Source organism: Rhineura floridana, chromosome 5 (genome assembly GCF_030035675.1).
Source record: "Rhineura floridana isolate rRhiFlo1 chromosome 5, rRhiFlo1.hap2, whole genome shotgun sequence".
Classification (NCBI taxonomy): domain Eukaryota; kingdom Metazoa; phylum Chordata; class Lepidosauria; order Squamata; family Rhineuridae; genus Rhineura; species Rhineura floridana.
This window is the reverse complement of record NC_084484.1, coordinates 172,064,407-172,208,585: the sequence shown is the minus strand read 5'-3', so window position 1 is coordinate 172,208,585 and position 144,179 is coordinate 172,064,407. Positions and strand designations below refer to the sequence as shown.

The 144,179-nt window shown below is 43.9% G+C and overlaps 3 protein-coding genes and 1 non-coding gene across 7 annotated transcripts in view; 2 read left to right on the top strand and 2 right to left on the bottom strand.

Moving 5' to 3' along the window:
* Positions 1 to 38,070, top strand: part of LOC133385571 (glutamate carboxypeptidase 2-like) — a 58,728-nt gene extending 20,658 nt beyond the window's left edge. For both annotated transcript variants that reach the window (XM_061628869.1, XM_061628870.1), the window contains exons 7-19: positions 2,378 to 2,471; positions 13,277 to 13,375; positions 15,291 to 15,376; positions 16,274 to 16,393; positions 20,388 to 20,470; positions 24,023 to 24,086; positions 27,926 to 27,993; positions 29,362 to 29,453; positions 30,418 to 30,508; positions 31,441 to 31,705; positions 34,170 to 34,251; positions 34,510 to 34,602; positions 35,975 to 38,070. In XM_061628869.1, the coding sequence (XP_061484853.1) occupies positions 2,378 to 2,471; positions 13,277 to 13,375; positions 15,291 to 15,376; positions 16,274 to 16,393; positions 20,388 to 20,470; positions 24,023 to 24,086; positions 27,926 to 27,993; positions 29,362 to 29,453; positions 30,418 to 30,508; positions 31,441 to 31,705; positions 34,170 to 34,251; positions 34,510 to 34,602; positions 35,975 to 36,164 (1,427 nt within the window). In that variant the 3' untranslated portion in view covers positions 36,165 to 38,070. The remainder of the gene's footprint in view (positions 1 to 2,377; positions 2,472 to 13,276; positions 13,376 to 15,290; positions 15,377 to 16,273; positions 16,394 to 20,387; positions 20,471 to 24,022; positions 24,087 to 27,925; positions 27,994 to 29,361; positions 29,454 to 30,417; positions 30,509 to 31,440; positions 31,706 to 34,169; positions 34,252 to 34,509; positions 34,603 to 35,974) is intronic.
* TRNAR-UCU (transfer RNA arginine (anticodon UCU)) lies at positions 22,690 to 22,761 on the bottom strand. The gene has a single exon. It is a non-coding gene; the product is annotated as a tRNA-Arg (tRNA).
* Positions 38,071 to 53,749: 15,679 nt separating the features above from the next.
* On the top strand, positions 53,750 to 106,333 carry LOC133385572 (N-acetylated-alpha-linked acidic dipeptidase 2-like). 3 transcript variants are annotated; one of them, XM_061628871.1, is made up of 19 exons: positions 53,757 to 53,919; positions 60,732 to 60,843; positions 63,741 to 63,927; positions 65,878 to 65,979; positions 69,442 to 69,567; positions 71,482 to 71,668; positions 73,366 to 73,459; positions 75,638 to 75,736; positions 78,309 to 78,394; positions 82,113 to 82,232; positions 83,537 to 83,619; positions 86,581 to 86,644; positions 90,506 to 90,573; positions 93,126 to 93,217; positions 94,210 to 94,300; positions 97,168 to 97,432; positions 99,433 to 99,514; positions 101,764 to 101,856; positions 103,606 to 106,333. In XM_061628871.1, exons 1-19 carry the CDS (start codon positions 53,838 to 53,840, stop codon positions 103,793 to 103,795), a joined length of 2,223 nt encoding a protein of 740 aa, XP_061484855.1. In that variant the 5' UTR covers positions 53,757 to 53,837; the 3' UTR covers positions 103,796 to 106,333. The 3 variants fall into 3 exon arrangements, with proteins under 3 accessions (XP_061484856.1, XP_061484855.1, XP_061484857.1); XM_061628872.1 differs by lacking the exons at positions 75,638 to 75,736; positions 78,309 to 78,394 and having other exon boundaries at positions 53,750 to 53,919; positions 82,117 to 82,232; XM_061628873.1 differs by lacking the exons at positions 53,757 to 53,919; positions 60,732 to 60,843; positions 63,741 to 63,927; positions 65,878 to 65,979 and having other exon boundaries at positions 69,518 to 69,567; positions 71,531 to 71,668.
* CHORDC1 (cysteine and histidine rich domain containing 1) lies at positions 106,055 to 131,466 on the bottom strand. Its single transcript, XM_061628877.1, has 11 exons — positions 131,221 to 131,466; positions 121,416 to 121,465; positions 120,801 to 120,857; positions 118,576 to 118,736; positions 117,442 to 117,542; positions 117,096 to 117,154; positions 115,999 to 116,069; positions 115,767 to 115,872; positions 114,964 to 115,083; positions 113,883 to 113,945; positions 106,055 to 112,894 (listed from the first exon to the last, which is right to left on the bottom strand). The coding sequence occupies exons 1-11, from the start codon at positions 131,282 to 131,284 to the stop codon at positions 112,742 to 112,744; spliced, it is 1,005 nt and encodes a 334-aa protein (XP_061484861.1). The 5' UTR covers positions 131,285 to 131,466; the 3' UTR covers positions 106,055 to 112,741.
* Between the last annotated feature and the right edge of the window lie 12,713 nt (positions 131,467 to 144,179).

Sequence of the window (144,179 nt, the reverse complement as noted above, 5' to 3'; positions counted from 1 at the left end):
GGGTAGGGAATGCCAGGGAGCTCTAGAGCAGGGATGGGGAACCTAGAAGCCCTCCAGATGTTGGACTCCAACTCCCACCAGCCCCAGCCAGCATGGGCATGGATGATAGGAGTTGTGGTCCAGCAACATCTGGAGGACTACAGGTTCCCCATCCTTATTCTAGAGCAGGAGTGGGGAACCCATTTCAGCCAAGCCACGCCCACCTGCCCTACACCTGACATCATATATGATGCACGGGGTAGGTAAATGTATGGCTCAGCTGCGCAAAGCGCCTTGCAAGATCCCACGATTGGCTGAGCATCAGGTCTGATTGTCTGATCTTGCAGAGTGCTTTGCAAAGTGCTCTACCAGACCCATGCAGGCACAAAAGTGCTGCCTGGCATTACTGTGATGTCATGTGACTGACAGTTGGCTAGCTCCACCCACTCATCAAAGTTGGCCTGCAGGGGGTGGGAAAGATAAGCATCTGGTCCACCAGCCAGCTCAAATCCCCCTCTCTTGCTCTAGGTTATTCTCAGCACCCCAGGTAAGTAGAATGCATAGAGATTTTATGGGGCCAGCAATGACAGTGAACATTGTGTAAAACTACCCTGGCCTGGTTGGAACAGTCATTTGAGGATTCATAAACCATTATTCAAGATGTTGTGAATGAGTGGTGGAACTGAGTGCTCCTCCCCTACTCTTCCTATCCCATTGTGCATTAGTTTCAGCACAGAGATCCTGGCTTGTGGGGCATTTTTCAGATCAGGAAGCACAAGCAGCTAGTTAGGCTACAGAATGCAGGAGAAATATTTAATGGGAACAAAAACACATACCCATGACCACCTCACAATAAGAGGTTAAGCCCACCAAAATTATAAATAAATTCTAAAGTGTCCAGAGAAAGAAGCAGAAAATTATTATTATTAGCAGTAATAGTAGTAGCCGTAGTAGTAGTATTAATAGTAGTAGCAGTTGTAGTAGTATTAATAGTAGTAGCCATAGTAGTAGTATTAATAGTAGTATCAATAGTAGTAGTATTAATAGTAGTAGCAGTTGTAGTAGTATTAGTAGTAGTAGCAGTAGTAGTAGCATTAATAGTAGCAGTTGTAGTAGTAGTATTAATAGTAGTATCCATTGTAGTAGCATTAATAGTAGTAGCAGTTGTAGTAGTATTAATAGTAGTAGCCGTAGTAGTAGTATTAATAGTAGCAGTTGTAGTAGTAGTATTAATAGTAGTATCCATTGTAGTAGCATTAATAGTTGTAGCAGTTGTAGTAGTATTAATAGTAGTAGCCGTAGTAGTAGTATTAATAGTAGCAGTTGTAGTAGTAGTATTAATAGTAGTATCCATTGTAGTAGTATTAATAGTAGTAGCAGTTGTAGTAGTATTAATAGTAGTAGCAGTTGTAGTAGTATTGGAATGTATATTCTGCCCTTCCTCCCAAAACGAGCCTAGAACGGTGAACCGTAAGTGATAAAATAATAAAAAAATATTTAAAACATCTTAAAACAATTCCAACACAGATGTAGACTGGAATAAAGGTCTCTACTTTAAAAGGCTTATCAGAAGAGGAAGGTCTTCAGTAGATTCCAAAAAGATAACAGAGATGGCGCCTGTCTAATATTTAATGGGAGGGAATTGCAAAGGGCCACTACACTAAAGGTCCGCTTCCTATGTTGTGCGGAACGGACTTTCTTATGATATGGTATCTGCAGGAGGCCCTTACCTGCAGAGTGCAGTGATTGACTGGGTATATAAGGGGTAAGACAATGGAAAAATGGAAATCACTTTCACAAAGGAAGAAAGGTTTTTAGAAATTACAGTGCAGAGTTCAGCACAGCACTCCTGGAAATCTATCTCCAGCACTAAGGTCAAGTCTTGGAATATGTCACATGAAATGATAGCAGAGCAAACTAATGAAATTGACAAGTGTCAAACCATTTGTGATTTATTTTTGAGTATAAAACCTGCAGGCAGGGTTTGTTGCTTTTAACTTACCTAGCATGGACCAGGCATGAAGTTTGAAGCCCTTTATAAATAAGAAATATTGTCATTATTATTGTCATTAATATTGTTATTAATACTGTCACCTTCCTCTTTCAACAAGCCTTTTACATAGAGATCTTATCCCAGTCTGCATCTGTGTTGAAATTGCTTTTAAAGATTTTTTTTTAAAAAAATATGCTTTTAAAGATGTTTTGTTTTAATATGTTTTAAAATGTTTTGTTTTAATATGTTTTAAAATATTTTGTTTTAATATGTTTTAAAATATTTTGTTTTTAAAATGTTTTAAATTGATTTTGTTTGCCAGCCTGGGCTCCTTCTGGGAGGAAGGGCGGGATGTAAATTTAATAAATAAATAAATGATTTGCAATTTTCCCCCCGTTGCTTCAGAGTACGCCTACCGCTATGATGAAGCCCAAGCAACAGCCCACTTAAAAATTCCTGTCCACCCCATTGGTTATCGTGATGCTGAGAGGTTGCTGAGGCAAGTACATCCGGTGATAACATTTACAGGTTTAATCAATTCCGTAATCACATGTTAAAGCAGTGGTGTTTTCATGTCCTGACCTAAATCACAGCAGTTAACTACAGCTCATGGCAGTCAAATAAATCACTCATTTGTCTGAATTGCTGGAAAGCCCCTTAGTACAATCTATATTGTATTATGCTTGTGACAGTATAGCCTCTGATTGGCTGAGGATTTGTGGCTGTTTAGAAGGTTCAGTTGCTCATGGAACTCAACAGCTTGTAGTCCAGAGTCTGTGAGGGAAGAGAACACTTGCAGTTTGGTTGGGACTAAGATCTCACTCAGGGGCAGACTGAGGAGTGAGGTTTCACATAACACATATGGAAGCTAGGCAAAATGGAGCCCAGAGGCAAGAAGGTTGAAGGAAGGACGCAGAATGTATCATGAACTGAGAAAGAGGAAACGGAAGGAAGTACAGATAGCTAGAACAGGAAGCTCCTCTGTACGCTTTCCTGCCCAGGAGGATCCAGGGGCCAGCCTGGGTAGGTGGAGTCAATCCAGAGCCTTTAGGTATTTCATTGAGAAACTGCCACCTGCAGTTCTGGGTCTCACCAAATGAGGCAGCTGCTCACAGATCCCAAGTAGCTCCTAACATTTGTTGTTGTTATATGCCTTCAAGTCGATTACGACTTATGGTGACCCTATGAATCATCGACCTGCAAGAGTATCTGTCATAAGCCACCCTGTTCAGATCTCACAAGTTCAGGTCTGTGGCTTCCTTTATGGAATCAATTCATCTCTTGTTTGGCCTTCCTCTTTTTCTATTCCCTTCTGTTTTTCCCAGCATTATTGTCTTTTCTAGTGAATCAGGTCTTCTCATTATGTGTCCAAAGTATGATAACCTCAGTTTCATCTAACTCCTAACATAAGGAGAGGGAAATGCAGGATCAGTCAAGGCACAAGGAAACTGAAGGGGGGGGAAACTATGCAGTGGTCTGAACAAGAGGGGATTGAGGGAGTTGCAGACTGGAGAGGCATGGGGATGGAGGAAGAAGAAGGCAGGGAGAAAGTAGTCAAGGATGGAAAGGAAGACCAGGACTGTTTGGTATATATTGCAGCAGAGGGCAGCAATTGTAAGGCTGTTGTTTGAAAGAATAAAGAAACACCAGCTTTATTACTGCCGGGAAATAAAGCCATTCTGACTGCAGGCATACATACATGTGTAGAGCCATGAGGCTAGCACTCTCAGACGCTATCTCTGACTGACTGGAAAAGGAAGAGGGAGAAAGTAAAGCCTGAGAAGAACAAGCAAGCAAGCAAGTAGTTACTTGTCACAAGCGTTGGTGCTTTACTCCCAACACCCTATTGACAGGAAGGGAAGCAGGTGTCAAGGGAAGGCAAGGGGCACAGGTATATTGACCCTGACATGGGGATTTTGCCCTTCATTGTGGCACTGTGATCTGGTCATCCCAAGGGGCGATGGTGACTGGTGCCCATTGGGACTGGCAGGGCAGAAGGCAGGGAGGTCAACAGGAGATGGAGCCAGAGCCAACGACAAGCAGAATTCTCCTTTTGTCCCCATCCTCCTCCCTGCATCCTTCTTTCTGCTCTCTACCAGAGCAACACAGAGACTAAGGAGGAGGAAGCCGATAGGCAGCGCTACCCCCTGGATCAGTGGAAAGTAAGAAGGTAGGCAGGTGAGGGTGGACTGGGGATGGTGGGGCAGTGCCCCATTCACTTTCATGGAGCAGCCTTGGCTGCCAAGGGGGCAATGAGGAGGGGCGATCCTTGGTAATCCCAAGGGACCAGTGATGTGGTGGGGATCAACTGCAGGTTGTTTTGAACTAACTCGCCAACCATTTGTCTTCAGCCAACCATTTGTCTCCAGCCTTCCAATTTGCTCAAAATGTTGGGAAACCATATTCAGTGCCAAAGTGGAAATGTAGGAAGTAATACATGAAAAAGCAGCTGCAGTATATCCAGGATGTGCCACACATCCTCATCATCTACACCCAGGCGATCCAAATTCTAAGAAAAGCAAATTCTGCAACCTGTGTAGATCATGTAGATGGACTCGGTTTGCATGTTATTTTAGGTAACTTTGCCATTTTTATGGCATTGCATAATTTTTCCGGGAGCATGATGTTACGCAATGAGTCACTGAAACCCCATCGGCAACCACTGGAAACATCACTCAGTCACCCCTCTAGCTTCTGAAATTTCTACTGGTATTGCCAAGACTTTTTGAAGCACATCATATATCTGCACAATCACAGGGACCAGAAACATGTCTTCTTAAAAAAAAAAAAAAAAGCTAGGGTTCTCAGGAAGCTGAATTCTGTGTCCAATAATAATTAGAAGCCTCCAAACCAAAATAGGAGGACTTGAGTGCTTGGAGTGCTTAGAGGACAACATTTATATAGTGAGCATAATGGAAATCTGGTGGAACAGATAAAACCAGTGGGACACAGTTATCCCTGGATATAAAATGATGGAAGGACAGGGAACGACATATTGCAGGGGGTGTCACTCTGTATGTGAAAGAGGGCATTGAATCCAGCAAGCTAGAAACCCCAAAAGAGGCAGACTCCTCCACAGAATCGTTGTAGGTGGTGACACCATGCCCCAAGAGTAACTTAGTACTGGGGACGTTCTATCATCCCCCTCCCACCATTCAAAATGCTCAGGGAGATCTTGAGATGAGAAAATGAAATCAAGGAAGTATTCAAACTAGGAAATGTTGTAGTAATGGGTGACTTCAACTACCCTGATGTAGACTGGCTACGTACCAGTCACGACAAAGAAGCAAACTTTCTAGAAACCCGAAATGACTGTGCCCTAGAACAGCTGGTCATGGAACTGACCAGAGGGATGGTGACCCTGGACTTAATCTTAAATGGCACCCAGGACCTGGTGTGAGATATAAGGGTTGTCGAGCCAACTGGGAGCAGTGACCATAGTGCTATTAAATTAAACATGGATGTAAATGGCCAATCCCTAAGAAAATCTAATACAGTCACATTTGACTTCCTAAAAATGGAGGAGATTAGTAAAAAGAAAGTTGAAAGACAAAGTCCGGAGGGTCAAATCACTCCAATGCTTGGGAGCTGTTTAAAAAACACAATAATAGAAGCTCAGCTGGAGTATATACCCAGATCAGGAAAGATACCAACAGGGCCAAGAGATGCCAGCATGGTTAATGAGCAGAGTCAAATAAGCTATTAGAGGCAAGAAGGCTTCTTTAAAAAAATGGAAGTCTTGTCCAAATGAGGAAAATAAGAAGGAACACAAACTCTGGCAAAACAAATGAAAGCAGACGATAAAGGATGCTAAAAATAAATAAATTATTATTTGATTTATATCCCGCCCTTCCTCCCAGCAGAAGCCCAGGGCAGCAATTGCTAAGTGAGGAGCACATTGCTAAGAACATAAAAACCAACAGCAAAAAATTATTTAAATACATTCAAAGCAGGAGACCACCTAGGGAGGCGATGGGACCCTTGGATGACAAGGGAGTCAAAGGTGTGCTAAAGCAGGTTAAGTAGATTGCAGAGAAGCTAAATGAATTCTTTGTATCAGTCTTCACAGCAGAGGATATAGGGCAGATCCCTGAACTAACATTTGCAGGAACTGAGGCCAATAGTGGTGATGAGGAATGAAGTTCTATAGGCTTAACAGATAAAATAAAAACTGAGAAATCACCAGATCCTGATGGCATCCACCTGAGAGTTCGCAGCTCAAACGTGGAATTGCTGATCTTCTAACAAAAATATGTAGCTTGTCCCTCAGATCCACCTCCATACCTGAGGACTGGAAAGTGACCAATGTAACACCAATCTTTAAAAAGGGATCCACACTACAGGCTGGTTAGCTTAATGTCTGTCCTGGGAAAAATGGTAGAAAGTATTATTAAAGACAAATTAACCAAGCTTATACAAGCATTGCTGAAGCAGAGCTGGCATGTCTTCTGCAAGGGTAAGACCTGTTTCACTAACCTATTAGAATTATTTGAGAGTGTCAACAAGCATATAGATAAAGATGATCCAGTGGGCATAGTGTACTTAGACTTTCAAAAACTTGGATGGCTTTAAAAGAATATTAGACAAATTCATGGAGAATAAGGCTATCAGTGGCTACTAGCCATGATGGCTGTGCTCTGCCACCATAGTCAGAGGCAGTATGTTTCTGAAAACCAGTTGCCGGAAGCCTCAGGAGAGGAGAGTGTTCTTGCACTCAGGTCCTGCTTGCGGGCTTCCCATGGGCATCTGGTTGGCCACTGTGAGGTTAGGATGCTGGACTAGATGGGCTGCTGGACTACATGGGCCACTGGCCTGATCCAGCAGGCTCTTCTTGTGTTCTTACGTTCATTCTGCTTCCGTGTGTCAAAGTTTCCACTTGCCCCGTAATGTCTAAAGAATTATGAGAGCTGAAGTGTGCCTTCAATTTTAACATGAGGTGAAGGGGAGACCATCTTGATCCTTTCTAAGAAACATCACACTAAACTGTTTACACAACCAGAAAGTGTGTGTATATTGAATACTAATTGATGGGGAGGTGTATTTAGTGGGGTGGGGTGGGATGTGGATATTGTAGAAAGTCTCCACCTTAAGGGAGGCTATCTACAATAATACTTAAATAGCCCTTGTCTTAGAATAACTTCTTAAAAGAGAGATCACTGTGGAAAACAATAATTAAAGGAACACTCTGTGCTGGTACATGTTTTTCAGCCTTTCCCCTCTTTCCCTTGTCTTACAAATGCAGAAACTTTGATCTGAGCCAAAAACAAAATGTGAGGGGGCAGGGGAGGAAACATTCCTTAACATTGGTCAAAGATCAAGTTCTCAGATATATTCTGAAGGAACACCTCTTCCTCTCCCTAACTGAAGCATGGGCATTATTATCAGTGTGAAAAATCTGGGGCTCTGGATGTGTATGGTTCATCGCTTAACTTCTCCCCCCTCACCTCTCTTTTTTTATAACTCAGACGCAGCCACTCAGACATTCCCCCCCCCCCCCTGGCTGCAATCCTTGTTAAGGAGTAAGGCACGTTGATCACAGTGGGACTTATTTCTGAGTAAACATGCATTGGACTATGTTGTCAGTTTACGTCTATGTGGCTATTTTGTATTATGTGCCTTCAAGTCGATCACAACCCATGGCGACCCTATGAATCAGTGACCTCCAAGAGCATCTATCATGAACCACCCTGTTCAGATCTTGTAAGTTCAGGTCTGTGGCTTTCTTTATGGAATCAATCCATCTCTTGTTTGGTCTTCCTCTTTTTCTACTCCCTTCTGTTTTTCCTAGCATTATTGTATTTTCTAGTGAATCATGTCTTCTCATTATGTGTCCAAAGTAGGATAGCCTCAGTTTCGTCAATTTTGTTTCTAGTGACAGTTCTGGTTTAATTTGTTCTGACACCTAATTATTTGCCAATTTAAAGAAGAAACTTCTTTCAATCTTTATAGAGGATGATACATGTATATATATATATGGAATGGGGGCAAATGGTTTCCAAATGTACCATTAAAGACTCATAACCCTTCCCTTAATACAGGTAGCTCTCCAGGTGTTAGACGGGCAGCTGATGAGAGGGAGGGAGGGTCTGTGGCAAGGGACTGCCTTGTGCAAAATGCTATGCATAGTAAGAAGTGGAAAGATGTCGTGGGAGGATAGGTTGGCTTCATCATCATTTTCTGCTAGTCATTATTTGGAAACAAGGGAAAGTTCATTTCTGCAGTTGCTTGAAATAGAATTGAGCAACATAAAAAGCTGCCTTATACCAAATTAAGCCCTTGGTCCATGTAACCTCATTCTGCCTGCACTAAGTGCCAGCAGCTCTCCAGGAAGATTGGATCTAGGGCCTTCAGCATACAAAACATTTATTTATAGCACAGTGGGGGGGAGAGCCTGGCTGGGAGTCCAGAGTCTGTGAGTTCAAAGCCCTGCTCGTGTCTCCTGGGTGTCAAGGGCCAGCTAAAGATCACCCCCACAGTGAGTGGCTCAGGGGTTACGTGCCCTGCCACCTGTGCAGCCGTGGGCAAGCTGCAGAGCCCCAAGGAGCCCAGTTGCCCCCCAGCTGGCAGATGCGGACAAGGAAGGGGCTGGCTTGTGCAGCTGTGGCAAGCTGAGTGGGCCCTAGCCAGCTGGGGAGGGCTAGCCTCAGAGGGAGGCAATGGTAAACCCCCTCTGAATACCGCTTACCATGAAATCCCTATTCATAGGGTTGCCATAAGTCAGGATCGACTTGAAGGCAGTCCATTTGTGGTGCAGTGGCCAGGATATGGAATTCCGAGGATCAAGTCCCCACTGAGCCACAAAGCTGTTTTAATTGTTGCATTGATATCCCCCAACTTTTCTCCAAGGGTCTTAAGGTGGTGTACATGGTTCACCCTCTCTCCGTATTATCCTTGCAACAACCCTGTGAGGCAGGTTAGGCTGAGAGGCACTGACTCACCCAAGGTCACCCAGTCAACTTTGTAGCCAAGTGAGAATTTCAATCCCGGTCTCCCAGGTCCTAGTCCGACACTCAGACCACTGCACCAAACTGATTTTCACGTAGGAACATAGGAAGCTGCCTTTTTACTGAATGAGCCTATTGATCCTTCTAGCTCAGTACTGTCAACACTGACTTTCAGTGGCTCTCCAGGATTTCAGACAGGGAGTCTTTCCCAGCCCTACCTGGAGATGCTGGGGATTGAACCTGGGACCTTCTGTATGCAAAGCAGATGCTCTACCGCTGAGCTATGGTCCTCCTGTGTAACAATGAGGATATCTTCAGCAGTTTAGTATACATAATTTTTTTTTCTCTTTTTGCAGATGGCAAAAAGGAGCATAAACAGGCAGATGTCTTTATCATCATATGGGAGAGATCTCTATTAGAGTGGTGCCACAACTGTAAAGGCCCCGCTCTATGTTTTAGCAATTCTGGCATCAGAACACTAGGGAATGTGGAACAAGGCCTTATTTGATGATGTAGGGCAAGGCCCTCTAGATGTTATTGGACCCCAGCTCTCATCAACCACCTCCCCAACAGGAAGAATGGTCACTTATGATGGGAGCATTGTTTGTAGTCTAACAACATCTGGAGGACCAAAGGTTCCCTAGCCCTGATGTAGGGGAACAGGGAGGTACAGGAGAGGAGATGAGTCTGAAGATATGAAAGTCTCCGGCTGTTATCTTGAGCCAGTACCTTGAGCCTGGAAGTTAATAGGGAATCAGTGCCAGTATTTTCAGACCAGTCACACGTGTTCTTAGTGGCCCAGCTCTGTCAGTACGAAAGGCGCACCATTCTGCACTAGGAAGATTTTGTTGCGGGAAATTTATAAGCTACTTTCAGAATCAAGAAGACAGCAAAACCCTTATCTGAGTACATGGAAATGGGATTTTGGAAGGGGAATTTCTGATAAAACATAGAAATGGGTATGGTGGCTGGTGCCATCAGAAACTACCTGTGTTAATCTTAAGGAAAGCTTCTATAAGCTCTTATTGAGATGGTATCTAAGGGCCCCTCTGGACTGAAGGGTTTTTTGTTGGCATATTCTGCAACATAGCATTGGCACAACAATGTGCATTATTGGTGGGTTCATACTGGGCTGTCCACACATCATTCTGCTTTATTGGGTGTTCTGTGATGCTTCCCCAATGTTACCGTGTTATTGCCATCTGGATGGGCATTATAGTGCAACAAAAGTGGGACCAACCAAACAAACCAGAACATTTGCAGTATAACGAATTGCAGTGTCTCAGCAGGAAGTTACGGGACGTGCACTAATTGAAAACTAAGCAGTACGCACCCCCTGAAACCTTTGCAGGAGCAAACGACATTGACAGTGGGATTGTTATAACTGCCCTGATAGCATCATGAGCACAATAATCATGAAAGAATGAATGAATATCTTTATTGCTCAGAACTGTAGCTTACCACAGTTCACTATTATTATTATTATTATTTATTATTTATTAAATTTATATACCGCCCGACTAGCGATAGCTCTCTGGGCGGTGAACATAAAATAGTATAAAAATACAATGAATAACAAAATAATATTAAAATACAATCAACAATACAATAAACATTATTAAAATTAGATCAATGTAACTTAAAATGCTTCAGAGAATAGGAAGGTTTTGACCTGGCGCCGGAAGGAAAGCAGAGTCGGCGCCAGGCGTACTTCCTCAGGGAGACTGTTCCATAGTTCGGGGGCCACCACTGAGAAGGCCCTAGATCTTGTCATCACCCTCCGGGCCTCCCTGTGAGTTGGAACCCGGAGGAGGGCCTTCGTAGCAGAACGTAGTGCACGGGCCGGTTCATATCGGAAGAGGCGTTCCGCAAGGTATCGTGGTCCCGCACCGTATAAGGCTTTATAGGTTAATACCAACACTTTGAATCTAGCCCGGAAACATATTGGCAACCAGTGCAAGCTGGCCAGAACAGGTGTTATATGCTCGGACCGCTTGGTCCTTGTCAGCAATCTGGCCGCCGCATTTTGCACTAGTTGTAGCTTCCGAACTGTCTTCAAAGGTAGCCCTACGTAAAGCGCATTACAGTAATCCAAACGTGAGGTTACCAGAGCATGTACCACTGATGTAAGGTCCTCTTTACTCAAATAGGGACGTAGCTGGGCTACCAACCGAAGTTGGTAAAACGCATTCCTAACCACCGAGGCTACTTGAGCCTCAAGTGAGAGGGAAGAGTCTAAAAAGACTCCCAGACTACGAACCCGGTCCTTTAGGGGGAGTGTAACCCCGTCCAGGACAGGGTATATATCCACCATCCGATCAGAGAACCCGTCCACCAACAGCATCTCAGTCTTGTCTGGATTGAGCTTCAGTTTGTTAACTCTCATCCAGTCCATTGTCGAGGCCAGGCAACGGTTCAGCAAATCGACAGCCTCACCTGAAGAAGATGAAAAGGAGAAGTAGAACTACATGTAAAAGGAAAATATACAAGTCACGTTTCATCAAACATACTTCATCAACATACAGAAAGGAACAAAATAATCGTGAAGAGTCATGAATGAACAATAAAAAGGGTGTTTGGAGGGGCCGTAACACCTACAAGAGTAAGCTACACGTATCCAGGAGTGGAAGATAAATGCTGGAGATATTAAAGCAGAAGAGCTGACTCGGGATGTATTTTGGAGGAGCTTAAAAATTGTGGGAAGCAGTGCTGGACAATATCAAGGAAATTGGCAGGAGAATAACCCTTGATTCCATAGTTACTTTGTTTGGCCACCTTTATTATTTATTTATTTACTATTATTTATTTGATTATTTGATTTATATCCTGCCTTTCCTCCCAGCAGGAGCCCAGGGCGTCAAACAAAAGCACTAAAAACACTTTAAAACATCATAAAAACAGACATTAAAATACATTAAAACAAAACAACTTTAAAAACTTTTTTTTAAAAAAAAAGTTTTGAAGACTTTTTTTTTTTAAAAAAAAAGGCTAAAAACCATATTGTTTTAAAAAAAGTTTTAAAAACATATTAAAAAGCAATTCCAGCACAGAAGCAGACTGGGATAAAAATCTTAAAAATGAAGTAGTGAAAGAAGATTGAGAAATGATGGTTTATCTACTTAACGACAGCCAGCCAGGATGGCAATCAGCCATAAGTGGAGACAAAGAGAACTTTCATTATTAAGAGACTTGTTGAGCAAGATATGGGATGTAGTTTTTATGTTGGAAGTGACAGACATTATTAAATATAGAGAAGGCAGACAAGGAAGTAAAAGTTTCATTGAAAAATGATCTGTAGTTATTATGTATTGGAACAACAAGGTCCAATATAATGTGCAACTGTGTAGTTTATATGGTGTGTTGTAATCCTGTTATTCTCTTTGGTTTCTCCTCTACCCTTATATGGAAAGTTTGGAAATTGTATAAATACCAGAATCATAAGGTTACCTTTTTTGTTTCAACCCCCCTTTGGTTTTGCTTAATCTGTATTACCTACTTTTATATTATAGATTTCCTTAAGTACAAGCAAAAATGAGAATTAAAAAACCCCCCTCTATTCTGCATTACTTAAGGCTGAGCCACTTTTCAGCAGCAGATCCACATAGGTTCCTCTGGCAATTGTAGCTCTGTGAGGGGAATAGGGGGTCTCCTATGAGCTCTCAGCACCATTAACAAACTACAGTTCCCAGGATTCTTTGAGGGAGCCCATGACTGTTTAAAATGGTATGATGCTGCATTAAATATATATAGTGCAGGTGGGCCCTAGAGTGCATTGTAGTAATCCATGTGGGAGGTTATTAGGGACTTGCTTCTCAGCTGTCATGGCTGTCCCAAGCAAAAGGCAATTATGGTAGGCAGTGGAACTACCCCATGGGGCCTCCACCGCTGCTCCATTTTGCCCCCACAAGATGTTGTTCACTAATAGGCAAAAAAAAAACCACCCACCTTGTGGTTTAAAAATGTATCTATAGCCAACAGATATTTCTATCAAACTTTAAAAAGCAGGGAAATTGGGCAGCTATAGTGAATGCACCAGGGGAGCAGAAGACCTGACCTCGTCTCTGAGATATTGTACTGCCCTGAAATTTGTCAAAATGCAAACACCATTTGGGTTGATCTTTCACAGTCCAATCCACTTCCTGTGTAGCTTGGAAGAATTTGGGTTTCGAGTCTCAAAGAAGCAGCACAGAAAGGAAGGATTGGCAAAAGCTTTTGGGAAACCTACATTCCAGGAGTTACTTCTGTTTTGGAATGCTTGTAGGGAAGAATACACAATTTCATCTACGGCTGATAGTGGAAGAAAGCTTTCCCTTAAAAAAAATGAATTTAGAGATTGTTGTGTTGTCTCTTCTTCCAACAGGGAGATGGGAGGGCCACCCCCACCAGATGACAGCTGGAAGGGAAACCTCTCTGTGCCTTACAAGATTGGGCCAGGCTTTATAGGAAGTTCTTCAAAGAGGTGGGTGGAAAATATCTTGTTTTTTAGAACAAATGGTCACTAGGAAAATGGAGCCACAGAACTTGCACTGAAAAAGTTTCAGCAGATTAGGTAATGTAGGGTGTCTGTTTGTTACTCATCCTTGTTTGGGACCAGGTTTTCTGAAAGACCACCTGGCTGCACTTGTATGAGCCTGCCTGGGCATTAACATCAATGGCCTGTGGCCCTGTTTTCTGGATTATCAGCTGGAGCCGCAACACTGGCAGATGCCAAGACAGGGTCTTCTCAGTGGTAGCCCCACACCTTTGGAACTTCCTTCCTAGGGAAATGCATATAACCGCATCACTGCTGCTTTTAAAGAAACAGCTGGAGAAATGTTTATTCCAGTCTGAATTTTGCAAATGAGCTGTGTTTGAAAATGTTAGCAGAAAAGAAAAGAAAAAAATGTTAGCCATGGGTGGTTTTTAATGGTATTACTTTAGCAGCTGATAATGTTTTGGTTTTTTAAAAAAACCCTAACAAAAGTCCATCGTCCTTTGCATGAGGTCATTCTAGAGAGAGAGCAAAATCCAGCATTGTGCAAGAGGATTTCTGCTCGTGCATCAACACTTCTCTTTCCTCTCCTCTCCGTGCAGCCCACAGCACCTCCCTCAGACCTGCTCCAGATAGTATCCCAAACCTACAGAATAAATGTTGCAGTTGTATTGGAGGCTCCAGAGGGAAGGGGAATCCATTCTGCCAACAGTGTCTGTTCTACTAGTGAATAGACACCATTGGATTCCACTGAGAAAGATGGTCATATGGAACCAAAAAATATAGAGGTAGCTGTCAGGACCCTTCCTGTCAGGATCCCACCTCAGGCCACCACCTGCTAGGATCCCGCCTGTGGCTACCGCCTTGTCACGGTCCACCTCAGGGTCCTGGTTTTTAAATGGTTCTCTCACAGGCTCTAGCAAAGATCTCTCAAGATCCCACTGCTAGGCAGCACCACCAGTCACTCCCAGTAATTCAATATTGCCTTGAGACTGTGCCTTAGTCTCCTCTAGACCTATCAATACTTTGTGTCTGGGTGCACTTGCAGGCTACAACCCCCCTGTATCTTTGTGCCTATAAAGCATACAGCCCTGGGTTGCTCTGGATACCTTATGATGTTACACTATCTCTTCACCGCTGCCACCATTGATACTGTTTCCCAACCTTGGTATATACCCTGCCCACCCTTCTGGTCTGTGTAAACCCAGCCAAGGATCAGGCGTTAGGTAAACCAAGAAATATTTATTTATATACACAGGAATAACAAGATTACTTAAAGGTATAGTTTAACAAACGTATAGTTTCATCAGATGCGTTACTTTTTATGTTACTAGTTGTCAATAACCTGCCTCACTACCAGTCTAATCCAATCCAACCCACAAAACCAACCAACAGCCTCCCTCAGAACTCCCACCAACCAAACTGAACCAAACTCCCACCAACAGAACTGCCAACCGACTCCTCACTCTCCCACCCCCTCACAACCAACCACCCTCTCTCAACTGTCATCCTCTCATTTATACCTTCAGCCACTGAAACGCTCAGCCAGTCATCATACAGCATTCTCCATCAATCTAGCCCATGTACTTCCCCCTCTCACTCAGTCCACTTACCATATATACTTTAATAAACCTGCACTTACCATATTTACAGTAATATCTATATACAGGGACATCACAGTAGCTCCCATGCTGCAAGTTGGGGTTAAAAGCGGGCCTTGGTTTTGAAAAGGCTTATTTCTTAATTTATATTTGAAAATGAAAATGAGAAATGAAAACAATAATTTTCAAAATAATTTGTAAGAGAACAGAACTTTGCAGAATTTCAGCCATCATCTGTTCCAACTTCAAGCTGTATCACTTTTAAAGGATGTTCTTATTTGATTTTTTTATATACATATTAGAAAAGTCAAAATGCACATCCACAGCATCAAGAAAGTAACAAGGATTTACAATGTGATCGGTACTATCCGAGGTGCAACAGAGCCAGGTAAAGCCATTCCCTCGCCCATTTTCTCTGTGGGATCAGCCTTGGGGAAGGGTTGCAGCTCAGTGGCAAAGTGTATGTTTTGTATGCAAAATGTCCCAGGTCCATTCCAGGGCATCTCTGCGTAAACCTAAGAAAGAGTCTCACCTGAATTTCAGGAGAGCCACTGTTAGTCAGGATAGACAGTGTTGTCCTGCGGCTTATACTGAATCAGGCCATTGGACCAGCTAGCTCAGTGATGTCTACGTGAGGGGTGGGGACCCTGAAGCCATCCCGATATTGCTGGACTACAACTCCCATCTTCCCTGGCCATTAGCCATGCTGGCTGGGACTAATGGGAGTTGGAGTCTGACGACATCTGGAACGTCACAGGTTCCCCATTGCTGGCCCACACTGTCTGGCAGTGGCTCACCAAGATCTTTCAAATCTGACACCTTCTGCATGCAGAGCATGTGCTCTGTCACTTTGCTACTGACCTTCACGGTCTGCTGCAGAGTTCCTGATTCCAGCTCTGGTGGTTCCTGAGAGGCTCTCTGAGCAACAGAATGTCGGTATGCGTACCGGAATGCTCCCTGTAACTCACTTCAGATACATTGTGAGCTGTATTCTGTTATGAATATAGTTTGTTCAAGAAGCTGACTAGGGTAGTAGCAATCTTCGTGAGACAATTGGGGGGGTGCAAAGAGAAGAGGAGGAGGAGAAAGAGGCAATGTGGTGCCCTCCGGGTGCTGTGGACTACGACTCCCATCAGTTCCAGGCAGTATGTTCAATATTTCAGGGGTAGTGGTAGTCCCACAACATCTGGAGGACAGCACGTTAGCCCCAGATGAGCCTGTGATGGGCTCTCAGCTAACACCCTCGTTCTGATTTGAAAATAAATAGCCATCTCCATTGCTCCAGACAGGTATGTTATCCTTGGTGGCCACCGTGACTCTTGGGTCTTTGGTGGGATTGACCCTCAGAGCGGAGCTGCTGTCGTTCATGAGATTGTCAGAAGCTTTGGGAAGCTGAAACAGCAAGGTGAGGCAACGAGAAGGCAGAACCAAAAGATTTGCTTGTTTGGGAATTCATCTCCTACTTTCTCTCGGATGTGTCAGGGTACTTAAGGTACAGCAATAAAAGTAGCAGGTAAAAACTAAAAAGGAATTAGTTACAGGAATGGTGTGTAAAAAGCTACAAAGCAATCAACCAATTAAAAGGACGGTCTCAATATCATAAAAAAAGCAACCAAATACACACACCCCTAGTATATGGGGTCTATGCAATATCGTACCTACAGTCAAATCTATGTCCCTGTTCAGAGGTAACACTGAGCCATAGTTTAGCACTACAGTGGAGGCAGTGGAGACTGGTGGCTCCAATATCAGTGGGGCAGTGAATCCACTCCAGGTTTGACTCAAAACTTTTAAGCTCCTTGAAACTTTCAACTGAAAGCCGGAGCGGATTCACTGCCCCCCTGACATCGACACCACTAGCTTCCACTGACTACAGGAATGATCCTGGGTGAACTGAGGGCTTCTGCACTTCCCCTTCCCTCTCCTCCTCTGTCATGGCCATGAGGAAAAGATTGGGAGTACTAAATGTCATTATTTCCAAACTGGGTGGTGTGGTTAGTTTTTAACAATGGTTTGTTCAAAAAAGCTAACTGTGACCCATGATTTATTATCCTGGTTTCTTTAGATAAACCATAGATAAAACTAACCATAGGTCCTGGTTTGGACGTAACAACACCCCGGAGTTAGTTGAAAATGGAAATAAATGCTGCCAGTATCCTGCTTGCAACTGTGCCAGAACCCTGACTTCCTGAAGCCAGGCGCTACATATTGGGTTAGTTCGGAGAAGAGCCAGATGCAAGATGGTGACTCAAGACATACAGCCAAATACCTTCTTGACCCTATTACCCCTACACTGGGGAGTCTAATTTAGAAAGAAAAGTCCCTTTTTAAATTCCCATATGATCTACCTTTCCCCTCCCCACTCCTATGCTAAAGTACACACTATGCTAAGATATAGGCTTATCTATTTATTTCTTTATTACTTGGAGACCTCATAAAATGAAGTCTCTAGCCACTATGTTGTTGTTTGTTGTTATGTGCCTCCAAGTCAACTACGACTTAGGGCGACCCTATGAATCGGCGACCTCCAAGAGCATCTCTAACCACCATACAGGGTAGGAATTCAATTCTGTGCCGAGAGAACCTGAATCCTGCAACCTGCATAAGAACATTCAAACAAAACACATTAAGATAATCTCACTTAGTTATATGTTGTAGTGAATTAAAATACGTTTTATGTTGCTTCACGCCTCCCTGATATTTTGTGGGAGGGTGATATATATTTTTAGATAAATAACTAAATCATCTTGGCTTTGGATATCCTTAGAGTGTGATTTTTTATAAAGAATATTTGTAGTTTATTGAGTGCACATTTTAACCTGTCTAATACACGCTAATGTAGCAACATCAGGGAGCTTTGCCAGGGAAAGGGTCATAGCTCAGTGGCAAAGAATCTGCTTTACATGCAGAAGGTCCCAGGTTCAATCCCTGGCATCTCGCCCCTGTGTGAAACCCTGGAGAGCCACTGCCAGGCAGTGAAGACAGTACTGAGCTAGATGCAGACCTTGGAAAAGTTACTTTTTTGAACTACAACTCCCATCAGCCCAATCCAGTGGTCATGCTGGCTGGGGCTGATGGGAGTTGTAGTTTTAAAAAGTAACTTTTCCAAGCTCTGGCTAGATGGACCAATGGTCTGACAGCTTCCTAAAGAGAGCTTCTTAAAATGGAAAACAGAAAAACATTAGGCAAAGCCTTTCCAGTTCTGAGAGTCTCAGCCTTTCGTTATCATTTCCAGTAACAGCTGCCGGCCAACACACACTGAGATTGCTAAAGTCCCATTGATTTCAATGAGATTCAGGCAGCCCAGTGCTCTATAGGATAGCAGCCAAAATGATTACGATCCAGAGGAAGAAAAGAATGGTGTATACATTTAAATGTCTTGGCTTTGAATGGTTTGCTGATGATGGAGAGGCTTTAAGAAGCAATGGCTTGTTATTTTAAAATGACCAAATTAGAATGGCAAAGGACTGAGTCAATTTGGCATGAAGAACAATTTGCAAGAAGAATACAGAATACAAATGTAATGGGGCAAGGTAGATGATATAAGTCTCTCTCGTCAATAGCAAACTCAGGTAGTGAGTGCCAATAAAATTGTATTGTAAAAGGGGGAAACTGAGAATCAAGAGGGGGGTATCGGCATGCTTGAGGGACCCTGAGATTTTCAGAACTAAAAAAATATTTAAAAGGCAAAAAAAACCCCACCCATATCCCCAGCAGTGGAGGCTGGTGGCTCCAAGTCAGTGGGGCAGTAGAATCAACAGTAGAATTGGGTTTTAGTCCCAATTTTCAAGATGCTGTCCGCTGAAGCACCTTGGACAGTGCCTTGAAAGTTTGGACTAAAACCTGGAGCAGATTCCACTGCCCCACTGACATGGAGTTACCAACCCACACTGCCCCCCTCCTTGCCCACTGAGACTGAGCATTCTCAATAGAATGTTGGCTGTCAATTGGAAAAGAAAACAATTTTTAAAAAACAGGATATGGAGGTGGAAACTTACAGTATCATGGATGACACGCAGGACCCCTAAATGGGATCACTCATACAGCAAGGAGGGATGAGGGAGAAATGATTCTGTTTGCATTTAAAGCCAAAATTAACAAATTTGCCTACTTTCCAAAACAATATGAAAACCAAAAGAAAGCCATCCTTCGAAACCTGCACTTATTCGAATTTTGCAATGCAGTTCGCCAACCAATGTTTACAAAAACGCATGTGTTAGGGTGAAGTGTGCATAAAAATGAGTATGTGAGTGAATATAACATACACAAATGCATTGTAAGATGAGAAATTGCTTGCAAAGATGTGGATGTTAGTCAAAACTGCCTATAAAATGTGTTTATCAGGAGAAATTCTCACTCAAATGCTGAAGAAAATCCTGATTTTTTTTTTTAAAAAAAGCAAATTGCTGCAGAAATGTGCAGAACTGAATTTAAGATTGGAAAAATTAGAAACTGAGGGCTCATCTACATGGGTGCATTTCTTCATAGGAAATACACTTCTTTTACCTTCACTTTTCATTTGCATCGTCCGTAGTTCCTGCTCAATGTTAGCTGAGAATCGCTTTTTCCCATTCACACAAGCAGGCATTCCTCTGGGGAGGATTAGTCTCGCTTTTTCCTTGTGGCCCCACCCTCTAATTATACATTTCCACTCCCTCTGGTTTCTAGGTGACCAAGCATGCTCAGTCTGTTCTACCAGCTGCAACAGGTTCCTTTTTTAAAAAAACCCGGAAGTGTGAATATCTGCGTTTTTCCTGGTAGGATACAGCTGAAATACAAATCTTTGTTTGAGCAGTGTTATGCTTTTCTGCACAAGTTAGGGGAAAAAGAAAATAAAGGCACCGTTTGCAGCAACATAAAAAAGGCCAGCAGAATGGAGGAGAGCAGCCGGAAGTTGTTTGTCAGCCTACAGGAAAAAAATGAATGAAGGGAGGAGGAGGGAGTGGGCTTGGAGAGGGGAAGATTGACACACCCACCTCAAAGTATCAGAGCAAAGCCTCTGCAAGGACTAGAGAAAGGAAGTGAAGATGTTTTTTTCTTCCCTTTTTGTATTATCAGTGGATTGGGTTAGTATGGATTTACAGGGGGGAAACTACGTGATAGCTTCTGTTTGCCGGTAACATCATGTGAACCATGCAAATTTAAAAGAGATGTGAGTAGCACCAAACGCACAGTAAACCACTGTGTAGATGAGCCCTGAGAGAATTGACTGATCTTTTCATCCCAACAACAAAGTGAAGAATATACACTGAAACATTTTCTTACAGGTCCCACTTACTCCATTCTGAACCTGATCACACTCAAAAGAAGGCCTATCTCAATGTTATTTTCACTGCTAGATTCATTCTCTGATGAGCATGTGTACATCATAATGACACTCTAAGTTATCTCAACTATAGGATGGAGGCCTAGAAGAACGGTGATATTTGCCAGCTGGGATGCTGAGGAGTTTGGCTTAATAGGATCTACAGAGTGGGCTGAGGTAAATCAATAGTAGAGGCACTTCTAGACTGTCACTATTTATGGTTATGATTCAATCACATATTGGCATATTCAGATTGCGCAATCACAGTAGATTTGAAGGTCTTGAGCAACAAATCTGCTTCCCCAAAATATCTGGCTTTTTTTGTTTCTGAGTTTTATTAATTGTATGACATCAAATACAGAAGAATACACAATAAACAAATTTGCCAAGTTTGGCTAAGAAACTTATCTTCACATCAGAAAGCCTACCTCTTCTACTAACTCAATAGGTGGTTAGTGATCATACTCCTCCTCCCCCTTTGGTCATCAACTACATGCATCAATCTTTTTATACATGAAGAAAAAGAGTCATTAAAAGAAAATATGACTAACCTCATCTATACAGCCTTAAGTAAAAAGAATAATAACTTTATTGCTTATCCCATAAACATAGGAATGTGCTGGACAAATGTATCTTATGTTATCATTGAAATAGTCTACAAGAGGCCTCCACATAATGTTATAGTCTAATCGCTGTAAACCGCCCAGAGAGCTTCGGCTATGGGGCGGTATACAAGTGCAATCAATCAATCAATCAATCAATCAATCAATAATCTACTGTCTCTTTAGCAAACTTTATACTGAAAGTCAATTTCTCAGGTAACACATTATTCCAAAGTCTGGAAAGCCAATTTTCAAACGTCAGTTTATCTGCTAACTTCCAATTCCTTGCCGTTTCTATGCTCACAGCCAAAAACATAAAAGAAATAATGGATTTGCTTGCTAAATCTTCATTGGCCCCTTCCCAAATATTAAGAAGGGCAAGTTGCAGGCTTAACTGCACATCTTGCTTCATGGCAACTCCTGTTTCATGAAATATCATCTTCCAATATACAGAAGCATTTCTTTGAGATAGTGGAAGTGAGAGGAAAATGCACACTTGCTTTCATGCAACATCATCTAACCTACCCCGCAAACAAATCAGAATAAATGCTCATTAATTAACCAATGTCATCTAATTTCCTTGCAAGCAAAGCAGGATCAATGCTCAATAAACAGATCACCTGGAAGCACCCTAAATTAGTAATAATGCTTTGCATTGTTTCATGTATACTGCTTTCAAGGGTTCAAAGCATTTGCATGCATTATCAAGTTGTAGTCCTGGGAAATGGAAATGGACTGCCTTCAAGTCGATCTCGACTTATGGCTAACCTTTGAATAGGGTTTTCATGGTAAGTGGTATTCAGAGGGAGTTTACCATTGCCTCCCTCTGAGGCTGAGAGGCAGTCACTGGCCCAAGGTCACCCAGTGAGCTTCATGGCTGTGTGGGGATTCGAACCCTGGTCTCCCAGGTCGTAGTCCAACACTTTAACCACTAGACCACACCGGCTCTCAATGGAAAGTGAATAAGGGAATGTTATTATTATTTCTGTATTGCAGATGAGGTAAGCTGAACCCGAGAGGTAGTGGTTTGTCTAAGGCCCCCTAGTGAGTTAGTAACAGAGCTGGGATTTCTGATGTGAATTACAGTTTCTTAGCCAAACTTGGCAAGCTTCCCTTTTCCTCTCTCTGTCCTGGAGCAGAAAGTCTGAACCAGTTTCTCAGTCAAGGGTCTTAGGTGAGCCCTGGCGTTCTCTGGCCCATAAGCTTGAACTCTGTTATTACTAGACTTCTGTTTTTATCTCTGGTTTTTTTTTAATGGCAGAGTCGGTTGGGGGCAGTATGCTTCCAAATACCAGTTGCTGGGAACCACAGGAGGGGAGAGAGCTTTTGTGCTCAGGTCCTGCTTACGGGCTTCCCGGAGGCATCCGGTTGGCCACTGTGAGAACAGGATGCTGGACTAGATGGGCCACTGGCCTGATCCAGCAGGGCTCTTCTTATGTTCTTAGGATTTACTGTGATTATGTTTGCATATTTGCACACCACTTAGATTTGTTTAAATATTAAGGAAGTTAGACAAGCTTGTAAATAAATAAAATAAACAGTGCATGCTTTTCTCTTGAACTAAAATCGGAGGCACAGCTCACATTCACTTTGGGAATGCATAACAGGTGAAATGTAAAAAGAAACCTCAAAGCTATGTACCTCTTTTCATTTTATGTGCGTGTGACTGTAGCATAGGAATATAGGAAGTGCCTTATACTGAGTCAGGCCATTGGTCCATTTCACTCGTTATCATCCACACTGACTGGCAGTGGCTCTCTGGGGTTTCAGACAGGAGCCATTCCTTGCCCTACACAGAGATGCCAGGGATCAAACCTGGGTCATTCTGCATAGAAAGCAGATGCTCTGCCACTGAGCTACAGCCCCACTCTCCTCAGTGGCTGATTGCCCCATCATTCTCCTAAGCTCCTTCCTACAGTTGGGGGACGAAATGCTCCACAGTGGGCTGCCTAACACAGGAGGAACATGCATTGGTTTCACCCGGGTGCTCAACTGTGGGGCAACAAAAAGGCAGCAGCAGTGGTTCCAGTGGGGCAGGTGAATGGGCGAAGAAAAGGTTTCAAAGGTCCCCCAACACATGGAGGCCAGACTTGGACTGTACTGAACAGCCCCAGAGCCAACATATGTGTATCTCCCTCCCCCACTCCCCACAACACCTGCTGATGGAGAGGCATGAAACATTAGGAAGCCTTCTGCAATTGCAACTATGCCATCATCATCAAGTATGAGGACCAGGCTCAAGTGGCAAAGGAGAAGCAGGAATATGGCGAGCGGGAAATGGGGGTTGACCTTTTTGCCTCCCACTGCAATCCCAATGAAAGCTGCCTCCACCCCAAAAGACCACTATTAGCTTCACTGACACCAAAAGAAACTCCCTCCCAAGGCTAAGGGCGGCTCCAGGTAGAGAACCATTTTTGTTGCAGTTGTGGTGTAGAGGGAAGATGTCCCCTCCCCATCCTGTTCCTGCCCACAGTGGTTTTGATCCTGCTTGTTCTCTCTCTCTCACTCACACACACACACAATGGTAGCTATATACTTTTTTTTTTTAAGTGAATGTGAATTGCTTTCCTTCATGCTCACCTTTAGTTTGGCCCCAAATCTGGTTTGTTTGGGACATTGGGGTAGAAAGTGGCTTGGGATATTCATTCATGCATGCACATCACTTGAACTCTCAGCAGGGTCTCTTCCTCCTTTTAATTATATAGTACTTGATGGATCTCAGCCAGATGTTGTGAATGGGCTCTTATGGGCCTAGCAAAAAATTGAGAGCAGTGATAAAAGTCTCTGGGATGAGGGGAGACAAATAGTATATTTGAGTTTCTACCAGGTGATCTCGGAAAGTTCAGTCTATGAGGTTATATCTGTAACAGACCACACACATACACGTCATCGCTACTTGATGCTGAAGTCACCACATGACAAACCTGTATGCAGAGCTTGGAAAAGTTACTTTTTTGAACTACAACTCCCATCAGCCCCAGCCAGCATGGCGCTGGCTGGGGCTGATGGGAGTTGTAGTTCAAAAAAGTAACTTTTCCAAGCTCTGCCTGTATGTGTGACCTGGCCCACAGAGTCATCTTTTGGACATGAACATGAATAAGCTTTTTCTCCCTCTTTTCTGTTCCAGGAAAATGTCAAAATACTACAGGAGCGTGGGGTGGCCTATATCAATGCTGATTCTTCCATAGAAGGTAAAAATATGTGCGGGCTTTGATAGAGGAAGACAAAGGTATGATAGATGAGTCACCATAATGAATTTATTTGGGGCTAAACTTCATAAACATTCAGCCAATGTAATCTCACCACCACCACCTCTGGTTAGGGACCAGATTTTGGTTGCATTTGCTGGTTTTGGCAGAATTTAGGTAATAACATAATATTTATTTATTTATTAGATTTATATCCCGCCCTACCTCCCAGTACCTGGCCAGGAGTTGGTTTCCTCTACAACTCTTGACTCCTCTGAGGCACATAATCATGGCATAATGGAGATAGAATTTCCTTGTTATTTGTCCCCAGAGTCTCATATGACAGGGAACCCATGACCCTTCAGATGTTATTGGACTCCAGCTGCCATAAAGGTCTAGCTGGCATGGCCAGCAGTCTGGAACGATGGGAGTTGTATTCCAGCAACATCTGGAGAGCTACCACCACACAGAATCCCAACCCATGGCAGATGGGTCTCCAGAACCATGGAAGCAACCTATCAATTTTCATAATGAATGGACACTGACATACCTATCAGGGAAAATGTAAGAAATCTGTCTCTTACAGGGGGAGCTTATCTGGGGTAGTGGGGAGGATATTGGGGAGAAGAGGAGAGGTGGTTGCACCCGTGTAGCGCCCAGTGAAAATCCAAATGGCCCACGAGCCTAAATAGATTGGCAACTCTATTCCAGATGTTGTCTTGTTTCTGTTTGGTTTACTGCAAAGTGGCATTTTCTGTTCCCCCACCAACCGCTCCCCACACATATATCAAGCTGCTTTGTCCATGGCAAGAGTAAACATGATCTTGTGGGGGCTTCTGTGAATGGGAGAGAGGAGATTTTCTTACATTTCTCCTTCCACCTGCAGTTTGCCGCTGCCACCTCCCATGCTATTCCAAAGGGCCCGCCAACGCCCTGGAGCATATTTAGGAGGTACAGGGTGATGGAATTGCAACATCAGGATTCATTCAGTTTGTAACTTATGGGTTAATTCCATTAGTGTTAAAGTCTATTGACCAAGAGGAGGATGGGTGGAGGTGTTGCTTAGCAACCAGGCAGAGCAGCATGATCTTCACAGAGGTAGTATGCGCTCTGATTCACGTTGTACATTCTGAGGGAGTTTTTTGGTCGCATGTCTCCCTGCCCTGTGCAGGGCCTGAACTGAAAGACTAAACCTCCTTTTCCCTTTCTTCTTAAATGATGCAAACTGTTCTTGTTCAATTTGCTCTGTAAAGTGTTATCAGGACTTTTACCTCTGGATTCCATCTCCATTGTTTAAGTGGCTTTGCTAACACAGGGGACTGCTGATAGGAGGAGGAATCAGCAAAAATCGCCTGCCCACCCTTCTGATTGTAGAAGCCCTCCTCTGGATTTAAGAGCCTCCCATGAGCGGAGGTGGATATTGTCTCTCTGTCTCTAATGAGTAGGGATGGAAAGATTGTCCATTTTGGGTCTCTTGGTTTCTCTTTTTCCCAGTCTTAAATTCAGTTCTGCACTTTTCTGCAGCAATTTGCAATTAAAAAAAAAACCTCATGAAAATTCTTCAGCATTTTAGTGCCCCTTTCTCCCAGTAAACACATTTTGTACGCAGTTTCTCCTAACGTAATGTGTTTGTGTATGTTTAACTAATATATTCATTTTTAATGCACATTTCCCCCAATATATGCATTTATGTGAACTCTGGTTGGCTGGAGAACTGTATCGCAAAATTTGGATAAGTGCGAATTTCGAAGGAAGGCTGTGGTTTGGTTCTCATATTGTTTCGGAAAGTGCAAATTTGATAAATGTGGCTTGAAATGCAAACTGAATTGAATTTCTCCCCCATCCCTATGAGAGAGAGAGAGAGAGCAATGTAAAAGCAGCAACCCTGTTGAAAGTCTGTTTAAAATAACAGCAGAGTTACATATTCAAAGCCTGTTTGGAGAGGAGGTAGCAATTTCTTTTCTCTTTTTGTTTTAAAGTTCAGAAACAGTTTCAGTTCTCTGTATAGAACAGCAATAGGTAACTGTGTTTCATCATTGCTTATCCAATTTTGTTACTGCTATTACTGCTTTGTTAAGATTTTATTTCCTTGCTCTCTCTATTATTATGTCTAAAACTCATCATTAATTTGAATATATATATATTCTGTCTCCTCTCGTCTTTTACACTTCTTACATTCCTCTCTTCTTCACCTTGTTCTTTTTTATCTTGTCTGCATATACAATATACTTACCAGATTACCAGCTCTTAAGACAAAGAAGAAGAAATCTTTAACAACATAAATAACTCCTGTTTAACTGAGAGTTTAAATCAGCAGTTCTGGCAGTATTCTAAAAAGCCAGTCCCATTCAGATTCTTGTATAGGAAGATTGAAATTATTCAGATCCTTCTCTCTCTCTCTTTTTTTGTAAAAGGCCCACATTTGGATGGAGTCTAATTCTGAAAGTACCTTGTAGATTTTACTGGTTGACTTCTGGGTTACAGGGTTATAAAGAAGATTTTCAAATGCAGTCAAATTCCTAGGCCCACCATGTTTAGAAACTATTTGTTCTGTAACATGCCGTAGTTGGGAAAATTGATAGAAGGGGGGTCTAAACTTATTGATTCTAGTAAACAACTTACAGGAGATATGTACATTTTCAAACCAATTGACAAAGCTGAGCGTTGTTCCTCAATTCACAGTATTAATTGTGTTATGCAAGTCTATGCCCACAAATTGTCTAGTTAACAGGGAGGAAATACGAGATCATGGAGCGATCATGAAGCAATCTTATCTGGTAACTTATTCCAGATTTTAAAAGTAGCTTTGATGTTAACAACTCTGGAAGATGTAGGAGCTCTCAGGGTCTATATCATAACAACTCCCTGGTCTCCTACTGGGAGAAAGGGCAGGATATAAATCTAATTAATAAATAATAAAAACAACTCCCATATCTGTTTTCTATACAGCATTTGCTCTGCTAAAAAAGAATCATTAGGGCTGTCCCTATGTGTTGTTAATGATAACTTTATTGCATCATAGTATCGAGTTATGTTTGTTCCTCCTAGCCCTCCATCATTCATTTTTTGATATAAATTTCCTTGTACTGTGCTGGTAAGTTTATCATTCTATATGAATGTATATAACTTTTTCTGCCATCCTCTCAAGATAGCCAGGGGGAACGTAATTAGCAAAAAGATGATTTAGGGCAATATTAACATTGTTACTGCAGAAATCCAACCAACACAAGATAATATACCTTCCCATTTCTTTGTCCATTAAAGAAGTCATCTGTTTGCAATTATGTCCTTTTGATAGTTGGGTATACCCAGATACCTAAGTACCTCACTGGTAGGTTCTTCCACTGCATTTTGGTTTTGCTCTCAATCTTTCTTTGTTTCCTTGGGGAGATATTAATCTCAAAGCATTTTCAAGTTGCGTCAAAAAGAGACTAAAGTGGCAACTACTTAAAAATCAACTCATTTGAAATGTGGTGTTGGAGGAGAGCTTTGTGCATACCTTGGACTGTGAAAAAGACAAATAATTGGATGTTAGAACAAATTAAACCAGATCTATCACTAGAAGCTAAAATGATGACACTGAGGTTATGATATCTTGGACATATAATGAGAAGACATGATTCACTAGAAAAGACAAAAATGCTGGGAAAAACAGAAGGGAGTAGAAAAAGAGGAAGGCCAAACAAGAGATGGATTGATTCCATAAAGGAATCCACAGACCTGAACTTGTATCTGAACAGGGTGGTTTATCACAGATGCTATTGGAAGTTGCTGATTCATAGGGTCGCCATAAGTCATAAACAACTTGAAGGGATCTAACAACAAAACTTATTTTATTTCAGGCAACTACACCCTTCGAGTTGACTGTACTCCACTGATGTACAGCCTAGTATACAATCTGACTAAAGAGGTAAAAAGAAAAAGAAAAAAAAGAATGCACTCTGAGAAGAAACATGATTTATTAATTTGTTATACATCTATTCCTCCCTTTTTGCGGGAGAAGGGGCTTCCTTTTGGGGGAGCATCACTTAAGGCTCTTGTTTGTTAAGGATACTGAGAGTTGTTAGGAGACCCCGATTTCCTCACAGACCTACAGTTCCCAGATTTCTCTGGGAAGAGGGACTGACTGTTAAACCACTCAGGGAACTGTACTTCTGTGGGGAGAATATGAGTCTCCTAACAACTCTCAGCACCCTTCACAAACTTTACTTCCCAGGATTCTTTCGGGGAAAGCTGTGACTGTTTAAAGTGGAATAATAGTGGAATAAATATATGGTGTGGATGTTGCTGTAGTCCAGCAACATCTGGAAGGCCATGGGCTGCCTAACCCTGGACTAGATGGCTGATAAGGTTCCTCCCAACCCTTAACTTTCTATGATTCTGAGAATGCAAAGCATGTGTTTCTAACACTTTTATTTTCATAAAGGTGATTATCCAAAAAAATAGAAAATGAACACACAGAAAACTGTCTGTGTTTCTCAATCTGTGTCAAGTTTTATCTGAAAAATACAGTTTCTTTGGAAAACAATAATTAAAGCTTAGGCATGTAAATTATGTGGTACTGTGAAGCAGATATATTATGACATGGGTAATGACAGTGTATAGTAGCAGCAAGCTTAATCTTTGCCAGAATCAGCAAATCTAATTTAGCGCTGGGCTGCATTCTTTTGATACACATTGAACAGTAAGAAGGGCTATTCCCAACCAACAAACTGTGGTCTGTAGAAAGGAAGGAGCCTCCTGATGGTATGTTGTTCACACATTCCCATTTGGACCACTTGAACACCCAGGATTCAGCCTTCTGGGTGGGTGTCACTTGGGTAGAAGGAGAGCCTCCCCCAAACCCATCTGGCCACAGGGGGGCAATTAGCAGGAGGTACCCTATTCCTATCAGCATGGATGGCTCGTCAAGTGGTGATGGGAGACAGGGCATTCTCAGTGGCAGTGTCCCATTTATGGAATTTTCCCCTGGGCAAAATCAGGCTGCATCTAGCAGTGTTCTGGTGCAATCCGAAAGCCTTTTCATTTGCTTTGGGATGGCAAGAGTATTATCACTCTGCTGCTACTCTGTCTTTGAACTGGGGATAATAATGTCGGGTTTCTTTTCATAACTGTTTTATTATTGCATTTCTACTATTTGTTGTTAGCTGCCCTTGCACCTTTGGGAGGGAGGGCAAGATATAAAACAAATGCCTCCCATTTCTGTTTCCCATGGAATAGAAGAGGATTGATGATCGCTTTCATAGTCATGTAAGCAAAATGTATTATGTTTTAATAGATACCAAGCCCTGATGAAGGGTTTGAAGGCAGATCTCTTTATGAAAGTTGGTATGAGAAGAATCCATCAGCAGAACATAAAGGTGTGCCCAGGTAAATCCAAGGGTGATTTTTTTGTTTTATTTTTGTTATTGCTTTTGTTTTGGCAATGGGGGATCCATAACTGTGATTCCTTCCTGAGATGGGGTTTCTTCACAAGGACTAGATTGAACAGCAAACCAAGCAAGGTGGAATTGGGACAGCTGAGCCTCATTGATCTCTACAGTTAGAGTGTTGGACTAGGACCTGGGAGAAACAGGGTTCCAATCCTCACTCAGCCATGAAGCCCACTGGGTGATCTTGAGCCAGTCAGAGGCTCTCAGACTAACCTACCTCACAGGAATGTTGTGAGGATAAAATGGGGAGGGGGAGAGCCCAGCATGCCACCGTGAGCTTCTTGACCTCCCTTGGCTGGGGTGGCCATGTGGCCTGGTTTGCAGAGGACAGTCCTCTCTTTTAAAGGTCTGCCAGAGGTCAGTCCTCTGTTTGAAGATGTCCTCTGTTTGAGGACTGTCTAGCCCAGGTCTGGTTTAAAGTTAAGGATCTGTAAACAAGGACAGGAGGAACCTTGAAGTTTGCCATCAACAGTTAGCAGCAGCTGGTCTGCAGTCTGAGCAAGAACATGTCACCTGGTCTTTACCCCACTAAGGTGAGCTGTATTGATTTTATCTTTAAATTACAGTGGGTTTTTTTTTTATAAATTTGCAAGTGTGTGTGTGTGTGTGTGTGTGTGTGTGTGTGAGAGAGAGAGAGAGAGAGAGAGAGAGAGAGAGAGAGAGAGATGTAAATTCTCATTTTTGGCAAAGTATAGCTGGCCACTCTTAACCCCTTACTAAAATCTCTTGTGTGCTTCCTAATCTAAAAGGGTGGTCCTGTCTTGCATATGCAGAAATGAGCACAGTTGAGATGTATCTGATTTTTTTTAAATGTAGAGTCTTCTGCATCAAAGTCCATAATTGCTAGCATGGGGACATTTAAAACCCAATTTACCCTCTGTCCTATCTTTTCTTTTCAAAAGGATCAACAAGTTGGGCTCCGGCAATGATTTTGAAGTCTTTTTCCAGAGGTTGGGTATCGCATCGGGGAGAGCTCGCTACACTAAAAACTGGGTATGCTTTTTCTGTTACTTCAAACAGCATTACCCACTAAAATGGGCCACCTGGGGAATTTGGTTACATATCAGTTGAAAAGCTCACTGCAATTTATAGTTGACACAAAGTCAACTATAGGCCGTCGCTGCAATAAAAAGGGGCTTGGCTGTGCAGTTTTGTAAGATCAAGACTGAATCCAAAGATCATTTGAAATCAGTGGAGGCTGGTGCTTATGGGGATTGGAATGGTGGAAGTCAGGGAATCCCAGCAGTAGGCGGAGCAAGAGAAAATGAGTGACAGAGTCAGAGCCAATATTAGGCAAAGGCAAGTACTATGGTTTTGTCTCCATCCTCCTCCCTGCTGAGTTCTACAAAAGCAACATTGAGGCAAAGGAGGAGGAGGCTGATGGAGAGGGTCATGTGGATGCTGGGTGAAGGCAGTCTGAGTTTAGTGTGGCAGTGCCCCATTTGTCCTGAGTGACCAGTCTCCACTGTTTGAAATCCAAGTAGACAAGATGGCAGCCATCCCATGTATAGAATCAGCTCTACTGCTGAATCCTTAACACATGAAAGGTGGTATGGGGGGATTTAATGTGCACCAGAGGTGGGAAAGAGGGAGGAACTCAACCACCTCACCTGCATCCCCCTTACATCTTTTAAGGGCACATCTTTCTCTCTCTCTCTCTCTCCCCCCCCCCATGTTGCTGGAAACCATAGGAGGGGAGAGTGCTCTTGCGCTCAGATCTGGTTGGCCACTGTGAGAACAGGATGCTGGACTAGATGGGCCATTGGCCTGATCCAGCTGCCTCTTCTTACATTCTTTGGCACCACATTGGTGATGCCTATGCTAAAGAATACTGAATGTTTATCGAATCCAATACATGGGTGTTTGCTGTGTGTAAAAAATGATGAGATGTAACAATGCAATCTGTATGTGTTCTTTCTTTTCAGAAGGTAGACAAATACAGTAGCTACCCACTTTATCACAGTGTCTACGAGACCTATGAGATTGTGGAGCGCTTTTATGACCCCACTTTTAAGAACCACCTGGTCGTGGCCCGGGTGCGTGGAGGAATGGTGTTTGAGCTGGCAGACGCTGTCATCCTTCCTTTTGACTGCCAAGATTACGCCAAGGCACTCATCAGCTACGCTAACGTCATTTACAACATGACCCTGAAACACCAAGCAGCATTGATGACGTACAATGTGTCTTTACGTATGTGTAGTACCAAACGTGCTAAGAATCATAGAATTGCAGAGCTGGAGCAAACTTGGAGGTCATCTATTCCAGGGGTAGCTAACATGATGTCCACTAGATGTTCTGGACTACATCTCCCATCAGCTCCAGCCGGCAAGCCCAATGGTCAAGAATGATGGGAGCTGGAGTCCAACAGCATCTGGATGACACCACACTGGCCACCATGTTATGTGTTATTATTAAATTTATACCCTGCCCTTCCTCCCATAGGAGCCCAGAGCAGCAAGCACATAAGTGATAGAACAATGAAAACATCTAAGAACAATTCAAGTACAAATGCAGACTGTTGGCTGTGTGTGATCCAACCCCTCCAGTTGTCAGATCTTCTTTGGTTTTACTAGAAGCCCAAGATTTACCAGAGACAGGGGCAAAAGACATTCAGTTAGAATTAAAGAGCAGGATCCCTCTGAGCACATTCTGAGTCTAGATATTTGTTTTCATTACCAAAATTGAACTGAACTCAAAGCCTGCACACAAAGTCCTCTCCTGCAGGTCCGGCTCCAGCAGTGGGCCAGGTGAGGCATCGGCTGAGAGCCCAGGAGCTCAGACGGGCCTCTCATTGGCCCCAGCCCAACCCAACCCTGCTGGCAGATCCAGCTTATGGGAGTTGTTACAATATCAGATATGACCTAATGATTTGCCTGTGCAAAAATGTTATATGTTTTCATCTCCAAGAAAGGAAGAGTGAAATGAGATTACCGTAGAGAGACCCAAGGGTTAATTTTAGATGTGTGGAAGTGGTGTATCCATTCATTGAGGAAATATGGTGTTTTTTTTACAATAGGGGTTGTTGCCATGTTGGTCAAGATTTGTTTTGCTTTAAAGGGATGGGGCCAAGAGAGAGGAAGTTTGAGGAGAAAAGCAAGAGGACAAGAGGCCTGTGCCTAAGGGGCTCCCAGAAAGCTGGAGCCAGCCCCATTCCCCTGGTTAGCTTTCTTTATTTCAGAAGGTGGAAAAAGTAGCTGTGTTGTTGCTATTCTTAACCAATTGGGAACCTTGCAGATTCCAGAGAACTGCCAACAGATCCCAGTCTCCCACCCTTGCCTTACTCAGTGCAGGAATCTTTCAGCACAGAATCATATAATTTTAGAGTCAGAAGGGACCTTGGAAAGTGTTATGTCTCAAATCACAAGGTGGGACTCCCAAAGTTCCCCGGTGACTCTGTTAATCTAGCTGCTACCCATGTCCCAAATGGTGTTAGATCGATCCCACCCCCACCCTCCCATCAGTCACTTTGTGGGCTCTTTGCTTCCTTAATGCTGGTTGTGTCTTATTTACAAGCCTCAGTTTCCCTGCTCAGCAACTAGGGTTGTCATTGTTTATGGGAGAAACCATAGCTCATTCTTCTTCAACCTTGGGTCCACAGATGTTGTTGGACTACAACTCCATCAACCCCAGCCAGCTTAGTCAATGGCCAAAAGTGATGGGAGTTGGAGTCCAACAACATCTGGGGAACCTAGGTTGAAGAACGCTGCCATCGCTTCCTGGCAGATCCCCTATTTTTCATGGAGAAGGTCGTGGCTTTCAGTTCTGGCAACTCCAGTTAAAGGACTTCAGGGTGGCAGGGCGGGAAATGACATCTCCTTGAGATCCTGGAGAGCCACTGGCCATCATAGTAGACAGAGTGGATCTAGGTGGGCCAGTGGCCTGACTCATTAGCTTCACATGTTCATGAAAAAAGGTGGGCCAAGGCCCAAGCCCTTTCCCCTCCCATAAGACGCTTGCAGGTAGGGATGGACATACTGTAGCTGTCGATTTCAGTTTTATTTTTTTCAGATCTTAATTTCAGTTTGCCACCTTTCTGCATCACTTTCCCTTTTTTCCAAAAGTCCTCATGAAAAATTTTCAGAAAATATTAGTGCACGTCTCTCACAATACACACATTTTTATAGTCAGTTTTGCCTAATTTATACACATTTGCATATTTGCAAGCAATTTCAATATAATTCATTTTTATATGCTATTTTCTTTAACATATGCATTTTATGCACAGTTTTATACACATTTTTTTGCCAAATTTGGTGAAGTGTGGATTTGGAAGGATAGTTGCATTTTGGTTCACTCCCCCCCCACGAGAACTGCTAATTAGGTAGGTTTGCATTAAAATATGAACTGAAGCAAATTTCTCCCCCATCCCTCATTGTAAGCAAATCCCATAGCTACTGCAACTCCCTCTCCGATCCTCTTTTTTCTTATGGATTGGCAATTGGGTCTGGATTTGGTCCAGAGGTCACTGCAGTTGCTGATCCCTTTCCTCTTTTCATGAGAATTCTTTGAAACTTCCTTTGAACAAATTAAAAAGCATACCAGTGGCACAAGGGTTTAACAGAACTGTCCACGCTCTATCCCTGTGGATGCAGCAAGAAATTGTAACAAGATTCATGAATTCAGTGGCAAACATTTTCCCTCTTTGATGTTCCAGATTCTCTTCTTGATGCGGTGAAGACATTTTCAGAAGCTGCCAGTGACTTTCACAAGAGATTGCAACTACTGGACACCAATAAGTAAGTCACTGAGATTGTTGGACATCTAGGCCATTCCACCCAGGGGCATAGTCCTCCTTCAGGCTGAGGTCCACTGATGAAGAGAAGCCTGAGAGGGTCTAGCTATAGTGTAGCCCAGCCCTGAGTGGCTGAGGAGCTAACATAAAAAGACCGGTGTGCTCTGAGAGTGTCTGTTTTCATATGAGCCACCAAAGGGTGGTGCACATGGGCTCTGTTGGGGAAGCATTAACATTTTGGTCCCTGTGCTCTAATTTTCAGCCCAGTTGCAGTGAGGTCATGGAATGATCAACTGATGTTTCTGGAAAGAGCGTTTATTGATCCTCTTGGACTACCTGGCAGGCCGTTCTATAGGTGAGGAAGAAAATATGTATCAACCCTTTTTTATTTATTCCCCTACCTTCCTTAAAAGTTAGGCCCTCTGCCCCCTGCAGCTCTCTTTTTTTAAAAAGAAAAAAAAAGTTAGATTCAATTTGTCACAGGCATGTATACAGAGAAGTGTATCTCGGTGATTTTAAAGTTTGTAACAAGTGATGGGTGGCCTTGTCCACTGGCGCATGTTGAACTGGGATGCAAATAAGCCAAGTCCCCCCCACACACACAAAACAGGAAATGCCTCAGCTCATTTCCCAGCCAAACCAAATCTGTCCTGATCTCCTCCCCAAGAAGCCCCTCCTGACCATCCCAAATCCCCTCCCCTTTCCACCCTGAAACCTCACTTGCTGGGGCCAGTGGTGGAGGCAGGCATGTGGTCCTCCAACCCCACTGAGAAGGAAAGACAGGTGGTCTTCCTGCCTCCCCTCTTTGCCTGGTGGCAGAGTCTGACCTGTGCTCCTACTGTAAGTGTGAGGTACACAGAGCAGGGATGGAGAACCTCAAGCCCAGGGGCTGAATGTGGTTCTCCAGGCCCCTCTTTCTGGCCCTTGGTACCCTACCTAGGCCACACCCCCTCCTAACCCACACCCTTTCTCCCAAGGCCACACCCCTCACTGGCCCTTACTTTGCAGCTTAAGTGTATCTGCCAGGTTGTTCCTGAACTCTGATCATGCCTCTTGCTTTTCTGGGTGAAGGAAAGAGAGGGGTATGTGAGTGTGACTAGCCCACTGTAGTAGCATTGCCAGGTTCATGGCCTGAGACTGATCCTGTATCTTTAGGAGAAGAGAAAGTCAGCCAAGTGCAGGTGGTCTTGCAACATTGTAAGGGGAAAAACCACAAGGTGGAATTCCCCCTGCACAACTTTTACAGATACAGAAGACCTCTTGGAGGCCAGACCTGGCAATCAAGAGGCCTTCTGTATCTTTAAAAGTTATGCAGGGGGGGGAGGGAGAATTCCACCTTGTGGTTTTTCTCATTACAGGGTTGCAAGAACACCTGCACTTGGCTGACTTTTTCTTCTCCTATACAGGATCAGTCTCAGGCCATGAACCTGGCAACCCTACACTGTAGAAAGGTAAAATCTACATTCCTTGCTTGCTCTGGCCACTTTTGCCCACCCGTGGCATGTGGCCCCCAAAAGCTTGCCCAAAAGAGAATGTGGCCCTCAGGCTGAAAAAAGTTCCCTACGTCTGCCGTAGAGAAACAAAAGATACTGAAAGACAGGGCTTGTTTCCCTTGGAAAGTTCTGTAAGGTTGTTTAAGGGTGCTCACCAAGTGCAACATCTCCACATGTTATCATGGACTCTGCTGTATTATTCCGCTGATGGGCAGTTGTTGCCTTCTTTTCCAGGCACATCCTGTTTGCTCCAAACCGGCACAACAAGTACGCTGGAGTGTCCTTTCCTGGTGTCTACGATGCCCTGTTTGACATTGCCAGTGCAGCAGACCAACAGAAGGCCTGGGAGGAGGTCAAGAGGCAAATCTCCATTGCGGCCTTCACAGTAACAGCTGCAGCTGGGACTCTGGAAGAAACGCTGTGAAATGCCAGAGGTTCCAAGAAGCTGGCTTCATTTTGACAAAGTCCTACTTACTTTGGAAATTGGAGACCCTAGACTTCCTTTGTGCAGGCTTGTTCTCATGTTACCCTGAACAGTTACTGTCTGCCTTTACAAATGTACGTGTGTGAAAGATTGTACACTTCTTGGTTTGTGCAGCTCAGCGGCTGTGTACATAGACTGCATAGCCATTGAACATCCCATGTGAATAACTGTATGAGTGTACAGCTCAACTATTTGGTTACACAGATTATACACTCATTGAATGTAAGGTGTGAACACCACTTATGCTTTTAAGGAAATTAGGATCCAACAACACTCTTGCTAATTGTCCAGTTAGATCACATCCTTGGGGAACTGGAAGATGGGGAATTCTTCTATATCAAGATCTACTTGTTTCCTTAGTCCATCAAGAAATCATGTTTGATAGTTCTCAAAATCCAGGATGATCTCAAGACAGGGAAAACAATGAAACAGCCATCTCTAGAGATGGGCTTGTAAGCACACTAGTTGTCAGATCAACGCTTTTCCATTAGCCACACCTGGAGGGTGAACAGGTTGATCTGCCAATCAGTTGCGGAATCTCTTTGAAGCTGAGGGTAGAAACGCACTCACTGTTCTGCTGGTTCCAGTACGTCTCCACCTCTCTCTTCTGAAAATGAGGGCACACAATGCTAGTCAAACGGCGGCCCTTTTTACTGTAAAACCTGGTGGGAGCAGCTTGAGTGCGTTTTTGTTTATAAAAAAAATCAGCTTCAAATAGATTTTGCAGCTGATCGGTGGATCAACCCGTTCCCCCTCCAAGTATGGCTAATGGAAATGCTTTGATCTGGCAACTACTGTGTTTACAGTCTATATTTTTTTAAAATGGTTTTACAGTAAAAAACGGCGGGGCTCAACTAGCGGTGTGTGCCCTCGTTTTCAGAAGAAAAAGGTGGTGATGTTCTGGAACCAGCAGAACAGTGTGTGTGTTTCTACCCTGGGTTGTGATGGTATAGCAGAGGTGACCCCCCCATTAGGCAAATTAAGCAGCTGCCTAAGGCCTTGCGTTTGAAGGGGCCCCATGTGATTGGTGCTTAATGGGGGCAGGGCTTTTCCCATAGCCTTTCATGCTGCCTCAGCAGTTTTTTTAAAAAAGGTACAATCACCAGCCTTACCAGTGTTGAAGAAATTGGAATTTTCTTTTGGTGTCGAGTTTCCAAAGTCGAAAACCTGTGCACAGTAATCCATTATTAAATCCCCATTGAATTCACTGGGGGTTGCATGAGTTAGTTTGTATAGGATTTAAATCTAGGTGGGTTTGTTTGTTTTTTAAAGTTCTTTAATTTAACATTTTTATTACCGATATGAACACTCCAAAGTTTGGGGTGCATCTTTAAAGACTTCTGCATAACAAGAAAAATGAAGAAAAAGTTATATGGAAGAGAGGATGAGATAGCCATACAACTTGCAGATCTGTACTCTGTTTTGAAGTTGAAAGGTCCCAACAGAGCCAGCAGCAGCAGTTGACATAGTCGGGCAGCTGCTGAGGCCCAGTAGGGCCCACTGGTGGTGGGCACATGTAAGCTGTCATTTTAAATTTCCCACAGTGTCCCAGAGCAAGGTTATGTTGGGTACTCAGAGTTCTGTGGGAAACTTAAATGCAGGCCTCCTGGTGCTGACTGGAGTGCTGTCCCCATGTATGCTGATGGTGGGAAGCAATGGGTACAGGAGGGGCCCCACAGAGGGTTCTAGTCCTGGGACCCTTTGTTGGCTTTGAAAAGCAAATGCTCCCGAGCCCAAGACCTTCTGGAACATACACAGAAAGCTCCCAGATGGGCTCACTGTACTCATTCGCCCTATCAAACCAACCTCCTTTGTTTTTGTGACTTTAGAAATAAAAGATGAAATCCCCTTGACAAGGTCACAGACTCTATTAGTGCACATTATTATTCCAGGCAGCTGCTTTATAGAGCAAAAGCTTTAACCCTAAAGCCAACTTATTACAGGATGAGGGAAAGAAGACTGCGGACTAATTTGAAAATCCATTGGTCAGCATGGCCGATGGTCGGGAATGATGGGAGTTGTGGTCCAGAGACATCTGGCGGTCCAAAGGCTCCCCATCCTTGGGACTGAGGATGCTGTCAAATTTATTTATTCATTTATTTAGTATATTTGTATTCATCACCAGGTGACCTCAATGCAGCTTCCATTTCAAGAGCAAAATAATATAAACAATTCAGAACAAAATAATAAATAAAAAATGACAACAGTATCAATAACACCACAAAATATCATAAAACAGGCTAAAATCTCAAATCAACCTAGTCTGCAAAATTGAGAGAAAACAGAGAGAGAGAGAAAACAAAAACAATTATACAGTAGAGTCCCATCATTGTATAAACTGAAATATGGCCACCCTCTTCAATGAAATAAGGATTTGTTGTCCTTTCATAACTATCAAAATTAGTAGCCTGAGGCAGCAGCTGTGCTCTGTGTAATGCTCCTGTCACACCTTTCACACACTGCAGGTGTTGAACACAGGAAGCTGCCTTATGCTGAGTCAGACTGTTGGTCCATCTAGCTTAGTGTTGTCAACACTGACTGGCAGCTGCTTCCCAGGGTTTCAGGCAAGGAATCTCTCCCAGCCCTACCTGGCAATGCCAGGGATTGAATCTGGGACCTTCTGCATGCAAAACAGATGCTCTGCCACTCAACGATTCTGAACCATGAATAAGCTCTTGGACAGTTATGGGGTTTTTTTCTCCCCCTAAGGGGAGGTTCAGTCAAACCCAATGATGTGTTGAAAGAACAGACGAGGGTTGCACCAGCCTCATCCCTTATGTGCATGCTTGCCACATCTTGCGCCAACCACAGATGCGTGGCTGCATGATGGGGGCTTCCTAGGTGCAAGCTGGCATTTGTGTGTAGCGCCTTCTATGCAAGGTGGGGGACTCACATGAAAGAGTTATATACTCATACACCAGGACTGTTCTAGGGCTCCTTCACACAGATCCCTATGCATGGCTTGCAGTGGGGGCGGGCGGGGCTGTGAGAGGATTTGAGTGAACCCCCCTCTAGAATCATAGCAGAGTTGGAAGGGGTCTCTAAGGCCATCAAGTTCAACCCCCTGCTCAATGCAGGAATCCAAATCAAAGCATTCCTGACAGATGGCTGTCCAGATGCCTCTTGAATGTCTCCAGTGTTGGAGAGCCCACTACCTCTCTAGGTAATTGGTTCCATTGTGGAATGGCTCTAACAGTTAGGAAGTTTTTCCTGATGTCAAAATCTGGCTTCCTGCAACTTGAGCCCATTATTCCGTGTCCTGCACTCTGGGATGATTGAGAAGAGATCCCAGCCCTCCTCTATGTGACAACCTTTCATGTACTTGAAGAGTCTATCTCTAAACTGAAGGGACAAGCACCCTCCCATGGAAGGCAGGAAATTGCAGAATTTATTTATTTATTTATTTATTGTATTTATATACCGCCCCATAGCCGAAGCTCTCTAGGCGGTTTACAGTACCTAAAAACACTAAAAACACATATACAAATTTAAAACACATCTTTTAAAAACAATTTAAAACACAATTTAAACATTTAAAACAATTTAAAAACACATGCTAAAATCCCTGGGAGAAGAGGAAAGTCTTGACCTGGCACCAAAAAGACAACAGTGTTAGCGCCAGGCGCACCTCGTCAGTAGAATCATTCCATAATTTGGGGGCCATCACTGAGAAGGCCCTCTCCCTTGTTGCCACCCTCCGAGCTTCCCTCGGAGTAGGCACCCAGAGGAGGGCCTTAGATGTTGAGCGTAGTGTACGGGTTGGTTCGTATCGGGAGAGGCGTTCCGTCAGGTATGGTGGTCCCAAGCCATAAAGCTTTATAGGTTAAAACCAGCACCTTGAATCGAGCTCGGAAACATACAGGCAGCCAATGCAAGCGGGCCAGAATCGGTTTTATATGTTCGGACCGTCTGGTCCCTGTTACCAATCTGGCTGCTGCATTTTGCACAAGCTGCAGTTTCCAAACCGTCTTCAAAGGCAGTCCCACGTAGAGTTCATTGCAGTAATCTAACTTGGAGGTTACCAGAGCATGGACAACTGAAGCCAGGTTATCCCTGTCCAGATAGGGGCGCAGCTGGGCCACCAACTGAAGTTGGTAGAAGGCACTCCGTGCCACCGAGGCTACCTGAGCCTCAAGTGACAGAGATGGTTCTAGGAGAACCCCCAAGCTACGAACCTGCTCCTTCAGGGGGAGTGCAACCCCATCCAGGACAGGTTGGACATTCACCATCCAGTCAGAAGAACCACCCACTAGCAGCATCTTAGTTTTGTCTGGACTGAGCCTCAGTTTATTAGCCCTCATCCAGTCCATTGTCGCAGCCAGGCACTGGTTCAGCACATTGACAGCCTCACTTGAAGAAGATGAAAAGGAGAAATAGAACTGTGTGTCATCAGCATACTGATGGCAACGCACTCCAAAGCTCTGGATGACCGAACCCAACGGTTTCATGTAGATGTTGAACAGCGTTATCTGGATCCATTTCAGTCGGGCTTCAGGTCTGGACATGGGACTGAAACAGCCTTGGTCGCCTTGGTGGATGATATGAGGAGAGCGTTGGATAGGGGTGAAGGCACCTTCCTTGTCTTCCTGGATCTCTCAGCGGCTTTTGACACCGTTGACCATGGTATCCTTTTGTACCGATTGGAGGGGTTAGGCATAGGGGGCACTGTTCTGCAGTGGTTCCATTCCATCCTCTCTGATAGGTACCAGAGAGTGGCATTGGGGGATGAGGTTTCGGACCCTTGGCCTCTCACTTGTGGGGTGCTGCAGGGCTCCATCCTCTCCCCGATGCTATTTAACATCTATATAAAGCCGCTGGGGGCAATCATCAGGAGATTTGGGCTGCAGTGTCACCAATATGCGGATGACACACAGCTCTATCTCTCATTTAAATCTTCACTGAGGTTGGCTGTAGAAACCATGTCCAAGTGCTTGCAGTCGGTGAGTGTCTGGATGGGAAGGAATAAGCTGAAACTGAACCCTGACAAAACCGAGGTACTGTTTGTGGGAGACAAGGGGAGGTTAGGGGATTTGGACCTGGTGCTCAATGGGGTACTATTGCCCCTGAAAGACCAGGTCCGCAGCCTGGGGGTCATTCTTGACTCCCAACTGTCCATGGAAGCTCAGGTTTCGGCTGTGAGCCGGGCAGCACTGTATCAACTCCATCTGATACGGAGGCTACGCCCCTACCTTCCCAATCATCTGCTCCCATCGGTGGTACATGCCCTGGTCTCCTCTCGCCTTGACTACTGTAATGCGCTCTACATGGGGTTACCCTTGAAAACAGTCCGGAAGTTGCAACTGGTTCAGAACGCGGCGGCGCGCCTGATTAAAGGCAGCCGCCGGCGACATCACATAACTCCAGTGCTCAGAGAGTTGCACTGGCTACCAGTTGCTTGCTGGGCCCAATTCAAAGTGCTGGTTTTGACCTTTAAATCCCTACATGGTCTTGGCCCAGTCTATCTGAAGGAGCGCCTCCAGCATCATCAACTATGCCGCCTAACAAGATTGGCCTCAAAAGACCTTCTCTCCATCCCACCAGTCAAAACAGCTAGACTGGTGAGGACTAGAGAGAGGGCTTTTTCAATTGTGGCCCCCACCCTATGGAACTCCCTTCCAAATGATCTCCGCCAGGCCCCCTCTACAATGAGTTTCCGCCGGGCTGCGAAAACCTGGCTCTTCAGGCAGGCCTTTGGGGTGGGTTAGATTTTATCATTATTGGTTTTAGATTTTAATGTTATTGTATTGGTGTGTCATTTTGTGTCATTTTGTACGTCGCCCAGAGTGGCTGGATGGCCAGCCAGATGGGCGACTAAGAAATCCAATAAATTAAATAAATTAAATTAAATTAAATTAAATTAAGCATGGGAGACAGAACTGACCCCTGCGGAACCCCATACTGGAGAGTCCAGGGTGCCGAGAAATGTTTCCCAAGCACCACCTCCTGGAGGCGACCTGCCAAGTAGGAGCAGAACCACTGCAATGCAGTCCCTCCCACTCCCAACTCAGCCAGTCTCCCCAGAAGGATACCATGGTTGATGGTATCAAAAGCCACTGAGAGATCAAGGAGAATCAACAGAGTTACACTCCCTCTGTCTCTCTCCCGACAAAGGTCATCAGACAGGGCAACCAAGGCTGTTTCCATGCCAAAACCAGGCCTGAAACCCGACTGAAATGGATCCAGATAACCGGTCTCATCCAAGAGTGTCTTATGTAAACGTATCTTACCTTCCAAAGATAGAGTAGTGCCTTTAGAAATGTGTAATAGCAGGTGAGGGTTTGGGCAGGGGTGCCCCCCCATTTTTTCTGGCTCCTCCTCAGAAATAAATAATTACACTTATTATAGAAATAATGTTCTGCCCCCCTTTCTTTTTTCGATCCCCCTTCCAAACTTTTAGGCTGTCTACAGGCCTGATGAGATCTTTGATATGAACACTGGGGTGTGACGTTTGTGTCTCCTCCTTAATTTATTATTTATTTATTGCATTTATATCCCACCGTTTCTCCAAGGAGCTCATGGTTCTCCCCCCCCTCCTCCTTTTATCCTCACAACAATCCTGTGAGGAAGGTCAGGCTGAGAGACTGTGATTGGCCCAAGGTCACCCAGTGAACGTCATGGCTGAGCAGGGTTTTGAACCCTGGTGTCCCCCAAGTCCTAGTTTGGCACGCCTGATGATTTTCAAGGATAGCTGGCTTGGAGCAACCTTGTGGGAGTCAGTCATACCAACAAGGATTCACAGAGGAGGCTGTTTGAAAAATCAAGCACAAACAACAGGTTTTTTTTTATGGGCATCATCCCACTCTCTTTTCAGTATCTTACCCAGCCACTTTCAAGATTGCATAATGCTACTAATAATACAGGTTTCTTTCATAGCTACAGTTTGTGGAGATTGGATTCCATCTGGTTAATGTAGCTTGGGTGAGATATTCCAGAGCAAGAACGCCTTTGATCATCTGTCTTTTGATGAGAGCTTCACGAGATGTCACCAAGCGAGTCTGAAAAGGAAAGCCAACCAACAACAACATCCCATATTGACAAGCTGTGAATGCAAAATCCGATCCTTGATGATGACTATCAAAGACGGCTTCAAGAGATTAGGAGGATGGCTGAAACTTTGGGTGCAGCTCAGATCTTTATCTAAACTAGAACTGCACAACATCGCAATCTGCCTCAATGAGGGAGTTGTATACTGTTTACATTTTTAAATTGTGTTTTAAATTGTTTTTATAAGATCTGTTTTAAATTGTATTTGTTTCAATGTTTTTAGTTACTGTAAACCGCCCAGAGAGCTTCGGCTATGGGGCGGTATACAAGTATAATAAAATTAATAATAAAATAAAATAAATGACTATATAGCATACACTGGGTCTGTGTACACATTACCAGCTTAAAACACAGCTAATTTTTAATAGACTGCCTTCAAGTCACTCCCAACTTATGGTGACCCTATGAGTAGGGATTTCATGGTAAGTAGTACTTAGAGGGGATTTACCATGGCCTCCCTCTGAGGCTAGTCCTCCCCAGCTGGCTAGGGCCTGCTCAGCTTGCCACAGCTGCACAAGCCAGGCCCTTCCTTGTCCACAACTGCCAGCTGGAGGGCAACTGGGCTCCTTGGGACTATGCAGCTTGCCCACGGCTGCACGGGTGGCAGGGCACATAACCCCTGAGCCACTCACTGTGGGGGTGATCTTTAGCTGGCCCTTGACACCCCGGAGACACAAGCGGGGATTTGAACTCGCACACTCTGGACTCCCAGTCAAGGTCTCCTCCCCACTGTGCTATACCAGCTAGGTGGTTCTTTTTCTCAATTTGGATCAAAGCTGGTTGGGGGAAAATCAAACTCAGTATTTTATAAAAAACGACGGGATAGATACAGGATAGCTATGGATTGTGGCTAACATTGTGTGTACACCGCTCCCAAAACCAGTGGTGAGAATGCACTGGATGCAGAATAAATGGTAGCGTATGCACAGCCTCAATGCCAAGAGCATAGGGTTGTGTTCCACTATGACCTACTCAGAGTGGACCCATGAAAATTAATGGACCTAAGTTAATGACAGTACTGGGGAGGTACTCAGCACTACCAAGTGCTGAGTAGGACTAGCACTGAATTCCACCCATAATGTTGCAAGCTCCCTTTTCTCCAAAAAAGTGGGACTCATAGAATCAGAGTAGGTGGGGGGTTTGGAGAGCATGTGGTCAAATCCCTTGCTTGATGCAGGAAATCTATAAGGACACAAGAAGCGCCTGCTGAATCAGATCAAAGACCCATCTAGTCCAGCATCCTGGTCTCACAGTGGCCAACAAGCTGCCTGTGGAAAGCCCAAAAGCAGGACCTAAGCACAACAGAATTCTCCCCTCCTGCGGCGGGATTCAATACTGCTCCCGATAGTGGAGGCAGAGCATGGCCATCAGGGTTAGCAGCCATTGATAGCCATATCCTCCATGGATCTGTCTCACCCTGCTCCTCCTGCTCAATCTCTCAGCAGCTTTCTATACCACCCTTCTGGACTGGCGCTGTGGGACGGGCGTTGGTGGCAACATGCTGCGGTGATTCTGTTCATACCTACAGGGTCATATCCAGAGAGTAATATTGGGAGAGTACTCCTTGGCCCCCTGGTGTTTACACTATGGAGTGCCACAGGGCACTATCTTGTCCCCAGTACTTTTCAACATCTACACGACGCCTTTGGGAGCAGTCTTCGGGAGCTTTGGAGCAAGGTGCCATCAGTACACCGATGACACCCAGCTCTATTTCTCCATTGCACCTGAATCGGGAGAGGCTGTGCAAGCCCTGGACCAGTGCTTGGATGGGGTTGTATTCCCTCTGAAGCAGCAGGTACGCAGTTTGGGGGGTACTCCAGAATCTTTATGTCAACATCTCCCAGACCTCCAGATGTCTTGGACTACAATTCCCATCAGCCCTCAGCCACAACAGCTGTATGTATTTTTGCATACATCTTAATATATTGCTATATATATTGTCTGGTGTGGAAAGGTAAATGACCAGTTCCCATCTGCTCTTAAGGGGATTTTTATACATACACATCTGCATGTATATTTACCCATATACATGTCTATTTACACATATGCATATACATATTTGGATTGGTTCCCCATCGGAAAGGGTGTGAGACGGGTATATTTTATCACCCTATTTATTTAATCTATGCGCAGAACATACCATATGGAAAGCAGGATTGGACCAAGATGAAGGAGGTGTGAAAACTGGAGGGAGAATTAAGATATGCAGACGATACCATACTACTAGGAGAAACCAGTAATGATTTAAAACGAATGCTGATGAAAGTTAAAGAGGACAGCACAAAAGCAGGACTACAGCTGAATGTCAAAAAGACTAAAGTAATGACAGCAGATTTATGCAACTTTACAGTTGACAATGAGGACATTGAACTTGTCAAGGATTATCAATTCCTTGGCACAGTCATTAACCAAAATGGAGACAATAGTCAAGAAATCAGAAGAAGGCTAGGACTGGGGAGGGCAGCTATGAGAGAACTAGAAAAGGTCCTCAAATGCAAAGATGTATTACTGAACACTAAAGTCAGGATCGTTCAGACCATGGTATTCAGACCTCTATGTATGGATGTGAAAGTTGGACAGTGAAAAAAGTGGATAAGAGAAAAATCAACTCATTTGAAATGTGGTGTTGGAGGAGAGCTATGCAGATACCATGGACTGCGAAAAAGACAAATAATTGGGTGTTAGAACAAGTTAAACCAGAACTACCATTAGAAGCTAAAATGATGAAACTGAGGTTATCATACTTTGGACACATAATGAGAAGACATGATTCACTAGAAAAGACCATGATGCTGGGAAAAACAGGAGTAGAAAAAGAGGAAGGCTAAACAAGAGATGGATTGATTGCATAAAGGAAGTCACAGATCTGAACTTACAAGATCTGAACAGGGTGGTTCATGACAGATGCTCTTGGAAGTCGCTGATTCATAGGGTCGCCATAAGTCGTAGTCGACTTGAAGGCACAAAACAACAACATATATGTATATTTTTATACATACACATATACAGCAAACAAAGCTCCTAGCATGTTTGGAGTCCAGGTTCAGTGAGAGAAGGGCAAGTTGTCAGTTGAGCTGGGAAGGATTACATCTTTATATAGGTACATGAGTAGCTTTGTGGAAGAATCTGAGGGCGGAGAAGAAGGGGAATTAAAAGTATCAGGAGTCCAGAGGCAAAGTGGCTAAAAGACTGGTAAAGAGACAATAGGCAGTGGACTGAGAATCTAGAACCTGAGGGAAAACCAGACAGAAGGTGAAGAAAAATATGGAGGAGACAGACAGGCAACTGGGAAAAGAGATGCTAATGATTAAAAAATGAACTGAGCAGGCAGGGGAGGTTGGGAGGGCTCAGAACTTGGGGCCAGGGGAAATCTTTTGTGTGGCTTCACTGTGACCTGGCAATCCTAAGGGAGTCATATAGGCCAAGAAGAAGAAGAAATGGAGGGGGTGGGAGGCTAGGTGTTGAACTGTATGCCTTGTGGCCAGCCCATGCCTTGGCTACGTATTTCATGACCACAACATGTGCTCCACAACAGTAAATCATTTCCTGGCAGGTGGCACCAACGTTGTTGCACACCCTAATTGCTCATGTGGGAGCCAGGTTGTGCAAGTATATTTGCTTCTGGCCCTGTCAGGAGAACAGCAGTCACAGGGAGACAGAAACTGAGGTGGCTTCTCCAGGACATTCAGATGAGTCTATGTCTTAAGAGAGACTGAAGTGTAGAGTGCCATTGCATGCATTTCTTAGTGTCCTGCGTAGAGGTTCCCACAGCATTATAGGCCCATGATAGTATCATCACACGTGGCATGCAATTTCCTACAGGGACATGATATTTGCGAAGGAAATTGTCATGTGTGATATAATCCATGGCTGGCACACGTTCTGAATCTGGGACAAATCTGCCCTCTGACTCCCCACTGTAGCCCCCCTGCAATAATACACCACTCTGTACATGCTTAAGTGCCCTTTTCTTTCGTTGAAATGGAAAAGTAAATGGACTGCCTCCAAGTCAATCCTGACTTATGGCGACCCTATGAATAGGGTTGTCATGGTAACTGGTACTCAGAGGGGGGTTACCATTGCCTCCCTCTGAGGCTAGTCCTCCCCAGCTGGCTAGCGCCTGCTCAGCTTGCCACAGCTGCACAAGCCAGCCCCTTCCTTGTCTGCAACTGCCAACTGGGGGGCAACTGGGCTCCTTGGGACTAAGCGGCTTGCCCACGGCGGCACAGGTTTCGTTACCACTCCATATTTTCCTTACATTGGGTATTTCCACTCATGCATGCAAGTGTTTTACAGTGTCCACATATGCCATCCTATAGCTCCCCCCCAATTAAATTGGATTTAGTAAAAATAAATACCCTGTTGCCAACAGCCAATTTGCAATATGTCAGTGACCCGTTTTCAGAGTAAGCACCCATTAATGCAGCCTTTCCCAACCGGTGTGCCTCCAGATGTTGTTGGACCACAACTCCCATCAGCCTCAGCCATGGCTGAGGCTGATGGGAGTTGTGGTCCAACAACATCTGGAGGCACACCGGTTGGGAAAGGCTGCATTAATGTATAATGTTCATTCTCTCTCTTTCTCCTCCCCCATCCCGTGCCTCAGTGGTGACTTTAAATAGGAGGAGGACAGCTGTTGTTGCCTGATAATATTTGCAGATGTATATATACATCGGTAGACAGGAAGGAACACATTTATCTTCTATATTGTTAGATTTTATTACAATGACTGTCTTGGAAACATGTTTGAAGGTTGATATCAGCAGTGAAGGCAATAAAGAATCTCATGGCATCTTAAAGATTCACAAATTCAGGGCATCGTAAAAATTGCTGAACCTTGGTCCTCTTTATCAAATGCCTGAAGCAATCTTGTTAAGTTGCTACAGAAGCTGGAGGTGCAATCAGGGAAATGCCTGAGACATACGATGTGGGCTTGTCCAGTGACATATTCTTTTTACTATCAGTATCAATTTTGTTTCGGCAAAATCCTTGATATTTGCAGATGTTCATATGCATTCTTAAATTATATTCCCACAGTGTGGGGATGAACAACAGGACAACAAAACTGGATTTTGCAAGCCCTTATGGTTGCCAAGAGACTTACACTTACTTCAAGCCTGGGAAGATGAACACCCACCGTCTGTTATGCAATGGTCTGAGGGCCTTTCCACCCTTGCTACATTTGAACACATGTTCTATAAATGCCACTTTTGTACAGATTCCTGTCTGGACATTTGGATGGTTCATATCGATTTATATGTTTAAATTAAGATGGATGTACTCATGGTTTTGTATTCTTAAGGCAAGCTCATGGTGTGCATACTTTCCTTTCACCTTTTTCCCCTTCTCTGTTTTTCTTTCTTTGTTAAATTTGTTATAAAAAAAATAACATTTTTTTAAAACACAGAAGCCGCCGTATACTGATCCCAGCCAATGCTCTGTCTAGCTCAGTATTGTCTTCTCTGACTGGTAGTGGCTCTCTAGAATTACATTCAGACAGAGGTCTTTTAGGACTGGGGAGGGCAGCTATGACAGAACTAGAACAGGTCCTCAAATGCAAAGATGTATCACTGAACACCAAAGTCAGGATCATTCAGACCATAGTATTCCTGATCTCTATGTATGGATGTGAAAGTTAGACAGTGAAAAAAGCGGGTAAGAGAAAAATCAACTCGTTTGAAATGTGGTGTTGGAGGAGAGCTTTGTGCATACCATGGACTGCGAAAAAGACAAATAATTGGGTGTTAGAACAAAGTAAATCAGAACTGTCACTACAAGCTAAAATGATGAAACTGAGGTTATCATACTTTGGACACATCATGAGAAGACATGATTCACTAGAAAAGACAATAATGCTGGGGAAAACAGAAGGGAGTAGAAAAAGAGGAAGGCCAAACAAGAGATGGATTGATTCCATATAGGAAGCCACAAACCTGAACTTACAAGATCTGAACAGGGTGATTTATAACAGATGCTCTTGGAGGTCACTGATTTATAGGGACACCATAAGTCATAATTGACTTGAAGGCACATAACAACAACAACTTCAGATGCCGGGGATTGAACAGGAGACCTTCCGAATGGAATGCAAGTGCTCTACCACTGAGCTACAAGGCCAATCCCTTCAAGTTCCGCAGGGGTGATGGACCTATTAGAATGGTCCGCCCCAGGCGCCTGATGGATCCTGATGGATTCCTGACTGCACTAGGGGAATTGGAACCTGCTGAAGGTCGCCCGGTCGAAACCCTGGTGAAGGAGTGGAATGATGGGATCACCAGGGCATAAGACCGGGTGGCTCCGAAACGTCCTCTCCCCCTGAACAGAACTCAGTTAGCACCGTGGTACACACCACGGTTGCGTACTCTGAGAGAGGAGGTGAGACGACTAGAACGCCAGTGGCTGAAATCCCGCTCCGAAGGTGTCCGGACACAAGTTAGAGCAGCTGTAACTGCCTACCAAGTGGCAACAAAGACAGAAAAGAAGGCTTTCTTTACTGCCTCTATTGCGTCTGCAGAGTGCTGTCCCAGGAGGTTATTCCAAGTGGTCCGAAGCCTGGTCGGTCCAGTTGATCAGGAACCCTTGGAACAGTCAAAAGCCTCCTGTGACATTTTGGCTAAGAACTTCGCCGATAAAATCGAACGCTTACGGAGCTCGATCCCGTGCGCCGTGGATACGGTAGATGAACCAGAGTTGGCCAGTTGCACGCCGGTATGTTTGGATCATTTTCAGCCTCTCTCTTCTGAGGATGTGGACAAGGTGCTCTCAACTGTAAAGCCTACCACCTGTCTAACTGACCCTTGCCCATCGTGGCTCATTATGAACTGCAGAGAGAAGTTGGGTGAGGGGATTAAGGCGGTGGTAAATGCATCCTTGAAAGAGGGTGTGTTGCCATCAGCCCTCAAGGAGGCAATTGTAAAGCCCATCTTGAAGAAGCCCTCCTTGGATCCCCAAGTTTTTAATAACTTTCGCCCAATTTCAAATTTACCATTCTTGGGCAAGGTCATTGAGCGAGTGGTGGCTAATCAGTTGTCGACACACTTGGATGAAATGGATTACTTAGATCCATACCAATCGGGCTTCAGGACTGGTCACGGAACTGAAACAGCCTTGGTCGCTCTGGTAGATGATATGAGGAGGGCATTAGATAGGGGAGAACTCACCTTTCTTGTCCTCCTTGACCTTTCAGCGGCTTTCGATACTGTCGACCACAGTATCCTTTTATATCGACTGGAGGGATTGGGAATTGGAGGCACTGTATTACGGTGGTTCCATTCCTTTCTCTCTGACAGGTACCAACAGGTGGCATTGGGGGAGGAGGTTTCAGACCCTTGGCCTCTCAATTGTGGTGTGCCACAGGGTTCTATCCTCTCTCCCATGCTATTTAACATCTATATGAAGCCGCTGGGGACAATCATCAGGAGATTTGGGTTGCAGTGTCACCAATATGCGGATGACACTCAGCTCTATCTCTCGTTTAAATCTTCACCAGAGTTGGCTGTGGAGACCTTGTCCAAGTGCCTGGAGTCCGTGAGTGGATGGATGGGAAGGAATAGGCTGAAACTGAACCCCGACAAGACCGAGGTACTACTCGTGGGGGACAAGAGAAGGTTGGGAACTGTTGACCTGAAGTTCAATGGGGTGAGTTTACCCCTGAAGGACCAGGTCCGCAGCCTCGGGGTTGTACTTGATTCCAAGCTGTCCATGGAGGCTCAGATTTCGGCAGTGAGCCGGGCAGCTTGGTATCAACTACACCTCATACGAAGGCTGCAACCCTACCTTCCTGTTCATCAGCTCCCACTGGTAGTGCACGCCCTGGTCACCTCTCGATTAGATTACTGTAATGCGCTCTACGTGGGGTTACTCTTGAAAACGGTCCGGAAACTTCAACTTATACAAAATGTGGCGGCTCGACTACTTACAAACAGTCGTCGCTGGGATCACATCACGGCAGTGTTGTTTGATCTACACTGGCTTCCAGTTGTTTTCCGGGCCCAATTCAAGGTGTTAGTATTAACCTTTAAATCCCTATACGGTCTCGGCCCAGTCTATCTAAAGGAGCGCCTACAACGCCACCAAGTATGCCGTCTGACAAGATCGGCCACACAGGGCCTTCTCTTGGTCCCGCCAACCAAATTAGCTAGATTGGCGGGAACTAGAGAGAGGGCCTTTTCAGTGGCGGCCCCTACCCTCTGGAACTCCCTCCCACAAGATCTTCGGCACGCCTCTTCCCTGAATATGTTCCGCAAGGCCTTAAAGACCTGGCTTTTTCAACAGGCTTTTGGGACTTCTGGGGAAGCTTAATGTTCTTATGTTTGAAATGCCTCCTACCCTGTATTGTTATTATCTTAATGTATATTGTTATATTGCATTTTACTGTATTGTATTCTGCTGCATTTTATTATATGTACGTCGCCTAGAGTGGCCATTGGCCAGATAGGCAACACATAAATTAAATTTTATTTATTATTTTATTAAGTTGGTTAGGATATACATGGTGTGGGCTATGGCTCCCACCAGTGGCAAACCTTTGCAGGCAGAAGGTCACAGCTTCAATCCCCTGCATCACCAGGTGAGACTTCCTGCCTGAAACCCTGAGAGCCACTGCCAGTCAGTGTAGACAATACTTAGCTAGATGGACCAATGGTCTGGACTCAGTATATGGTGGCTTCCTATGTTCCTGTGAGTTGAAAAACCACCACCATCACCAAGCAGTGCAGTGGAGAGGCACTTTGCACATGCTCAAGGGCCTTGTTCCCTTAGTACTCACCGTAGATGCTTCAAGCCTTGCCACTAAAGAGAAGCAGTAGTGTAGTGGCAAATTCAGTAGTGTAGTGGTAATCTCCAGGCTGAATTACTGTAATGTGCTCTATGTGGGGCTGCCCGTGAGGTTGGTCCGGACGTTGCAGCTAATGCAAAATGCAGCGGCGAGACTGCTCACTGGGGCAGGGTATCGCCAACATGTCACCCCGCTGCTGAAAGAATTGCACTGGCTGCCCATTTGCTACCGGGCCAAGTCCAAGGTTCTAGTTTTGGTGTACAAAGCCCTACACAGCTCGGGACCAGGATACCTGAAAGACCGTCTTACCCCTTATATGCCCAGCCGATCACTGTGCTCTGCAGGTAAGGGCCTCCTGCAGACATAATCTTATCAGGAGGTCTGTTCCACACAACATAAGAAAGGGACCTTTAGTGTGGCGGCACCTACCCTGTAGAATTCCCTCCCCTTAAATATTAGGCAGGCAACATCTCTGCTATCTTTTTGGCGCCTACTGAAGACCTTCCTCTTTCAACAAGCCTTTTAAGTTAAGGCCTATCCCAGTCTGTGTCTGTGTTGGAATTGCTTTTTAAGATTTTTTTCCTCTAAACCTTTTTTTTTTAACCCTTTTTAAAAGATGTCTTTAAAGCCTTTAAAAAAAATGTTTTAAAAGTTGTTTTCTTTTAATGTATTTTAAGGTCTGTTTTTATGATGTTTTGAAGTGCTTTTAGTGCTTTTGTTTGCTGCCCTGGGCTCCTGCTGGGAGGAAGGGTGGGATATAAATCAAATAATAATTAATAAATAAATAAATTCAGAAGTGCAGGGTCCCTTCATGATAGTCGCACCGCGCCCCTTCACAGCCACTCCCCCTTCTAAAATTATACAGCCTTCTAAGATTATTCTATAAAATGAGCTTTCAGGCTTTTTGTTTGGAGTGCTTTCCCCTAGCGATGTATTCCAACAATCAATGCAGATCTTCATGTGTTGCCTTTCAGCTAGATCTACTATTTTCTGGGCACATAAATGGGCAAATGTACTAAGATGATGTACAGTAAGGAAATTCCTTTCCTAAGGGTCTCTTCTTGGTTGCCATACGAAGACTAAAGAGGAGTGTGTTAGCTACTGAGAAGAGTCTTCTCATCGGCTAGCTCACCTCCTTTTTCTTCAATTGGCTCCAATCAGCAGGAAAGGGCACTGAAGACATAAGGACCCTGCTGGGACCCAAAAGGTAAGGGTTTTTTTAAAATGTTTTTAACGCTATTTTGTTTTAATGTATTTTAAGATCTGTTTTTATGATGTTTTAAAGTGTTTTTAGCGCTTTGTTTGCCGCCCTGGGCTCCTGCTGGGAGGAAAGGTGGGATACAAATTAAATAATAAAATAAAATAAATAAGACCCCCTGGGACCCTGGACGACTACACCCCTGAAAGAAAATCCTGCTCATGCAAAACAAGCCCAATCTTGCAGGTCTTCAGACTTCGGTTAGGCAAATCACAACCCTCAAGTTAAGCACACCGCAAGAGGAGAGCCATAACCTGATCCTTCCTTGTTCTTTTCTGATGGCTGTTTTGCAAACTTCTTCATTGCTGGCAGGAGACGTCCCGTGCCCACACATGGGCAAGCTCATGGCCTGGAGCGCCCCTCCAGCAACCTCAGCTCACCTCTCCCCGGTCTCCTTTCTCTTGAAGAGAGAGAGAGTTCGTTCCCAGTGGGAGGAGAGATGGGTTGGATCCCCGACGGGGCGGGCGACGAGAGGGCTGCACCAGGCCGCCCTGTCCGGGCTCAGAGCGAGCCTGCCTTTGCTTGGGCGAGCGCCATGGCCCGGAGGAAGGTGTCGCTCTGTAGCTGGCTGGGCTTCGTGGCTCTCCTGGCGATTTTCCTGCTGGGGATCTTGGTGGGTGAGTAGAGAGAGGCGCCTCGTGTGTGATTTGGGGCAGCTCCGGAGGGGAACACGGAAGCGGGTCGGTGGGCTGGGCTGAAATAGTGGCCTCTCTCGCTCTCTCTGCGTGTGTGTGCGCGCGTGTGTTAAACTTAACTTGGAATCCCAGACGTTCTTACAGAGAAGCTATTTGGGATAAAGAGAGCCAGTGTGGTCTAGTGGTTAAAGTGTTGAACTGCGACCTGGGAGACCAGGGTTCGAATCCCCATACAGCCGTGAAGCTCACTGGGTGCCCTTGGGCCAGTCACTGCCTCTCAGCCTCAGAGGAAGGCAATGGTAAACCCCCTCTGAATACCGCTTACCATGAAAACCCTGTTTGTGGGGTCACCATAAGTCGGGATTGACTTGAAGGCAGTCCATTTCCATTTCATTTGGGATAAGGGCTGTAGTTCAAGTGGTAGAGCATCTGCTTTGCATGCCCAAGGTCCCAGGTTCAATCCCCCTCATCGCCAGGTAGGGCTAGGAGAGACCCAGGTCTGAAACCCTGGAGAGCCACTGCCAATCAGTGTAGACAATACTGAGCTAGCCAGGCCAGTGGCTGAAATCCTGGCGAGCTGTTACCAGTCAGTGTAGGCAGTACCGAGCCAGACAGACCAGTGGCTTGACTCGATATAAGGCAGATTCCTCTGTTTCTAAGCTGTGACCATTGGCCACGCCGGCTGGGGCTGATGGGAGTGTGAGTCCCGCAACACCCAGAGGGCCACATAGGTTCCCCGCCCCTGCTTTAGGAGCTCAAAGGGTGTGGGCTGGAAGCACTCTGTACATGCTCAAGTTCTTCACTTTCTCAGGCTGACGTCCTGGCACTGAGACTTCCTAGTGAGCCTTGGTTCCAGCAAAATCCCTATCGCATCCTCTCTGTGTATCCCGTAATGGAACTATCAAAGCACAGGAGGGAGGTTAGCAGCAGGCTTTGGGTAACCCCAAGGTTTGCAGGTGTACAAAAAGTTTGTGAGGGGACCCCTAGGAAAATATCTCAAGGAGAACTTGGCATGCAGAGTGGGCACTGAATGCTGACTGATTTTGAAGGTCAATTAAAATACCCTGAATAGAACAGTGGGGAGGAGAGCCCGGCTAGGAGTCCAGAGTCTGTGAGTTCAAATCCCCGCTCATGTCTCCCGGGTCAAGGGCCAGCTAAAGATCACCCCCACAGTGAGTGGCTTAGGGGTCATGTGCCCTGCCACCTGTGCAGCCGTGGGCAAGCTGGAGAGTCCCAAGGAGCCCAGTTGCCCCCCAGCTGGCAGTTGCGGAAAAGGAAGGGGCTGGCTTGTGCAGCTGTGGCAAGCTGAGCAGGCCCTAGCCAGCTGCGGAGGACTAGCCTCAGAGGGAGGCAGTGGTAAACCCCCTCTGAATACCGCTTACCATGAAATCCCTATTCATAGGGTTGCCATAAGCCGGGATTGACTTGAAGGCAGTCCAGACAAATTTGTGGAGGATAAGGATATCAATGGCCAATAGCCATGATGGCTGTGCTCTGTGACCATAGTCAGAGGCAGCATGCTTCTGAAAACCAGTTGCCGGAAGCCTCAGGAGGGGAGAGTGTTCTTGCACTCGGGTCCTGCTTGCGGGCTTCCCCCAGGCACCTGGTTGGCCACTGTGAGAACAGGATGCTGGACTAGATGCGCCCCTGTCCTGATCCAGCAGGCTCTTCTTTTGTTCTTCTGTTCTTATGCTCACATTCTCTCAGCCTAACCAGACCTTGCAGGGTTGTTGTAGGGATAAAATGGCAAGCGGGATCACATGGATGCTGCCCTGGGCCTGAACTCAAGGGAGGAAGGGGGGGATAAAACATATAAGGGAAGGGGCATACCTCTGGAAGAGCACAGCTGATTTGGGGGGGCTTGCAAGGTGCAGTGTCCCTCTGGGCGTGCAAAGCACGTGCAGACAAAAAGAGGTCACCTGACTTCTTTGTCATGTCAGGAGATTGACAGGTGGATGGATGGGCCCCTGCTCTGCATGAAGGCTCAGGGCAAGAAGGATCAGGTCATAACAAGTGATGGGAAAGACCTCTCTCAAAGAGCCCAGAGAGAGCTGCTGCCAGTCTGAGTAGGTAACACTGAGTTAGTTAGACAAATGGGTTGAATTCAACTAAATCTTACTCAGAGCAGACCATTAAAATTAATGAACCTATGTTGCTCATGCTATACTCTGCATAAGAGTACTATTGAAAAAAAATGGAAATGAACTGCCTTCAAGTTGATTCCGACTTACAGCCACCCTATGAATATTTGAATACCACCCATAGTTCTGACCTGGTTAAAGGCAGCAGACTGTGGCTTTTAGCCAACTGAATTCTACTTAAAGTAGACCCATTGAGATTAATGGACATCTGGCTAACATAGGTCCATTGATTTCAGTGGGTCTACTTTGAGTACAGTTTAGTTGAATACTACCCTGTGTTTCTACACAGCACGGAACAAGTGCTTCGCACATGCTCAGAAACATTCTCATTGCCTGTTCCAGGGCTGAGCCCAGGCATTGCAAACAGATTTTGCAGCTCCCTATAAGTCCCAGCAAAGATGCAAACTATTCCAAAAGAACCCCGTAGACTCACATTCCTTTCCCGAGAAATCTTTTCATAGACACCCTGTGGATTCATCACCCTTCCCCACCCACAAAGACACGGGCTCTTTGGGAAACCTGTTGGCCCTTGTTGATGTGTGTGAAGACATTAACAAGGCCCCAATGCAGTGGCTTCACTTCTTCCGCCCAGCCAACCCTTCAAACCTTTCATGCCCACCCCATCAACCCTCCCAAAGTATGGCAATGCTTGGATGATCAGCTGTCCCTTATTGCAACGTGACCATCTCTTTTTCCAAAGCGGTACAGTCTGAGATAATAAAATGGATGTCCTTCCTTTGTAAACAAGGTCCGTTGTTTCCGGCACCACACTCCCAAATATCTTGTTTCTAACATTTTTATCAGGCAACACAAAGCAAGGCTCATATTAACTAGGGCAAATGGCTGTTTAAAAATGAGCAGCTGTGAACGGGTGGCTATTTATTTATTTGTTTGTTTGTTTATGGCATTTCTGTACTGCTTAATCAGTAGCGTTTCTGAGTGGTGTGCATACAGAGAGTGAAAGTGTAAAAAATCATCATAAAGCTAAACATAAATCCAAACACTACCTTAAAAGGCCTGCTGGAATAAGAAATACTTTATCAGGTGCTTGAAGTTCAGCAAGGAGGTTGCCTGTCTGATCTCAGTTGGGAGGGAGTTCCGCAGGCTTGGGCTCAGCATGGCTTCTAGTGGATGTGAGCCCTGTGTCTGAGCCATGGGGGACCACCAGCAGAGACTGTCCCGAAGATCTGAAATGATCAGGGAGGGACAGAAGGGATCAGGCAGTCCTAAAGCTATTCTGGACCCAAGTTGTTCAGGGCCTTGTTAATTAACACCTTGAACTAAGTGGGACATGGAACAAAGTGTTGCAAAGCATCTTCTCTCCAAACAGAAGTGCTCCTGTTGTAGAGCTTGGAAAAGTTACTTTTTTGAACTACAACTCCCATCAGCCCAATCCAGTGGCCATGCTGGCTGGGGCTGATGGGAGTTGTAGTTCAAAAAAAGTAACTTTTCCAAGCTCTGTCTCTCTGTTTGTGCTTTCCAATTGACAGTAAATACCCTGTGGAAACTGAGCATGCAGATCAGTTCTCAATCAGCTATTTGTGTCTGTGTGTGTTGGCCCTTTAGGTTTCTGTACTACGCCAGCCTTTGATGGGTATTAGGAATGCCTTGAGCATGCTGAATCCTCCCACTTGTTTCTTGTTTGCTAGTACAAGATCTGAACAGGGCAGTTCACGACAGATGCTCTTGGAGGTCATTGATTCATAGGGTCGCCATAAGTCGTAATCGATTTGAAGGCACATAACAACAACAACAACTGTGTTGGCTCCACTCTTGTTGGCACTCACCACTTGAGTTCACTGTTAGAGAGAGTGCTGGGAAAGACCTCTGCCTGAGACTCTGGAGAGCTGCTACCAGTCAGAGCAGACAATGCTAGTCTAGGTGGACCAAACTGCTGTATGACAGCTCCTTGTATTCTGTAATGAGACCATTTTGGTTCAGTGCATCTTTGGAAGGGAAAAAGGCAGAGGTGAGGCTTTTAAACAGTATAGCTATAAAACAGGCAGGCCTTTTCACTGAGACTGAACATTACATAACCCTTCCGAGTCACTCAAGGAAACGAATCTGTCAAAGCAAGATTGTTGTTGTTGTTGTGTGTTTTTCTTCTGTCTGTGCTCAAACGCACAAAAGGAGCAATTTGGAAAGGTTTTTGCTCTGTTGGTCATGGAGAACAAAAGAGGTAGGAGTAACTTTTGTTCCCTTCGCAGCAGGTCAAAGACATTGTGTTATGCCAGGTCCCCAGCTCCTGTTGTGCCAGGGCTGACAATATTTCTTGACAGGCACAGTTTCAGAACTCCTGGATTTACTTTATTTATTTATTTATTGTATTTATATACTGCCCCATAGCCGAAGCTCTCTGGGCGGTTTACAATAACTAAAAACATTAAAAACAAATATACAAATTTAAAAACACAACTTTTAAAAACAATTTAAAACACAATTTAAAACAATTTAAAAGACATGCTTTATGCTGCTGTACAAAATTAGGCAAGTGTACAGAATTATGCAAGGTGTGGAGGAAGTGGATAGAGAAAAGTTTTTCTCCCTCTCTCATTAAAACTAGAAGTTGGGGACTCTAATGAAACGGATAGCTGGAAGATTCAGGACAGACAAAAGAAAGTAGTTTACACAGTGCATAGTTAAACGAAGGAATTCATACCCACAAAGGATGGATGGTCACCAACTTGGATAGCTTTTAAAGAGGATTCGACCACTTCTTGGAAGATAAGGCTATCAATGGCTACTAGCCACGATGACTAGGCCCATGAGAACAGCCTGCTGGATCAGGCCAAAGGTCCTTCTAGTTCAGCATCCTGTTCTCACTGTGGCCAGCCAGGTGCCTGTGGGAAGCCCACAAGCAGGACCTGAGCGCGCAGCACCCTCCCCTCCTGCAAGTGGTCTTCAGAGGCATACTGTCACCAAGAATGGAGGCAGAACATCACCATTGTAGCTATTAGCCATTGGTAGCTTTATCCTCTGTGGCAGGAGTGGGGAACCTTAGACCCGGGGTTGGAATGTGGCCCTCCAGACTTCTCTGTCTGACTCTCAGGACTCTCCCCAGGCAACACCCTTCACTGGCTCTGCTTCGCACCCAGAGTGTGTTTGCCAGGTTGGAATGCGCCCTTGCACTCAGATAAGGCTTCTTTGGATGGAGGACAGAGAGCGATGTGTGAGTGTTTTTCTGCTGAAATGAACCCACTGTACAAAGGTAAAATTTACATTCATTGCTCCACCCACTTTTGCCATTGGCCACACCCATCGCTGGCACGTGGCCCCTGGAAGGCCGTCATAAGGGAATATGGCCCTTGGACTGGAAAAGTTTCCCTGCCTCTGCTCTATGGATAAGTCTTATTGGACTCGCTTTCCTCCTGTTGCTCTCCTTGCCGTTCCCTGCAATTCTCGAGCAAAAGTATCCGAGCAATGTAACCTCACCAGCTGAAGCCCAGCTCATCCCTTTATTAGGCAGCCAGACTGAGTGGTGTGACTCAGCTAGCTCTTGCTAAGCTCAAGGGCTTTATTTTATTTTATTTTTAGTCAACATAACAAAACAGATCTGTGGATCACTTGCCATTAGCTGCAAACTTGCCCAAGTATATACAGGATTCTTTCATGTGTCTCAATAGCTCTTGGCAGTTTGTTTGCGTTAGCATGATTAATCTGTACAGGCTTGCCAACTTTTGAGATGTGCTATGTGAAGAAGTACTTCCTTTTGTTCAGTGGAGACTGGTGGCTCTGATATTAGTGGGACAGTGAATCTGCTCCGGCTTCTAGCCTGCGCTTTCAAGAAGCTGTCCAGGGTGAAAGCACCTTGGACAGTTTCTTGAATGCACAGACTAAAACCCGGAGCAGATTCACTGCCCCACTGACATCAGAGCCACCAGTCTACACTGTTTATGTTGATCCTGAATCTTCCAACGTTCAGCTTCTTTGGATGTCCCCGAGGTCTAGTATCGTGAGAGAAGGAGAAAAGCTATGTCTCCTGCATCCTATGAACCAATCAGCATGAAAAGGGAGTGTGTTAGCCACTGAGAAGAGTCCTCTAACATGCTTTCTTGTCCTTTCCTGCTGTTTGGAGCCAATCAGAGTGAAAGGAGGTGAGTCAGCCATAGAGGAGACTGTTTTCAGTAGCTAACACTCTCCCCTTTCATGCTTGTTGGCTCCCAGGGACATCTGTTGTTGTGAGAGAAGGCATTAAAAAGGATCTCATTCTCAACTCATTAGCAAAAAAAAAAAAAAAAGTGGTGGCTGTGACTATCATGAAAGGACCCTGCCCTTCTGAATTTGCTACTACATCACTGCCTGTGAGGTAGGTTAGGCTGAGAGACGGTGACTGGCCCAAGGTCCCCCAGTGAGCTTCATGGCTCAGTGAGGATTTGAACCCTGGTCTCTTAGGACCTAGACTGACACTCTAACCACAATGTCAAAATACAAATCCTGGGTTCCACTCCAGTCGCTCTTCAGAGTCCATAAGCTCTGCTATTTGCCCAACCATGCTGGGTGCTGACACCAGGTCTATATTTCACACTGGATGATAAGCAATTGAGCCCTTGGTAGTTTGGCTGATATAATCCTATAATAGCATTGCATGAAGGGACAGGGGGACAGAGCTGACATCTTGCTGGTGGTGGTGTTGTCATTATGCTAATGTTACAGGATGGTGTGTGAAGTCAGTAAACAAACCAGCTGGCACAACACGGGCCTTTCGAAATGCAAGAAGGCAACTTTTCACTGAAATAAAAGCAGAAAACATCCAGGAGTTTCTACGGTGAGTTTGCTGCTCTCTTTATAACAACTAACTGTTTTCAGATTGTAAAATGCAAAGCAAACTACAGGGAGCTCCAGGAGAATCTTGCCCGATAATATTACCAGATGACCGAATGAAAGGCAGCAGCAACCAGAACAGGATTGGACCCTTGCTTCAGTCCATTGCAAAGAGTGAGAAGCCAGGCATTATATGCATGGTTTCTTTCAGACTTCATAGGATAATTGTGAACTCTGTATTTGGATATCTCTCTTGTTCAGTCTAAGGGCCGCAATCACTTCTGGGCAATCTTCCAGGGGCCGCATGCAATTGGTGGATAGACCCAGAGGCAAACGTGGGCGGAGCGATGAATGGGAATTCTGCCTTTGTACGAAAGGCAAGTTTCTACACATATTCACAAACCTCTTTCTAGCCTCCTTCCAGACAACCAAGAGGCCTAATCAGAGTCGAAGGACACATTCCAACCAGGCAGAAATGCTCTGGGTACAGAGCAGGGCCAGCAATGGGGGTGGCCTGAGGAGACGGGGTGGTCTAGGGAGAGTTCCAAGGGCCAGATGGAGAGGTTGGAAGGGCCACATTTGATCCCCTGGGCCTGAGATGCCCCACCTCTGTCACGGAGGAGTGGAGCTTAGCATGCTCACTCCTGCTGTCCTGTTATGTGAGTCAAACACCTAAGGAGAATTCAAGAAGATACAACATGTAATATTTTACAAATGAAAAGCACCATGCAAAGAACAAGTGAAGGCTGCAGGCGTCATTCATCTGACTACCAGAGTTGCTTCGACTGTGATTTGCTGCAGGCAGCACTGATTAATCATTGAGCCACTGAGTCTCCCTTTTGAAGGGAGGGCAGTCATGTGCCTCCACCCTGTCTAGCCCCATTGCCTTTTGCTTCCTCACTGCCCCCAACCCCCATGTGTCCTGCATGCCTTACTGACCACAGCACTGTAATCTCACATATAGACCTGCCACACATCTCCTTTAAACTTTAACCCTCTTGAGAATCCAGTCTAGAAGACACACTAGAAAGGAGTGTGTGTGTGTGTGAGAGAGTGTGTGTCGCATTTTTCAAATTGTGTGTGTGTGTGTGTATGAGAGAGAGAAAGAGTTTGATGTGTTGCAGTTTGCCCCACTTAGTTCAGGCAGCGGTTTGTGAATCTTGCTCTATGTCAGATGATGGCTACTAAATTAGACCACATCTGCACCATACAAATAAAGCAGTATCATGCCACTTTAAGCAGTCATGGCTTCCCCCTAAGAATCCTGGGAAGTGTAGCTTGTTAAGGGTGCTGAGAGCTGTTAGGAGACCCCTCTTCCCCTCACAGAGCTACAATTCCCAGAGTGTTTTAACAATCAATTTCTCCAGGAAGATGGATTGATTGTTTAATCACTCTGGGAATTGTACCTCTGCGAGGGGAACAGGATCTCCTAACACCTCTCAGCACCCTTAGCAAATTGCAGTTCCCAGAATGCTTTGGGAGACGCCATGACTATTTAAAGTGGAGTGATGCTGCTTTAAATGTCCAGTATAGTGCCAATGGGTATGCTTTTGGGCACACAGCAGTACAGTCTTGTGGAAGTGTAAGCACTGCACCACAAAAAGAATTGTATACAAAGCATAAACGAGTGCTTAGAAATGCCTCCATATAAGTTTGGTTTTAAAACATGAACTGCGGCACTCATTTGTTGCCCCCAAATATTTGGTTTTTTATCCTTCTGCTGCATGGGGCTCTTCTCCCTAGATTCACTTGTTGTGATGCCCACTGTCAAGTGTCTGTCATCACTTTTGTGATTGAATAGCTTATGAAGAGCTGCTGCCTGCCAGCCAGGGGCATGGAGCAACTCCTCTGTGAAAAAAGGCTACAATGTTTGGGGCTTTTTTAGTTTAGGAAAGGGGAGATTGGAAAAGGGGGGCATGGTAGAAGTGTATAAAATTATGCATGATGTGATGAAATGGAATAGGCTGGAGAGTTTTTCTTTGTCTTTCATAATATTAAAACCCGCTGGCATCCGACGAAGCCGAATGTTCAGGACAGACAAAAGAAAGTACTTCTTTATGCAGCGCATAGTTAAACTATGGAACTCCCTCTGCACTAGATGTCGGAATGGTCACCAACTTGGATGGCTTTAAAAGGGGATTAGACATATTCATGGAGGATAATGCTGTCAATGGCTACCAGTCCGCGATGGCTGGATATTGCCTCCAGAATCAGAGATAACCTGCCTCTGAATACCAGTTCCTGGAGGGAAATAGTGGGAGAGGGTTATTGTCCTCATGTCCTGCTTGTGTGCATCTGGTCGGCCACTGAAGGAAACAGGATGCTGGACTAAACGGGCATGTGGCCTGATCCAGCAGGATCTTTCATCCAGGAGACAATACTCAGCTAGATGATTTTGTTCATGATCAAATAAAGTAGGACAGACTACCATTTTGGCTTGTTTTCTTACATCAGGGTTGAGGAAACTTTTTCAGTCTGAGGGCCGCACTCCCTTCTGGGTGATCTTCTGAGGGCCACATGTCTGTGGTGAGCGGAGGCAGAGGCAAAATGAATGTAAATGTCACATTCAGGCACCCCTCTCTGTTCTTCATCCAGAAAAGCAAGAGGCTTTTCTATAAGAATTCAGGAATGCATTCCAACCAGTGAGGGGTGCAGCCTGGAAGAGGGGGTGTGCCCTGGGGAGAATGCCCCACATTCAATCCCTGGGCCTGAAGTTCCCTGTTTGAACCCCTAATTTATTTTTAACACAGATGAGTACCCCTGTGGGGGAAGGATGAGGTGGGCTAGACCTATTTCAGGATCAGGCAGACTATAAAACCATTTTGAAAAAGGCTTGACTGATCTGCCTTTTTGTGATCCTGTTGCTTACCCTTGTTATTTCCCCCCCTGTCTGTGCTGCAGCTCTTTTACCAAGCTCCCTCACGTGGCAGGAACAGAACAGAATCTTCACCTGGCAAGACAAATACAAGCCCAGTGGAAGGAATTTGGACTGGATGCAGCTGAGCTGGTTCATTATGATGTTCTGCTTTCCTACCCAAATCAAAGTGCCCCCAATTATGTGACTATTACCGATGACCACGGAAATGAGGTAAAGAGGGCAGAATGTTCTCTCTGCTTCATGTGGGCTGAGAGAAAAGAAAGACTTGTGTTCAGAATGTTCCCAGGGCTAAACTGTGAAAACAGACTTGAAATCCGGTAGTGTTTTTTATCCCAGGGGTTGCCAACCTTTTTGGAACCATGGGCACATTTGGGATTTTGAGAGGGTGCCATGGGCAGCACCCATTCTGGTTGCTTCTCCCCTGACCCCCCACCCCAGCCAACACACAACGAGAGAGGAAATACACACATGCATCCGCACACAGAGTCGTTACTTTTCCATGGGGTCTGGGTAACAGCTGGATCCAGTAGAATTAAAATAGGTCCTCATTAATTTGCATGGTTTTGCATGGGGTTCCCCACCATCACACACAAAAAAGCCCCACTATCAAATTAAACCTTACACTGGTGGACTGCAAAGTAAGAACATAAGAAGAGCCCTGCTGGATACAGCCAAAGGCTCATCTATTATTATTATTATTATTTATTAGATTTATTAGTCGCCCGTCTGGCTGGCTGTCCAGCCACTCTGGGTGACGTACAGAATAAAAACATACAAATACATTAAAACATTAAAATCTCAACAGTAATAATAAACCTAACCCACCCCAAAAGCCTGTCTGAAGAGCCAGGTCTTCAAGGCCCGGCGGACGTTCATCATAGCGGGGGCATGACGGAGATTGTTTGGGAGGGAATTCCACAGAGTGGGAGCCACAATAGAAAAAGCCCTGTCCCTAGTCCTCACCAGTCTAGCTGTTTTAACTGGTGGGATAGAGAGGAGGCCTTTTGAGGCTGATCTTGTTGCGCAGCATCCTTGATGAGGCTGGAGGCACTCTTTCAGATCTAGTCCACACAGTGCTCTCACTGTGGTCAACCAGATGCCCATGGGAAGCTTGCAGCACCGGAAGTGCTTCTGCTAGGGAAGGGTTTCCCTTCCCTCTCCATTCGCTGCATGCCCCCATACCCTGCCTAAATCAGCCCTAGAGGGATAGGGGAACCGCCAGAACAGATTTAGGGGTTGTGCAAGGAGAGAGAAGGGAGGGAAAGTATTGATGCACAGCAAAAGAGTCCTTACACTGGCAGAAGAACTTTGGTTGATCTAAGGCAGGGGTTCCCAAACTGTCATCCATGGACCACCAGTGGTCTCTGAGCTTCACTCAGGTGATCCGCGAGCTTCATTCTGGTGGTCTGTGGCATGTCCGCATTAAATATTCAATTGATTTTTAAATGTATTTTATTGCGTCTTTTATTTCTTTTGTTGTATTGTATTGCATTGTCATTTGCATTCTATTGCAGTACAATAAAATATAAAAAACAAAAGAAGAAAGACAAATATAATTGGATATCATACAGCCTCTAGCACAGTGCATTACAATCACTGCAAGAGGCAGAAAAAAATCTTGAAGCGGTCTGCCAAGACCCTCAGCAATTTGCAGGTGGTCCATGGGGGGAAAAGGTTTGGGAGCCACGGATCTAAGGCATAGATTGTCATGGATCTTCATGCTTTTCAAATAGGATGACAACAAAACCACCAACAAATCACAAAACACATCGTAGGCCACAAAGCTTGGCAACCCCTGGCTTGGCCACTTAGGTGCCAGTCTGTGCCTTGAGAAGCACATAGAGTTGAAAGCATCACTCTTCCTCCTTTAACTCTATGTATTTTTCAGGAGAGATACAAGGTAACTATCATCACCACCTCGTGATGAAGGGGCCAATGAGTGGGGGGATTCAGAGGGTTTGTGGGTACTCAGAGAAGTCCCCAAGGGCACCATTGTGCCCATGGGCACTGCATTGGTAGCCCAGGTCTTTTAAGCTTTTTTAAAGAAATAAGCTATTTGAAATTTTAAGGGTCATATTCCAATTCTTAAACTCTGCAAACGTTTTGAATGCATGTGAAATGTCTCTTCACCTCCCTAACAATGTCTCTTCTTCTGAACAGATTTTCAACACATCACTATTTGAGCCCCCTCCACCAGGATATGAAAATGTTTCAGGAGTGCTGCCACCTTATAATGCTTTTTCACCACAAGGCACACCAGTGGTAAGGACTGGGAAGGCATAAATCCTGCCGATGTTTGGGGTGCACAGAGGAAGGAGAACCCCGGTTTCACAAATCGATGCCCACTTGTGCTGGATTGGATCTCAGCCATGGCTAATAGCTATTGACTTACTGGTGCTTCATCAATTGGTTATTCCATTCTTAAAAGCCATCTAAGTTCATGGCCATCAACAGCATCCTATGGCAGTGACTTCCACTAACTAATCATGGGTTTTGTGGCACAAATGACTTTTTTTGGCTACCCAAATCCTACTGGTGATAGAGTGGAATTACCCTTTTGGTTGGTGTGCACTTTAAGAAGGATCTAGACCAATTGGAATGGGTACATAGACAGGCAACAGAGACGGTCAGGGATGTGGGAAAGAAGGTGTGTGAGGAAAAGTTCCTGCTTGGAGGAAGGACGGGATATAAATCAAATAATAAATAAATAAATAAAACAAAGGTTGCGGGAGCTGGATATGCGTAGCTTGGAGAAGAGATTGAGGGGAGTCATGATAGCACTGTTCCAGTACCTGAATGATTGTCACGTCGAAAAGGGCAAAGACTTGCTCTCTGCTGCTCCAGAGAGGAGGACTAGATCTAACAGGTTTTAGGCCATACATTTAAAGCTCTGTTATACCACTATAACAATCGTGGCTTCCCCCAAAGAATTCTGGGAAGAATTCTGGGAATCCTGTGAAGGGTGCTGAGCGTTATTAGGAGACCTCTATTCTCCTCACAGAGCTACAGTCCCAAGAGCGGTTTAACAATCAATCCCTCTTCCTAGGGAACTGTGGAAAGTATAGCTCTGTGAGGTCCTCCTGCTGCCTTGCTACCCAGAGTTAAGCCATCATTTGACTTAGGGCTTATCCAAACGGAGCGGGATAATCCACCGTTTCCATATCCGGTTTGTCAGCTGATAGTCCTCACTTTTTGCCTTTTTGTTCGCTGTTTCCCAATGAAAAAAAAATGTCCCAATGAAGTTCCCGATTTCAAACAGCAAATCGCTTTTTTGCCAGTATTGGAAGGAGCGGATTTTACCCTTGAGAATGCGTGACACCGCTCGACGTCATTTGGACGACCGAAAAATAATAAGCACACATAGCGCGCGTGTCACACATTTTGCAGTTGTCTGGATGAGCCCCAAGTGTGTCATCTGAATCAAAACTCATACTTTGTCTCCTCCTGACAAACCATGAGCTATGAACAAAAGAACAAACCACAAGTCCTGCTTCAAACGACACAATAAACTCCAGCCCCAGGTAGCATAGCAGCAGCAAAAGCATGATCTTCTCTCTGGGAACCCATACACTCATGTGTTCATGTTAAGCTATCGTTTGACTTAGCATTGCGTTTGAACTGAGCCACTGATAGCTGCTGTGTGGCAGAATGTTTTTCAATTAGCAACATGTAGGAGCTTAGCTCCCCACATTTTTTCTTAAATCTCTATCAGTGTACAGAAATGGCACATTCACACCATATTTGTTCCACTATTATTCCACATTAAACAGTCATAGCTGCCCCCAAACAATTTTGGGAAGTGTAGTTTGTGAAGGGAGTTGAGAGTTGTTGGGAGACCCCTATTCCTCTCACAGAGTTATAGTTCCCCAAGTGGTTTAACAGTCAGTCGGTGCCCCCCCCCAAAAAAAAATCCCTCTGGGAATTCACAAACTGCATTTCTCAGGATTCTTTGGGGGGAAGCCAAGACAGTTTAAAGTGGAATAAAAGTCGAATAAATATAGGGTGTAAATGTGGTTTTAGTTTGCATTTGTAGCCATATGCATTCAGTTTTTGCATACTATATTTATGGAATGATCTTTTAATGTAAATTTGCCACTTAATTTCCCATTGTGAGGCTTGACTGTTTGCGATAACAGAATTTTATTTCTATTCAGTCAAGGTTTTGTTTTGTTTTATTTCTATGTGTTAACAGATTTCTATGTTGCCATCCAACATCAATTTTCGGTTTACAAAGTTCCAGTTAAAATAATGAAACAATAGAAAAATAAAACTTGCCACAAAACCAAGAAAAACTGAAATTAAAAAGCAAGGGAAAAAACCCCAAATCAGTCAATTTTTAAAAGCCTGGATAATTTTTTTTTTAAAAAAAAGACTTTGCTTGATGTCAAAAAGTGATGTTAGGAGACCCCTCACAGAGCTACAATTCCCAGAGTGGTTTGACAATCAATCCTTCTTCTCAGGGAACTCTGCGAGTTGTCGCTCTGTGAGGGGAATAGGGATCTCCTAACAATTCTCAACACTCTTGATGAACTACAGTTCCCATGATTCTTTGGTGGAAGCCGTGCCTGTTTAAAGTGGCATAATAGTGCTTTAAATATATAGTGCAGATGGCACCTCTAGCAGCAAAAGCAACATCTCTCCCTCTAATAGTGAACTCAAGTGGTCAGCGCCGACAGCTATGTAGTAAAAACTGAGAAACAGGAGGAAGATATCAACATGCTCAAGCATATTGCAGAAGGAAGAAGAACAACCACAACTACCAAAACAGGCAAGAAACAATTGTTTCTTGTTTCTTGGGTATCAATTGGAAAAGAAAAATGGGAAATTGAGTGTAAGGTGGAATGGAGTACCTTGAAAGAGGGCATTCTAGCTGGCTGGAACCCTGAATGGGAATATTCTGCTCAGAGATGAGATAACACTGCAACATTTTTGGCAGGTTCTGGTCCATCTTCAAGGGCAGACCCAGGTCTAATGTATTATAGTAGTCCAAATAGTGTGAAGTATTGGTTCCCCGCCATTCAGCACTGGTTAGGCCACACCTTGAGTACTGTGTCCAGTTCTGGATACCACACTTTAAGAAAGATGCAGACAAACTGGAACGGGTTCAGAGGAGGGCAACAGGGGTGATCTGGGGACTGGAAACAAAGCCCTGTGAGGAGAGACTGAAAGAACTGGGCATGTTTAGCCTTAAGAAGAGAAGACTGATGGGAGATATGATATCACTCTTCAAGTATTTGGAAGATTGCCACACAGAGGAGGGCCAGGATCTCTTTTCGATCGTCCCAGAGTGCAGGACATGGAATAATGTGCTCAAGTTGCAGGAAGCCAGATTTTGACTGAACATCAGGAAAAACCTCCGAACTGTTAGAGCAGTACAACAATGGAACCAATGAGGTGGTGGGCTCTCCATTACTGCAGGCATTCAAGAGGCAGCTGGACAGCCACCTGTTGGGTATGCTTTCTGTTGGATTCCTGCACTGAGCAGGGGGTTGGACTTGATGGCCTTATAGGCCCCTTCCAATACTACGATTCTATGATTCTAAGATGGGAGCTGGGCATTGCAAGACTCCCTAAATTTGTGTGTTTCGAGAAGAGTATTGATGTTTTAAAGGCTGTTACTCTGCACAAGTATAGTAGATTCCCAATGTAGCCATTTTTAGAGATAATTACAGTGAACACTGACATCAACTGTAATTTTTGTTCCCTCCCTCCCCCCCAAAAAAGGCAGATCTGGTATATGTAAATTACGGACGCACTGAAGACTTTTTCAAACTAGAGCGGGAGATGGGAATCAACTGTACAGGAAAGATTGTCATTGCCCGATATGGGAAAATATTCAGAGGAAACAAGGTAAGTTGGTCATGCCTCTGCTACATTATTTTCCTCACCTGCCACAATCCCTGGTTTATCATTCCAGAGGCTACTTTATAGGTTTTGGTAAGGGTTGTAGAAATATATGGGAGAGGGATGAGGTGATAAATTCTTGTGGTGGTAGAGTGGATCATACCACTTCAGTTTGTAGGTGGGGATCACATTTTTGAATCGTCCCCCTGTAAAACTGCTTAGAGGTTTTCCACAATCAAGCAGTGGTAATAATAATAATAATAATAATAAAAAGCAAAAACATGCAAGTAGAAACCCACATGGCATGGAGTGGGCTTTGCCAGAACTGTTACCTCTGATATTATTGGGATTTGTTTATCTACTTGAATTTTTTTTTAATGTTGGGGAGCTTTTGGATATGACACACTCCCCTACAGACTGCAGTGGTTTGATTACCTATGGATTCTACCACCTAGTTCTATGGCATATGTGGACCAGGAAAAATTCAGACTAAGGTTCAAAGGCTTTCCCTTGGATGTTGTGGATGATGGTGATGGTGATTTTTATTCCTCTCTCCCTCCCTCCTGAAGGAGCCCAGGAGAATAGACGTTCTCAAGATTAAATTGCAGTGCTATTGTAATCACTGACTTAACTGTTTAAAGGGAAATTGAAAACTGGCTGGGAGGGGAAATGGAATGAAGGATCCTGGAGAAAGGTATGGCTGACTGACTGTGAACAGTCATGGTCACACTGCAACCTTTTGTTGCAGCTTTAACTTGTACTTCAGAATCACAGAGATTCAGCTGCTCCTGTGAGATAACTGCACAGAATAATCACGTAAGGATAGCATGGTTGTGGGTTAGAAGACCACTTTGGACATTTCCATTGAGAGCAGGTAAAACTAACCCCTACCATTAGGCTGCCAAAGGGCCAAACTGAGCCAACACGGGAAGATAGGAAGCTGCCTTATCCTGAGTCAAAGCACTGGTCCATTGAGTTCAGTATTGTCTGCACTGACTGACAGTGGCTTTCTAGGATTCCAGACTGGGTACATTCCCAACCCTACCTGGAGACGCCAGGAATTGAACCTGGGACTTTCTGCAGATGCTGTACCACTGAGCTATGGCCTTTCCCCATAAAAAGCCAGCTGTGTTTGAAGCCATCTGGGTTCCTTTTGTTATGTTCATAAATGTATCAATGGAGGGTCTGTGGCCACCTGGATCTCATGCCAGCATTTGGAGGACATGTTGCATTCAAGTGTGTTGGCTATCGGGTCAACCTGTTCTCTTCCACTGATGCTCCCGCTAAATGTAAACAACTGAAGGTCTGGGTTTGTTTGTTAATGGATGTTATCTTGCATGGTTTTCCCCTCCATATATCTAAAATCAATTTAGAGAGAGAGAGAGAGAGAGACAGAGAGAGAGACAGAGAGAGAGAGACAGAGACAGACAGAGAGAGAGAGAGACAGAGAGAGAGAGAGAGAGAGTCACATTATCACAGAGGATAGGTGACTGTGTCCTCCCTCTTTAAAGGATGCCACTCTCTGTGTCTCTTTGTGAAAGTGGTCCTCTACCAATACAGCTTAGAGAACCTGACCTGCTTATTAGCCTCAGCAGTAGAGCTGCATTTCTTCAGACCAGCAGTCTGAAAAGAAGATGCTGAACCATGAATTACTTACTTTGCCTCTTAAACCAGATAGGGAACCTGTGGCTATCTAGATGTTGCTGGTCTACAACTCCCATCTTCCCAGACCATTTGCATGCTGGCTGGAGCTGATAGGAGCCCAACCACATCGGAAGAGCCACCAGTCCCCCATCCGTGGCTTCAAGCAGCAGCCCTGTTCACTTTGCAACAGTGGAAACATGAGAAACTACTACTTATTCTTGGGCTATGACCACACACATTTTGAAAACCCCTTCTCACTGTTTGGCTGCTCTGTAGGTTAAAAATGCCATGTTAGCTGGAGCTAAAGGGATTATCCTTTACTCAGACTCTGCGGATTACTGCGCACCTGGAGTCAATCCCTATCCAGACGGGTGGAATCTCCCTGGAGGAGGAGTTCAGCGTGGGAATGTCTTAAACCTCAACGGTGCAGGAGATCCCCTTACTCCAGGGTATCCAGCCAAAGGTAAGTGACAGTAGCTCCATGCAGCACCATCTTGTGACCAGGAAGTAAGTCCCAGTGTGTTCAACATTCAAGGGTTCCTCCAAATGACTGCTTGTTCAGCATTCACTAGGATTTGTTTGTACAAAGCTTACATGGCTGTTAGACTATGTCCGATGCTTGCTGAGCATTCATTCTGAATTGTTTATGGTGGGATTATATGATAGCGAACATTCATCCTGCATTCATCCTTATTTGCTTGCTTGCTGTTATTATTTTTTATTATTAGTGTTTTCATTATTATTTTAATTTTTTTGTTATCTACAATGCAATACATACACATGTGTTTCTGAGTGGTCTGCTTTTTAAGAGCCACTAAGATTACATAGGAGTATAGATATTAACTAGAATACATAATATAACTGCTTAACGGAGTGTTTACACATCTTCCCGTTCATCATTCGTTCATCCCACACCGTTCGATACATTTTCTGTAACTTTACAAACCACAAATAGTCTGTTGTTTTTAAGTGGATTTGTGATTCCACGGCAACAGAGCCCTTTAATCTACTTTAAATACACAAACCTAAAGTTCTGGTATGCACTTGAAACCCTCCTGCAAGTGAAGGCATCCCAAGTCAGTGTGCAAAGCACTGGAGCCTAAGACCATCTTATTGCATTGGGATCCCAGTGGGTTGGGATTTGGGGGATGACCTTGTGTGTGAACTCCCAAGCCGTTCCTTAGTTCTCTGTGCCTTGTCACTTACACAAAGCAGTAAAATAAGGCTTTGTGTAGGGGTTTTGCAGCAAAGAGTTGCTCTGGAATTCTTTACTCCTACCTTCTCCCAACCAATAAAATTGTTTTCGGCATGGGTAGCAAGTGAACCTCAGCTACATGTTTGGCCACAGTTTGCTTTCAGAGTGTGGGTCAGGATGGCAGCATGCCTGGACCATTATTAGGAACAATAGGCTTATGTGATTGGCTGGCAATGCACATCCGCTGCTTTGGCCGATGTAAAGCCTCCACCTTGGAGAAGAAATCTGTGGTCCTCCAGATGTTGTTGGACTCCATCTTCCATCAGCCTCAGCTACATAGCCAATGGTCAGGGATGATGGGAGTTGTAGTCCAGCAATATCTGGAGGGCCACAGGTCTCCAACTCAGTGCTTGGCCTTCTTGGGTTTTTTTGCCTGGTCAAAAAATAAAAGCAGCAGCTCCTGATGCACTCCTCCTGAACTCCAGCACAGGCTGCTGACTTTGAGGGCCATGAATGGGAGAGCATACCTTCCAGGTCTGGATTTAGGTGTGGCTGTCTTGGCCCCAACACCCATACGCAATCAGTGAAATGGAATGGTGGTGGTGGAGAAATCTACCCATCTTTATTGTCCCAATTGTGAGTAATAGATAGTAGTTAAAGGATAAAGAATGTGACCATTATATGTTAAGTAATATGCAGTGCAGACCAGAGTATGGGCTGAAGCCACACAAGGCCACCATCTGGTTGAAGCTAAGTAGGTCTGGGTCTGGTCAGTGCCTGGATGGGAGCCCACCTGGGAACCACATGCATATACTACCTTTGTGTTCCATGATCGAAGAAAGGTGGAATAGAAACAAGAGAAAATAGAGTTTAAAATGTTGCAACTGCACCTCTTTGAACTGCCTCATCCATTTCCTGCATGTAAATAGCAGCCAGGTTATCTCAACCTATTCTTGGATTCTCAGAATACACCTTCAGGTATGAAGTTGATGATGGAGTAGGGATTCCCAAAATCCCAGTTCATTCCATTGGATACCACGATGCTGAAATACTATTACGGTATGTAGCTGTCTTTCCTTGCAGAAAACAGGGCGGGTTCATGTTTTTGTACTAGCTTGTTCATCTGTTTTTATTGGCATTGGAAAAGATGCTGCCCTGGGCACATTTTTGGAGAAAGGAGAGAATATAAATTTAATAAATAAACAAATAAATAAATAAATAAGCTGGAATGTTGCAGTAGTTACCTTCATTGCCAAGTGAGGATTTGAACCTGGATCTGAACCTAGCACTTTTTAAACTAAGACCAAGCTTCAAATCTCCATTCACTGTATGACTGTGGGTCAGCCACTATCTTTCAACTACAGTAGGGCCCCGCTTTACAGCACTTCGCTTTACGGCGGTTCGCTAATGCAGCGGTCTCAATTAGACATAATTAGACTAAAGCCCCACTCATATGGCACTTGTTCTGCTTTTACGGCAGTTTTTGGGCATCGCGCACCATTCTACTCAATGAGTTCCGCTTTTCAGCGGTTTTCCCTTTTGAGCGGGGGTCCGGAACGTAACCCGCCGTATGAGTGGGGCCCTACTGTACAGTATTCATGGAGAACAAGGCTATCAATGGCTACTAGCCATGATGGCTATGCTCTGCCTCCACAGTCACAGGCAGTATGCTTCTGAATGCCATTTGCTGCAAACTGCAGGAGGGGAGAGTGCTCTTGCATCCAGGTCCTGCTTGCGGGCTTCCCATGGGACATTGTTGGCCGCTGTGAAAAGAGGGTGCTGGACTAGATGAGCCAGTGGCCTGATCCAGCGGGCTCTTCTTATGTTCTTATGATATTGTTATTATTACATTTAGACCCTGCTTTTCCTCCAAGGTGGTGCACATCATTCTCTCTCTCCCCATTTTATTCTCACAACAACCCTGTGAGGTTGGTTATGCTGAGAGATATTGATTGGCCCAAGGACCCCCAGTGAGCTTTAGGACTGAGTGGGAATGTGAACCCTGGCCCTCCATTTCAAGATTGTTTTGAGAACAACATTGGGAGGGAGGCATGCTTATATGCTCTCCTGATCTCCTTGCAGGAAAGATGGGAATAAAATAAGTCAAGAGAAATAAGTTAAACTAGACATTAATGAGAGACAGCATTTTTAAGTTGTCGGTTTTGGCGGCAGCCCCATGTACTTTGACATGTACCCCAGGATGTAACAGGTGCTGTGAAAAGGTCTACCTGAGATCTTGGAGAGCCACTGCCAGTCAGAGTAGACAATAGTGGCCTAGATAAGGGAATCTGTGGTCCTCCTGATGTTGCTGGACTACAAGTTCCATCAGCCCCAGTGCTGGCTAGGGCTGATGGGTGCTTTAATCCAACAACATCTGAAGGGCACCAGGTTCCCAATCCCTAGCCTAGCCAAATCAGTGGCCTGACCAAGTACGAGGGCTGAGCTGCGGGCAGCAGTCTGAGGTGAGCCCGGAAGCTCTGAGAAAAGCCAGTCATGAGAACCGAAGGAAAAACCAGGAGACAGGATGAAAGAGAAAACAAGGAAGCACTTGTTCCTCCAGCAAGATTCAACTCGAACAGGAAGCCGTCTTATATTTGTTCCTGTCCAGGAGGGACCTTGGTAGGCGGAGTCATCCCAGAGCATGAAGGTACTTCACTGAGAAGGGATGCTACCTGCAAATTCAATGTTTCACCACAAGGGGCAGCTGCATATGCATATCCAGAAGCTGTTTAATGACAAACAGATGATCTGCCCTCAAGCCATTAGATCAGGGGTAGGGGACATTTTTCAGCCTGAGGGCCACATTCCCTTCTGGGAAACCTTCTGAGGGCCACATGCCAAGGACATACCGGGCCAGAGGCAAAAGTGGGTGGAGCAATTAATGTAAATATTACCTCTGTCCAGTAGGCTCGTTTCTACACACACCCATATACCCTTCTGTATCCTCCATCCAAACAAGCAAGAACCGTTATCAGAGTTCAAGGACATATTTCTGCTAGGCAAACGCACTGCTGTGAAGCAGGTGCCAGTGAGCGGTGTGGCCAGGGGAGAGTTCTGAGGGCCAAACAAAGAGGGCTGGAGGGCCACATTTGGCCCCTGGGCCTGAGGGTCTCCATGCATGCATTAGATGTTAGGTCCTGTCAAACTTGTCTTTTGGGAATCGTTGCGTTAAGGATATGACAACTGTTTTTTTCTGTGACCTCACAAAGACTGATAGCCTTGCTTTTCCTGTCACAGGTCCATGGGAGGCCCTCCACCTCCAGATGAGAGTTGGAAGGGAAATCTCAATGTGTCCTACAACATCGGGCCTGGGTTTTCTGGCACCCACTCCATGAGGTCAGTTTGGGCACTTCTACCATCCCACCACCCAAACCAAGCCTATCAAAGATGAGAGTTGCTATCATGTGCCTTTAGTGTAGCATAATGGCTACACTAGTAGTATAACCCAGTGATGGCTGGTGCCCACTGAAAGTGGTAGGAGAAAAGGCAGAGAGGCCAACAGTAGGGGGAGCCGGAGCCAATGACAGGTGGAGCCAACTAGTTCTCCATGCTGAGTTCTACGAAGACAACACTGAGACTGAGGAGGAGGAAGCTGAGAGCCAGGACTGGTTGCAAGTAAGAAGGCAGGCAAGTGGGGGTTGGCTCAGGGCAGACTGTGGTTGGAGGCACAGTGCCCCACTAGTTCCAATGGACCAGCCTCCGCTAGCATATTCTACTTTACAGAGGCCAGTCCTCTAGTTGTTTGAAGGGCTATCTGCTTCAAGTCCAGTTTAAAGATAAAAAAGCAAAGCACAGAAGAGCAGGATCTTTGAAGTTATCCATCAGTGGTTAACTTCTGGACAGCAGACTGAGCAGGCACCCAGGTGGACTAGTCACAGGCTATGGTGAGATGCATTTTTATTTCTATTTAAATTACAGGCATCTATACATAAATTAGCACAAGCCCATTCTACGCATGCATGTGCCCACTCTTTGGAGGTGCACTGGTGGCCACACTCGTGATGTATTATTATTATTATATTTCAATCAACGGTGGGTTATATATATATAGTATTTATTATATAGTAATACTTCAGTTAATTAATCCTCCAGGAATAAAGCTCCTTGGGAGCTTTTAACTAAGGAGCTCCTTTTAACTCCTTTTTTAAAGGTGAGACTGATCAGATTTGCTTTGTTATGGGTAGCTTGTGACTTTGCTTTAAAGTGAAACTGACCAGCCTGTGTCTTTGCTATGGATAAACTTTCAAGCCTATGCCTTTGCTTTAAGGTGAAACTGACAAGCCTGTGTGTTTGCTTTGCATTAAAGAGATCTCTTGCTTTCCTCCAGGGCTGGGGAGGGAAGGATCCAATACTATTTAGAGGAAGAGGAGGGGAGTGGATAGGTGCTGGGTAGGCACCCTTTAAAGCCCCTGTTGAAGCTGCTCCCACCATCTATGATCAGGTGTAGGATCCTATCCCTGTTCTTTCCATGTTATCCCTACCTCTGGTACCAAGGTTTCTGTGAAAGAAGTAATGTCCAGGAACGCATCTACTTTGTTAATATATGAGGTGTGTCTTCAGCATTTATGGCTGTATGTGCAGTGGCCTGGATTACACAAAGACTGAGAGATTGTGCAGACTGGGACATCCATGGGTACAGCCACGAATCTATGCCCGAGCACCTTGATAATGCTACATTAGGATCATAGTTCAGTTGGTAGAGCACCTGCCTTTCATGCAGAAGGTCCCAGGTTCAATCCCTGGCAACTGTCAGATTGGGCTGGTAGCGTTCCCTGCCTGAAACCCTGGAGAGCCACTGCCAGTCAGTGCAGACAGTATTGAGCTAGATGGGCCGATGTCTGACTCAGTATAAGGCAGTTTCCTATTTCCTATTATGGAGCAATTCCCTGCCTGGGAAAATCCAGCATGCCTCCTTTCTTTGCACATTTAAGTGTTGTTCAAAAAAACGTTTTTTAAAAAAAAGTCAGGACAGTCTTTTAAGATTAGTTTTTAATCTATGGATGCTGGTTTGCTGAGCTGTGCTGTTTTTATTGTTATTGACCTTTTTAAAAACACACACACACACTCTGTTTTCTACATCTTGTGCATGCCACCATGTGAGAAGATTTTCTAAAGAGCGGAATATAATTCCACACAATAAAATGTGTGGCTGTAAGCATCATATTTGCAGGGAATATGTTGCAGATGGGGAGTGGCACATGTCCGCTGGATTCATTGGCTTTGTAACTGGCATGCAGTGGCCTGGTCAATGCCAGCCCTACCGTTAGGCAAAGGGTGGTGGCCTTCTCGTGTGGTGGACATTAAAGCACTGGGAGTGATGGCAAGGTGTTGTGGGACAGCGCTGTGTGTGTGCCACATGATTAGTTTTGCACTCCTAAGCTAGCCAGTTGCCCATACATGCAGTGAAAAATACCATCCTGTCACCAGTGTCAAAGAATCTACTGCCAATCCAGTCAACTTTGAATGGTAGCGGGGTGCAATCTTGTCCTTTGTCTCAGGCACTGAAACGTCTTGAGTTCACTTTGGACCCAGTTAATACATTCACCAACCTAGAAGGAGGTTGCATGAGCGACACCAGGAGTAACAGAAGTTCCTTGATCCAAGGGACGGCTTCACAGGTGCAGCCTCTCACAGGATCCAAATCCTTGTTTTCTTGTACCAGCAGGAGATCACCTTTTCTCATTGGCACCAGGAACAGACTGATGCATCCCCTCGCTGTTGATGTGGCAAGTCCTAGTTTGGTCCAGAGCGTGGAAAAGTTACTTTTTTAAAACTACAACTCCCATCAGCCCCAGCCAGCATGGCCACTGGATTGGGCTGATGGGAGTTGTAGTTCAAAAAAAGTAACTTTTCCAAGCCGTTTACTACTGATTTGCAGAATGATGTGCTTTCTTTTCTTCTTCTTCAGAAAAGTCAGGATGCATGTTCACACCATCAATAAAATCACACGAATATACAATGTTATTGGGACCATCAAAGGAGCAGTAGAACCTGGTGAGATTTTTTTGCTTAATGACTGCTGAATGTCAAGATGTAAAATGAGCTTGCTGAACCAGGCCAGTGGCCCAATCTAATCCAGCATTGTGTTCTCACCATGGTGAGCTAGATGCCTCTGGGAAGCCCACAAGCACAAGAGCACTCTCCTCTCCTGTGGTTTACAGCAACTGGTATTTGGAAGCATACTTACTCTTCCTATGGAAGCAGAGCATAGCCATCCTGGCTAATAGCCACTGATAGCCTTATCGTCCATGAATTTGTCTAATCCCCTTTTAAATCCACCCAAGTTACTAGCCATCATTGCCTTTTGTGGGAGCAAATTCCATAGTTTAATGATGTGCTGTGTGAAGATGTCCTTTCTTTTGTCTATCTTGGATCTACCATCCTTCAGCTTCGTTGGATGTCCAGGAGTTCTACTGCTTTGAGAAAAACTTTTCTCTGTCCACTTTCTCCATGCTGTGAATCATTTAATACACTTCTGCCATGTCACCTCTTATTCGCCTTTTCTCTAACGTAAAAAGCCACAAACGCTGTAACCTTCCTCATAGGGGAACCGCTCCATCCTGTTCTCGCAGTGGCCAACTAAATGCCTGTGGAAAGCCCACAAGCAGGATCTGGTGTTCCTAATGTGATAGGTCCTTTTCCAAACTCATTTCACTATCTTGTTATCAGGGGAGCTTTTTTCACACTGCGGGGCAAGCACGTGAGTTGCTGCCATGTACTGCCTGAGAGCATGTGCTGTAAGATTTGTTTATTTATTTATTTATTATTTAATTTATATCCTGCCCTTCTTCCCATCAGGAGCCCAGGGCGGCAAACAAAAGCAGTAAAAACACTTCAAAACATCATAAAAACAGACCTTAAAATACATTGAAACAAAACAACTTTAAAAATGTTCTTTAAAAAGGCTTTAAAGACATCTTAAATAAAAAGGGTTAAAAAATATTGTTTAGGAAAAGAAATGTTTGAAAAAAGCATATTAAAAGCAATTCCAACACAGACGCAGACTGGGATAGGTCTCTACTTAAATGGCTTGTTGAAAGAGGAAGGTCTTCAATAGGTGCCGAAAAGATAACAGAGATGGTGCCTGCCTAATATTTAAGGGGAGGGAATTCCACAGGTATAACAGTCCCTGCATCAGATCATTAAATGAGAATGTAAGAAGGGTCTGTCTTGCTAAATTAGACCCAAGGTCCATCTAATCTATCCTCTATTTCACAGTGGCCAACCAGCTGCCTCTTGAAAGCCCGTAAGCAGGACATCACCGCAAGAGCATTCTTCCCACTTGGGTTTCCCAATTAGTATCCAGAGGCATATGCCTCTGAACCTAGGGAGGGTCCCTATAACCACAATCCCCTCCATTTCCAATGCTCAGGCTGTGAGTGCCGATCCTTATGCAGCCAAAATGACATGACCCGTGCACAAGTAGGAAGGTATCAGCAGACTCAAGGTTTGCAAAAGTGCAAAATATCTTTAGGGAGAAATCCCCCTAAGGCAGGAGAACCTGCCCCCTCCACAACAGTCCAATGGTGGCCAGAGAATGCTGACTGACTATTGTGGGAGGTGGGATGATACAGAAAACCAGGTGGTAAATGGATGGGATGGAGTATCCTGGAGGAGCACCCCATGAATGTAATATTTTGTTGTGGGCCCTACTTCTCATAACTAATAGTTGCTGATCGACCTATGCTCTATGGATTTGTCTATTGAACTGGAGCTCCTGCCTCAGCCTTTGCAAACCAGGTGACCTCCAGAGGTTTTTGGACTACATCTCCCATCAGCCCTAGTCTGCATGGCTGGGCTGGCTGAGCCTGATGGGAGTTGTAGTGGAAACATCTGAGGGCACCAGTTTGGCAAAAGCTGCCCATTCTGTTAGCCTCAGACTCACATGTGTAATGTTATTAGTTACTGCAATACGTGTACAGATCACTTAAATATGAGGCCCACTTTATACAGTGGCATCACATGAATTGCCCTTTAGAGAAACACAAGTGGGACCTGCAACAGAACGTTGCTGTGCCCTGGTTTGGCTGACCGTTCCAGCCAGCCATGCACTCCTCCACAACAAACTATTCTGTTCCTGCTCCTAGCTCGGATTCCATGCCCTCCCCCCACTTGCACCATTTATTCAGCTGTCTGTGTCCACTGAACGTGCTCAGTCCTCATTAGGCTCTTTGCAGACCATGGGGTTCCCTCCAGCCTGCTGATGATTCCCTGCAGTCCCCTTGCAAATCTGCTTGGCAGGGATGGGGGACCCTCCAGAGCAGAGTGAAATATGAGACAGGAGGTTGAAGACGGAAGGGGAGATCCATGAAAAATGCCCCTACTGGATTCCAATTACCTTTGCTGTCTCATCCTGCAGTAGGGATGTGTTAGAATGCTGCCCAGTTCTGATTTGGTACTGAATTTTCCATTAATTTGCTTATTCTCAATCGCTGAGGATCAGATTTTAACATAGTGAAGAATTCACATGAGCGTGCTTATGTATATGCATCTCTAAATCCGGTACAATTATCGATGATCCCTTTTACATCCCTTTTCCTCATTTGCTTGTTAATTCCCCTATGTTCAATTAGTCACACTGGATTTAGAGATGCATATACATAAGCACGCTCATGTGAATTCTTCTTTGTGGTCGTCTATAATTTCAAGCGATTTTGCTACAAAAGAACATTGCAGACCAGTCCATGTAAGTAAAAACTTTTTTGTACAGATTAGTTATGCAAGACATGAGTTTATACTGTAATGTATTTTGTGTTATATGTGTAATAATGTAGTGTGTCTTTGTAATTTTAATTATAGCCCTTGATGAAGGCCAGATTATTCAGTGGCCAAAACGCGTTGGGCTTTTTTTGAAAATAAACTACACATTTTTCAGCATCTTGGGGTTTCCTCCTTTTTTATTTCTGGCTCTTTGGATGCTTGCCACTTTCTATTTTTGGTTTTTATTTTTGAAAATGGACTTTTTAAAAAAAAAAATCCGCCTGTGAAACATTGATTATAAGAATGATAATTTATCAATATTTCCTTTTATTTAATTATTAATTTATTATATTAATTCCTTTCTTCAAAATATCAATATTTTTAAAGGAAATATCAATACTTCCTTCAAAATATGGTATTTCCTTTAAAAATATTTTTTAAAAAATAGATTTTTTTTCCGAGTGAAAATTGGATTGGTAAAAGCAGTGCCTATCAGTTGCAGAACGAACTTGAATCAATGCCAGCCTATTAGGTTGACAGAATGCTTTCAAACTGGCCCTGGCCAACAGATCCGATCCCTATTCTGCAAGAGTGGAGCCCAGAGTCCTACCCTGACAGCACCACTGTAGGAAACTGTCAAAAATACATTGGGGGGGGGGAAAGGAAGCATTTTCAAATGATAACATAACCAAACCTTCATAAATCCCTTTGGTTCAACCTTTGTTTTAAGATTGCTGGTGCCTTGTAAGCATTTCTTCTGCCAAATGTTTAGAAATAGCCTAGATATAGTTTATTTCATTTGAGGCTCTGAAAGAGCATTTTTAGCATCATTGCTAAATGGAATGAATTGGATTTTGGCTTATTTTTCCTGTCAAAAATTCTATGGTTGTCTTACCTACCTCTCTAGCCCCTTGAAAAATTTCTGATCTGAATTAGGAATGAAAAATCTGCCAAGTGTATTCTGAGTTAGATCTAGTTCTTTGTAATTTTCTTTTTTGCCCTTCTTTCCTAGATAGGTATATCATTTTTGGAGGCCATAGGGATTCTTGGGTCTTTGGTGGTATCGACCCAACCACAGGGGCAGCAGTTCTCCAAGAAGTTGCTCGGAGTTTTGGCAAGTTGGTGATGAAAGGTAATGAGCGGCACAAATAGAACAGAAAACATGGAACATGCTGGGGAAAGAACTGAAAACACTGGGCTTCTACATGGGGCTGCCCTTGAAGACTGTTTGGTAATTGCACCTGATATAAAATGTGGCAATCCAGCTATTAATTTTTTGCACTGGGAATATATAATCTGTTGCTGTCTATTTGTTTCCAGACCAAATTTAGAGTGGTAGCAGTTAATTTTACAGCACAATCCTATACCCAGAAATAAGTCTTATTGAATTCAATAGGGCTTACTCCCAGGTAAGTGGGAATAGGATTGCAATTTTAAAACATTATGGCCTAGGCCAGTTTTCCCCAGTCTGGTGCCATCCAGATATTCTTGACCTAAAACTCCAATCAGCCCCAGCCAACATGGCCAGTGGTCAGGAATTATGAGAGTTGTAGTACGACAACAGGGCACCAGGTTGGAAGTAGCTGGCCTAGGTCTTCCTCAAATCCTGTCTGAGCCCAGCATACCTGAGAAAGGCTTCTTAGCTCTAAGATCTGGGGATGCTATGTATACCAACACTTCGATTTTATGTGTAGCCATGGGCCAGGGGATTTTCTTTGGCAGCACTCACAGAATTGAACAGTTTCCCAAAAGATGTCTTATCAGTCTTGTTCTTCATAAGATTTCAAAGGCTCTTCTAAAATTTGATTCCGTTTTTAATGATTTTGTGTCTATATTGTTTTTATTGTTCTCACTGATTGAGGCGTTGCCTGAATTTTTAAATGTTTAGTTTTATACAGCTGTTTAAGGAAGTTGTAAGTCACCTTGATCTTTTAAAATAGTAGAGGTAGAAGGGGGCTGTAAGGCCATCGAGTCCAGCCCCCTGCTCAATGCCGGAATCCAAGTACAGCATCATAGAATAGTTTCCCTTAACACATATAACAGAAAAGTGAAATCAATCAATAAAAAAAAAATCCTGGTCTCAAAACAAAGCAATCAGAAACAGAAACATCTTTAGAGAGGTTACTGAATGATGATGTTTAACTGCTCCAGGTAACTTATACAGCAGACATGGGGGACCTATAGCCTCCAGATATTGCTGGACTTCAACTCCCATCATCCCTCACCATCATCCATGCTTCCTAGAGCTGATAGAAAATGGAGTACAACGACGACTGGAAGATCCACAGGTTACCCACCCCTGTAATAAAGGATTTTTTTTTGTTTCATTTTTAAACAAGCTTAGCACATCTGAGTAAGTCGTGCACGCGCCAGAGGTGTGCTTAGTTCACACTGCCAGTCACCTAGATGAGAATATGGCCTCTTTTATGCCAACAGGTTGGAGACCTAGAAGAACTATCATTTTTGCCAGTTGGGATGCAGAAGAATTTGGGTTATTAGGTTCCACTGAGTGGGCAGAGGTAAGTGATGGACCCTGTACAAGAATACTTTGTTAAACCTAGCCTGTCTCTTTGATCCTTAGTGAGCTAAAATGCTTACAGTCTCAGACCAAAGTACCCCATAGGATGAAAGCGTTGGTCCCAGGCTATGATCTGAAGGCACGTGAGGCCATCACCTTGCTGAAGCTAAGCAGGATTGAATGTGGGCAGTACATGGATGAGTGACCACATGGGAACTATGGGCATGCTGCCTTGGGTTGTATGATAGAAGAAATGTGGGATATAAATGCATGAAAATAATAATAATAATTTGAATTTATATCCCTCCCTCCTGAATTAGATAAACATAAAATAGTATAAACAATGCAAATCATTTAAGAACAATAACAAAACCTCATAGAGGGCACAATCCCACAAGACTGAAGAACCATTAAGTCCGAGGGATTTCAGTGGCAGAGATTTAAGCCTCTGATTCCAGTTGCTGGGAGTTGCAGGAGGGGAGAGTGCTCTTGCACTCAGGTCCTGCTTGTGAGCTTCCCATGGCCATCTGGTTGGCTACTGTGAGAAGAGGATGCTGGACTGGATGTGCCACTGGCCTGATCCAGCAGGCTCTTCTGATCTTCTTATGTTAAGCACAAGTCTGGCGCCAGAGGGCGGCCAGGTCAGGCCCTGGCTGAGGGCCCTTGGGTCCCAAGGGGCCCCTGAAGGGCCCCTCCTTAGGGTGGGTGGGTAGCAGTAGCTTCCACGATCCGCGTTCTGAGCTCCCCACACACACAACCGCCTGTAACATGCTCCGCCTACCTCTTGAAGTAAATGCTGGTCGCCAGGGCAGCGCCAGGCATGCGGGCTCAAGTCTGCCATCAACCAAGATGGTAGCCAAGGTTTCCCTAATCGCCTGATGCCTCTACCGCCATCTTGATTGATGGCAGGGATGCGCACGCATAGCTACCGCTACCCACCCACCCTAAGGAGGGACTGTTCAGGAAGAGGTAGGTGGGACAGACGTGTGTGCATGCGGACATGTGCCAGGGTCCGGGGCAGGCTGGTGGCCAAGGGCTGCCTGGTGCCAGTCCTGGTTAAGCATATGCTTAAAAACGCTAGTCAAGTAAACGAGAGCTAAATGTGGCTAACCTTGGCTGGATTATGTTTATTCTAGGGGTGGATAAGTGTTCTACCCAATCAGGCCATAACTTTGGGTCTTCCGATCAGGATGGAAGCATTTCTAAAGTGGACCCCAGATCACACCCTTTCTGGACAATTCCTGACTTACTTGAACCGTCGGATGAGATAACAGTAGCTCAGGAAAAGGATGTCTTGGTTCTGCTCTGCCGATCTTGCAGTGCTCCCTCACCATGCCAGAAGCACTGCTGGGGTTGTGCCCATGATGACACAACACATATGCTGCTGGGCACCATTCAAGGTTTTGCTTTTAGCATTTAAATCTCTAAGTAGCTTGGGGTCACCTCACATCCTATGTCCGTGCCCAGCAACTCTGCTCATCTGATGGGACACTCCTACGAGTATCACGTGCCCCAGCGATGTGCTTAGTAAGCACTAGAAACCAGACTTTTAGTGTTTTAGCTCCAGCCCTCTGGAACCACTTACCAGCCTAAAATTAGACAAGTGGAAGCATTTTTGTATTTAGGCAACTATTGAAGACATTTTTGTGTGTGTAAAAAGGCTTTCCCTTGAGCATGAGCCAGTCATTCTGTAGGATTTTAACTGTACAATTTTATAAAAAGTTTTATTGCTTTTAGTTTATTGATAAAATATGTACTCTTTTGTATTGTATCAATGTGGGTCCTCCAAATGTTGTTGGACTCCAGCTCCCATCAGCCACAGCCAGCATGCCCAAAGGTCAAAGATGAAAGACGTTGTAGTCCAACAACATCTGGGGCATCACGCTGGCTACTCCTGCAATAAAGGATTTGCATTAAAGGATTGAGAAGTATTTATATACCAGTCTCTCATCAGGGCAGTGTATAGCAATATAAAAGCATGAAAAAAAATGAAAAAGAGTACAAAACAATAATTGCAATGCCTGGCTACTCAAGAACATTTTAAATAGCTGCAGAGGCCTGCTGGTATAAAAATGTCTGCAAGAGACACAGGAAAATCAAAAGGGAGGATGCCTGATGAATATCTGCTGGCAGAGTGCACCACAGCATGGGACCAACAACGTTAAATGCCCAACTTCTGGTTGAGGCCAACTGGGCCTCTGTAACATGGGGGACAATTAGCAATGCTCCTTCAGATGATCTCAGTAACTGAGCTGAGCTATAAGAGCTCAGGCACTGCTTAAGGTATCCTGGACCCAAGTTCTTCAGGGCTTTGAACCTGGCCCAGTAGCATGTGGGCAGAGCAGCTAGTGCTGATGTTTTAGCAGATGTGTTCTATGCTGTTGGCCATGTGCCCCCATCAGCAGTGGGGTTGCCAGGTTCAGGGCCTGAGACTGATCCTGTATCTTTAGGAGAAGAGAAAGTCAGCCAAGTGCAGGTGTTCTTGCAACACTGTAATGGGAAAAGCCACAAGGTGGAATTCTCCCTTCCCCCTGCACAACTTTTAAAGTTACAGAAGACCTCCTGGTTGCCAGGCCCAGCCTCCAAGAGGATCTTTAAAAGTTATGCAGAGTGAAGGGAGAATTCCACCTTGTGGTTTTTCCCATTACAGTGTTGCAAGTACACCTGCACTTGGCTGACTTTCTCTTGTCCTAAAGATACAGGATCAGTCTCAGGCCCTGAACCAGGCAACCCTAATCAGCAGTCTAGCTGCAGCATTCTGCACAAGCAGGATCTTCTGGACCAAGCCCAAGGGCAGCCCCGCATCAAGCGCCGTGCAACTGCAAAGTCCATTTCCGATTGCACAGGGACATCCATTTCATGTGCTGTTTTGTTTGTCAGTGTGTTTGTTTTCGTTTTATGGGGGCAACTTAGTTCACCCTGTTATTAGCCTGGTAATGCTTGTATCTTTTTGTAACTGCAGGAGAATGCCAAAATCCTTCAGTCACGGGCTGTAGCTTACATCAACACGGATTCTTCTATAGAAGGTGAACATCCTGTGGCTGTATTCCAAAAGCTGCAACTTGGAGTTTGGGTTTCATTTTTGTGAAACGTGTAGAGAGGCCGCAGGTCCTGGTGCTCAGACAGCAAATTCAAATGATACTCCCTCCCCTGCTCCCCCCCGGCACTTTGTTCACATGCATTGTCGACATTGTAGGCTTGTAGGCATCCCTCCTGTGTTCACATGTGGCAATTAAGAGTTGCTGTAGGTGAGCAGGTAATAAGGCTTTTGTATACCGGATAATAATGGGTTCTCACCCCCCACCCCAGTTTGTTGGCTTACAGTGGTATGCATGTATAGGCAGGCCAGCTACCAAAAACGTCTTTGCAAAGCTATATTTCTGTGAGTATTGTCATGTAATAACCTCCTTGCATTTAGAAAGATAGCACATCAGGGATTTCTTATGTGAAGGGGTTTATTAAAAAAAATCCTCTAAGGAACATTCAGACATGCAATCACGCATCTGAATGCTGAAATCTATACCTCATGATATTTCGGAATATATAGCTCAGCTCTCTTTATATATTCAAAGTGGTATGTGCATATAGGGTTGTAGCAGCATTTTGTCTAATAAGTGAGATGTATGCATCATGTATACAGGTTGCAACATTCAGGTTGCCCCTGTGAATATTTTTTGGTCTTCTTTAAAGTGTAAGAACATAAGAAGAGCCCTGCCGGATCAGGCTGATGGCCCATCTAGTCCAGCATCCTGTTCTGACAGTGGCCAACCAGGTGCCCATGGGAAGTCCACAAGCAGGATGTGAGCACAAGGGCACTTTCACCTCTTGCGGTTTCCAGGAACTGGCATTCAAAGACATACGGCCTCTGACAGTGGAGACAGAACCTGGGCTCCTGCTGGGAGGAAGGGCGGGATATAAATAAAATAATAAATAAAATAAATAAACCTATGCATTGTGGCTAGTAGCTGTTGATAGCTTTACTCTCCATAAAGATATACACATATGTAGAAGATGTGTAGCATGGCCTGTAATTACATTTTTACTATGGGGAGCACATTTACATAATCTTATGAACCCAGGATAAATGAAAGATGTCTCTGTCCTCCTGTTGGGGGAAAATGCTGTTAAAAACTCTCAGGCATTTACTGTCCCTGAGATATTCCATGAATTCTCCATTGGTATGAATCCATAGTGCAGGAAAGGTAAAGTAACCCCAAATCTAGGGTTGCCAGGTTCAGGGCCTGAGACTGATCCTGTATCTTTAGGAGAAGAGAAAGTCAGCCAAGTGCAGGTGTTCTTGCAACACTGTAATGGGAAAAACCACAAGGTGGAATTCTCCCTTCCCCCTGCACAACTTTTAAAGATACAGAAGACGTCCTGGAGGCCGGGCCTGGCAACCAAGTGGTCTTCTGTATCTTTAAAAGGTGTGCAGGGGGAAGGGAGAATTCCACCTTGTGGTTTTTCCCATTACTGAGTTGCAAGAACACCTGCACTTGGCTGACTTTCTCTTCTCCTAAAGATACGGGATCAGTCTCAGGCCAGGAACCTGCCAACCCTAGTCACCCAGTATAATGTGCATTAGAAACAAATAAATTTAAAAGGTTAAAGGCCTTTGTGAGCCCCAAGGAGCCATCTGCAGATGAGTCTATGAGTTCAGTGCTGGATTTATGCACAAACTAAGTAAACTCCAGCTGTGGGCCTCAGATTATTAGGGGCATCCAAATACAAAAAGAAATTACTGTATTTCAAGTTTTACCTAATTGATTAAAATAACAATAATACAGTTGGGGGGGTAATGCCATGGGGCTTCTTAAAGTTGACATACACGAGGACCTCAGTATGTCTCAATACAGCCCTGTGTGCATTTCATCATCATTCTTGCTTCTGCCTCATCAGCCTCTGCTGGGGACCGGGATGGAAGGATCTGCCAGTTTCGGTTCTCTCTGTTCCTCATTTTTTCCAATCTTAAATTCAGTCCTCCACATTTCTGCAGCAGGCTGCTATTTTGGTGTTTGTTCTTTTTTTAAAAAAAAAAAATCCTCATCAAAATTCAGTTCAGTGCAAAGTTCTCCTAACAAACACATTTTTTGTCTGCCCTTTTGATGAAGGCAGTGGTTCCCAACCTGGGGGCCGGGACCCCCAGGGGGGCCATGAAGTAATCCAGAGGGGGCCGTGAACAGTAAAGAAATGAATTATTTATTAATTTTTTAAAGAAGCCTTCACTCCTTCTACACTGTCTTCTGTCAGCTGCCCCTGCAGATGACACCTCCCCCTTGCTCCAAACGAGAGGGGAGGCCTTTTGCTGAAGCACCAGAGTGTCTTTCAGGCGCACTAAGGGCAGGCATCTGCCTATAAAATACATGGCAGATGCCAAAGGAGGCTGAGGGTGGAGCTACCAGGAAGAAGAGGGGATTACTATCACTGATTCCCGTCTCCTTGCACTGCCACTACTGGCAACACCCTTACTTAGAATGAGAGGAGAGGGCTTTTTGTGAAGCAAAAAGAAGCAAGCCTGCAAAGAAAGGCTGCTTTCCCCCTTCCTTCCTGGCAGCCAGCCTGCCTCCCTGGGGGGAGGGGGTCACAATTTCTTTTCAGCTTATAAAAGGGGTCCCGTGCTCATAAAGGTTGGGAACCACTGGAATAAGGTATATATTTTTGCAAGCAACTCCTCCTAATCTGATACATTTTTGCATGCTCTTTTCATGAATATATTCATATTCAACCTTTCCCCTAAAATATGTTTGTTTGTGTTTTTTGGTAAGCGTTCCTTGGTTGGAGAACTGCATCGCAAAATTAGGAAACGTGCGAATTTCACACTGTGTTGATGGCTGTGTTTCGGTTCTCATTTAAATCCAAATTTATCAACTTTCCGGAACAATATGAGAACTGAACCAAATTTCTCCCCATCTCTAGCTGGGGATGGATAATAATGCTATCAAAGAGTAGGAAGGCATCATTCCATCATGCACAGTGCAAAGAAGCCTAGTCCAATGACCTGTCCTCAGAGGAGGCTGGCATTTCTGTATGGGTCTGCTTCCCATTGGAAGCATATTTTAGTGACTTCATAAGCCGCCCTTCAGCCTAAGCTTCAAGGGCTACAGCAGAGGAAGAAATGTGACAGCAGGCCCCGACCCATGGGCTTGGCTGAGAGACCAGCTCCTCTTTAGTTCTTCCCTTACTTGAATTGTTTCCATTCAAACTGGTCAGCCTAAGTTACACCATGTAAATTTAAGAACTGGGGCCTGATGTTGCTTGTTTTCCTCTTCCCTCCTCTTCCCCTTTCCCTTTGGTGCCTTACTTTTTAGATCAGCAGTGAGGAACTTCCAGCCCATGGGCCTAATCAGTCCGCCAGGCTTCCCCTTGTGGCCCACCAGGTCATTTTGCCCAAGCCATCCTAGCTGCCCCACACCTGGTATCATATGACATCAGGTATGGGGCAGGTAAAGGCAGGGCTTTGCAGGCACTGCTGCTCAGCTGATGGGCTGAGCCTGCAAAGCCCCTTTCCCTGTGCTTCCCAAGCACCAACTCACAGCTGATAGTCACCACTGTGGAAGCACTGCACTTCCCAAACACAAGTTTGGGGTTTTTTTTACCTGCGAGGTTTGTTTTCAAACCCACATAGGCAAAAAAAAAAATGGTCACCTGATATCATTATGATGTCAGGTGATTGACAGGTGGGTGGCTCCGCATTGCAAATGGACCCAGGTTCAATCCGTGGCATCTCCAGTTAAAAGGAACAGATAGCAGACTGTGAGAAAGATGCTCAATGGACAAACAGTCTGACCTGGCATGAGGTTGTGTATTAAAACTTTTTTTAAAAGTCAAAACTTACTTTTTAAGAGAGGCATATTAATATTAGTAAGCTCTATATATGTTTTGATTTTCAGGTAACTACACCTTAAGAGTTGACTGTTCTCCCCTTCTCAATCACCTGGTGTACAATCTGACAAAAGAGGTACAAATAAATCTTGCTTCTCTGGTGCTGTTTTTTCCTCCTCCTCTTCTTTTGTCCTTCCAGGGCTGGGAGAAACTCTTGAGATGAGCGGGGCTCTCTCTGTGTGTGTTGATTCCATTAAAGTACAGGAAAGCTTCCTAAAGACCTCAGCTTTTAATTTCAAGTTTCTGGACCTTATGATTATGAAGACAGGTACAAGTACAGGCCTTGCTTTTGAGCACCATTTCATGTAGAATATACTTTCTCCAAGGGAGCGGGCATCTGTGAACCAGATTTTGCAGCCCGATACTAAAATAGGCTAGAAACACACTCACTGTTTTGCCGGTTCCATTGCATCTCCTCCTCTCTCTTCTGAAAACAAGGGCATGCTGCGCTAATCAAATCTCATTTCTTTTTATTGCAAAACCTGGTGGGAGCCGCTTGAGCACTTTTTTAAAAAAAAAAGAAAGTTAGTTTCAAAGAGATTTTGCAACTGATTGGCAGATCAATCCGTTCCCCCTCCAGGTGTGCCTAACAGAAATGCTTTGGGGTAGGCGACTATTATGTTTCCAGCCATATTGGCTGCGTATACAGTAGGGCAGGTTAGGTTCCAGACCCCGCCAAAAAGCAAAAACCGTGGAAAAGCAGATCAGCTGTAGCGTGGGGGTCTGGGACCTAACCCACTGATTGCACGGGAGGAGGAGATCAGCTGTAGTTCCCCTCCTTCAGTGTGATCAGCTCCAGCGCTGGAGTCTGATTGTGCCAGAAGAGGAGGAGGAGAAGAGTAGTGCTCTACAGCTGGTCTTCCCCTCCTCCGGCAAGAAGCGGGGCCCTACTGTACATACATTTAGAACACATGACATCCCCCAAAGAAACCTGGGAACTGTAGTTTGCTAAGGGTGCTGGGAATTATAGCTCTGTGAGGGGTAAAGTACAGTTCCCGGGATTCTTTGTGGGAAGCAATATGCTTTAATTGTACAGAGCGTACGAAGCCAACTCAGAAGTAAAGTCCCTCTGATTCAACAGGACTTGCTTCTTAGCAACCGCAGCCTTACAAAGCAATCCTAACCATGTCTAGTCAGATGTATGTCCTATTTAATTCAATGGGGCTTACTCTCAGGGAAGTGAGGTTAGGATTGTACCTCAGGTCTACGAACCTAACCTCACTTCCCTGAGGTTACTGCGCACAACTTTAATTGCACGTTAGCAGCAATTATTTATATTATTTTAAAATGTGCACATTGATTGCTTTTTAAGAATAGAAGTAACTGGTATGGGTGAACCTGAAGCAGAATCAGGACTGCAGCGAGGAGACGCTTAACCCTCCCCCCTACTACAGTCCCAACAAAAATCCCATCCCCCACCCCAATGACCCCACAAGCTGCTGGTAGCTCTGGGAAGAAAAGCTTCCATTGGTGACAAATGGCAGCTTACCTCCTGAGACTAATAGCATCTTTGGAAGAAAGGTGGGCATTCAGTCCCCCATCCCTGCAAACCACGGTCCCAATCCTGCTCTCTCCCTCTGCGTTGCAATGGCTATTTACCGTTTTTTTAAAAAATAAATATTAATTCTTCTCATGCTACTGCAGTCAGTTGAAGTTTGACGCTGAGGCTCGCTGTTGATCTGCGATGCTGCAATGGATGAGATTTATTTATTATTTATTTAATTTATATCCCACCCTTCCTCCCAGAAGGAGTCCAGGGCGGCAGTGTGGGCAACTGAGTAATCCCCTTCATGTCTCAGTCACATAAATGGGGGCTTCATGTGACGAAAGAGACAGCAGGAACCCGCTGCTGGTCTCGCCCCTGAAGCCACATGGTGCTTTGCCCCCCCCCTTTTGAGATCATATGTTGAGTCTGCCTAAGTGAAGCCTGTATTATTGACTAGATCTCTACAGGAGCTGGAACCTTGCATGAATATGGTCCCATCTACCATGGTAGCCTACATGAATAGGCTTCACCCATGCAAATGTCCACGCTCAGTGCACAGAGGTTGGTGTGCGAGGCTGGGGGAGGCACATCATGTCAGGAGTGGGGCAAGCAGTCAATCACATAATGCATGAACAGGGCTACAATATATTCAAAGGTACATTTATCCTTTTCCCTTGTCCATTTGCGCCTCATCCCTTTCCTGCAATCTGTCCTCTTTAAGCTGTTTCTAGGGCACTCACTCCTCTAGGATGCACACCTTAACGTGGTGAGGGGGTTTGAGAGTGTTGAAGAAGTTGAGAGCAATGCCCTCAGAAGTCTAGACCAAGTGGCTAGACTCCTAGCAGGGGCACCCAAGGCGGAATGGTCAAAGCGGAGACACCAGACTAAGATGCATCCAAACTCAGAGGAAGGCAATGGTAAACCACCTCTGAGTACCTCTTACCACGAAAACCCTATGAACAGAGTATCCAAAATGCAACACGAGATAGTGCTGAACAGATGCTATTGGAGGTCACTGATTCATAGGGCCTCCAAAAGTCAAAATCGACTTGAAGGCGCATAACAACAACAAACAACAACAACAACAGGGCACTCACTTAAAGCACTGTCTTTAAGTGTTTAAATAGTAAGTCTCTCCCTAGATCGCAAGCCCTGACGAAGGGTATGGAAGCAAATCTCTCTACGAAAGCTGGCTTGAGAAGGACCCTTCCCCAGAACGTAAGCATCTGCCCAGGTAAGATGGTCTCTTTGTCTAGTTGGCACATGCACATTCGTCACTTGAGTATTTGCATGTATGGGTGTGCCAACAAAGTTCCCACGCTACAGACAGATAGAACTTTTGCATTACTTCAGATACAAAAGGTAGTGCTAATCGCACTTCTCAGGTTTGCTTTCCTTTAGAAGGTCACTGGAGGCTTGTTGATGTTTTGTAATATTTGAGTTGATTTACAGATCCACAGGTTGAACAGAGGTGGAGGCACAACTTAATGTTCCAACAGGCAGCCAAAGACCCCTGCTCCCACTTCAGATCTCTTAAGGAGAAAGCCAGCACCCAATGTCCAAAACTTTTGTCAAGTCTGGGTGTTGTCTCAGAGCAACCCACGCTGACAGCGGTCCTACTCACAGAAATCTGATAGGAAACCCATAACAGTATCCTGAACAGCGAAAATGTAGATCAGCTTTCCTCAGCCTGGTGCTGTCCAGCTGTTTTGGATTCCAGCTGCCCTCTAGCCAGCATGGCTAATGGGCAAGGACGATGGCAATTGTAGTCCCAAACATTTGCAGGGCACCAGGTTGGGGAAGGCTGATGTATATCCCTGTGGCCCTATCCAACAACCCCTTCCTCCGCCACACATAGTCCCAATGTTAAGGTCTAGCTCCAGAACTTCCCTTCCTCATCACGCAGTTATCTGGCAAATTGTGGAAATGTACATACATTTAAAACAAATAGCTCCCCCAAAGCATTCTGGGAACTGTCATTTTTTAACGATGCTGGGAATCGTACCTCTATGAGGGGTAAACTACAGTTCCCAGGATTCTTTAGGGGAAGCCATGTGCTTTAAATGGATGGTGTGGATGTGACCCATGTAAGCAGCCCATTTCAAGCAAAAATGGAGTCTTATTAATGTTTGCAGAGGACAACACTCAACACTGCTCCAAAGCTGTTTTGCCGTGCCATTGAAACAAAATCTAACTATAGCATCTTTTTCCCCCCACTCTGGGCAGGATAAACAAACTTGGATCAGGATCAGATTTTGAAGTTTTCTTCCAGAGGTTGGGGATTGTGTCGGGCAGAGTGCGGTACACTAAGAATAGGGTAAGCTGATCAGCTTGTCCGAAACATGACACCGCCATTTGTGGGCTTATTTTTGGAGAGCTATTGGACACACCATTGAATTGGGGCACCTTTTTTCTCTCTCCTGTGGGACCTTTTTCATTTTGGAAAAGATCCGAAAGGAAAAATCCTGGGGACACAGAAGCACTAATCTATGCTCCTACAAAGGTGGGCAAAAGGATAAGGTGGCAGTTGTATGCACACTTATTTGGGATGAATCATAAGCCTTGCTCTGTGGCTCAGTGATAGAGCATCTGCTTTGCATGCAGAAGGTCCCAGGTTCAATCCCCAATGGCATCTCCAGATAGGGCTGGGAAAGAAACCTGCCTGAAATCTTGGAGAGCTGCTGCCAGTCAGTGGAGACAATACTGACCTAGATGGTGCATAGGCACCTCCTGATGTCTCTATGTACTGTTTGCCCCTTAGTCATTGATTTTTCAATCACAAATCACCACTGAGCTGAGCTGGATTGGGACTGTGTTGTGGGGGAGCTTTAATACATTGCCTGGGTCCTGATCTGAATCATTCTGCCCTCACATCTGCTATTTGCAATGAGGGGAGTGCAGCAGTTGTGGTGTTGGAAAGGCGATTCCACTGAGTGGGGGTTTGAACACGGGTCTCCTTCATCTAGATCAGCCTTTCCCAACCAGTATGCCTCCAGATGTTGTTGGACCACAATTCCCATCTTTCCTGACCATTGGCAATGCTGGCTGAGGCTGATGGGATTTGTGATCCAACAACATCTGGAGGCACACTGGTTGGGAAAGGGTGATTTAGATCCAACCCTCTAACCCAGGGATAGGGAACCTGTGGCCCTCCAGATATAGTTGGTCTCTGACTCCCATTGGCTCCAGCCAACAGGGCCAATGATCAGGGATGATGGGAGTTGTTGATAACGGTTTGAGCAAGGATGGGAAACCTGTGACCTTCCATATGTTGAACATCTCGAGCAACATGGGTTCCCTATCCCTACTCTAACCGCTATTCTGTATTGGCTGTCGGTTGAACAACATTGGGTTGAAATACTGTGAAATCTCAGGCTGATCTACACATGGTAGAGAATGAGATGGCAGGGGTGTGTGTGTGTGTGTGTGTGTGTTGCAACAGATTGTACCACTTCAGACTGCAAGTGAGAGGGAGGGATCTGATTTTTCAATATTCCCCTTGAATTAAAAAATATCCTTGCAAGTAGAAAATTAGCACAGCAGTGAGCAGATTCAGAGCAAAAACCTGTTTCCCTTTGTGCTTTTAAAACAACTTGTAGGGAAGTTTTTTAAATGACTTAAAAAAAAAAGTCATATACTTGGCATCTGAAGCAATGCAATCCATTGTACCACTTTAGGATTCTTCCACTTCATTGTACCACAGGTATGGACTGGACTTTAAAAGCTAAAGTTCAGGAGGATGATGAACAGTATTCCTAGTGCTTAGGGCAGGAAGAGGTCCCTGTGTTCTGTGTTGCTTCTTTCCCCTTGTCTAGTGTTCAGGCCAAGGACAAGGAAGCGGACTGAATGCAGGTCAGAAGCCTAGAGGCACAGAGGAAAGACAGACCAAGTGGGGTCCCCCAGCAATGAGCTGGTTACCTTGAAGAAAGTCAGCTGGTTTGGAGGAGGCTTTAAAATTCACGGAGGATAAGGGTATCAAAGGCTACTAGCCACGATGGCTGTGCTCTGCCTCCACAGTCGGAGGCAGTCTGCTTCTTAACGCCAGTTGTTGGAAACTGCAGCGGGGGGGAGTACTCTTGCGCTCAGGTCATATTTGGCATGGGCATCTGGTTAACCACTGTGACAGCAGGATGCTGGACTAGATGGGCCACTGGCCTGATCCCAGCAGGCTTATGTTCAAGCCTTTAGATCCCTCAGTAGCACCTCCTTATTGGTCCTCAAGCATCACCTGATTTCCCAGGCCAGGAGGATCAGAGATTGTTGCAGCAAACTCCTGGCTGGAATGTCCTGTAGTGCTGCTGCCTGATTCATAAAGCTTCCAGTGTGAACTCCTTGGAGCACCACAAGTAAATATGATCGTTTGGATAGTTTATATAGCTCATTGGGTTTGGATTTTCTGTGTGAAATTTGGGATACCTCAGTGTGGAATTTTGCTGTTATCTTTTGTTAAAGAAGAGAAGCATCACTGTTGGTTGGAGTGGTTAGGGTGTTGGCTTGCAGGACCCAGGTTCAAATCCCCACTCAGCCATGAAGCTCAGCAGGTGACCTTGGGCAAGTCACCAACTCTCAGCCTAACCTACCTCACAGGATTGTTGTGAGGATAATATGAAGAGAGGGACAACCATGTACATCACCTTAATATCCTTGGAGATAAGATGGGATGTATGTGCAATGAGTCATTCCAATAAGTCATCATTATTTGTTGCTTATTGAAATGAAGATGCAATACATATGTAATATTGGGGGGGGAGATGAAGTAGAGAATGTTCAGTGTTTTTAACTTTTTTGTAAACCGCTCAGAGATCTTTGGCTATGGGGCGGTATATAAATGTAATAAATAAATAATAAATAATATCATTACCCTTCTCATTTTCTAATACTGTTAGTATCATTAGTGAGGGAGGGGGCAAAACGCTTAGACTTGAAGCAAATACTGATATTTTGAGTATTGTATATTGAATGAATGGTTTTTATATAGATTCCTATGTGTATAGAATATTATTTAATATCCATCAGCATTTTATACTGACTGTATTTATATTTGTTTACATAGACAATTGAAGGCAATGCTTAAACTTGTGAAAAATGGAAAATAATATAAAAATGATACTTTCTTACTTTCTTGCATTAGGCGTCTGCAGATGCTACAGACATTTGACCCCGTTTGTTTGCTCTCCTTGACAGAAAATAGACAAATTCAGCAACTATCCTGTTTATCACACCACGTACGAGACCTTTGAATTAGTTGAGCGGTTTTATGACCCCGCTTTCAGGAAGCATCTTGCCGTCGCTCAGCTCCGGGCAGGCTTGGTCTATGAACTTGCCAATTCCCAGCTCCTTCCTCTCCATTGTCAAGATTATGCAGAAGCTTTAAGGACCTATGCCAACGGAATCTATGATCTGGCCAAGAAGCACAAAGCACACCTTGAAATGCACCACGTATCATTTGGTGAGTACGACTGAAATGGAATTCTAAAGCCATACAAATGCGTCTCATATCGCCATGTGCCTCTTTGTTGGCAACAGATGTGGGTCACATCCACACTTTACATCTAAAGTCCAAGGCTTCCCCCAAAGAATCCTGGGAACTGTCATTTGTTAAGGGTGCTGGGAACTGTTGCTCTGAAAGGGGTAAACGGTTTTCATGATTCTTTGGGGGAAGCCATGTGCTTTAAATGTATGGGGTAGTATTATGAAATCATGACGTTGAAGGGGGATGGGACTTGTAGGCCATCTAGTCCAACCACTTGCTCGGCACATGGGATCCAGAACTACAGTATCTCCAACAGATGGCTGTCCAGCCTCTGCATGAAGACCTCCAGCTAAGGATAGCCCACCACCCCATTTGGGAGTTGGTTCCATTTTAGAACTGATCTTACCTTCCAATGTTCAATCAAAATCTACTTTCCAGTGACTTAAACCCATCAGATCTAATCCTGCCTTCAGGGGCAGTGGAGAACAAGTCTTCGTCTCCTTCTGTGTGACTGCCCTGCAGGTATTTGCAGAGTACGATCATTTGCATGTGCACAGACACTTTTCTCTTCTCTAGGCTAAATGTACCCAGTTCATAGATACTCAGAAAACTGCCTTATACAGAGTCAGACCATTGGTGCATCTACACTGACTGGCAGCTGCTCTCCAGATGGGGAACATTCCCAGCCCTACCTGGAGATGACAAGGATTGAACGTTGGACCTTCTGCACGCGAAGCCGATGCTCTACCACTGAGCTACTGCTCTCAGCCTTTCTTCAGTGGACTTCATTTTCCATACTCATGACCATCTTCATTGTCCTCCTCTGAAACCCTTCCAGTTTGTCTACATCATGGGTTGGAAACCTTATTGAGCCTGAGGATCACAGTCTCTTCTGGGCAACCTTCCAAGTGTTGTACATTGGTTGTGAGCCAGCCAGAAACAAAAGGGGGCAGAGCACCAAATGTATAGTTTACCTTTGTACAGGAGGGTCACATCTACACACAGTCACACACCCCTCTCTATCCTCCATCCAGGTAAGCAAGGGGCGTTACCAGAGCTCAAGGACTTACTCCAGCCAAGCAACAATACTTGGGGTGCAAAGCAGGACCAGTGAGGGGTGTGGCTTGCAGAGACTTCCAGGGCCAGATGCAGGTGCCTACAGGGTCGCATTTGGCCTCCAGGCTTGAGGTTCCCCACTGATCTCTTCTGAAAAGGGTGGAACCCAGAACTGGGTCCCAGTGTTCCAGATGAGTTTGACTGATTCAGAATAAAGTAGAACTATTACTTCCCACGACTTGGAAATACTTGTTCTATTAACGCAGCCTAGCATCTCATTAGCCTTTCTTAACTCATGTCTCCTGCTTCCTATTTAAAAGCTATCAAACCTTGATACCTTATTCAGGGTCCTCTGGATGGCTAAATAGGGTTCTCTGCTGCTCTTGTACTGGGGTACTGTATGTTCTTGGGAGGTTTAACCTCTTGCTTTTTGCCTGGATCCAGCTAGTGGGAGGGCCATGGTAAGAGCACATGCTTTGCATGCAGAAGGTCCCAGGTTCAAGCTCTGGCATCTCCAGTTCAAAAAAATGGGAAACTGCCTTATAGAGGGGTCATACTGTTGGCCCATCAGATCCAACTCAGTCTTGTCTACAATGATAGGCAGTGGCTGTCCCAGGTTTCAGGTGTGTCATGGAGGATAAGGTTACTAGCCACGATGGTCTCTGAATACCAGTTTCTGGGAGTCACAAGTGAGGAGAAGGCTGTTCCACTTATGTTCTGCTTGTGGGCATTGATCAACCACTGTGAGAACAACATGCAGGGAGATCTCCCCAGCCCTACCTTGAAATGCCAGGGATTGAACCCGGGACTTTCTACGTGCAAGACATGTGTTCTACACCACAGAACTAGTGATGTATGGCTCCTTCTCAAACACGCTATTTTCACGTCAAGAAAGTGACTTTGTAACTTTGTATTTGCAGATCCACTCTTTTCTGCCGTGACTAATTTCACAGAGAGAGCAGCAGACTTTCACCACAGATTGTCACAGCTTGATAAGAACGAGTAAGCTTTCCCCCCCTTTCCTTTCTTCTTTTTTAAAGAAAAACTAGTTTTGCAAACTGAATGCATCTCTCTTCAGGATTTTTAAATACTGTTTTATTTTAAAGATATTTTCATTTGTATAATAATGATAGAGAACAATACAATGCTATATGATGAACAAAAGGGACATTTATAAGCAATAAACAACTAAAAAAATAAAAGCAGAAAAAAGGTTTTGGGGTGATAAAGACCTAGACAGGCATCAGACGATTAAATATTGAAGCAATGATTTTTACAATTCAGTCCTGTATGTGTATTGAGAAATAAGTCCCATTAGGTAGTATTTAACAAAATAATTGCACAAGTGCAAGGATTACTGCTGGTGCAATGCAACTTCCCCCCTCCTCCCCTTACACACCACCTGCACTGTCCCCAAATGTGCTCCAAAGGACTGGGGGAACCAGTGCATAGGACTGGTGCATAGGGCAGGAGGAGAGGGGGAGAAAGTTCCATTACGCAATGAGAAATCCTTGCACTAACTGAGCATGCACCTTAGTACTATGTTAAATGCAAATCACTGAGTCCAATGAGGCATACTCCCAGGTAAGTGAGCATAGAATTGCAGGCTCAATTTATGTGTATATGTGTGTGTGTTCTAATTTGGAGATTGACATTTGAAATGGAACATTATTATAAAATAACTCGTATTCCAAAAACATTTGGTTTATTTTGAATTTATTTCTTTTCTTCCTCAACCCATCCAACCCTTCCTTCTAAAATGCCCTGCCCCCTGCTTAAATGCCCCTCCACCTTCCCAGTATTCCCAGGGTGCCAAAATTACATAAGACACAGATAAAAAAATTATAACAAATAAGAATGTGCTTGTAATAAAGAGAGAAAACCAAGGATGCTTCCAGACTGTTGCTATTTTGGGGGTGGGATTGGAGCACAAATTCAGGTTGCGCAGTTACAGTTGATTCAGAAGTCTTACTCAACAAATCTTTTCCAAAAGTCTGAACTTTTTGCGGTAAAAGTAGTGATGGCAAAATGCAGTGGGAAGTGTGGATAACCATAGCTTGATGCAATGTTATCTAATAGGTTGTCTGGAAGTCACCCAAGTCTAAATTCAAATAAAGTTGCAATTGTAGAAGAGAATCTGTCTGAAGTTTCAATCTACCTTGGAAGATATCTGCTCTGCAAAAAGCAACAGCCAACCCTAAATATGACTTTTTAAACAAGTGGTTTGTTATTATTTAAGGAAGATTCACAAGAAACTCACCCACATTAAGACGGCAGCTGTTTGTTGCCACATCCGTAGATGAATCATAGAACCTAACCCAGGAGCAGACAGAAGATAGAACAGGGTCTAGTTGTAAACCTCAGAGTAATTCATGCCAGCCAGGAATCCACTTCTTTCTCTGGAAATTATGGCTCATCTCAGGGGGACCAAAGGCGGCCTTCAGGGGCACCAGGTTGGCTACCCCTGTTTAACTAGTGGAATCATGAGAACTGTACTAGAATCTATCTGGTATAGCACTGCATGAACTCATGCAAACATTCTCATTTGCAGAAGTGTGCAGGTACAGTAGGGCCCCGCTTTTCGGCGTTCCGCTAATATGGCTGTTTTCAATTAGAGTAAGGCCCCACTCATACGGCGCTTGTTCTGCTTTTACGGCATTTTTTGGCAGCTCAGTGTCAAGTGACATTTTATTGATGGAGTTCCGCTTTTTGGCGGGGGTCTGGAACGTAACCCACCATGAGTGGGGCCCTACTGTAGTTATTTTTCTTCTGCTGTTTCTTTGGATCAAAATCTTTCTGGCATGGTTTGAAGTGGGTTTTCAGCCTATTGTTATGAGGGAACCCGGTTAACATTTTGCTAAAAATACGTGAAATTGGAGTGTAGCATCTCACACTTTAGAACTTACGGAAAGTAGAACATTTGGTTAAAGTGCCTTCTGTGTGCCCAGGATTCTCTGATATCATTCAACTAAAGACAGGTTTAAGAAGGGAATAGACAAATTCATGGAGAGTAAGGCTAGCAATGGATGTGAAATATAATCTGGATATAGTACAGCGACGATTGCTATGTTCTACCTCAAGGCAACGTGCTTCTGAATGCCAGTTGCTGGGCTATTGTCCGTGTGTTGTTTGTGGGCTTCCCAGAGGCATCTATTTGGCCACTGTGAGAAATAAGATGCTGAACTACATAGTCTATTGGTCTGATCCAAGAGGGCTCTTTTATGTTCTTATGACGTCTCTATCTCTTACAGACCCATTACTGTGCGGCGCATGAATGATCAGCTGATGCTTCTAGAGAGAGCATTCATCGATCCCCTTGGCTTGCCAGGCAGGCGGTTTTACAGGTAAACCATCATAGTACAGGGAGCGGTCATTTCCAAGGCATAGGCCAGTAAACCTCTCTCAAATGGATTAGAGTGCCCAGTTGCCCACACAGCCAGTGCCCTAAGTTCCCACAATAGACGAGCAAGTGGGCAGCTTCTGAAAACAACGTTTTCCATAAAGGCATTTGTGCAGATTTAATGTGAAACCAGTTAATGCCAACAAGGAAAAAAGGGAACATTCATTCCAGAGAGGGAAGACAGTGGGAAAGAATATGCATTCCTGAGCCTGCATCTCTGGATTTGAAAACCATGGATTACCAAAAACCAGATGCATTTGCAGATTCCGAATTATGTTGACCCTTATATCAACAATGAGGATTTTCACTGACTACATGCTGCACCAAACATCCCAGGCTATCAAACCTCTGGCATAGTTTTTCTTGATTTTGCTAATCTTGGGAAAGGGCAACAAGCTGTGCACTGAAGTCCCCATACTCTGGTTTTGATGAAACTTGTTTTGTCTCTCTGTACACATAAGGGCTAGAAAAGCTTTGTCTTTTTTGTTTTTGAAAAAAGCAAGCTTAGATAAATGGAAGCAAGTGAATGCTCCACAAATTCTTATGCTTTTTTTTCTCGAACTCACACACACTTTTTGCAGAGCTGCATCATAGACACATCACTGTCACATTTAGCCTTTTATTAACTGGGATTGGTCCTTGGCAACATATATAGATAAGTATTGCTTTAGTCAATTTCTAAGCAAGGGTGCAGGCGCTTACCTATAAAGCCCTGTGTGGCTTTGGAAGCAGACAGTGAGTTAAAGGTTTGCTCCCATATCTATCTGGCTGTGCATTAGGGTCATCAGCAGAGACTCTCTTCTGGGGTAGGGGGGCACTGTTATCTAAGGAGAAAGTGCTCTTGGTTGTAGTGCCCTTGTTTGTGGAACTCTTCCCCAGGGAGGCTCATATAGCAGCTATGTCATTATTGCTTGTGTCAGGCAAAAAGTTAAGAACATAAGAAGAGCCTGCTGGATCAGGCCAGTGGCCCATCTAGTCCAGCATCCTGTTCTCACAGTGGCCAACCAGGTGCCTGGGGGAAGCCCGCAAGCAGGACCCGAGTGCAAGAACACTCTCCCCTCCTGAGGCTTCCGTCAACTGGTTTTCAGAAGCATGCTGCCTCTGACTAGGGTGGCAGAGCACAGCCATTATGGCTAGTAGCCATTGATAGCCCTGTCCTCCATGAATTGGTCTAATCTTCTTTTAAAGCCATCCAAGCTGGTGGCCATCACTGCGTCTTGTGGGAGCAAATTCCATAGTTTAACTATGCGCTGAGTAAAGAAGTACTTCCTTTTGTCTGTCCTGAATCTTCCAACATTCAGCTTCTTTGAATGTCCACGAGTTATTTAATTATCTCAAGCTTTTATAAAACTGTTATCCTTACACCAGCCTTTCCCTAACCTTTGGGTCCCCAGATGTTGCTGGACTACAGTTCCCATAATTCCTGATCACCAGCTATGCTGGCTGGGACTGATGAGAGTTGTAGTCGAGCAACATCTGGGGACCCAAAGGTTGGGAAAAGCTGCCTTAAGCTGCTTTAACATAATACTCTCTGCTTGAACTTTAGCTTTCTATATGTACTTCTGAAAACGGCCCTGAAAATCTTTGTTGAAGGGCACTGTATAAAAACCCAGCAAATAAGTTAAGACGTGCTCTTTGTGCAAGAATGTACTGATTTTTTTTAAAAAAAAACCTGTTGTCTCTTGCCCCACAGACACATCATCTTTGCTCCAAGCAGCCACAACAAGTATGCAGGCGTGTCCTTCCCTGGAATCTATGATGCCATGTTTGATATTGACAGCAGGACAGACCAACACAAAGCATGGGAGGAAGTCAAGAGACAAATCTCTATTGCAGCCTTCACAGTTCAGGCTGCTGCAGAGACACTAAGAGCTGTCATGTAGGATGGTGGCAGTAGCAGCAGGACTGAAAATAGAAGCAATCCATTTGCATTACATGCCCAGAAAATTGATCCCTCTCAAAGCTGATATAATCTTCAAACAGCACACCATGATGCGACTTTCCTAGTTACTTTTGCTATTCATGAACAGAAAGACCTATCAAGGGGATGGAAAGTTAAAAGTCTTTTCTTCCTCCCCCATCCCCCAAATACTACGCTCCTTCTCTCTTAGGCTGCAAATCCTAATTCCGCTTAATCTGCAAGTAAGGCCCCTTACATTCAATGGGCCTTACTTCTGAATAGACAGGGTTAGGACTGCAGCCTTAATTTCAGCTCTCTTGGACACTGACTTAGGTCTGACTTTGAGCTAGCTTTCAGAGGTAGATGTAAATATACAGCCTATGAATAGGGAGTTTTTATTTAGCTATCATAGGAGAATAGGACAGGTCAACAGCTCTTAACAAGGATAGCAAAATAGAAGTTCCATCTTCAAAGGCAGTACAAATATCAGTTGCTGGCAGGCAACAACGCAGGAAAGCTATTCCTTTTGTACGTGCTTGTAGGCTTCCCAGAAGCATCTGGCTGGTCCCTTAGTGAAATAGGATGATGGACCTTTGATACGATCCAGCAGAACTCTTATGGCGTTCTCCTGCCCATAAATTGAGGTCATTGCTATCCTGCTGTAAGTTATATTTGGGTTTTTTTGAGAGAGGTGGGGGAGAGAGGAGACAGGCTTTTTCCTGAATACATATGCTACCCTTTGAAACAAAAGCAGCAGTGTAGGCAGGGCTCAGATTGACCCACCAGCTGACTTGTAATTGCACAGCTCCTCTTTATGGTAGTGAAAATGTTACTGCCACTTAGCAAGTTCGTCTATACTAATAATTGCTACAGCTAAGAACCTGTTCAAATGCTGCATCTCCCCAGCAACCCTCTTCACTACTGGTGACCTTTTGAGCAATCACAGCCTAAACTACCTCACAGAGTTGTTTATTATAATACGGCAGCATGGAGGACAGCCCCTAATATGCTACCCTAAGATACTTGGGAGGAAGGGTGGGACAAGTATATAATAAACAAGTACTTAAAGAGGATCTTCTTTGCTGCCTACCAGCTTGTTTCCAATTCAAAGTGCAGGTTCTGGCCTCTAAATTCCTAAATGTTGTTTTGAATCAGCTTGTGTACTAAGGTCCTCTTCCTAAGGACTTCAGATCAACACTATTTTGACCAACTTCTCGTGCAGTATTGCCTACTCTGGCTGGCAGCACCTCCCCATGACCTCAGGCAGAGGGTCTTTCCAATCACCTGCTACCCACTCCTTTAAAAACAAAGGAACTTGGAGATGCCAGGGACTGAACGTGGGGCCTTCTGCATGCACCTATTGAGCTATCATCCCACTCCCCCCAATTCTTGTTTCAAAGGCTCTCTGCTTCTATTAACAGGTGACCTTTATTCCCAAGTAGCTCATCTACACTTCTAGCTCAGACTGGTGGAAACAATACTTTTTAATTAGACAGTGCTACTTCTGGAAGTTTTAAGCACTCACAGGTCACTGCAAATCTGTCCCAAGTCAGCTCCAAAGCTCTCATTTACAGCAAAGCGTGCAGCTGCCAGTGGTTTTGATACAGCAGAAAATTATCTGTTTGCAGCACCAGTCCACCATTTACAGTTTAACTTTGCCTGGAACAACCTTTTCACTCAGAAGCCCAGCTGGATAGCAAGCTGTTTCACTTTGCGTTCATTCAACACTACTCACTATGTTCATCTAATTCCACTGTTTCTTCCCTGACTCTTCAAAATTTGTAACCTCCACCTCAATAGTGCTATGGCCTGTATGAAATACACAAAAACACATCTAGGCTACTGTAGAATATTTTTTTTTTTAAATCACACAGTAGAGACTGGAAAGAGGGATTCCATTCAAATCAGTGATAGCACCTGGATGCAGGATAAAAATGAACAGTGAAATGGCTCTGAAATGCTGTTCAATTTTTGCTATGGCTATACCTATAGCGTTTCTTTAAAAGTCACAGTGCACAAGGTACACTCTATATTGTTTTACCAGTGTAAGGAAAGCCATTAAGCTGTGCAAGGGATGTTTTTTGTCTGGGACAGGCCGAACAGAAGGCAGAAATACTGAAATAAATCTTCACTGAGTTTGTGGAATTAGGACTCCTGATATGTAACAAAACTTGTTCAAACACAGGGGAAAAAACCCTACACACTCCCCCCCTGTTGAAATGAGAAACTGAATAAAACCAACTTCATCTTAACTGTTTATTCCATAAATTTACAAAAAGGTCTGAAGGCACGAGACCTTTAACAAACATTCTTTATCAACAAAAAAATAAAACAGACATCCATGCAGGGCAAAATACCACAAAGGAGGGGGAGGAAGAACAGTAAATAAAAGAAGAACTTCTAGTGTTCCAGACACCTATTTTTTCAGTTTCTATATACAAATAAAATTCCTGGTTGTAATATGGAAAAACTCAATTAACTGTTGTGTATATATATATATATTAAAAAACACATGCTATAATTTAAAGCGATTAATTGCATTATTACACAGAATCAATCAACTCTTCAAGGCAAAACAATTCAGAATTGTGACTGCTGAAGTGGTGACTTGGCTGAGTAACATTCCGAGTGTTGAGGAAATCAACATTGTGTGGACCCAACTACGAACATGTGTTGATGTTGAACCAGGATGCACATGCATGCCCAACACACGACGGCAGACAAAGTGAAGGGAAAGATAGCTTTGGAATTATAAAAATAGACATTCTGGTTCAAATTTCAGCCTGTGAACTAACTGTAGATATTCAAAGAACTCAGGTTGATAGTTACAGCAGCTGTCAATGCTGGGCTATGTTGCTTCCCAAGGAATTAAACAGGGCTTGGTCCCGTGGCTCATTATCTAGGAACAGAGATCCTGCGACATAATGACGGCAGTTTCTCTCTGCACCAGGAGCCGAAAATATGGCAAATGTTAAAAGAACATGGCATGGCAGAATGTAAACCCGTAAAGACCCCAATGGTAGTAGACTTCCAGAAGGAACATAACAGTGAGGCCCACGGGGACCCTCAACAATACAGAAGCATCATGGGTAAGCTGCTATATCTTGCGATGATGACACGGCCAGACATCTGTAACGCCATCAATATATTGTGCAGAAAGGTAGAGTGTCCATCCCTCAATGACTGGGATGGGCTCAAACGGATCTTGAGGTATCTGCAGGGCACAGCAGGAAAACGGTTGTTCCTGTCCTCCGTGCGAGGAGACGGCTTGGTCTGTTATGCAGATGCAGACCACGCAGCTGACAGTTCCTCCTGAAAGTCCATGTCGGGTATAGCTGTCATATAGCAAGGCTCTCTCATAGACTGGCATAGCAGTAAACAAACAGTAGTGGCCATTTCGAGCACAGAGGCCGAATTCATCAGCCTCTCTGTAGCATGCACAGAACTGCAATGGTATGCAATGCTGTTTCAGGATGCGTCACTACTGGTAACTAAGCCATATATTGTCTATGAGGATAATCAAGCATGCATCCAGTTAGCGCAGGCTGAAAGCCACACAAAACGAACAAAACACGTGAGCACCAGGTATCATCACGTGCGAGATTGTGTCAATCAGGGTTTGATCACTCTGAGATATTGTGCAACAGAGACCATGTTAGCAGACGTCTTGACAAAACCACTACCAGAAGACAGACATGTGCAACTAATACATGATCTGGGAATGTTGTAAATAATGTAACCCTGCAAGTAACATAACCATGTACAGAACAAGATGTTTATTCTTTGTAAAACAGGTGGGGGACTGTTGGGCTATGTTGCTTCCCAAAGAATTAAACAGCGAATGAAAGGGTTAACTATGTAACAGATTAGAGAAGGATTGCATCAGCCACACAGCTGGACATAATGAGCCCTAATCAGCCCAAGGGCAATAAAGCATGGGAACAGGGAACAGTGTGTGTGGGGGTTAGAGACGAGTTAGGAATTGGAGTAAGTGTATGGAGAATGTGTGTACTTGTTTTGTCATCAAGAACTTTATGCAACAAAGTAAAGCTCTTCCTACATACCTGTTCCTGTGTATCTGTGAATTCTTGCTGGAACGAGACGTAAGAGGGCTGGACCAGACCGGGACTCTGTATGGGAAACCTACCACCTGGGAACTCTAGCACTCTACACAACCAACAGTCAAAACTGACAGCTATAGCAGGTCATCACAGTAACCTGTGAAGCTAAACATAGCCTGTCAGTCAGTTATGATGGCCCACCAGGGACTCAGTCAACCTCCTGCTTTTGAGATTAAAAAAAAACATTAAAAAAGAGGGCTGTCAAAAGGCCTGGCAAGCCATAGCGGTGTGTCATAGCTGGTGAATCACAAGTTATGCAGGCCTGAACTACAGGTGCCTGTGGAAAGTTCTCTCAGTGCTGCCATCTGCCACTCACTGCACCACACAGGTGGGCAACACACACCCCTTAACCCAATTCATGTGGATAGTAAGGATGGGCAGAGAAGGATGGCCCAACCCACCTGGGACACTTTACCCCCAACAGAATGTGGCCCTTAAACAGAAAAATGGTTGGGCACCTCTATCCTAGAAGGAACAGGAACAACAGCAGGAAGGAATTAACAACTTATAGTAACTTTGATGGTCCTTTCTGCTGATAAAAGCAGGGACTGTTGAGGGGAAGTGAATGAATGGAGACGACAGTGCTGAGAAGGTGGGAAAGGGCTTCTCCCGCAGGTGCTCTGTGGCTACTGATTCCAACTGCTGCTACTGTCACCAAAGGGCCTCTGAACAAAGCTGTGGCTGTTCACAAGCTGTACGAACTGGACCTAGATTTTGTGGTAACCAAATATGTTAGTGCTAGGCTGTAAAAGATGCATTATTAAAAAATGACAACTGTTAACGGGTAACCAATGTTGTAACCCTCCAGATGTTGCTGGATTACAACTCTCACCAGTACTAAGCAGTATGGCTAATTGCAAGGGATAATTTGGAGCTGTGGTCCAAAAACATCTGGAGGGCCCAACGTTGGCTGCCCCTGATTTAATATATTAAGAGTAAGTCAGCCTCTTATTAGAAACAAGATCACACAAGTAAACTGAAAGCAGCAGCCAATCTAGACTATCCTAGTTTTGTTGTCCTTTGGACATATTTTAAAGCATTTCCAAATATTGTTTGCTTCTTGATAAGCAAGCACCCTTTATATAGTTCCCAAAACTCAGATGAATAGTAGGAGCTTCATGTCTAGTCTCATTTGGTTATAAGAATGTTCTACTAAAGAGTCTTGGTGGATGCAAGACACTATCTTGGTGGATGCAAGACACTATCTTGGTGGATGCAAGACACTATCTTGGTGGATGCAAGACACTTAAGGCTTATACTGCTTTCAGTTTTACCTACTCATCTCAAATAGAAGTGGAACATAGGCTGTGTCAGCAGCCTATCTTAATAAGCAGATAATAAGATGTGACTATATAACACTTGGTGGCTAATACTTAAATGACTCAAGAGACTTAAGACAAATTTTCATTTAATATCAGGATAAGTACCATTTCCTGAAGATGAAATGCAAGAGACACATGCCAATTTCTCTTCTGCTTTGGACTATTTTGGGAGGGGGATGTGAATAAATCAGTTCCAGAACATGACAAATGCAGCAATGCTATGACCAGGAACTGTAGAATATGGAACAGGGTTATTTGTAAAATACAAATACAAATACTTGGTCCCTCCAGTCAGATTCTCACTAGTAACTCAACACTGGTCAGCAATAGTTGACAACTAGAACCATTTCTTCAGTGTTGAGTTACAAGTGGGGGAAAACAAAGCCTCACCCTGTGTACTGCATCTGCTAACTCACTGGAAGGCCTTTTAAGATAACTTGCAGTGAAGCAAGCTGGAATGTTTTCAGGCATCCTAGGTTAGTTCCACTGCACCTATATCCAAATCTGGGATTCAGCAAGTATTTTCCCATTCAGGCATAAGGCCTTAAGACTTCCAAAGAAGGAGACATAATACATGGGCAATTTAAAGTCAGTTACTGGCAAGGAGCCAGTAAAATGCCATGTGGGAGAAAGGAAAACCTCTGCTTCCAGGTTCCTGAAGCGCACAGGAAGCTGTGGCCGCTTGGCAAGTCCAAGGCTTCTGCTTGTGCAAATAAGCCATAGTACTTCCCAAGGATAGACAGAGGCCAGACTTAGGATATTCTGCCTCGATTGGAACTACGCATCATCCCTGTGGTGATAGTGGTAACAATATTAGAGGGTCCAGTTCGTAGAAGGTGGTAAAGGAATTCCAAAGAGGAGATGTCTAAAGGTCTCCAAAGTTATAACTCGTTAAGTTAGGAGACAAGAGGTTCATTTTCATCACCAATCTGATCCATGTTTTACTACCCAATCAGTTTGCAGTCATGTCATTCATTACTTCCTTTTGGATTTGTCTTTTAGTTTGAATTGCTATACTTCAATACAAGGTTCTTATTTCACGGCAGATACTAATCAAAGATCATTTCACAAAGGAAATACACTGTTACTGAATAGGGATGGAATCTCTTCTCAAAAAAGAGGTGGTGGAGTTGCGTTTGTGCTGCTAACAAGGCCACAACTCACTAAACTGCTCCTGCACAGCCCTTATTTGCAGTACTCTTGCAAGATCCCCAGTTGCTTCATGTGTGTTTGGGGAGAAGGAACTCTTGGTAGGTTAGAATGGCCTTTAAACATGGGCTGTACAAAGGCCAGCACTTAAGATCACACGAGTACATACTAAAGACCCACCAATATGAGCAAGGGAAGATGAAAGAGACCACCCTACCTTAGCAGCTCTGCCTTTGGGAATATATAGCAAAGACCAAACATTTAATGTGGGATTGATTAGTAGATAATTCCAGTTTAGCTATCTGGAGAAAAATACTGCAAAGTTAGCTCAACCACATCAAAAAATGTACTAGATGGAGATGGCGTTAACATCTATCCCAGTAATGATTGCACCGAGGTTTCAATTTTTTTCTTTTCTTTTTAAAAAACTGAAATATGCACTGAGCACCGCTTTCATGTAAGCAGAGCCACAGCTTAAGTTATATCATAATTAGTGGCCCTACATCTATTGGAACTTTGCCCCATATTCAAGTATTTAACAAGAAGTTCCTTTCAAGTACATTATTCTGCAAACAGGACTTACAATCAGCGTCCAGTGCTATGCATATTTGCGAGTGCATAAACAACTTTCTCAATATATTCTTTATCTCAAATATTACATCTCTGCCTCCACCCCAAATCAAGAATTTGCATTTCCGGCAAGGAGTGGCAGTGGGATATAGAAAAAATATATGGGAAAATAAGAGATAACAGGACAGCTTTGTACAAGGAAAGAATATGTTAAAATGCAGGGCATAGTCCTAGTACCCCTTGATGATAAAGCCATTTTCAGGAACGGCATGTATGGCCACAAGTGTAGCTTCACAACAATAAGGGTTAGAAATTTGATATAAAAGGAGTGAGCAGCCATGGAATTCCATGCCAGGTGTCAGATTTCATGGGTACTGAGTCACAGAAAGTCAACCATTACTAGACAAACATTTAATAGTGTGGCAATTCTCAATATGGGCCCCGGCATGCCCAAACAGACAACTGCCTCGAGTGCCAGAATTAGCGTAGCTATTTTGTGTGTCTTAGAGAATGTTTCTGCCAGCACTTTTACAGGCATACAGAGCCAACTTAGCAGCTCACTAAGATACTTGCCCTGAATCCCAGAAAGTACAGAAAAAGGTTCTTGTATCTCATCAGTTAGCAGGACATAGACACAACTGTAAAGTATAGAAATGATCAGGTTACTTTCCTATCACTCTGTCATAATGCTGCTCAGTATGAAAAAGATGCCACAGGTGTCATATGCACAAACGTGTGTGCATAGAACCTGAAACGTGCCTAAGGCAGCAACAACCCTTTTGTGCTGTCTCTGCTATGGCCCGAAAACCACCGGGGGGATAAGGAAAGAAATGCAGAACCCAATTACATGGTGAGAATTTCACCGCTTCCCTGGATGTGGATATGTAGAAGGGTTCCCAGAAGGGCATTAAGGCACCTTATTTAAGAATAACTTGTAAGATGTTACAGACTAGCTTCCTCGCATAGCTAGATGCTCAGTGACTTGGTAAACTGTTGCCTGTATGCAAACATTCATGCCTGATTCCTATCACTGCTTTTAAATGTAGACAAGCCTTAATTTAGATGCAAATTCAGATTCACAAAATGTAACAGTAAAAACTTCAAAAGTTAAAACTTTCTTGGAGTAAGTAACCTACACGAAGGTAGTCACCAAAGTCATCACAATATAAACTTTCAACTAAAATCTAGTTCTCACTGAAAGTGGCAAGACTGAGTCTCTAGTGGGAGTTTGCATGACTGAATGCTCCTCAGTGCAAAAAAAGCTAGTTTTCTAGGTGAAGTGATTTTTTTGTATGGGGGAACATTCAATCAGGTGAGCACCCTCCTGCAGTATGAAGTAGTATAGCCCAAACAAGTTTAGACTATGAATGAGAACTTCGTCTAAGTGAAGAGCTGGAGGATCCCAAGGACAACAATTATTTTCAAAGCAAAGAAGTCAATCAAGCAAACTTCTCATAATCCCACTTTGTTGGATGTCTCACAACTGTGAGTTGAAGTATGTCTATCATTGGACTATTGGACTCTGAATTCCTCCTGATTCCTAATCTGACACTCACAAGGCTTCAAGGAGCACCAGCCTTAACTGTGCAGATAAGGGTCAGTACAACAAAACAAGGAATATATTGTGCTATTGAAAAGCCTAGCACTACACTCAAGTTGGAATGCAACATACATACATTTTTAAAAAAGTGATTACATATAAAGTCAAGTCATATTACAACAGCAAAGTCACCATTTCACCAGGGGCAAAAAGTGGCCTCTTAGTTTTCAAGCTTGCTCTGCAATGTCTTGCTGCTGTTTCTGTTGTACTTTGGACACTGGGAGTTCCAATCCTGCCCATAACATGGGCTCAGCTTTCCTCATAGTGAGCTCAATCTTTGTAGCCGTCATGTTTACATAACTCCTTTTCACATCGATCACCTAGAAGAGAACATGTACATTTCAGTTTACTACTTAACTTTGCAGCTGTTCAATGCTACAAATGAAGTTTATTCAACACACTGCTATTAATCTAGTAAAAAAAAGCTGTATCATAGAAACAATAATGTAACTACTGACAAAGACAATTTATATGTTGTTCTTACAATATAGCTCTAGAAAGATATGCACAAGTACAAGGTCTCTTGAATAAAAAGAAACAAACCAGCTCTATCCAACTGACACATGTTAATACAAGTTGCATCCTATGCTGAACAAACCTGCCCACCTATTTTGCACACAGATTATGACACTACTAAGGAGAGTGGATTATTCATGGGTTGTCATTTACTCAGAACATTTCATTCTAAACAATATACACAGTAATTCCTTCAAAACAGAAAAGCAGAAAGTTACTTCTGGAAACAAAGTATAGAAGTCCAGGGAGACTGAGGAGTGGGAGCCGCTTCAGAATTACTCATCATAATGCTGGGAAAATATTTTACAACCGTGGACAATTCTTAACGCCACAGGCTTGTGATAAATCAGCTCGGACAAAAGGAATAAGAAAAGAGCTGATTTTATGATAAGGATTTTCAATTGCATTTTAAACCGTATATTAAGATTAATGGAAGATTAAGTAAGAGTTACCCTGGAGTTAGTATCTGCACATCACCAAAAAATAACACACACAGGGCTGAATCAAAGTCATACTCAGAACAGACCAAATGAAATTAATGGACCCAAAGTTAGTCGAGTCTTAATTTTAATGGGTCTACTCTGAGCAGCACTAATATTGGATATAACCCACAATATCTATAAAGCAGTTACACACACAGAATTGTAAGCTACCTGTTGGCATTATACATTCCTTGTAGCATTTAAGCCCATTACAAGTGTTTGAAATGGAAACCATTCAAATCTTAGACCAAAACAAATCATTACAAAACTACCTGCCGTTTTTCCTGAAAGAAAATACATGTGTACTTACACCCCATAAATTCAGATTCTGGTTAAATTCCTTATCACCTTCAAAGACGATATGGATATTTACCTGCAATGGAAGGAAAGATATAGCACATTCTGAGGAAATATGCTTAGGATGCTGTGGAGCACCGTTCTTCAACTTTGGGTCCCCAGATGTTGTGAGACTACAACTCCCATCATTCTTGGCCATTGGCTAAACTGGCTGGGGTTGATGCGAGTTGTAGTCTGGCAACATCTGGGGGCCCAAGGCTGAAGAACACTGCTGTGGAGGAATACAATTATAAAGCTTGTAAGATGGTCTATCACCACTTGGATGGAGCACCAGAACCAGAGCTTGAAGCACAGCAGAGGGACTGCAGACACTGAGACCATCAATATGTATATAAACTAGTTTTACTGTAGTTACTTGACTGGGCAGACACCATAATGAAGACTACCCTCGATTATGTCAAGCCATGTAGTACTTCAGTTATGACCTATTGGGATAAGCATGAGTGTCCCATTCCATACCCCAGTTTCCAAATCCTCAGTTCATCTAGGGCAGAGACTGCTATAAACGGAGGGGAAGTAGGGGATAACATGGACGTGTCTTTAAAAAGATTTTTCTCAGAGGACTATCTAATTCAGGTTCTGCCTCATCACCGTATTTTAGGATTGATATTAAGCTTTTCCTCAAATCTGATTGGTTGGTACCTCCCTCCCCTCCCGGCCATGTGTTTTGCTCATTTGTTTAAGTTATCTGGAGCTAGCTGTCCTTTCTTGCATCTTCTGCGGTGCCCCTGCTCTTTGATATATGGCAGGATGTGCACGCACATGTAGAAGCAGCTCACAGAGAAGCAGTGTGTCAGGGTGGGAAAAGTCCATTTTTGACGTCTTCTTCCTGCTTTGCTATTTTTCCAAAGAGAAGGATCCCCTCCCTCACAACGTGAAGCACTGCAGCCTCCAAAGGCTATCCCATGTAGATCAACCCTTACGTTTTACAAAAAAAAAGGAAGAGCATAATTTTAGACATTTCTATGAGGCACATAAATGACAAGGATCTGGAAGGCAAAAATATTAACTGCAGGCCAATAAGGCTAACTTACCATTGTGCTATTTGCTTCTACATGGCTGAGTTCAGGAACTGAATTCTTAGCATAAATTGAAATGGTCACTTCACGTCCAGTTTGATGCCAATCATGCCTGCATGGAACAACTTTTTTCTCCTATAGGCGATAAAGCGTTGAAGACACAAAACATGGTTTTAATCTGTTTATAAATGCTTTCACTACCCTTTTCAGAAGAGCATAGAACTATATGAAGGGCACAGCCCTACGGCTCTGCCTATACCCTGCTCGTCTATGATGCCTCAATGTAATTTTTACTCCCCCCACCCCTTATGTTCTCGCACCAAACATATGAGAAAACAAGTTCTATGGCTGGAGCATGAAGCTCAATTTAACAGGATGAAAAAGGAAAGACAAGTTTATATTTTATTTATTTATTTGTTAAACTTATATACCGCCCGACTAGCAATAGCTAGTCTTAACATTTGCAACCATTGTACCTTGTACGAAAACGGGACAGTGTACAGCCTAGCTAGTAGCGAAAAACCCATACAACCAAAATTTTAAAGTGTTTAATGTACCTCAGACACAAATCCCAAATTCTAGTTTTCCTCAACACAAATATATTCCACTAAACTTTGTGCCCACTATTTTCTTCTGGGTAAGTCAAAGTATCAACAGACAATATCTCAACTGCATTCAAGTCCGTAATTGAAGGTACAAGTTGACAGACAAAAAAGAAAATATTCCAAGTTTCACACATCAGTCTATACAAACATGCGGATTACGTTCATCCCAACAGTTAAGATAACACACTACCAATAACAGTCCCAGCTACTTACAGCATCCTTCGTAACCCATACATGTATTCCTGTTGTACAACCTTCTTGAGACAAGAAAGTATTGAAGTCTGAGGTTTTCCTCTTGCAGCAACTCCAATACTTCATCCTGTGTATTAACATTAAAATAAGTCATACAAAAATCACAATAGCACTAACCCCAAGTTTCATGTCTAGCTAGCTTATAGTTAACAAATAATTTAAGGAAGCAATGCACTCACTGCACAATACTAACCCTTCATGGAATATAGGCACACCTGCATGGTATGTACATGTTTCTTCCATGCTGTGCGGTCCTTCAAATGTCTATAGGAAATATTAACAGAAAAACAGCATTTTACTAGTCATTGGATTAGACGAGGGTATATATACCAATGTTCCCCAATCTGGTAGTATTCAAACATTCTTCTTGGGGTAGTGGCTGTTATAGGACTTTTCTTCAGAGCCAAACATTTTGGGGGGCCCAGTGCAAACTTGTAACACAGGCTCCCTCCCTCCTTTCTGTGATCCATCCCATATATGCAACATCACGAGTCATGAAAGAAGTTTCTATTTTAAATTCTGAAATTACATGTTCGACATTTCTGAAACTGCATCATGACACCATAGCCCACACTGGGACTTTTCTACAATGCCCCCCGCATTTTCATGTGTTATTTTTGTTGTATCGTAACATCTAGCCTGAAGAATAGTCTTACAATGCTTGCTGACTATTTTGTAACTTTTTAGTTGGACCTAATAAAGCTGCTAATATTAATATAGTTGGGTGGTGGGGGTTTTTTTTAGAGGTTAGTTTAGTAGTGTTTTCTTTTTAGATATTGGTTTAGTTTTTGCTGTGTTATGATTGTTACTTATTTGGATGTTTTTAAAATGTTTAATTTTTTTGCATGTTTTTAATTGTGCTGTTAAATTGCCTAGAGATTGACTGATATTACATGACAAAACAAATGAAATAATAAAAGATCTTCTAAAAAGGGACAATCTAAAAGTCATTTGATAAATATTTACATATTTTAATACCGATCAAACACATCACGAAATTCTCACACAAGTTTCACTTAGAAGTCTACACAATATATTATGAAGATAATCTGAGCATAAAAAATGGGTAATAGCTCACTTCACTGGCAATGCAAAAACATGTGCCCATGCACACATTCTTAATAAGTACTAAAGAATCATGTTACAATAGCTACTGGTGTATGCTGAGAAGCATCATGTGACACAGGGTGATGGGATCTGTACTGAAGTGACACCTTGTAACAAGGGAGGAACAGTAAAGTGGCTTAGAAGTGTGGCATATTTATGCATATATAGCACTGAGGTATTTACCTTTGTACAGCCTGAATTTTTACATGTAGTCCCAATATTTATTTCATCGCTGTCATCTTCTGTAAAACAGGAGTGTTCTGCTTTATAACAGTCTTAAGAATTCATTTTTTTCTTTTAAAAAATTAACAGAACTCGAGAAGATGATATGCTGAATATTTGCTGCCCAAGACATTTATTGTTCAGCTACTGTCAGCTATACAATCAACTACAATAGTTCCATGTTCACAGCTCTGAACTCCTAGGAAGGGTGCACTATTATAGGTGTTGGATTAACTGAATCTGTTCTAGCACTGAGTTACAACACACTCATTCAGGTAAGAACGTGGAATTCCAGCAAGCTATATACCTTTTTTTATTTCATTCCCCGATGTCAGCTTTAATTTCTCTAATGCTTGCTTCAAGGAAGCTGAAACTTTCATTTGCAAGTAACTCATTGGCTCATCTGGGCTAAAGAAAGCACAGGGGGGAAAGGTGCATTACTTTTTAACATGACAAGAACAATTAGTTTTAATATACTTATGAAGTCTTCTAGAAAACTGGTCTTCAACTGGTGGGTTAGGACTGCCAGACAAGCTGCAGCCTGATTTAAGGTAACTTACATTAGTCACACCACTATATACAGTGTATGTGGGAAATAAATAAATGGAGGAATGGGACCTGTAACTGACTAAAGATGCACTCAGGGACTGAAAAGGTTGAAAACTATTATTCTAGAACTATCTAGATTAGAACACTTTCATATGAATACAGGGCACTGTCTTGTACCTCATCAAGCCCAGTACTGTCTAGTCTAACTAGGACTGGCTCTCCAGTGCTTTTTCTAGTCTTGCCTCCAAGGGTCCTTTAACTGGAGGTGCCAGGGATAGAGCTAGAACTTCATTCACACAAAGCATGTACTTTGTCAGTATGCTATATCTCTTCTCTTTCCATTTCCCATGACTTCCAGCAAAACTAAGCAGTACCAAAGTATATCTCAGCAGGAAGTACAACTACCGCATCAAAGTTTACTGATGAACTGGGTCAGTTTCTAGTTTTGCTAATGCAGAAGGGCTCACATGCTAGCTTTGGCTGTCATGGAGGAATACCAAATTATAGAAGGTATGCTCTTAGCCCCGGCAAGAATGCTCAGGCTCTGGAGGAGGTGAAGAAAGGGTTGTGCTAGTCTACAGTACTAACAAGTGCTGTAATCTGAGCCAAGAGTTTCATCAATACTACAGCTGCATGCATGTTATCCTCAGCAGCAAGGGGTTCTTTCCTTTGCTTAGTACTTGGTCGTAGGAACTCAATATCCTCTAACTGCATGCTAAAGTTACCCAATCTCAAAATATACACAGAAACGTTTTAAAAACAAATTTCAGTTTTAACATTCCATCTTCCTAAATATTACACCTCAAAGGGCTGAAAAAGAAGCATAAATATAAGTAAATTTTTAAAAATGATGTGATCAATTGAAAAACAAATTTGGCATGAATGACAATACCTTGGCCTCTGTATTGCTTCCACTGGTTTTGGTGCCTGTATTATGTGTTCTTGAAATTTAGGCTTCAGGTCAGCTAACTCCTTTCGCTCAGAGGTAGTTTTAACTTCGGGTTTGACTGGTTCCGGGGGCTTCTCACTATTATGGAAACCCTTTGTGCAACCCTGTTGTAGAAAGAATGTTTTTGTATACAAGTGCCTAATATTGACTGTATACTCAGCTCTATCAGTGCAATTTCTTAAATTAGTTCTACTGCTTCACCTCTTAATATTTAGAACAGCAAGGTTAACTATAAACTTTTAAATTGACTCCCTCCTCATTAGTTTCTCAAATGCTGAGACCCACATTCTCTTCAATTATAACTCACATGCTTGGTTAACAAAGGCATGCCATATTTTATTGGAATCATATGAACTATCAACAAATTCAGTTCTTTGAAATCAAAACATACATAGCCCAAACAACACCATCCATGCACAAGAAGGAGGTGTAGCAAGCTCAGGGAAATCCCAAGTTTGGCAAAAATAATATTTAGAAAGAAAACCAAAAAACCCAGTGAGGACTAAGCATGCTCAGTAGACTAAGGAACACTGACTGATTGTTGAGGAAACAAATAATATGGACTGTCCAGGAAAAGAGCATGGTTGACACGCACATTGTATGGGAGTACCACAAACTGCAACATTTTGTTGTGGGTCCCAATTGTATAATCAAAATGTCATTAATAATTAAAACATCTGTGGGACAGACACACACTTCCTTCACTTGAAGGCTACTGAAATCAACACTCATGTATCCAGGGTAAGAAGGTGTACAAAGTCTACAGGCCAAGCTACATGCAAATATAGGTTTTTAGAAACTTTTTTCTGTGTTTCTAGGGCAGGGTGGGAAAGCCATTACCCTCCAGATGTTGCTGGACTACAACTCCCATCAGCCCCAGCTAGCATGGAAGCTGTAATCCAGCACATCTGGAGGGCCACAGGCTGCCCATTTCTGTCCCAGAGAAAAACAGTTTCTCAAAGGGGCAAAGTTCAATAGAGAAACTGTGGGTGACAACAGTGGTAATGGTAGAGGAATACAGGAAGCTGCCATATACTGAGTTTGAATATTGGTCCATCTAGCTCAGCAATGTCTACACTGACTGGCAGGGGCTTTCCAGGATTTCAGATTTCAGGCTCTCTCCCAGCCCTGCCTGGGGATGTCAGGGACTGAACCTGTGACCTTCTGCATGCTACTCTAAAACTGAGCAATCGCTTTTCCCCAGGTGCAGCAAGCTGAAATCTGTGCTGTTAGACACCAAAAACTAGGACTACAACTTTGTAGTGGCTTTATGGTAGATTAATCAACTCAACCTTTGATTGGTGAAGGTCCATTTTAACTGTTGGGATTGCAAGTTAAAGGCATACTTGGTTATTTTGGTGTGCTACTGTGAAAGGAAAAAAGAAAATAAATTGTAAGATATGTCTTTCCTCCTAATCACAAATTGCCATTTCTGCCTGAAAATTGCAACTTTATTCCCTTAGAAATAAAATAAAAATATACCAATATTTAAGTATGGGCAAATGCAATCTCATAAAACCACTACATAGAATCAAGTAATTTTTTTGTCAGACAACCATTCTAAAAATAGATAAAAGCAAGACTTTAACACAAGCTTGTGTTAAGCTTTTTGAATAAGGAAGAGTTATTACCTAATTTAATTTTCCTGTGGTGTGATCATTTTTTATCATCAACATATCCCTTGTATGGTCAGATTTATATTTCACCATGTTTTGAGTTATCTTAAAAATGATTTTAAGAAAATGATGAAATACAGATGTGAAAATGAAAGAAGCACATCACAGAAAAGCTTGTCCACATCAAATGTTTCACCCTGTATATAACTCAGTGAAACTAACACACGGATTTTGTTTCATACTTCAGTTCTTAAAGTGTTGAGTAGTATATACCGGGATGCAAAGCCAGCCAGCGCTCCTACACTTTTTGATAGTTTGTGAGAAAATATTTTCAAATGCAGCTTGACACAGAGGGAGAAAAAACAGCATCTGGTAATATTTGTTCTTTTATGGAAAAACCCTCACTTTCATTCTACCCAACTATTAAAAGGACAAGAGCCATGGCCTTCTCTGCATCAGAAGCACAGAGGATGCTCAATCAGGATTTGGCATTCAAGAGTCAAATCCATTTGCAGTAAAAGACAACCCTTACAAAATGATCAACACACATACCACAATGCTTAAGAAGTCAGAAAAGTCTGTGGTCCTTCTTTTACAGCACGACCAGCCCTGTAAGATATAGGCCATGTGAAACATTTCATTTACCATCTTAATGTCAAAGACATGAAGAAAAAAGAATACATTTTCCCCAATGGGGGATAACAAAGCTATAACGATCACTAAAAGAATATAAACATTTCAACAGTGGGTACAACACTACAAGGCTCAATCTTCAAAAAAATTGAGACCAGCTATTTTTAGATAAAGTGACAGTCATCATAGTTAAAAAGCAATATAATTTCACTAAATAGTCTAGCACTGGAATCCAGCAATACCCAAGAACAAATTTCACTGATATACTTTGGTAGAAATTAAATGTAGCTTTAAGTTCAGTAGTGGTCTAGAACATGTTTCACACAATACTTTTCAGTGGTCACAGGTGGCTGGAATGACTTCTGCAATGAAGTAACAGGCTTATTTTCTGATTTTAGAAAAGCAAAATGGGCATTCCAACATACTCAAGCCAACACATACATTAAAGGTCATGAACGCACTTTTAATACTGTCATGAACATGATCTGGCTGAAGCTTTTAAAAACTCTTAAATAATTATGTTTGTACACCTACTTTAAGAGCATCATGAAAGACTGGCACTCCGGGGTGATAGGTGCATGACTCTAAAAGGAAGAGAAAAAGAAGGATTAACAGAGTGAATAACACCCTAAATCTATGGGTCATATTTAGCGTAGAACACTAGTCAGTCTTGTGACTGCTGTCAATATTTTCATATATTCACCAAGGCCCAGTATCATCTACCAGCACACTAAAGACTTCTTCAAATGGAAACACAACACAGAATTCAGGAACCACAATTATCACAAAATAATCCCTTCTGGAGTTGTAGCCGATTCTTAACTGCCATTTGATCTATAAAAAAGGTCAATTCGGAAAGAAGTGGAGAGGAAGAAGATTAAATATACATTGTGATGAGTATAAATATCTAGCCTTAAAAATGTAAGACTTGTGCTCCTGTTTTAAAAGATCCAAGCTTAGTATGTTTCACTCTATATGTAACTCATAAATATACACACTACAGGTTTAATTCTTTTTTCAGTGATTATTTGAGAAGACAACCTTGAACAAGGAGAAGGAAGAATCTGGAAGATGATTTTATTCCTTTTCTCATCATCTTGGTTGACAGCATTCTTGATGTAACCTATGCCCCAGCTCCACTGGTATTACCAGTATCACATGTTATCCAAACACAATTCAAGCTAGGGGCCAAGGCCAGGATCCAAAAAAGAAAATCAAGTAGTTCTGCATGCCCAAGGGTGTTTTGGGGTTGTATTTGTTTAACCATTCTGTGTGTAACAGATGGAGATTTCAAAGCAGTTAGTGATGTGGCATAGAGCTTTAAAAGGAGCTCTTAAAGAGTAAGAGCCTACTAGGATGCCCAAACCGTTTGACATGCTTAGAGTAGTTCTTCAGATTCCAGCTTAAGTGTTTGCAAAGGACTTCAACTTCAGGTACCACTTCTTCAGGGTCCAAACAAGTTTCAAGGAGCTATATTGTTCTTTTCCAGGACAAGCAACCAAACAAAAATAGATCACTGGAGGCAAGTTTTGAAACTGGCAATTCATTATGAAGTTCCATGATCCAGCACCAGAAGTCTTACCTTAGATGTCCAGGCAAAACAAACTTTGTGGAATGGAGAAAAAGAGGGAATAGACTCTCTTTACACTCCCTCCAGACCATCTACCACTATCTGCCATGTAAGAAAATCCTGATGACTTCTTATATTTTTGATATGATTTATTGTGATTATATTAATGTATTGTGATGTTATTTGTAAGTTGCCTTGGAAGGAACTGAAAAGCGGAATATAAATAATTATAATATAAATAAATACTTCTGCTCTACTCCCTGTTGATGGTCACTATTTCTAGGTTATAGTAGTTCAGGTAATGCACTGCAGGTACGCATTTCTCAATGGGAAACACGAAACAGCATCTCAGCTTCACATGAGAGATTATATCAGCTCTGCTTCAAAAGGTTCCATTCAACAATAAGGTTCCATTCAAGCAATACGTCTGACACATCCAGACCTTCTCCATCCAAGATGTAGGTCACTACTTCAGAAGCAGTCTGGAAATGCAATTAAAAATTTCCCATAGTGCAACTTCAGTGTACGTCTCTTCCTAAACATGCCAGTCAAATAGAAGTAAAGCAATACCTCAATTAAGGAATCCTGGAAAAGGCATCTCCTTTTAATAGGGCTTTTTTTGAAGGTGAAACTGACTATCTTGACTAAACTTTCAAGCCTGTGCCTTCCCTTTAAGGCAAAACTGACAGATCTGTGTCTTTGCTTTGCTATGGATAAATTTTCAAGCCTGTGCCTTTGCTCTAAGGTGAAGCTGACTAGCCTGTGTCTTTGCTTTGCTATCAATAAACTGATAAGCCTGTGCCTTTAATTGCTAGGGTGAAACTGCAAGCCTGTGTCTTTGCTTTGCATTAAAGAGATCGCTTGCTTTCTCCCAGGGCTGGGGAGGGAAGGATCCAATATGATTCAAAGGAGGAGAAAGAGGGAGAATGGATGGGTGCCAGGTAGGCACTCTTTAAAGGCCCTGTTGAAGTGGTTCCCACCATCTATGAGCAGATGTAGGAACCAATCCCTATTCTTAAAATGTTATTCCTAAATCTGGTTGGAAAGGTTCTGTTAAAGAAGTAATGTCCAGGAACACATCTACTTTGTTAACTGAGTTATTACTGTACTAAACAACACCTTTTAACCAATGATAACATCTTCATATCCTTTCTTACCATCACATCACTGCTGAATATAGGCTTAGTGGGGATTGACTTGCTGTCTTAGCAGCAGAACCCTAACTGCTAAGCAAACAAGTGAAAAAATAGGCATTATTTTCTAGAACGCAAAGATATTTTCAAACTATTTAAACGACACAATTCCCATCCTTAATGGAACATAGAAATTCAGAAGTTGAAACACCAGTTCTATTATACATTTGTCCTAGGTAAGAAGCATTACCTTATTTAGCATATACAGTTCCGTCATAAGTAAAAGAGATTGAGTTGCTTCCAAGTTCAATATAACTTTTCTCACTTTACAATAAATAGTATATCAAATGCAATTATAACTCAAAGCATCAAAGATAATATAAAACAAATTAAGCAGGTTTTAAAAAACACTGAGCACACTACTGACATCATTAGTCCTAACACTGAGCTCTCTGAAGTAAAAACGTTGCTTCTGATCAGAATGTTTGTTAGAACATCTGAATTACTTTGGGCATACTTCCCTAAGGGAAAAAGTCTATCAGCAAATCACAGGTGCCATGCATGTAATTATTCTAATGACTAACAGGAGCCTCAAAGGTGCTGAACATCACAATGATAAAATGTTCATACTTCTTCACAGTAGGAGCGCAATGATTAGTCAATTAAAGGCCTTGGATCTACTAAGAAGTGCTTAACATTTGACAATTTGTTTAAAAAAATACAATTTACAAAATGTACAGGTAGCAGACATAACATTAGAAGAGGCATTCCCTCTTGTATAGAAGGGACTACCTCTTCTTAAGACAGTACCTGTTGCAACAGGTGAATATCTAAAAACATGCTATTTTCAGAGGACAGACATGTTAATATCTCCCATCAAAATCCACTTTATGGCACCTTAAAGACTAACAACTTTATTATGGTATAAATTTTCATGGACTCAAGCCCACTTCATGTTTTCTCTTTCAGAAGCATATTTCTAAGGAAGTTTGTGCGGATTTAACTAATTAATAGACTACTGCGCTGACAACTCTTTCACTGAGGTGATCTCAACCACACACCAAAACATAGAGGGGGTCTGAGTTCAAGTGCATCCTGACAGATCTAGTTACCTGCCTGCAAAATCATTTCCTGGAAAAAAGAATGCCAGATTGAGACACAATATATACCAATGACTGTCATCATTCTTCCGACATAACTTTAAGTATGCCATGATTAGACAGGACCAAAAGAAACACACACTCAACTCTGCTCTCTTCTGCTCTTTTCACTGATGCCACCCATTCTACCTCACTGTCTCATGTGCAAGGAACACCCTCCCAGATCACTTACATCAGGTGTGGGGAACCTTTGGGCCTCCAGATGTTGCTGAACTATAACTCCCATCAGCCCCTGCAAGCATAGCCAATGGCCAGGGATGACATAAGTTGTAGTTCAGCAACATCTGCAGAGCCAAAGGTTCCCCCACTCCTGACATAGGTAGTTCCTCCCTGCTTCAAATCCACCCCTTCCACGAAGTCTTTCATTTAACTCTTCAGTCCTCATCGCCAACTAACTGAAACCCCTATGTGTAACTGCATTTGCCCCTCTGTTATTCTTCCTTCCCCCATACCATTCTTCCCTCTTAACTAGTTGATCACTCTTGTCCCTCTCTGACTCCATTGTTCTCTTCATCCTAGACTAAATTTAGACTTTAAGCTTGGCAGGACAGGATCACAGCATGCTTGTAAATGGCCAACATTCCATTTTTGGGCAAGGTAATAGAGTGTGTGGTGGCCGCCCAGCTCCAGAGATTCTTGGATGAAACGGATTATCTGGTTCCATTTCAGTCTGGTTTCAGGCCTAGTTATGGGACAGAGACAGCTTTGGTCGCCTTGGTGGATGACCTTCGCAGAGAGCTGGACAGGGGGAGTGTGTCCCTGTTAGTTCTACTGGACCTCTCAGCGGCTTTCGATACTATCGACCATGGTATCCTTCTGGACCGCCTTGCTGGGATGGGACTTGGGGGCACCGTGTTACGATGGCTCCATTCCTTTCTGGAGGGACAAACTCGGAAGGTGGTGCTGGGGAACTCCTGTTCGACTCCTTGGCCGTTGACCTATGGGGTCCCTCAGGGTTCAGTTTTGTCCCCCATGTTATTTAACATCTATATGAAACCGCTGGGAGAGGTTGTCCGGGGGTTTGGGGTTCAGTGCCATCAGCATGCGGATGACACCCAACTCTATTTCTCCTTTCCACCTAAAGCCAAGGAAGCTGTCCTGGTCCTGAACCAGTGCCTGGCATCAGTGATGGACTGGATGAGGGTGAACAAATTGAAACTAAATCCAGACAAGACAGAGGTGCTCCTGGTCAGTCGAAGGGCAGATCAGGGAATAGGGATTCAACCTGTGCTGGATGGGGTTACACTCCCCCTGAAGACACAGGTTCGCAGTTTGGGTGTGCTCCTGGACTCAGCTCTGAACTTGGAGGCCCAGGTCTCGGCTGTGGCCAGGAGTGCCTTTGCCCATTTAAGACTAGTGCGCTAGCTGCGCCCATTCCTGGAAATGCCTGATTTGACTATGGTGATGCATGCCTTAGTTACATCCCATTTAGACTACTGTAACGCGCTCTACGTGGGGCTGCCTTTGAAGACTGTTCGGAAACTTAAACTGGTACAAAGAGCTGCATCCAGAGTGTTAACAGGGGCTGGTTACAGGGACCATACAACTCCCTTGTTACAACAGCTCCACTGGCTGCCAGTTTGTTTCCGGTCACAATTCAAAGTGCCGGTTTTGACCTTTAAAGCCCTATACGGCCTAGGTCCAGGCTATTTGTCAGACCGTATCTCCCTATACGAGCCTGCTCGGGCCCTGAGATCTTCAGGAGAGGCCCTTCTCTCAGTCCCAACACCCTCGCAAGTGTGATTGGTGGGGACATGAGATAGGGCCTTCTCGGTGGCTGCTCCTAGGTTCTGGAACTCCCTTCCTAGGGAGGCACAAATGGCCCCCTCCTTGCCATCCTTCCGTTGGCAAGTAAAGACTTTTTTATTCCGACAGACTTTTGGGATAGAAGGTGTTTAGGATTGGGCTTTACAAGGCTTGTTTTATTGTTTTATATTATTATTTGTATTATTTTAAATTGTTTTTAGATTTTTAAGTGCCTTTTAAGGTTTTAAGGTTGTGCATAGTTTAATTGTATTTTACTTGTATGTTTTTCTATGTTTTTAACTACATGTAGTTTTATTTGTAAGCTGCCCTGAGTTCCAGTTTGGAAAAAGGGCAGGGTAAAAATAAAGTTTCAATTCAATTCAATTGCCAAGAAAATCCAACACGGTCACATTTGACTTCAAAAGGGGAAACTTTAAAAAAATGAGTGGATTGGTAAAAAAGGTTGAAAAGCAAAGCCCAGAGGGTCAAACCACTCCAAAATGCTTGGGTTTTTTTAAAAACACAGTATTAGAAGCTCAACTGGAGTGTATACCACAGATCAGGAAAGGTAGCACTACGGTCAAAAGGATGGCAGTGGAGTTAACGAGCTGAGTCAAGGAAGCTATTAGAGGCAAGAAGGCTTCCATCAAAAAATGGAAGTCTTTTTCGAATGAGAATAAAAAGGAACACAAACTCTGGCAAAAGAAATGCAAAAAGGTGATGAGGGATGCTAAAAAAGAATGTGAGGAGCACATTGCTAAAATCATAAAAACCATCAACAAAAAATTCATCTAGCCCAGCCCCTTGCTCAATTCATGAAATCTAGAGTACAGAGTATGTATTTTGTTATGTTAGTATAATACTATATTATAATACTATTAATAATGATTACGTACAAGACCAAATGTCAGGGTCATACGCTGAAAGTTTCCTTGGCGAAATCATAGTTCTGTTATTTTTAATACACTATTTGAATGAAACTTCCCCATGTCCCAGGACTACAGATAATACTCTGCATTCTGCATGGACATTTGCGTTACGTATGCTGCTCAGGCTTATCTCCTAAGATAACTTAATGTTGTTTGTAACTCAAGGCCATTATTAGTGTGTGGCAACAAAACACAATGTTCCCAAAACAAGCCTGAAACATTATTTGTGCCAAGAGAGGACAAAAAAACTGATGCAGGATCTTCTCTATCATTGACTAAAGCATAAAGCCCTCAAACTATCTGGTTGCCACAGAAGTATTTGGACCATGTTGCAGATAAGCAGCACAGGGCGCCTGTTGTATAATACCTCAGCCTAAATGATGTGGGAGAAGCACATGTTACTCTAGCTCATTGAAAGTTACGACAGTTACTAGATCAAAGCAGCATCAGATCTTTGAATTTTATTTTTACAATCTGATCCATCTGATTCTCCTCAAAGATTAGCCATAAAGTAGACAAGAGAAACCAAAGTATTTAATGGGGGTGGGGGGAGAATAGAGGGAGTGGGGTGGAAAGAGGTAGAGATACTATGGTGCAGCAGCAAGTAGTAGGTTATATTACTCCCTATACTACAAAACAGTTGGTTCAAGGAGCAACCCGAAGTTTCCATTCAGGTTGTACATAAAAAGTTTCCTCTTGCAAAAATATTACCTAACTTGCCCCCAAGAGTTTGGGAAAAAAGAAAGGGAAGAAGAGATGGGCTTTGAAGGAAGTGGCTTCTCTCTTACCTTATAAGAACTACAAGACTGGGATTGGGTGTCGAAGGCTGGAAGCAGCTGCCCACCTCTTACAAATGAATGAATAGGTGAGCAACATGGAGGAATAACTCACAGTTAACATCAAATCCGGGAGAGTGGTGGGGGAAGAACTTACACACAATATGATGTGTATATGTGGGGAAAAGGGGACCTTGTGGTGCTTCTCCCACCCACGCACCCCCAGTGTGGTATTTGTTTTTGTTTTACACACATTAATTGATTTCTTGCTGGAGCACGGAAACATTATGGAACTTCTTTTTAAAAATGCTACAGTTTTAATACACCCAGTTCTTCTTAAATCAAATTATAGTGATCATGGACTAAATTCAGATTAGGTTAACTGAATTTGTTTCCACTGAAATGAGCAGGTATAAGGTGGTATAAAGTGTATGAAAATCAATAAAATATATTAACAAAAACAGGACTTAAGCCATGACTAATTTGCCCCACTGATTTCAACAGGACCCATGTGCAACTAAATTAGGTCTGGATTCAACCCAACATGCTGAACAGAAATCAATTTCCAAAATGTCTTAGGATTTCATCATATAAAATTAATTCAACAAACATCAGCTATTAATACAGATACCTCTTTTCTCTAACTCAAGCCATTGTGTGACGCTCCCTTCCATCTCCACACATCACGTGCACTTTTATTTTATTTTTGAATCTATTTTTCAATATCGGTAGTTAGGCCACAATCCTATTCATAATTACCTGGAAGTAAGGCCTACTGAACTCAGCAAAATTTAGTTCTGAGAAGCATTGCTAATTGTGGTTTAATTTTTTATATAGTCAATGTTGAGAAATCACCACACACTTATTAACTCACTAGGGCTGACTGTTGCCAACTCTTCACAGCCATTTCCAGCCTACTAGCTCTCCTGAGGTGGAGGAAGCACAACTCTTCACTCTATCCTTTGTTTTCCATATATATTACATAGAAGTTTCAATGTCAGAGAGAGAAGATAAATTAATTGTCTTAAGCTGCCGTGAGTGATATGCATGCATTACAAGAGCAGGACAGACACGCTCATACAAACAAATAAGATTTGTGTGTGTGTGTGATAGGTATTTCTCTTATATATATCTTGCAGACATACATGTTTCATATTTACAAGCACCTTTTTATGTAAAGAGAGACAGATACATAAACATATACAACCTTTGCAGGTAACCCTATTGCTCCATTAGGAAGAAATCCAAAAAAACCACAGTAGTGATGTACATTTCATTAAATGCCCTACCCAACCTGGTGCCCTCCAGACATTGCTGGATTCCCAACTCCTATCAGTCCCACTTAGCATGGCCAATGGTCAGGGGTGATCTGGACGGCCATTTCCTTAATCCTGCATAAGAGCATTGCAACCCATCTCACCCTTCCTCCACAGAGCTGTCACAGACATCCTGCTTTTTCTCCCCGTTTCATCCTCACAACAATCTTGTAAAATAGGTGAAGATATGCATGACCAACCTAAGAATACCCAATGAATGTCATGGCTGAAACGGAAGAATTTGAACCTGGATTTCCTTGGTCCTAATCTGATGCATGTGTGCATTCAAGAGGCCACTGGACAGCCACCTGTGAGGTATGCATTCACTTGGATTCCTGCAATGAGCAAGGAGTTGGATTCAGTGACCTTATAGGACCCTTCAAACTCTACTATTCTATGGTATGTGCATGTGACTGGCCCAGGGGCCATACATAGCTCAGTGGTGGAGCATCCAGGTTGCATGCACAAGGCCCCAGGATTCAATCTTTGGCATTTCCATGTAGGGCTGGGAAAGACTCCTGCCTGAAACTCTGGACAGCTGCTGCCAGTCAGTGCAGACAATACTGAGCTAGATAAACCAATACTCTGACTCAGTATAAGGCAACTACCTATGTTCCAAGATCAGCCAATGGGCTTCATGGTTGAAAGGGAGAGGATTTGTACCAGGATCTCTCAAGTGCTTACCTGACAGTTCTTATCAGCCTTCACTGTTGGCCATGCTGACCAGTAGTTGGAGTCAAGCACCCACCTGGGGGTAGGCCAAGGGGCACACCAGGTTAGAGAAGGCTGCTCCAACCACTACACCACTACACCCTGCATGGCCTCAGGCCAGCCACTGGACTGTATTCATCCAAGTCTCAATGAAATTAATGAACCTAAATTCATTAATTTCATGGAAATTAGTATCATCAGGTGACCTTAGGCCACTCACTTCCTCTCTGCCTAACCTACCTCACAGGGCTGTTATGAGAAAAAATCAGGAGGGGGAAGGCATCCATGTTTGTACACCTCCTTGAACTCCTCAGAAGAAAGCTGTGACACAACGTAATAAATAAATAAGCCACGCCTGTTAACTTCAGTGCCTCTAACTCTGAATAGGGCTAGCATTGAATACCAGCCAGGATATCTCTCACAGCCCGGTCTACCTCACAGGGCTGTTGTGAGGAAAAAATCAGGAGAGAGAGGCAGCCATGTTTGTACACCTCCTTAAGAGACAGCTGGGACACAAATGTAACAATAAATAAATAACATCTATTAACTTCAACGGCTCTAACTCTAACAGGGCTAGTATCAGATATCAGCCAGGGTGTCTCTCTCAGCCTGGCCTACCTCACAGGGCCGTCGTGAGAAAAAAAATCAGGAGTGGGGGCAACCATGTTTGTATACACCCTTGAACTTCTGAGAAGAAAACAATGACAAAAACAAACAAGCCACAACTCCATGGCCTCTAACTCTGAATAGGGCTAGCATCGAATACCAGCCAGTGTGTCTCACAGCCTGGCCTCCCTCACAGGGTCGTTGTGAGGATAAAGCCGAGAGGAGGAAAACCACCTTGAGCTCCTTGGGGGAAATATAGGATATCAATATACATATCTGCATAGGGGAAAGCGGTGCTTACCCCCCCCCCGGCCAGGCCAGGCCTCGCCTCCCCCCTCAGAGGCCACCGCATTTTCATTCCTCCCTTTCCCCCCCCCTCAGAGGAGCCTCACCATCCGTGTTGGCCTCAGGATCGAAGCGCTGCCCGCATCCCCGGTTGTAGCAAAGCTGAGCCATAGCCGAAAAAAGGGAGAAAAGAGAAGAAAAAGGCGACGGGAGCCAGTTCCGCGTGAAAGGGAGACCGAAGCAAGCCGGCGACTGACTGACTGACTAACTGACAGGAAGGAACAGGCTCCCTCCGGGAAAAGCCGAGCGGAAGCTTCGGAGGAGGAGAGTTTAGGGCGCAGGCGCACGGCCGGCGGGACTGTCACAGCCAATTGGAGGGCGGTGTGAGCGGCGCGCATGCGCGGTACGGGCCAAAAAAACAGGAGTGGAAAGCGGGACTTTAAAGGGTTTTGCGGCAATGCAGCGTGAGTTGCAGGGGAGGGTGTGGGGATATTGAACCTGCAGTGATTGGTTGGTGTGTGAGCGCTGGAATTCTCTCTCTCTCTCTCGGGATGTTGGTTCAGAGCACGAAATAGGGTAACGCATGGTGCATGGTGCAGTGGCAAACCTACTTCTTAGGGCAAGCCCCATTAAACACACAGCGACCACTATTTCTGTGTACTGTAATACAATAGCAGGCTGTATTTACTTATGCATTCATTTAGTACATGTGCAGCGCAATGCTATGCATGTCTCAGAAACGCGTCCAATGGGGCTTACGTAGGGAGATGCCTTATAACTGACTGGGTGCATCTAGCTTAGCAGTGACCACACTGGCCAGGGTGGTTTCAGGGCAGGGGACATTCCCAGCTCTACCTGGAGATGCCGGGAATTGAACCTGGGACCTGCATGCTCTGCCAATGAGCTACAGCCTTTTCCCTATGGCTTTGTTCTCCTAGATTAGCATGTATATAAGATTGCAGCCTTATATATTCCACTATTTCTCCAAGGAGGTGTTGCTGATACGCCCCCATTTCCTATTTCTCGCAACAACCTGATGAGGTACGTTAGGCTGAGAAGTAGTGACCGCTGCAAGGTCACCCAGTGAGCTTCACGGCTGGATAGGAATCTGAACCTCCCCAGTCCTTAACTGATAACTTTCATGCTATTCCGCACTGCCGTGGACTCATAAAAACCTGTTGATTTCCTCTAGGATGCACCCCTGAACTTGGTGAGGGGGTTTGAGAGTGTCAAAGAAGCTGAGAGCAATGCCGTCAAGAGTCTAGACCAGCCTTTCCCAACCAGTGCGGCTTCAGATGTTGTTGGACCACAACTCCTATCAGCCTCAGCCAGCATTGCCAATGGTCAGGAAGATGGGAGTTGTGGTCCAACAACATCTGGAGGCACACTGGTTGGGAAAGGCTGGTCTAGACCAAGAGGCTAGACTCCTAGAAGGGTCACCCACGGTGGAATGGTCAAAGCTGAGACACCAGACTAAGATGCATCCAGACTCAGAGGAAGGCAATGGTAAACCATCTCTGAATACCTCTTACCATGAAAACCCTATGAACAGAGTATCCAAAATGCAACACGAGATCGTGCTGGAAGATGAGATCCCCAGCTCAGAAGGCACTCACCAAGCTACTGGGGAAGAACAAAGGACAAGTACGAGTAGCGCTGTGATTAATGACGCAGCTGGGTCAAAGATGAAAGGAAGCCCAGAGGCTGATGCGCACAGATGCGAAAGGAGAGTCTGGAGTTGTATGATGCACGCAATAGGAACATGGAATGTGAGAAGCATGAACGAGGGAAATTTGAAATTGTCAAGCAAGAAATGAAACACATCAACATTACAATACTTGGCATGAGTGAATTAAAATGGGTAGGAGTGGGACATTTCCAATCAGGCAACTACAAAATATTTTATGCAGGAAAAGAGAAATTAAGAAGCAATGGGGTTGCTTTAATAGTGAGAAGTGATGTAGCAAAAGCAATTAGGAGCTTTAACGCAAGGTGTGAGGGAGTTATATCAATGAGATTTAATGGGACACCTATTAACATAACAATCATCCAAGTCCACGCTCCAATGGCAAATGCAGAAGAAGAGGAATTGGAGAGATTTTATGCAGAAGTACAGGAAGAAACTGCACAGCAAAACAAGATGTGCTGATAATCATGGGGGACTAGAATGCAAAAGTAGGGAATAGAGAAGAACTAGGAATTGTGGGGAAATGGGGCTTAGGAGACAGAAATGAAGCAGGAGAAAGACTTATTGAATTCTGTGAAGCCAATAATTTGTTTCTAGCAAACACATTTTTTGAGCAACCAAAAAGATGACTGTACACGTGGACATCACCAGATGGTCAATATAGGACTCACATTGATTATATAATTGTTAGCAGAAGATAGAGAAGTTCCATACTTTCTGCAAAAACAAGATCAGGAGCAGACTGGTACAGATCATGTACTGGTCATATAAAAAATCAGAGAAAAGCTAAAGAAGAAGAACAAAGCAATCATAATGCCAAAATACAATTTAAATAACATCCCAGAAGAATATAAAGATCAAATAAAGAACAGATTTGAGGCTTTAAACTTAGTTGACAGAGAAACAGAAGAACTATGGATTGAAGTCAGATACATTATCAGGGGAGAATGCAAAAAGACAATACCTCTCATTGAAAAGAGAGAAGGACCTCAATGGATGACTGAAGAAACTCTTAAAATGGTTAAAAAAAGAAGGAAAGCAAAAGGAGATAGAAACCCAGTTAGAACCCTAAATGCAACAATACAGTGACTAGTACGTAAGGACAAAGAGAACTATTACAATAGTTATTGTAAAGAAAGAGAAGAGGACAACAAAAAGGGAAGTACAAGAGCCCTATTCCAAAAGATTAGCGAAATTAAAGGGAAATTTAAGCCAAGAGTAGGGATGTTGAATAATCAACAAAGAAACACACTGACTGACCGAGATGAAATAAAAGGAAGATGGAAGCAATACACTGAAGAACTCTATAAAAGAGATGCCAGGATGACAGATTCATTCAAGCAGGAACTGTGTGATGAAGAACCAGAAATGCTATAATGCTAGGTGAAAGCTGCTCTTAAAATACTTGGAAGACACAAATCATCAGGAATAGATGGCATATCAATAGAGCTGCTACAAGGTACTGAGATTGAATCTGTCCAAATTTTGACAAAAATCTGTCAAGAAATATGGAAAACTAAACAATGGCCCACAGAGTGGAAGTGTTCCATATACATCCCAATTCCAAAGAAAGGGGATCCCAGGGAATGCAGTAATTATCGAACTATTCCCTTAATATGCCATGCAAGCAAAGTAATGCTCAAGATTCTACAGCAAAGGCTCTTACCGTATATGGAATGAGAAATGCCAGACATCCAAGCTGGATTTAGAAAGGGAGGAGGCACCAGAGATCATATCGCAAACATACATTGGATAATGGAACGGATCAAGGAATTTCAGAAGAAAATCACCCTGTACTTTATAGATTACAGCAAAGCCTTTGATTGTGTAGATCATGAAAAATGATGGAATGCTTTAAAAGAAATGGGGGTGCCACAGCGTCTGATTGTCCTAATGCTCAACCTGTACTCTGGACAAGAGGCTGCTGTAAGGACAGAATATGGAAAAACTGATTGATTCCCTTCCTAACTGTTAGAACCATACGACAATGGAATCACTTAGAGAGGTAGTGGGCTCTCTGACACTGGAGGCATTCAAGAGGCAGCTGGACAGCCAACTGTCAAGAATGCTTTGATTTGGATTCCTGCATTGTGCAGGGGCTTGGACTTGATGGCCTTATAGGCCCCTTCCAACTCTACTATTCTATGATTCTATGATCCCAATCGGAAAGGATGTGAGAAGGGTGTATTTTATCACCCTATTTATTTAATCTGTACACAGAACATATCATACGAAAAGCAGGATTGGACCAAGATGGAGGTGTGAAAATTGGAGGAAATATGCAGATGATACCATACTAGTAGCAGAAACCAGTAATGATCTGAAAAGAAAGCTGATGAAAGTTAAAGAGGAAGGCACGAAAGCAGGACTACAGCTGAACATCAAGAAGACTAAAGTAATGACAACAGAATATTTATATAACTTTAAAGTTGACAATGAGGACATTGAACTTGTCAAGGATTATCAATACCTTGGCACAGTCAGTAACCCAAATGGAGACAATAGTCAAGAAATCAGAAGAAGGCTAGGACTGGGGAGGGAGACTATGAGAGAACTAGAAAAGGTCTTCAAATGCAAAGATGTGTCACTGAACACTAAAGTCAGGATCATTCAGACCATGGTATTTCCGATCTCTATGTATGGATGTGAAAGTTGGACAGTGAAAAAAGCGGATAAGAGAAAAATCAACTAATCTGAAATGTGGTATTGGAGGAGAGCTTTGCGCATACCATGGACTGCGAAAAAGACAAATAATTGGGTGTTAGAACAAATTAAACCAGAACTATCACTAGAAATGAAAATGATGAAACTGAGGTTATCATATTTGGGCACATAATGAAAAGACATGATTCATTAGAAAAGACAATAAAGGAAGCCACAGACCTGAACTTACAAGATCTGAACAGGGTAGTTTATAACAGTTGCTATTGGAGGTCACTGATTTATAGGCTCACCATAAGTCGAAATTGACTCGAAGGCAGGTAACAACAACAAATCAGGCGGGCCAAATAGCGCATATGGTCGACTTGTAAAGGCTGCAGTGCTATGCACACAGGAGTTGCATTAAATAACAGTGCAACTTCTGAATGTGTATAGGATTGGGCTACACAACTGCAATCTTATGTATGGTTACTTGGGAGTAAATCCCATTGACTGATGAAACTTCCTTCTCACTGCACAGGGCTGCAATCCTGTATAATTTATATCCAGACCTCCCATCAAATTGATAGCAGAGGCAGCTTACACATGAAAATAAATGTGAAGTGTGAAATAAATAAACCAAAACGGTCATGCCAATACAGAAAAGAAAGCAATAGCATTGCACCAGATGAAACCAAGAACCATTAAGATCCATCAGATGATACATGTCACTATCAGTTGGCCATATAACAAATCCTGGTAAAATGCAGGGAGGTGGAGAGGAAGGATGGCAGTGGCAGAGACCCCAAACATTCAGTGTATAGATCCAATTGCAGGACTATCATATGGGGCCAATTTATGGTTTCAAGTGACGTTTTTCCCCTCCCTGCCCCCCCCCATGCAAAACTGAGAGCTGCCTACAGAAATCAGTGGAGAAATACAGGATTTCAGCATAGCTATACAAAATCTGGGATGCTCCCGGAACCACCGTTGTCATGAGAGGCCCAAGTGAACTTTGTGCATGGAGCGCCTATTACCCATCTTGGTTGGTATGACAACTGCACCCTTCCCTGGACAAGGATAGCCTGGCCGCTGTGGTCCACCCTTTACTAACCTCACTATTGCATGACTGCAGTGTGCTCAGTGTTGGACTACTCGTTTGCTTGGTTTGGGAGCTGCAGCTAGTGCAGAACACAGAAGCTAGGGTGCTAGGTGGATTATCTAGCTGTGCATCTTGGGTGGGGGATTAGATCTAGCCAGCAGTCCAGATCCTTATGCACCCCTCCATGTGGGCCAAGCTTGACATACGTGTGGGGCTACCCACCTGTCAGTCACCTGACATCACGACATCAGATGTACCATTTTCCTTTCAAAAGGGCTTGCAGTGTGAATCTGGACATTCCTCATCCAGAAAATGAGAGTTTCACTCTGTCCTCCCCCCCCCCCCCGTAGTTCAGTTGCTCATGTAAACAAGCCGTGTGCGCTACGCATGCAGATTGTTTGATGTGCTTTTTGTGGAGTCTCTGATCACGAGTTCAGAACTCACACATGTAAAGTTTGGGTGCGCAAAGTGTCTGTTTGCATAACCACTTGAATGTTGGGCAGGAAGAGAGAGAGACTAGTCACCACTGCAATCCTTCACATTTCTTATATTTAATCAATTAATTAATTCTCTTATAAATGGTTTCCCATTAAACACCCCAACTGATTTAACAATAATAGCAAGAATAAAGAAAACATATAAAACACCAAATTCAAGTCCAGTACAGGTAAAGATACACTGGGATAATATTTACATGCATTCCTTCTGGCTAGAGCACTTGTGCATATCCTTGCTTTTGTCTCTGGGGGTGCCTTGATGATTAGGCAGCCTTCCCCGACCTGAAGCCTTCCGGATGTTTTGGACGACAGCTGTCATCAGGTGTCCTGACTCTGGGACTGAGGGGAGCTGTCTTCCAAAATGCAGGGGACTAGGCTGGGAAAGGCTGATATATGGGATGACAGCAGGGCTTCTGTACCTTTAAAAATTGTACAGCTAACAGGAATTTGGGCAGGTTCCAACTGTCAATAATGCAGGGGGTGACAAAAGCTGTATTTGTTGAAATCCCTTCTACACAGAGGAGTCCTATCCTGCTTTGTGTCTCATTATCCTCTCTCAGTTTCTGAAAGGGGGATGAGGAGGGAGCTCTAAACGAAGAAGGAAAATGAGGATGATTGTACCTGCTGCGGCCCACCCTGGGTCAAGGTGTTGAAGACCAACTGTGCAGAAAAACAAAGCCAATACTCTCTGCTTTGAATCTTCAAAACGGAAAAAAAGCACACTCACACTGGACTGTCCTGCTGCACCCAAGTTTTCCGAACTCGACGGGCAAAACAAAACAAAAGTTAGATTTCCCCATAAACAGAATTGTTTAATCCATGACGCTTTGTGTGCTACGAAGCAATCACAGAAAACCATAAAGGCTTATTTTCCCATGAATTCTTAGTTAACACACAGAACACATAAAATATCTGTGTTGGGGTCTCCTGCGGAGAGAACCATCTGTGAAGTTAAACTGTCTTCAGCTTTTTTCCATCTTTTAAAAAATGGACTTCTTTCATACAGCGCAAGTAATCCATGTGCACAAAAAAGCCCAGGTTTTTTTATTTGGTTATAGATGGCTTTGTTTAAAGAAGGTATCTTTTATTTTGCTCACGACATGTGTTGGCAGCAAAGTGGTAGGCTTGGGATAATTAGTCATCGTAGCCTTTGCGGAATCAAATGTGTCAGCCACCAGTTCTTTGGTTAAGCCAGACGTTGGCCTGTTGAATTGTCACCCCTGTTTTGTGAAGCTGAAAGCACAATGGTACATTTCAATGAGTGGCTTTCAAAGTGTTTTTCCAGAGATGTCTGGGATCTTTGGACGCTTTAGAGAAGAACAAGAATAGACAATGAGCTTCCTGCAGAAACAGCGTGGCCTCCAAGATCTGTTTTTCCTGACACTTTGCAGCCACAGGAGAGTGTTGGTGTGCTCTAGGTGTCACTACCAGTTTGTGTGGAGCAGTGGTCTGCGTGCGCCCTCTAGAACGAGTGTGGGGTACCTTTGGCCCTCCAAATGTTGCTAAACTACAACTCCCATCAGCCCCAGCAAGCATGGCCAATGGCCAGGGATGATGGGATTTGTAGTTCAGCAACATCTGGAGAGCCAAAGTTTCCCCATAACTACTCTAGAACATGCACAGGGAATCTTTTTCAGCCCAAGGGCCACAGTCCCATCTGGGCAATCTCCTGGGGGCCACATGCCATTGGTGGGCAGGGCCAGAGGCAAAAACTGGGCAGAGCAACTAATGTGAATCTTACCTTTGAATCGTAGGCTAGTTCTTCACACTCACACATACTGAAGGGCTGCAATGGGACCCTGGGTCTGAGGTTCCCCATTCCTGCTCTAAAAGATGCAGATATGCAGGGATTCCTCAGCAGAAAATAAACCTGAGCTCACTACGAGGCTTGAGGCAAGTCTCCATGCACACATGTCCCATCTGCAATATGAAGGCAATAGTTTTGAACTACCTTACAAGGTTGTTGTAAAGATTACACAGGGGTTGCCAACGTGGCACCGGTAGACACACATGTACCCTTGATTAGACACAGCCCCTTGATTAGATTAAAAGCAGCCAAAAGCTTAAACAGCCCCGCCCCTCGCTCAGGAAGGAAGGAAGCCTGAGAGAATACTAAAGACTTAAGCCCCAGCTGATAGCCATCAGCCTCAAGTAACACATCATTGGCTGCCAGCAGTAGCTGGGAGGAACCAGCCACACATATAAAGTCAGAGCACCCTAGCGAGGGAGCCCGCTCCACGAGCTAGAGGGAGCCCCAGCTGACGAAGCATCAAGGCGAGTTAAGCAGCAGAGCGAGTTCGGCAGCAGGGCGAGGAGGCCAGGGCCCCCCACTCTGCCCGTCTGTTCCCTGACCTCAACTAAACCGCAATCTCCAACCCATTGATGTAATAAACCTTAAACAAAACTATGCAGGTAAGAAGCCAGCAGGGGTGTGGGGGCTTTCCAGTGTTTTGCACCGCCTGCAGCATGTACGACTATCTGCCTGTTGGACAGAAGTCGTGGGTGTGCTCTCGGTGCAATGAGCTCCTGGCTCTCCGGGAATGACTTCATTTCCTTGAGGCCAAGGTGGCGGACCTGGAAAAGCTGAGAGAGGCAGAGAGGTGTGTGGAGGAGGCCTTCAGGGACGTTATAGCTGTGTCCCACTCCAACGATGATAGCTCTCGCTATCATGGAGAATGATGGTCTCGGGGAAGGAGAGCATCCAGCTGAGGAAGAGGGAAACGATCCCTTAGAAGGGACCCATTCCTTGGGGGATGAGCAGCTATCCTCTCGTGCCGAGGATATATCTCCAGGGGGTGGAGGGATCCTTGTAGTGGGTGATTCGATCATTAGGAACATAGACAGTGGGGTGTGTGATGGGCGTGTAGACCGCAAGGTGTTTTGCCTGCCTGGTGCGAAGGTTGCGGATATCGCCCGTCGTTTAGATAGTTTGGTAGACAGTGCTGGGAAGGAGTCAGTGGTCGTGGTGCACGTTGGCACCAACGACATGGGGAAATGCAGCCGTGAGGTCCTGGAAGCAAAATTTAGGTTGCTAGGTAGGATGCTGAAAGCCAGGACCTCCAAGGTGGCTTTCTCTGAAATGCTACCAGTTCCACGCGCAGGACCAGCCAGACAGGCCCAGCTTCGCAGTCTCAATGCGTGGATGAGACGATGGTGTCGGGTGGAAGGGTTCGGATTTGTTAGGCACTGGGGAACATTTTGGGACAAGCCGGGCCTGTACAAAAGGGACGGGCTCCACTTGAACCAGAATGGAACCAGACTGCTGGCACTTAAAATTAAAAAGGTAGCAGAGCAGCTTTTAAACTGACTGAGGGGGGAAACCCGACAGGAGCTGAGAAAGGTCCGGTTCGGAATAAACCTCCCCCCCGGGATAAAAACCAAAGAAATGATGAAATTTTAAAAGGGGTAGGCCTAGAAGTAGGCATTGTGAGAGCAGGGGCACAGGATATAAATTCAGAAGAGCAAAATTACCACAGGCCTAACCACAAGTGCCAAAGACACTTGAAGAGAGACACTGCTTACAAGTGCCTGTACGCTAATGCTAGGAGCCTCCGAACCAAGATGGGAGAACTGGTGTGCTTGGTCTTAGAGAAGAGCATTGATATAGTGAGCATAACGGAGACCTGGTGGAATGGAGAAAACCAGTGGGATACGGTTATCCCTGGATATAAACTATATCGGAAGGACAGGGAAGGACGTATTGGTGGCGGAGTCGCTCTATACGTGAAAGAAGGCATTGAATCCAGCAAGCTCGAAACCCCAAAAGAGGCAGACTCCTCCACAGAATCGTTGTGGGTGGTGATACCGTTCCCCAGGAGGGACTTAATACTGGGAACGATCTATCGTCCCCCTGATCAAAATGCTCAGGGAGACCTTGAGATGAGATATGAAATTGAGGAAGCATCCAAACTAGGAAATGTGGTAGTAATGGGTGACTTCAACTACCGACATAGACTGGCTGCATATGTGTTCCAGTCATGACAAAGAAGCAAAGTTTCTAGATATTCTAAATGATTATTCCCTAGATCAGTTGGTCATGGAACCGACCAGAGGGACGGCAACCCTGGACTTAATCCTCAGTGGGGACCGGGACCTGGTGCGAGATGTGTTGTTGAACCGATTGGGAGCAGTGACCACAGTGCTATTAAATTAAACATACATGTAACTGGCCAATTGCCAAGAAAATCCAACACGGTCACATTTGACTTCAAAAGAGGAAACTTCACAAAAATGAGGGGATTGGTAAAAAGAAAGCTGAAAAACAAAGTCCAGAGGGTCACATCACTCAAAAATGCTTGGAAGTTGTTTAAAAACACTATATTAGAAGCTCAACTGGAGTGCATACCGTAGATCAGAAAAGGTACCGCCAGGGCCAAGAAGATGCCAACATGGTTAACGAGCAAAGTCAAGGAAGCTCTTAGAGGCAAAAAGTCTTCCTTCAGAAAATGGAAGTCTTGTCCAAATGAAGAAAATAAAAAAGAACACAAACTCTGGCAAAAGAAATGCAAGAAGACAATAAGGGATGCTAAAAAAGAATTTGAGGAGCACATTGGTAAGAACATAAAAACCAACAACAAAAAATTCTACAAATACATTCAAAGCAGGAGACCATCTAGGGAGACAATTGGACCCTTGGATGATAAGGGAGTCAAAGGTGTACTAAAGAACAATAAGGAGATTGCAGAGAAGCTAAATGAATTCTTTGCATCTGTCTTCACAGTGGAAGATATAGGGCAGATCCCTGAACCTGAACTAACATTTGCAGGAAGGGATCCTGAGGAACTAAGACAAATAGTGGTAACGAGAGAGGAAGTTCTAAGCTTAATGGACAATATAAAAACTGACAAATCACCGGGCCCGGATGGCATCCACCCGAGAGTTCTCAAAGAACTCAAAGGTGAAATTGCTGATCTCCTAACTAAAATATGTAACTTGTCCCTCGGGTCCTCCTCCGTGCCTGAGGACTGGAAAGTGGCAAATGTAACACCAATCTTCAAAAAGGGATCCAGAGGGGATCCCGGAAATTACAGGCCAGTTAGCTTAACTTCTGTCCCTGGAAAACTGGTAGAAAGTATTATTAAAGCTAGATTAACTAAGCACATAGAAGAACAAGCCTTGCTGAAGCAGAGCCAGCATGGCTTCTGCAAGGGAAAGTCCTGTCTCAGTAACCTATTAGAATTCTTTGAGAGTGTCAACAAGCATATAGATAGAGGTGATCCAGTGGACATAGTGTACTTAGACTTTCAAAAAGCGTTTGACAAGGTACCTCACCAAAGACTTCTGAGGAAGCTTAGCAGTCATGGAATAAGAGGAGAGGTCCTCTTGTGGATAAGGAATTGGTTAAGAAGCAGAAAGCAGAGAGTAGGAATCAACGGACAGTTCTCCCAATGGAGGGCTGTAGAAAGTGGAGTCCCTCAAGGATCGGTATTGGGACCTGTACTTTTCAACTTGTTCATTAATGACCTAGAATTATGAGTGAGCAGTGAAGTGTCCAAGTTTGCTGACGACACTAAATTGTTCAGGGTTGTTAAAACAAAAAGGGATTGTGAAGAGCTCCAAAAAGATCTCTCCAAACTGAGTGAATGGGCGGAAAAATGGCAAATGCAGTTCAATATAAACAAGTGTAAAATTATGCATATTGGAGCAAAAAATCTTAATTTCACATATACGCTCATGGGGTCTGAACTGGCGGTGACCGACCAGGAGAGAGACCTTGGGGTTGTAGTGGACAGCACGATGAAAATGTCGATCCAGTGTGCGGCAGCTGTGAAAAAGGCAAATTCCATGCTAGCAATAATTAGGAAAGGTATTGAAAATAAAACAGCCGATATCATAATGCCGTTGTATAAATCTATGGTGCGGCCGCATTTGGAATACTGTGTACAGTTCTGGTCGCCTCATCTCAAAAAGGATATTCTAGAGTTGGAAAAGGTTCAGAAGAGGGCAACCAGAATGATCAAGGGGATGGAGCGACTCCCTTACGAGGAAAGGTTGCAGCATTTGGGGCTTTTTAGTTTAGAGAAAAGACGGGTTAGAGGAGACATGATAGAAGTGTATAAAATTATGCATGGCATTGAGAAAGTGGATAGAGAAAAGTTCTTCTCCCTCTCTCATAATACTAGAACTCGTGGACATTCAAAGAAGCTGAATGTTGGAAGATTCAGGACAGACAAAAGGAAGTACTTCTTTACTCAGCGCATAGTTAAACTATGGAATTTGCTCCCACAAGATGCAGTAATGGCCACCAGCTTGGATGGCTTTAAAAGAAGATTAGACAAATTCATGGAGGACAGGGCTATCAATGGCTACTAGCCATGATGGCTGTGCTCTGCCACCCTAGTCAGAGGCAGCATGCTTCTGAAAACCAGTTGCCGGAAGCCTCAGGAGGGGAGAGTGTTCTTGCACTCGGGTCCTGCTTGCGGGCTTCCCCCAGGCACCTGGTTGGCCACTGTGAGAACAGGATGCTGGACTAGATGGGCCACTGGCCTGATCCAGCAGGTTCTTCTTATGTTCTTATGTTCTTACCCACAGAGGCCTTTCCTGGCACCCACAGATCTCCTACCCTCTCCCCTTAAATTAGCCTCGACAGAAGCAGAATTGCCTCCAGAATACAACAATATAACGTACCTGAAGCCCTTTGAATCCTAAAACATTGTATAGCATTGTTCTTGTTCGGGATTTTTCTTGCATATGTGAATCAGGGTTTCTGAATAAAACTACACCCCTGCGTTCTGGATGAATTAATGCTCACAACTGCTAAAGTTGACATTCCCCATGTGTCATATTGTTTTGCAGTTTTTAATCCAGCGTGAAGCCTCACAAGGTCGACTGTCAAATACTAAGTGCCACTGCGTGCCAGCTATAAAAAGTGGCACTATATGCCAAATGTTGTCAAATACCAACTGTCAAATATCAAGCCATGAACTAAAATGGAATGAGATGCCAAAGATGGACAATATTTGGCAAATATTGATATATGTTAGAACAGCCAATGAATATTCAAAACCTGAAATCAGATGGCATATACAGATAATATTTGGCAAATACTAAAATATGAAGAACATCTAGTGAATATTCACCCTCAGTTTTTAAAGAGGAATGTCCTAGACGAGCACACAATCTCGGAGGAGATCAGACAGA

What these genes read in the sequence shown, in the direction of transcription:
- LOC133385572 (XM_061628871.1), top strand. Translation starts at nt 53,838, where the DNA reads ATGGCCCGGAGGAAGGTGTCGCTCTGTAGCTGGCTGGGCTTCGTGGCT. An exon ending in GAACGTAAGCATCTGCCCAG is followed by an intron (nt 93,218 to 94,209) that starts GTAAGATGGTCT and finishes CACTCTGGGCAG; the next exon opens with GATAAACAAACTTGGATCAG. An exon ending in TGCGGTACACTAAGAATAGG is followed by an intron (nt 94,301 to 97,167) that starts GTAAGCTGATCA and finishes TCTCCTTGACAG; the next exon opens with AAAATAGACAAATTCAGCAA.
- CHORDC1 (XM_061628877.1), bottom strand. Translation starts at nt 131,284, where the DNA reads ATGGCTCAGCTTTGCTACAACCGGGGATGCGGGCAGCGCTTCGATCCT. An exon ending in GGGGAATGAAATAAAAAAAG is followed by an intron (nt 117,155 to 117,441) that starts GTATATAGCTTG and finishes CCTGTTTTACAG; the next exon opens with AAGATGACAGCGATGAAATA. An exon ending in TAGAAGCAAATAGCACAATG is followed by an intron (nt 113,946 to 114,963) that starts GTAAGTTAGCCT and finishes CTTCCATTGCAG; the next exon opens with GTAAATATCCATATCGTCTT.